We start from the raw sequence: 140,421 nt of genomic DNA, 5'->3' as shown, positions 1-140,421 counted from the left end.
CTTAATCACTTCCTCACTCAGCCCTCCCTGCTCTCAGAGAAGGCGCCTGAGCTGAGCTCGTCTGTATTCGCCATGGCGATCGTGTCTTGCTGGAAAAGTATAACTAGTCAGGCAGTATCCAAGGAGCGGGAGAATCGACGTTTTCTGGCATAAGTCTTTCATCAGAAATGAGTCTTGTGGGTGGGGGCTGGGAGGTAAATGGGAGGGGGTTGGGGTTGTGTGTAAGATGGCTGGAAAAGCGAATTGTGAATGGAGGCGGGGAGAAGGTGATCAGTCAGAGCGGGGAGATGAATGGGTCCGGAGGGTGGTTCTGAGTTTGAATACTTCAGACTGTGATAATGTGGGGGGAGGGGAAATGAGGAAGCCGCTGAAATCTACATTTATCCCGTGTGGTTGCAGGGTCCCAAGGCAGAACATGAAGCATTTATCTTCGAGGCGTCAGGTGGTAACGGTTTGATGGTGGCTTATGCCCGAAACGTCGATTGTCCTGCTCTGCAATTCACATGACAGGAGAGATGTGAAAACCAAGGACTGAAAAAAAAGGAGAAAAGCATATAGATTCAGAGTTTATGGAAGTCGACACAGTGCAGACAGAAACCATTTGGCTAGCTGAATCTGCACTGTGCCGTGGAAGAGATTCACGCTCCCCCACTCTATCTTTCTAAACCCGCATTTGTGATCCCCCTACAAAAATAGAAATTACTCCAAAAGCTTAGCGAGTCAGGCAGCATCAGTGGAGAGAAATTAGAGTTAACATTGAGAATTCAAAACAGTTCCGAGGAAGGGTCTGTTGTCCCGAAATTGTCATTCTGTGTTCCCCGAGCTGCAATTCTGACTTTTGTCTCTTATTTACAGCACTTACACTCCATTCAGATTTTGTTTGCCATGTACCTGAATTGCACACCTTTGCACTGTGGGAAGGAATCGGAGCAGCCAGAGGAAACTCACACGGGAGAGAGAGAGCAGAAGTGTGCAAATTCCACACAGTAAGTCACACAAGACTTGAATGAAGGCGGGTTTCTGACGCTGAATGGTACAGTTTCACTCACTGAGCCCTCCCAATATACCAGCGCACGTCCTGGAAGCGAATTGAACCCGACCTCACGCAGTGACAGGCGGTGGCACTACCCAGGAATTCTTTGCAAAAAGAAGCCTATTTGTTAATACTGGAAATTAACATTCGCTTAACTATCCGAACTCTTTTTTAAAATGACTTGGACTATAGCCTTGTATGTCTTGGCATCACAAATTCACATCTGAAAACTTCTGAATGTTATGAGGATTTCTGCCTCTGCAACCTTTGCATGCACTGAGTTCCAGATTTTATTCATCGGCTGTTTCAAAACATTTGTCTGCATATTCACTCAAATCTTTCCTCTTCTATTTTTATATCTATGCCACCATACCCCTCCCCCCGTGATCGATCTCACCATCAACGAGAAACGTTTATTTCAATCGACGCCGTCCATATCCTTATTATTTTGTACATCTCAATCATGTTTCCTCTCAATTTCTTCTGCTCTAAGAAAAACGCCTCCAGTTTATACAATTTCTCTTCATAACTGAAACTCTTCTACCAGACAATATTCTGGTAAATCTCTGCTGCATCATTTGCAGTGCTATCATATCCGTGCTATCATGCGAATTGCAGAACTGCGCACAATAGACAAGATAGAGCTAAATGAGTAAGTGAAATAAATGACGTAGAAGTCCACAGAAAGAGGTAGTTTCGAATAAAGTTCCTTTTCCTCAGTGCTGCCCTGTGTCCTTTTCCCGAGCTTGATGTTCCAATAATCTCTGGTCTATGTGGTAAAAGCTGCTACATGTGAATTGATGTCACAACCATTGTATCGAAATCGATTGACTGATTTGAACACGGACACGTGTTTCTTCTATGATGTCACAGAGGCGCAAGAAATGCCAAAGCTGGGAGTGCTCCTGATCAAAGGCGGGGAGGAAGATCATATTTGTCTCCGTTTATTAGATTATTAAAATACAACAGCAGCATGAACCACACTGCAGAGTAGCTCAGCTGAAGCGTGCTGGAACCTTGAGCAAGAGGTCAATTAATTGAAAGCATTCTCTGAAATTTTCCTGAACAATGCGCTGTTTTGTTACTTTGACAGTAAGACCTGTTTTTGATCACATCGTCTCCACATCAGCCGCTTGCTCCCAGTAAACACTCCAATCCAGCGTTCATCACTTACATTCCGACACAGCCACATATTATGTTCTCATTCCCTCTGTGATAATTAGAATTGACAATGTCATTCTCTGAGATGCAGCAATGTAACATGAAGTTGGCAGAGTATTAACAAAGAAGAACAAAGAACACAGAGAAAATTCACAGCCCAGGAACAGATACTTGGGGAGTTGGGGAGTTGAAACAATAGCAGTGAGGATTCTGAGTGGTGTACAGGAAAAAAGAGATCTTGGAGTAAACATTCAGAGATCCCTGAAGATTGTTGGACAGGGAGATCAGATGTTTGTGAGGCTTTTTGGATATTTTCTATTGGTGACCACAGGCTCAGGATGATATTCAATCTTTATCAACCGCCAGTTTAGGGAACAACTTAAGGAATAGGCACAAGTCTGGTCTATGCAATAATCAACATTTTTTAAAATTGTAAAATAAAAGGTGGATGGCTGAAGTATAAGTCTTTGCCCATCAAGACCGCTACATCACTCAATGAATTTACCACTGATTCCTCTCCAAGTCATGCTGGTATGTGCCTTGGAGGGTAATTTGTAAATGGTGACGTTTCAGTGCATCTTCAACCTTGTCGTTATAGTCGGTACAGTTTTTGAGCTTTGACGGTTGTGTCAACAAAACCCGGATGACTTACTTCAGGGAATCTTCTAGGAGATGCTCTCTGCTGCAATTGCGCCTTAGCAGTTCAGGGAATAAATATTCCGGTGTTGAACAATGTACACTTATGTGACTGTATTGTCGTGGAGTGTGTCCAGTTCCTTCAATGGTATTGAAGCGACACCGACCTAGGCAAATGGAGAGGGTTCTGTTACACATCTAATTTGTGCGTTGCAGACGATGTAGCCTTCACGGTGAGAAGAATTGAATTAATAATCAAACAAAGTCGACCGACCGATATTATTTTGGAGTCAACTTCTTTATATGGGCGATCAGGTTCCGTTTCTCCGAAATACTAGCTCCCAGGAAGATTACACGGAGGAATTCAGCTACAATGAAACCTTTAAAGGCCAATCGAATATGATAAGATTCACATTGGTCAGAGTAATCATTGCTGTATTTGGTCCTTCTATGCATCAATCCGATTCCAATCACTTTCTGACTTCAAGTTCCAATTCCGTCTGCGCCTGAAATTTCAACCCGTTTCCTCGCCGAAATTTCTTCAGCTTTCTTAATAAATGTAAGGACGCTGCAGGGGACAGCAGATATTTACAAGGATGTTGCCAACTCTGTATCAAATGGAGCTCGTGAACTGATTGGTTAGGCTGGGCTTTTTCTCCTCGAAACAAAGGAGGTGGAGGGGACAATTATAAACGTTCAATATTCGTGGAATCTTGACTGGGGAGAAACGGGCATGTGGTTTTCCCCATGCTGTGAGGAGAGCACCAGAGGACATAATCTCAGAATTAGATATTGCCCATTTAATTCAGAAATGAGGAGTAATTTCACAGGGACCAAAAAATCTGTGGCATTTTTCAGCAATCGCTGTTGAGACTGTGTTGGTGGGCATTTTCAAACTGTGCCAGATAGTTAATCAGAAAGATGATAAAACTTTGTCGAGGTAAGTGAGCAGAAAGTAATTAAAGATTATCAGATCAACCATGATTTCTTTGAATGGTGGTGCAGACCCCATGGGCTGAATGGCAAACTTCCACTTGCTTAACATTTGCACTAACGCCTTATTTTATTCATAAATTCAGAATTGTGAGGGAATGGGATGAAGTGATAGAAAAGGTTTAATAAACAGATCAGACAGATCAGGAACAACGCTCATAAACTCAGGAGGAAGAAATGTGCTATGACCTGGGGGCAACAAATGACACTGGGCCCAGCACACGTGGTTGTGTACTGAAGCTGTGATTGCTGAAGAAAGTTGGTAGACCTTATACAGTTGGCAAGTCAGTGATCACACTGGATGATGGATTTTGTGAAATTTGTGAAAGAATGAAAAGTTCATCTCATTGAGAGGTTTTCTGCGGTTCCAATGCCGAGTGACTGTTTGAATAACTGATCAGATCATTGCGTGAAGTGTTAGTTTAAAATACTCGTGAACGACCCCACTGGATAAACTTGTGCTCCGGTCTCTTGTTATTTGTTTCTCTTTCTTTCGACGAAAATTCACAGAAAGACAAGATGGAATGTGGGGCAGAAAGAAAAATGCGATCAATCTCATTACACCAATTTAATCGAAAATTGAATGGAATGACTGCTCTTACTAATCATTGCGACTTTAATGTGGTGTCGATTATTCCTGAATCTCCTGTGCAGTGAACAGCAAGAACAAGATCCTCGAACCAGTGTATACGAGAGGTGCAAAGAAAAACTGCTGGACCGGTTTGTGAAGTTAGCAACCACAGTGTGACTCTAACCTGTGAATGTGGAGCACAGCGGTATAACAACCCACCACCATAATCGCTCAGTCTCCTCAGCACGATTTGTAGAGGTGTGACTTGTAACCTCATCAGGTTACATGTGGTGAAAGCCATGGAAATTTCCAGAGTGGAATCGAATCCACACCATGGTGTTTCTGCTTTCACCAGAATTATAATAATAACAAATATCAATAAATACACATGTTCACAGAATGAATAGCTGTCATTGATACATTCTGAGTCAGAACTATGTCAGAGTGAAACATAGAACAAGAATTTTCCGTCATCTTCTCACCTCCGTTTGACTCGTAATTTCTTCAGTCACTTTCTCTCTCACGTGAAGAAGCAGCCATGGAGAGGGAAATAAAGGCGATGTTGTGGCTCAATGGCCTTTCTCATATGGCTGAACCTGAATTGGATTAAACCGCAAGAAACACTGTTTTGTTCATTCCATTTTATTTTTGCTGCAACCTCACAATGTTCATTGTAATAATCGGAAGTGAATTAGACTTATCTCATTGGAATGATAAATGGTGTATTCAAATTTGCTCCGACTTTATTTCAGCTTAAGGAAAATACTGCTTAGAAAAACAAAGGGTTAAAGTGCAAAAGAAAACCCAGCAGTTTTGTTGCTCGTTGCTTTGGCAGATTTCCCCGAGTATTAAATAGACCAAACATCATGGTGTTTGCCCTCACATCCTTAACGCATTTGATTAAAGCTGGAGGTATATCTCCAAGCAACTGATCACTTCCTTTTCATTATGTAATATTTTCCCTTCACAATAAGAAAATCCACTCAGTTCCATTTACAATGGTTTAGGTGGAATATTCTGCCAAATCTTTCAAAATCCAGAGTTTTTGGAACCGAATCTTATTCAGCTGCACGCGTTCACGAAATGTCTTTATATTTAAAGTCAACCAACTTAGGCATTTTTTCCCCGCAACTTCTGACCAACTATATCCCACCCCAACACCTTTATCTAGCCACACGCTTCTCTCTCTCCTTGTGAAATTTATTCCTTGTGTGTCACCAAATGTGCCTTTCCAAATATTTTGAAAAACAGATTATCAGGGTGACAGCGACTCTACTCTCATAATTTCTTTGTACTTCAAAAGTTTTATCAAAGGCTTTAAATGCCTGACGTCGAGACGTTTACGTACTTGAAAGAGGGGATTTTCCACCGATCTACTCTGTCCAAACATTTCATAACCTGAAAAGCCCCATTAAGTCTTCCTTAGTACAGGGATAACTTTTGTAAATTTTCCAAGGCAACAAGTGAATAAAATGTTATCCTCAGTACACCCCGTCAGCATCGTCTCTCATGGTGTTACACCCCATTAATTACCGTCATTACCCACTCCGATAGAATCACAGAATCCTACAGTGCAGAAAGGGCATTTAAGTCAACCGAGCCAGTGTCGACACCCTGAAGAGTATCTCACCCAGACCTAGTTCTCCTCCCTATTCCCGTGTATTTCACCTGACGAAGGGGCAACCGTCTCCCTTACGATTTCAAATAAACCTGTTGGACCATAACCTGGCGTTCTGTGACTTTTGACCTTGTCCCCGCATAACCCATGGTTAATTCACTCTTAACATGCTTTATTCAATCCGTGGACACGAGAGGGAAATTTAATTTTGCCAATCAACCTAACCATCCGACCGAACAGCAGTGCGAATTACTGAGTCAATGTTCCATCATAGTGTGCAAATGGTGGATTATTTTTATTAGCTTTATACCCTGGTAACTCAACCTCATCAATGCAAATCAACCCAAATTCAATGTATCGAAACACTACCCTCTACTCTAAAATTTCATTCGTGCTGCGGGAAGTGTTTCTGCACTTATATTTGAATGCTTTTATCCTGTTTATTCCTCACCTTCGTGCTTCCGGTAAACACTTCAATCCGGAACAAATCTGTCAAATGGTTTTCATTCCATCACAGTCACAAGATGCAGCTTGCAAAAGTCACATGTTTGCACGTTCACTGACACTCTGCCTCCCTGAGAGCTGTAGCCCTTCCCCACCATGAATCAGGCAGCAGTGTCCTACCTGTGACATGCCCCATCGAGAATAGAAGGACAGGTATCGATACCTGCACTTGGAAATGGAGTGACAGTTTTAAAATATTTCCACTGTCCCCAGCGGAGAACTGAGCCCTGTGACAGGCGGGGACACAAACCATTATACTACAGAGGACAAGAGTGTCAAAGAAGGCCCTTCAGCTAATTGTGGCCACACTAGTCAAAAACAACTGCTTAATGAACTGAATCCCATTTCAATATGTTTATCCCACAGCCTGATATGTTTTGGCATCACACATTCACATCTGAATATTTATTCAGGTCATTAGGGTTTCTGCCTTACTGAACAATACAGACAACGTATTCCAAATTCCAACTACCCCCCGCCCGCCTCCCCCCGCGCTGGCTGATAAAGCTTTTCCGCACATCTTCTCAAACTACTCAGCCTTTCTCCTTAAATCTCTGGCCCCTGCTGATCGATCCCTCCATCAATGGGAAACTCGTTCAGTCAACCTTGTCCATATCCTAATTCAGTCATGTCTTGTCTACATCTCCTTTGCACTGCGACAAACGCTCAACTCTGTCCTGTCTTTCTTCCTAACTGAAACTCTTCAGCCCAAACAATATCCCGGTAAATGTCTCCTGCAATTTTCTCAGTGTGATCACATCCCTGCTATAATGTGACTTGCAAAACTGCACAACAACACTCTTGTGTGAGCTTTTTGAGCAGTTGTTTTAAAATTTCTGAATTAGTATGAGGGCGATTCTGACTAAGCAGAATTTATTACCCATTCCTAATTGCCCAGAGGGCAGTTGAGACACAACCATATTGCTATGAGTCTGAAGTCACATGCAGCCCAGACCAAGTAAGAATAGCAAATTCCAATCCGAAATGACATCAGTGAAACAGATTTTTTTTCAACAATTGTCAATGGATATATAGTAGTCATTAGATTCTTCATTGCAGATATTTATTGAATCCAAATTTCACGATTATGGTACGGTGGGATTCAAGCCCGAGTACTGAGACTATTACCTGGGTCTCTGGATTATCAGTCCTATGAAATTATCACAAGACCAACGCAGAAAGCCACAAATGCTGATCTTTTCCGATAAAATGTGTTTTCACCAAAACTGCCCTGGGTCTTTTCCATGAGCCTGATGCTCCAATTGTCTCTGTCCTATGTCAGTAAAAGCTGCTACATGGGGATTGATTTCACAACCGCGGTATCCAAGTGGATCGATTTGTTTGAAGGTCCCGATGGTGGGACCGCAGCAGCAGCACAGACAGAACAGTATGAATGTGAAAGAGAGTGATAGGTTGGGCATTGCCTCAGAGAAATGGGGGGAGGGGCGGAAAGGAGGTTTAATGATCGTAGGAAGGAGAGAAATCTCCGACAACGGGTGTGTTTGAATCGGGTGATATATGAAACGCAGAGATTTGAGAGAGCGGAATTTGAAGGTAAAATAATTAATTTCTTAGCATTTATCACAAAAAAAGACAACGGAGAGAACACTTAGTGCCGTGATTTGGATTCAAATCGAAGTTGCTGTGGTCACAATGCAAAATACCGACAACCACGATCACAGTAACCACAGAACAGGATACATGCAAGCAGCAATAAATATACTAGCAGAGGAAATGTTTGGAAGAACAGCAAATGTACAATATCAGTACTCAACGAACAGTGACAGATATGTGGGAGCTGAGAATGAGCTGAATCTTTCAGTTCGATGTCTTCAGAGGCTGTGGAGATCCCTTGAATGAGAATGTTGAAAACTGAGATTGATAGCTTTTGACAAAACATCAAAGACTCAGGGGACAGTACAGGATATTGTTGAAAAATATGCTCAAATAGCATTTTTGCATAACATCGGCGACTTCACCAGCTTCCTCAAGTTGTAATCAGTGTTGCAGATAATCACACACAATCCCAGTTCCCGACCTCGGAATCAGAGAAACTGCGGCACAGCCGCCCAGATCCCAACGGAAATGGGCTGGGAATGAGGCGCGGAGTTACTCTCTGGCTCCAGTGATGCAACAGGTGAGCGTGCGTCCTTCTATGATGGTATAGAGACGCAAGAAATTCCTAGGTTGAGTATGCTCCTGATCAAGGGAATGGTTGTCCCCGTTTATACTCTCATAGCGATCGACAGTACATCTTGCTAAGACAGCTGAGTGGCACAACTGGAGCGTGTTGAGCCGTGAACTTTGCAGTGGTGAGTTTAAAAGATGATTTTACTATTTGGATCGGTGTTTCCGACACTGGCGGTGACAGCTACATTTGCTTGCATCAGCTCAGTATCAGTTTCTTCCACACAGTCAAGACTTCAACCTGGAGAAGGTGGTGTTGGGGTGATATTTTAAACTGGTCATCCCTGGCGACTGGGACACGGAAACGGTGATGTTTAAGTTCGACGAATAAAACCTGGAATGCAAGTCTGACCTCAGGAACAGAGATAATAAATTTAATTTCCTGCAATCCCATTCATTCATGTCCCTTATAGAGGGGATTCTACCATCTTCACCCAGTCCTGCCTACGAGAGACTCCAGGACCAGAAAAACATGAGCTGATCCTTAATTCAGAAATCCCCACCGTGTGGGGAAGCAGTCTAATTGGCCCTTCCAGTCCACACGGTCCATCCGAAGCGCATCCCACCAGACCCCACGGTATTCCCTGTCCCATGAGCCTGCATTTCCCATTGTTTATCCCTGTAACTGGCACATTTTTGGTCAGAGGGAGAAATAAAAACGCAAACACACAGAGAATGTGCAGACTGCACACAGTCAGACACCCGAGGCTGGGATCACACCCGGGTTTGTGGTGCAGCCAGACAGCAACGAACAAGGGGCGAAGAATAAATGTTGTCCTGACCAGTCATACTCACACCCTGTGGGTGAATGAGAAACAATGAAAACACAGAAACAACATGGACAACAGGATTTGTATCTGTGTGGACACAATTTGAAAGGATCGTTCACCCTAGGTTGTAAAAAGGACACTGATACGACAGAGAAAGCAGGGCAATGTGGGAACTGCAGGAAGAGATTCAATTAACCACAGAAATGGAAACTTATTTAATCAGTAACACTGTGGAGAGACCGTTCACCAGTCCCGTGTGTGGGAAGGGGTCACTGAGCAAAACAACCTCCGGAGCCTCCAGCAGGATTACATATCCCATCAGGTGTTCGATTATGCTGTCAATGCTGCTGTTAATCCCAACCAGCTATTTGTTCCATAGCGTCAATTATAGAGTCATACAGCATGTAAACAGGCCCGTCAGTCCAACCAGTCCATGCTGAACATACTGCCAAACTAATCTTGTCCCATCTGTCTCCTGTTGAACCAGCTGAGTGGTTATAATGCCCTTGTAGTTTTATTACTGTGTTGCTAATCCAAAAACCCAGGTAATATCTTGGGGACAAAAGGTTTAGGTCCTGGCATGACAGATGGTGGAGTTTGAATTCAATAAGCACCTGCAATTGAAGTGTCTCGTGGTGACCTGAATCAGTTGTGTGGAAAATCCCATCTGATTTCGGGAAGCAAACTGTCATATTCAGCTGCTCTGTCCCACATGAGACTCCAGATGGATAATATCGTGGTTGGCTCTTTACTGTCCTCTGGGAAATAACTGATGTGCTAGGCATGAATAAATTTATTTTAAAAATCCCACTTTCCCATTCATTTTTGGAACCAATTGTCCTTTAAATGTTGTAAATGTACCCTCATCCATCACTTCCTCAGCAAATTAATTGCGCACGTAAAACACCTTCTCTCGAAAAATGCCTCACATGTCTTTTTTTTTAAAAATCTCTCTCCATCTTGAACATATGCCCTCTCGCCTTGAAATTACCCTGCTGGGAAAAGGCAGCTATGGTGAACTCTAACTTACCTCTCATAAACTTCATTCAGGTCGCCGCTCAAACCCCTAACCTAGAGTAAAAACAGTCGCAATGAGGAGACCGTGAGAACTGCAGATGAGAGATCAGAATCGAGATTGTTGTGCTGGGAAAGCACAGCAGGTCAGGCAATATTTGAGGAGCTTGAGAATCGATTATTCGGGCAAGAGCCTGATGAGCGACACTTGTGCGAAAGGTTGATTCTCCTGCTCCTCGGATGCTGCCTAACCCGTTTTGGTTTTCCAACACCCCGATCTCGAATCTTAAAATACTCTCAGCCTATCCAGCTTTTCATTATAACTCAAACATTCCACACACGGCAATATGCGTGCATTCCTTTTCTGAACCTTGCACCAGCTGAATAATATCATTCCTACAACTGGGCTACCAGAACTGGACATAATATTCCAGAATCGGCCTCATCAATGTCCTGAAAATTTTAAACTTAACGTCCCAACTAGTGTATACAAAAGACTAATTAATGAAGGGAAGTAAGTTAAATGCCTTTGAACCATCCTGTCTGTACGTGATGCAAACTACAAGGAATTATGTACCTGCATCCCTAGCTTCCGTGTTCTCCAACACGACGTAAAGCCCTGCTCCTTTTGCTGTACCAAAATGGAATACCTTCCACTTATCCAGATTGAACTCCATGTTACATTTTTCAGTCCAACGACTCATTGGATTAAGATCCTTTTGAATCTTAGATAATCTTCTTCATTGTCTATAATACTGATGTCGCCTGCAAACCTACGAAGGATGCCTGCTGTGAGTTCCACTGCTTTCTCATATAGATCAATGATTCATATTTACTTGTAGTGGCCGTGATTCAGCAGCGTGCAGATCATACAATAGTTAATCATGCAGTTAACCATGAGGAAGAAAGCCGCAGACTACAGGGTGAAAGCAATTCATTCCAGGGAACTGGGTGATAGTGAAGCAAAATTAAACTTCAAACCAGCTGCCCACGTTCCAGTTGTGGCACTCAGCTGTCTCAGCAAGATACACTGTAGATTGCTGTTATTATAAACGGGAACACATATTCCCTTCTGCTTACCCTTTGACCAGGAACACTCCCAACCTCGGAACTGCCTGCGCCTCTAAACCGTCATAGAAATACCGTGCATTCTCCGGTTGTGTCACTGGAGCCATCGAGTATCTCTGCGACCTCATTCCCATCCCGATTTCCAGTTGGATCTTCGCGACTGCGCCACTCCGTTCCTCTGATTCAGGGGCTGGGAATTGGGACTCTGTGGCAGCAGTGGTTACTGCCTTGTGTGGGAAGTTGGTGAAGGAGCCGATGTTAAACTGCATTGCTATTGCAGCATACATTTCAACAAAAGCTACACTGTCTCCGGAGTCTTTGATGTTTTAGAGAAATCTATTTGTCTCAGCCTCCAGCATATTAATGATGGAATCACCACAGCCACTTGGGGCACTGAAGTTAAACGGTCGGCTCATTCTGAGTTCCCACATGTCTGCCACTGTTCGGTAAGCACTGGTACTGTGCATTTGGTGCTCTGCCTAACATTTCTTATGATACTGTACTTATTGCTGCGACCTTGTGTGCTTATCTGTGGGATGCCGTGATCGTTTCGTGGTTAGTACTCTGCGTTGTGGCCGCAGCAACCTCGGTTCGAATCCGAGTCACGGCAGTAATCGCTCTGTTTGTCCCAGTCTTTTGTGAAACACAAAGGAATCAGTTATTTTAACATGGTAATTTTCTCCAAAGTGATGACTTTTTCCTTCAAGCTCTGCTCGCTCACATCTCTGTGTTTCAGAATTCTAATCCACCCGTTCTCAGAGATTTCTTCACTCCTACGATCACGAACCGAACTTTCCATCCCATACCCCCATTTCATTAATTTGGGGAAGCCGGTGTTGGACTATGGAGTACAAAGTTAAAAATCACCCAACACCAGGTTATGATCTTACAGGTTTAATTGAAGCACTAGCTTTCAGAGCGCTGCTCTTTCATCATGTGTTTGTGGAGTCATTTCCTATTTCATTAAGGCACTGCAGAATCTAACACTGACTCTCCCATTGATACCATTCAGTCTGTGTGGCTGTGGTCACTGTTACTGGGTGAACGTGCCCCAACCCCACCATCGGGACCTGCAGACCATTTGATCCATTTGGTTACCACTGTTGTGAGATCATTCCTCATGTAGCAGCTTTTACTGACATGGACCAGAGATTATTGGGGGGTCATGTGGGGTGGGGTGGTCAAGCTCAGGAAAATGGCACAGAACAGTATCGGGGAAAAGCGACTTCATTGGATATGATCAGTTTCACTGCTTTTCTGCAATGGCCGAGCGCTATTACCACTGACCACTGGACTGTTTATTCAGAAACCACGGACTCGGGTTTGACTCCGACTATGCTAGGTGGTAGAATTGGGATTCAATAAATATCTGGAAATACGAATCTAATAACTCTTGTTAATCTATAGCCAATTGTTGAAAAAAACAAATCCATCTGACGTCATTTAAAGAATGTAACTGCCATTCTTACCTGTTCGGGCCTCCATGTGATTCCAGACTCACTGCAATCCGGTTGAATCTCAACTACCCGCTGTGTAATTAGGGACAGCAATAAATACTGTCGAGCCAGCGACACCCTCATACTGTAACAGAATCGTAAAAAAAAAAGTTCATTCGGCTCCAGCTAGATTACTGTGTGCAGTCTTGCAACTCACAGAAGAGCATGGATGTGATCGCTCAGGGAATATTGCAGAAGTGATTTACTGGGATATTGTCTGGGCTGAAGAGTTTCAGTTATGAGGAGAGATTGGACAAACTGGGGTTGTTTGTCGCCGAGCAGAGGAAATTGGAGAAGACATGACTGAGATGTACAAAATAATGAGGGATATGGATAGGATAGACTGAAAGAAGCGTTTCTTATTGATGGAGGGATCGAACACTGGGGCCAAGAGATTTCGGGAAAAGGCAGAAAAGTTTGAGTAGATTTGCGGAAATGGTCAGAGAGGCGAAAATCCTTCTAACCTGAAAAAAAAGAGATGTGAATTTGTGATGGCAAAACATATAAGACTATGTGCTAAATCATGGAAATCTTGATTCAGGTCGGGAAGCAGTTGTGTTGGACAAGTGTGGCCACAACAGGCTGAAGGGCCTCCTTCGATGTTGTTGTCCTCCACAGTATCGTGGTTCGTGTCTCCGCCTGTCACTGGGCTGAATAACCCTGCTGGGGGCATCGGAAATGTGTTAAACCTGTCGCTCTGATCCCCACTGAAGGTTATTAATGCCTGGCCTTCCATTCTCGATTTGATATGTCACAGGGAGGACAGTGCTGTCTGAATCAGCTGGGGAAGGACTGCAGCTCCTGGGGAGAGAGAGTGTCAGTGACAGTGCAAACACGTAATTTCAGCAAACTGCATATTGTGTTTATGAAAACCATTATATAGAGTTGTTCCTGACTGATTAGTTTATTTAAAGCAGGAATCTGAGGAAGAAAACAGAGTAAACCCATTCAGATCTGAGTGCAGAAACATTTCCATCAGCACCAATGAGTTGTACAGCGTAGAACCGCGTTTGGATGCATTGAATTCGGGTTGGTGGGCGCAACTTGCTTTCACTAGGTGGGGTTACCAGTGTGTAAAGCCATTACACATGATTCAAATAGTGTTCAATGTGATGGTACATTTGCTCAGTGGTTCTCACTGCTGTTAATTCTGTAGGTTAGGTGGATTGGCCATGTTAAATTGAGCTGATGTGTCCAGGGAGCGAATTCAGTAAGTTAAGTGAATTATCCATGAGGAACGCAGTGATAAGGTCAGCAGTCAAACGTTGCCAGGTTTTATTCCAACAGGTTTATTTGAAATCACAAGCCAGAGGCCTGCGGGGATAGAGAAGGGAGCTCGGTCTGGTTGAGATGCTGTTCAGAGTGTCCCAACAGACTCGATTGACTGAACGGTACTTTCTGCATAGTAGGGAATCTGTGATTCTATCAGAGAGGACACTGTCAGCGTTTACTGGGCTGCTAAGGCATTAGAGACGATGCTGACGGCGTTTAGTGGGGATGGAATTTTATTTATTTGTGTTTTGGAAAATTTGACACTGAACCAAGTAAAACTGAAAGGAAGTTTTCCAGAGTATTTGAGGTTTAAAGAGAGTAAATAGGTGGTAAATTCACTCTTTCAAGTTCGTATATTTCTGAACGCCAGGCTTTCAAAACCATCGATGTAGGACACAGAAATGATGGGAGCAGAATTTCTGTCACTCAGAGAATCCACTTCCAAAATATTTGGAAAGGCACATTGAGAGACACACATGCAGCGAGTTTCACCAAGAGAGAGACAGCCTGTGTCAGGTAAAAGTGTAAAAGTGGGGTGTAGCGGGGTAGAAGGTTCGAGGAAACAATATCTAATTTGGACGACTTTAGATGTAAAGAAATATCGGAAAGGTCTGCAGCTGAATAAGATTCAGCAAAAAAAAGCTCAGAGTTTTGAAAGATTTATATTAATATTCCACATGAAGCATTATAAATGGAACAGAGCAGATTTTGTATATATTCAAGGAAAGCTATTCCATAATGATTAGGAAGTGATCCATCTCTTAGAGATCGATTTTCTGCTTTAATCCAATAGGTTAAAGATGGGAGGACAATCGCCATGATGTTGGGTTCATTTGAAACCCAATGAAATCTACCAAAGTAACTGAGCATCAAAACTGGCATCTTGTTTTGTAGTTTAACCTTCTGTTTTTCTCATCAGTATTTTCGTTAAGCTGAAATAAATTCGGAGCAAAATTGAATACAACATTAAACGTTCCAATCATATAAATCCAATTCACTTCCGATCATTGGAATGAACAGAGTGAAGTTGCAGCAAAATTAATAAAATGAAACGACCAACACTGCATTTCCGGGAATTTTACCCAGTTCAGGTTCAGCCATATGAGAAAGCCCATCGAGCTAAAACATCACCTTAACTTCTCTCTCCATATATACTTCCTCACGTGAGAGAGAAACTGTCTGAAGAAATTATGCGTCAAGACTAAATGTGTGTGTGAATGTGACGGGAATTTCATGTTTGCTGATTCATTCTGAGACAGTTCCGACTCGGAATAAATCAAGGACAAGGTATTCCTTCCAAGGACGAGGTCAATCCCTTGGATTTTGCTGGTATTATTATTCTGCTGAAAACAGTAACATAATGGTGTGGATTCGATTCCGCTCCGGGAATTTCTTATCCCCTCGGTGCCCCGTATGTGATCTTGATGTGGTCACATGTGAGCCCCTTTGCCACGGGCTGAAGTGGCCCAGAGGTGAAGGCGGCGGGTTGCTCTTTCATTGTGCATGTGTGGATTTGAATCCTACTCTCGCTGTTACTTCTATCAAACGCAGCTGTGGTTTCCCTTTTGCCTCGCATCTTCAGTGTACACTGGATGGAGAATCTTGCTAATGCCCTTCATTGCACCAGAGATTTGTGATAAATCAAGACCTCATCAAAGCTGTAATTAAGCAATTTGTTTCTGTTATAAGTTAAATTGGGATAATGAAAAAGAGTGCAACGTTTCTTTCCTCCTTTCATTCCATCTTGACTGTCTATGAATTTACATCGAATGAAAGGGGAACAAATAAGGAGAGATCAGGTGCAATAGTTTATCCAGTGGGATTGTGAATTTTAATGTAACACTACACACAAAGTTCTGATCAGTATTTTAAACAGTCAATTGAATTGGAAATGCAGAAAACCTTTCCAATGAAACAAATCATTCCTTCTTTCACAACTTTTTGCTGTGTGAATCATACCGCAATCCATCATCCAGTCTGATCACCAAGTTGGCAACAATATAAGATTTACGAATTTTCTTTAGCAATGACAGCGTCTGCACATACCCATCTGTGGTATGCACATTTCTTGTTCATCAGTTTATGAGCCTAGTTCCTGATCTGTCTGATCAGTTTGATAAACCTTTTATATCACTTCATCCCATCCCTCAGAATTCTAAACTTATCAATAAAATAAGGCGTTACATCAAATGATATAGGATTGGAAGTCGGCCATTCAGCCCATCGAGTCTTCTCCACCATTCAACGAACTCATGGCTGATGTGATAATCTTCACCTCCATTCTCCTACCTAACCTCGATAATGCTTCATCGTCTTTCTGGTTAAATATCTGTCTGGCACAGTTTGAAAATACACAATAAATCAGCCTCAACAACAGTTTCAGGAAAGAGTTCCACAGAATCACTGGGCCCTGAGCAAAGAAATTCCTCCTCACTCCTGAATTAAATAGGCAATATCTAATTCTGAGTTCATTACCTCTGATGCTCTCTTCAGACCAGAGAGCAAACCATCTGCCCGTATCTGCCCTGTCAAGATCCCACGAATATTGGAAGTTTATAATTGTTCTTATGTGATTATAGAGCTCCATTTTATACAGGGTTGGCACCATGTTTGTCAATCTCTGCTGTCCCTTATACCGTCCTTACATATTATTAAGGCAGGTGGAGAAAGTTATGTGAGGCAACGGTTGAAATTTCAAGCACAGCCGAGAATTGGAACTTGAAATCAGCGAGTGATTGGAATCAGATTGGTCCACACAAGGACGAAATAGAGTAATTATAAATCTGACAAATGACAACCTTATCATATTCCATTGATATCCAATGGCTTTACTGTAACCTAATTCCCCTGTGTCATCGTTTACGGAGCTAAAGTTTGGGAAAAACGGATTGAGACCGGCTATATAAACACTTTCACAACAAAAACATGTCCGTTGGTAGACAGTTTCGGATTGTAAACACAACTCATTGCTCCGTGAATCCTACATCGTTTGCAAGGTACAAATGAGATGTGGAACAGAAATCTCTCCATTTGTCGAGATGGGTGTGACTTCAAAAACATTTAAGGAACTGGACACCATCCACGACAATGCAGTCACTTGATTGTCCCCGATTTAAAACCTGAATATTTATTCCTTTCACCGTTAAGGCACAATTACAGCAGAGTGCACCAACTACACGATGCACTGGAGTTAGACACCCGAGTATTTTTGACCGAACATTCAAAGCTGAACAGCTGTACTAACTAACAGGACAAGGTTGGAACATTCAACGGAACGCCACCATTTGCAAGTTCCCCTCCAAGGCCAATAGCAGCCTGACTTTGAAGTGGTGAATCAGTCTTGATGGGCAAAGTTGCATACTTCAGCCCTCCATCTTTAATCTAAAAACTTAATAAATGTTGACCACACTTGTACTCCGACCTTGAGCTATTCCCTAAACTGGTGTTTGCTAAAGTTCTACTAGCTGAAACATTCTGTGGTCAACAACAGAAAAATCCAAAATCCCTCTCAATCAACTTATTCCCCTCAAGATGAAAGTGGTGCAGGAGAAACACAGCAAGTCCGTCAGCATCTGAGGAAAAATCAACGTTTCGGGCAAAGGCCCTTCATCAGGAATGAGACAGTTTTTAAGGTGGAGAGATAAATGGGAGGTCGTGGGTTTGGGGAGTAGGTCGCTGAGAGTGCATTAGGTGGATAGAGGTGGGGGTTGACGGTGATATGTCAGAGAGGAAGGTAGAATGGATAGGTGGGAATGAAAATACACAGGTGGGACAGGTCAGGAGGACGGTGCTGAGCTGGAAGGTGAGAACTGGTGTCAGATGAGGGAGTGGGAATGAGGAAACTAATGAAGTCCACATTGATGCCATGGGGTTCAAGGGTCCCAAGGAAGAAGATGAGGCATTGGGTAGTGAGGGAGTGGCGAGGGGGTGGCTCAGGACCTGCATATCTTCAGGAGAGTGGGAGGCGAAGTTGAGATGTTTGGCCATAGGTCAGTGGAGTTGATTCTTGCAGGTATCCTGGAGATGTTCTCTGAAGTGCTCTGTCAGAAGATATCCGGTCTACCCAATTTAGAGGTGACCGCATCTGGAACAGCAGATACAACAAATGACATCTGTGGAAGTGTAGGTGAACCTTTGATGGAGCCTTGGACAGAAGTGAGGGGTACGATGTGGGTTCAGGTTTTGCAATTCCTTCGGTGGCAGAGGAAGGTGCTGGAAGGGAAGGGTGGGTCACTTGAGGGTATGGGTAGTCACGGAGGGAAAGGTCTCTGAGGAAAACGAATGGGTTTGGGGAGGGAAATATATCCCTGGTGGTGGGGTCAATTTAGAGGTAGTGAAAATGTCGGCAGATGATGTGATGTTTGCGGAGATTGGTGGAATGGAATTGAGGACCTTCCTCGTGTCCTTGATCTGTACTTGTTGTGTTTGGAGATATGGGTTTCATGGTTGGACGTGCAGAACATGGATGAGATGCGTTAGAGGGCATCTTCAACCATATGGGAGGGGAAGTTCCGGACTTTAAAGAAGGTCATCTGTTGTGTTCGGTTGTGGAACTGGTCCTCTTGGAGCAGATGTGGCAGAGGTGGAGGAGTTTGGAATACAGGATAACATTGGTGCAGGAGGTGCAGTGGGAGGAGTTAAAGTCCAGATAGCTGCGAGAGTCAGTGGGTTTCTAAAAAAACATCAGTAACACTGACCTCCAGGGATATGTTTCACTCCCTACCCCTATCCACTTTCCGCAAAGACCATTCCCTCCATGACTACCTAGTCAAGTCCACACCCTCCAATGACCTACGCTCCCCTCCCAGCACCTTCCTCTGCCACCACAAGAATTGTAAAACCTGTACCCACACAACCCCACCTCTGCCCTCTGCCTAAAGAAGCCTTCCACATCCATGAAAGATTCACCTGCACTTCCACACATGCCATTTATTGCATCCGTTGCACCTGATACAGTTTCCTCTACAGTGGGGCCACCAGACACCTTCTTGCAGAGCGCTTCAGAGAACATTTCCAAGACACCGGCAACAATCAACCCCAGCACCCAGTGACCAAACACTTGTACTCTCCCCTCTGCCACCCTCCCGAGGACATGCAGGTCTTAGGCCTCCTCCACCGCCATTCCCACACCACCCGATGCATGGAGGAAGAACATCTCATCTTCTGCCTCATGACAGTTAACCCCATGGCATCAATGTGGATTTCACCAGTTTCCTCATTTCCCCCTGCCTCCCACCTTACCCTAGTTCCAACCTTCCAGCTTGGCACCATCCTACTGACCTGTCTCACCTGTCTATCTTCCTTCGCACCGATCCACTCAAACCTCTTCTCCGAACTAACACTCTTATCTCCACCTCCATCCACCTATTGCTGTCTCAGCTAAATTCTCCCAAACCCCACCCCATCCATTTATTTCCCCAACCTCGAGGCTCCCAGCCTTATTCCTGATGAAGGCCTTTAGCCCAAAACGCCTTTTTTTTCTGCGACTCGGATGCAGCCTGACCTGCTGTGCTTCTTCAGCACCACTCTCATCTTGACTCTGATCTCCAGCAGCTACAATACGCACGTCCGTCCAACTAATTCCCCTGCCCATTGACCTTCAGTGATCATGAATGTCCACTCCAAGATCTCTTTGTCTGTCTACACCACACAGAATACTCCTTGCTGTTGTTTCTTTTCCCCAATTTCGTTAACACTCATTGGTCTGAATTCAACGCAATTCACCATTTTACCTTTCCATCTTATTGATACATCCCTGCAGTCTCTATCATTCCTCGTCATAGTCAACTACACGACCAATTGTTAAATCATCAGCAAACCTCTGAATCATGGCTCCTAAAACTAAGTCTAAATCATTGGTCCACATCAAAAAACAGTGGAACTCCACTGGAAACACGCATACAAACATGATTCTTTGCTGATTGGGGTTAACAGCTGCGATAACAGCAGAATCGGCCTCCTGCTGTTATTTGTAAACTTGCTGTTCACTCTGTCAGTTGTTCTCCAGAGTGATCACTTCTCACATATGGGTGTGATGAGTGACCTGTGCGCATTCTGACTGAGAAAGTGAGTTTACACCTCAGCGGGTAATTGAATCCCTTCCTGCAGTCACCCCATGGCCCTGACTTCTTGGCGTTGCGGGTATCCTTGTGTCTACTTAGTTTGATAAACAGTTGAATTCGAGTCCACACAGGCACGATTCCCATTTCCCCGTTGTCCATATATTTTTGTGCTTCCTTATTTTCCCACGAAAGGTTGTTATCATTGGTCTGAAGACCATTAGTTCTTCATTCTTCATTCGCCTTGAACTTAGTCAGGGAGAATTTATGGGTGAACCACATTGTTATGGGTCTTGAGTCACATGTTGACAGGACTCGTTATGGTCGGCAGATTTCCCTTTCGAAGGGACATGAATGAATGAGTATTCAGCAATGTAATGTTATTGTCTCTGTTCCTGAGGTTGGGTTTATTTTCCAGATTTTTTCATCGAATTTAAATAACAGCAGCTGCCACGTTCCAGTCTCCAAAGTTTACGAGCCCAATATATCGCCGCTGCACTACCAACTCCCTGCTGCATTTCTCCATTCAAAGAATGACATTGTCAATTTAGATTATCCCAGACTGAGAGAGAATACTACGCGTTCCTGGAAGCAATGTACAATGGATTGGAGTGTTTACTGGAGCAAGAGAATGATGTGGAGACGATGTGAGTAAAATCAGTTCTTACTGTCAAAGTAACAAACTTCCACTTTGTTGAGGAAATCTCTTAGAATGCTTTCAATACATCAGCCTCTCACTTAAGGCTCCAGTAAGCTTCCTCTGAGCCAATCCTCAGTGCTGGTTAATGCTGCTGCTGAACCTTAATAATATAATAAATTGAGACCAAGATGCCCTTCCATCTCGCCTTTGACCAGAAGCACTCCCATCCTCAGCATTTCACACACTTGAATAAATAGACAATGTCGTTTCACTGGTGGCGGGGAGTCCAGAACTAGAGGGCATAGATATAAGTTGAGAAGGGAAAGATATAAAACAGACCTAAGGGGTAACGTTTTTATACAGAGGGTTGTGCGTCTATGGAATAAGCTGCCAGAGGAAGTGGTGGAGGCTGGTACAATTGCAACATTTCAAAGGTATTTGGATGAGTATAGGAATAGGAAGGGTTTGGAGGGATATCGGCTGGGTGCTGGCAGGTGGGATTAGTTTGGCTTGGGATATTTGGTCGGCATGGACGGGTCGGACCAAAGAGTCTGTTTCCATGCTGGACATCTCTATGACTCAATGACCGCACCTTTACCAAATTTTGTCACTGGTGCCACAGAATAGCTTCATGTGCTCATTTCCTCCCCCACTTCCGGGTTGATGTCAGCGGACGTGCCACAAGGTTTGCCTGATTCTGGTTATATGAACAGGGGTTATGTTACTGTCTGCAGCAATGGGAACCTCCTTGTGTGGGTAAGTTAGTGAAGCAAAATTTTAAAACTCATTGCTATTGAAACATACATTGCACCAATATCTCGCACTATCCTCTGAAACTTTCTGTTACTTGAAATCCATCAAACTCAGTCTTCAACATGCAGTCCGATGGAAGCACCACAGCGTCTGAGGATATCGAATTTAAAATTCAGCCAATTCTGAATTCCCACATACCTCCTGTCCCTCGCCTAAAATAATTTTGTGCATCTGCTTCTCTTCCTAACATATATTCTGTCACTGTAATTATTGTTGTTTTTAAACGCGTGTCTCTGCATGACTCAGTGATGGTTTCAATGATAAAATATTCTGCATTGTGGCCGCAGTAAGCTCGTAGGAATCCGAGTCACTGCATTTTATTCCTTGTGACTCATGCAGAGGAAGCACAGAAAGAAATTAGTTTATTTTACTTGAAAACATTCTCCGACATTATGATTACTTTGCCAACAAACCCCTCTCACACACACACACACATCTCTGCGAGTCATATATCAGGATTTAGACTCACCCCTTCTCAGAGTCTTTCCTCCCTCCCGCAATCACTTGGGTCTTTTACGTTCCCCCTCCCATTTCCCTTACAATCATTTTCACATTGACCCGTTTCAGTTGGTGTTGCTGCGCTCACTGTTGCTGGGTGACCACGCCCAAGTCTCACTATCGGGACCTTCAAACCAGTTGATCCATTCGGATACCCCGGGTGTGAGATCAATCCTCATGTAGCTGCTTTCACTGAGATGAACCAGCGATCATTGAAACATCAGACTCAGGAAAAGGGCACAGGGCAGCATTGAGGAAAATAAACTTTATTTTAAAAAAACACCAGTTTTTTGTCGAATTGCGCATCATTTATTTCACTTGTTCATTCGGCTCAAGCGAGACCAATGTGTGTAGCTATGCCATTTATATTAGAGCAGGGATGTGATAGCACTGGAAACGATGCAGGGGAGATTTGATAAGTTATTGTCTGGGCTGAAGAAGTGAGATTGGACAAAGTAGAGTTGTTTTTCTTTGAGCAGAGGAGATTGTGGGGGGCACGATTAAGATGTAAAAAAGAACTGAGGGATATGGATAGAGTAGACTGAAATACATGTTACACTTTGATGGAGGCTTCGATCACGGTTGGCCATCGATTCAAGGTCAGGGGCGGCAAGATTAGAGTGACGGAGAAAACCGTTTTCAAACAGTGGGTGGTTGAAATCTGGAATCCAGTGTATGGAAGGATCGGAGAGGCAGGAATCCCCATAACCTTCCGAAATATTCCGATTGGAATTTGGGATACCAAGACATCGAAGGCTATGGGTCAAGTTATTTGAAATGGAGTTTGGACAGTTCAGTGATTGTTATTAATAGCTGTCCTTCCAGTCTCGAAGGGACATTTCACAGGAAGAACTGTTCTGTTTTAATCAACGTGGGGGAGTACTACTGCTCCCGGGGAGACAGAGTGACAGCGATAGCACAAACACGTGACTTCTGCAAGCTGTACCTAGTGTCAGTGTTGGAATGAAAATCATTAAATACTTTTGCTCTGTAGTGAGCTGTTTTTTTAGAGCAGGTAGTTCAGGAAGATATACATTCTGCCCTTTCCCACTAGCCCATACCACTGAATACCGGCACTATGCAGGAAACTTCCTTTCTATACGCCATCGTCCAATCCTTCTTGACCTCCAGCACTTCCCCATATGGCACATTCCACGAAATCCAAGAAGGTGTAATGCTGATCGTTTATGATGTCTCTCCTCACTGTGAAATTTTCATTGATTTATCTGCCCATCACTCAATTTAGCAAACAGATTTTCCAGCTCACAATGTGATCTCGTCCAGACTGGGGAGAGAAAAACAGAGCGGGTGACAAACATGTGTACACCTACGTTCTATCTGCAAGAAAAAAAAGACCATGAGCTTCCAGGTTCCTGTCACTGCATCACCCCACTGTGTTCCCATGTCTCCATTTCAGTTTGGTCTCCTGCAGACCTCCCGCATTGCACAGCACGAGTTGAAAGAGCGGCACGTCATTTCCTGCTGAGAGACTGTGCAATCTTCAATACCCAGTATCGAGTTCAATTATTTTAGATACTGTACACCTTCTTACACGTTCCTGCCCCACCTCCACATATCATTCGTTCCAAAGGTGGATGGTTTGGTTCGGATATCTCTCCCAGATGCACTAAACCTGCTGATTTTGTTCAGATATGTCTGCTTTTCTTTAGATAATTTTGTTCTGTTCTGATTGACAGCCTTCAGGAAACGTGTGTTTGCACGGGAGGGTGGTCAGAGGAGATTTACCAAGGTGGTGCCTGAGCTCGACCATTCCTCCTGCAAAGATAAGGGAAAGTGAGGGCTGCAGGTGCTGGAGCTCAGAGTCGACAGTATAGTGCTGCAAAATCACAGCACGTAAGACAGGATCTGAGGAGCAGGAGAATCCATATTTCAGGTACAAGCCACCGCTATTTCATTACCAGCCGATGCCTGGACGAAGAACGTCTCATATTTTACCTTAGGACCCTGCAACCAGACGGGATAAATCTTTATTTCAACAGCTTCCTCATTTCGCCTCCCCATCATTATCCCAGTCCCAATTAGCCACTGCTCTCTGGACACGTCCATCAATCCCTCCTCTGAATTATCACATTCTCCCTCACCTTCATCCACTTTCCCGTCACCTGAATACAAACCCCATTCCTCTCCCTCAATCTCGACTCAAAATCTTCATTCCTGATGAAGGGCTTATGACCGAAACATCGATTCTCCTGCTCCTCGGATGCTGCCTGACCTGCTGTGCTTTTAAAGCACTCCACTCTCACCACTGCAAAGTTCGACTGGGGCTCTATATCTGAGAGCGGAGAAAGCTGAGAGAGGAATTTACTAACGTGCACAGAAAGGGGATAGATATGTGTGACAGGAAGAAACTTCTTATGGGAAGTGTTAATAACCAGGGCTATAGATGAAATGCTAGAGAGAGGATGTTCAGAGAAGATTTAGGAAGAATGTTTACATCCTGAGTGTTGTTTGTGTAGACCTCACTCTTTGAACGTGTGGTGTCTTCAGGAGTATTTGGCCGTACACTTTAGGAGCTAGAGCATGCACGGATAAAGACTAGTTACTGGAAAGTGAGGCGAGGATAAACAGATGTTTGATGAAAGACTTGAACACCATAACTTTGGGTGCAGTAAAATGGAGGCTAGCGCAGCTCTGTGGCACAATGAGAGACGTGTTGGACATCTGCTGCATTGTTAAGATTGCGATTCAAAGTTTGTGGGCTTGAGTCCCACCAGAATCGGAGTTTAGTTCAGATTTCAGCTGAATCAATGATTGTTCCACTGACTCATCACCAGTTCCCATCGTCTGGAATTCTCGTCCCTGCGACTGACCAGAGAAGATTCCTCACTTTCTGGGTGGTGAGTTTTGAAGGAATCGTATCATTTGAAATATGATCAGCCCACAATCGGCTGTTCTTTCATAAAACCCACTGCAGAAGCCCACTGTCTCTAAACACATTTCCCTCCCACAGTTACACAGAGGTTTTCGGTTTATTCAGTGTCTTTTTCCCTTTGGGCGACAGGTTGTTGTGGATGGGCTGGGAAAAGACATTGAGGTGTTCGGTCAGCCATGATGATAACCAATGGTGGGGTAGCGCTGGCGGGTGAAATGGCCCTCTCCTATTCCTCTCTGTCTGTGCTGTTTCTGACAGAGGGATTTAAACAATAACATGATGAGGACCCTGTGAATCTACACCATGGAATACCAAGGTCCTCCCCTTTATCCCACTGCTCTCAGAGCTGGAATACACAGCTCCTGTTGTAGCTTTAGATCAGACAGTGGAGGATTCTCCCAGGCGCTCTATCAGACTGTATGCTCCTTCACACAGGTTTCCAACTGGGCACATGGAGCAAACGGCCGTGTAGGCATTGGGGATTCAGGGACAGATTTCCCCATAGCCTGGCTAGAGTTCTGGCCACAGTAATAAACATGAATTTGGGACATTTAGTATCTTACCCTGGATTCTTACCACTTTACAATTTAAACTGAAATTTAACTTACTCTTGTATAACATTCTTATATCTTCAGTATTCACGAAAACTGTGCAACATGTCCTTGGATGTAGCCCTGGTGAAGTTTGGTGATGAGTGCAGTATGTTTCATGTTGTCGGTAGGAAGTTGCAGAAGGAAGTTCGGGAAGTGTCAATGAATCGAATTCTGTGCTAAATTGAAGCCGACCCAAAGAGAAGCCCTGAGACATCGATAATATCACATTGTAAACAACACAGCGAGCCACAGAAACCCAGTTTTAAATCCCATTTTTCTGTGTCCCGGTTCCTGAACCTGATGCGCGAATAGTCACAGGTCCATATCAGTTCCTCCTCCTTCTCTGTCTTAGCATTAATTCCAGAACCACAGCAAAAGTAGAACAGGCGGGTCGAAGGTCCCAGAGGTACGAGTAGGGCACGTTATAGGCTTACTGCCTGTGGCTCTAGTGGAGCAACTGATCAGCGATTGGTAAACATGCCGCAGTTATAATTTCAATCCTTATCTAAAGCTGCTTTTACTGACGTTGATCAGGAATTATTGGAGCATCAGACTGAAGTGTAGTTGAAGAATAATGTCAAATAAAGCAGAATCTATTCGAAAACGCCAGTTTCTGATTTGTGGGATTGTTCAGTCTTTGGGAAGGGTGTCAATTATTAACCGTAAAACTGCACATATTCACCAGGTAATTATCCATATGTGGATCGAGAAACAGAGGTGATATTTTAGCATGATGACCTTTTTCAAATCTCTGACACTGCACTGGATTACATTCTTGGAAAGGCTGTTCAACTCGTTTCATATAATCCTGTTTGCTGCAAACTCACACAGCTCATTCAACCATTCGAAAGGAATTAGTTTTATCTCTTTGGGTAGATTGAATGTTGTCAGCGTATCTGGTAAAGTCATGACAAATAGTTTTGCTGCTGTGTGGAACAGAGGGTTCAAACAGAAATAAGGACAAGTCTTGTCGCTGGATTTTTCGGACAGAGATCAGTGAGTATTAAATGAACATTGTGAAAAATGTTCAAGGCAACAGATGGCAATGATAATGATGTTTGACATCGACAGGTCCATTCCTACTCACTAGAGTCACATTGTATTACAGATCACGTGAGCGGAGGAGCTGATGATCCTTATGGCAACCTGAGACAGTGCGACAATTAATCCCACGTTGTTAGTCTCACTTTATCCCATAAACCAGTTAGCAACGGACTGAGCTAACCGGCTTCCATTTAGTGCAAAGCTAAAACAAACAGCTCAGTACATTAACAATCTGAAGTATTTCACGGAGAACCAGCTGCTACACCTTTCAACACCACCAGCTCTTACACTTAACATGTTCAGTTGGTGGTGTTATGCAATTTCTTTCCGATGAACGCTGAACAATTCGTGAGTGAGTCACTTTTGCCTCTCTATCCACGCAGCCCAGAATCCCTGTCCCTGTTAAATTCGTTCCTTGTGTGCTGGCACGTGGTTTTTCAACAATTCTGGAATCATCTTCTAAAATGATTTTTTTCTTTCTGAATAATCAATTCCGATACATGGATACAAAAAAAACAAATTCAAATTCGGCCAATTAGTTTAAATTATGCCCCAATCAAGTTTGAATGTGGTATTTTTACACTGTTAAAACCAATGAAACGATCCGACGTTTTATGGGACAAATATCGAACATTTTGAAGAGTTACCCAGAGCGGCAAAGAACACCAAAGAAAGCAGAATACAGCACGGGGTGAATCCTTTGTGTTTTGCTGGTTTACATTAGATTTGCCTCGTCACCTAACACCAGTTTCTGTGGTTGCTTTGTTGTTTTGCTCATTTGTGCATTTTGCCTCATTAACGATATTGAAGTTGTCCCCTCTACACAAAACGTCCGAACTTTTGCACCATTGTGCAAGAGGTGCAGTATGTCTAAGCGACAGGACACCCGACAAGAACATTCGACGCTGATTCAATCTATCTATCCTGATTGACCCATGGAAACAGCACTGCGCGCTCTCCTCGTGTCTGGAAAACAATCCCTTCACAGATAATGTTACATCCCGCTCTCAATGGGGCTTCTCATTCCATTGCTTTCAATTCCTCACAGAATCCGTTTCAACAGATTTTGTCACTGAGTCATTCCTTTGTTTGTGTTCAAATCCTGTGAGCAGAGGGTCCCAGTTGGAGCGTGCTGAGCCCACAACCCAGAGATCAGACCATACTCTGTGCACTGTACTGTGCTGTTCATCCTTTCACTAACAGCAGGTAGATGCATCTATGCTGTGCAAATTTTCACGCCTGTTTTAAGAAACAAGATAAGCAGTTGTTGTCACACAGACCAAGATTGTAAATGCTGGGAACAAGCACTGGTCCGGACTGTTTGCTCTCCCACGTCCGTTTTCTCCCCAGGAGGTGTTCAGATGATGGTCTGAATCGGTTTCTTCTGCTCCCTGTCACTCTCGGATGATGTGAGCTGTGAGATCTGTTCTCTGAACTGGGGGTAACGTGATAAAGCTTATACACATCAGTTCCAGTGTAACTGAGCGACAGTTACATCCCATGCTGAGTCAGACAGCAGAGCCCTCGCTGTGACTTCGAGAAGGACACAGACATGTTCCCGATGACTGCGAGAGATTCTCTCTTTCCCAGCAGTTCTGCACTTTTCTATCAGTCTCAGATGGCGGTATTTGCACAAGGTTCCCAAAAGAATGATTTACTGTGCATGCACGATCTCCGTTTTGTTCAGCTTTCCAGAAGTTCCATAACTCCCACTCCCTCTAACCCCCTCCCGCGCTCCATAAGCCTGAATCTGGTTGATAGGAAACTGAAGAGCGGACACACATTGCTCTCCCACGACACTGATTGCTAATAGAAGACGAGTTCATTCAGCTCCTATGGTGGGAGCCCGCTCGTGGGGGAACTGACCAGCACAGCCTCCTGGGAACCGGGAGTCAGAGCGGCAAGGAGCTGTTATTAAAACTCAGTGCTGCCTTCACTCCGAAACAACAGAAGAACCTTTTTTTAAAAAAAAAACAAGGAAACTCACCTGATTTATGGATCATGCTTCTGCTGCGGTTCTGGCTTGTTGGTTTTGGGTGTGATATCGCCTCGGGTGGGGGATGTAAGTGCGAGCCCTGGGGTTTTGCATCCAGCTCCATTTTGGACTCAGGTATAATTGTGATGGATCGAGGTCACATTAAGGTACCGAAGCTTAAAGACACACAACAGTACCTTCTTGTAGACCGTTACTAGAGGAGAAATGGATTCCCTAACATCAAATGATGCTGATCCTGTTAATGTGGATTTTGCCGAGTGCACGTCCTGTGCGGAGTAACCTGAAAGCCTTAATCTGTCCAAAATGTTGTTTTTCTCATGCTGTGATCTGCATACCCTTGATTACTATGATCTGCATTTACCAATCGCAAACAAAATTTTTCACTGTACTCAGGTTCTCGTGACAATCAAATAAAGTCAATCAATCAAACTACACAGACGCTTCCCTATTGTTTGGTGCCAGCACAGCGAAGGTTGGTTGCATAGCCTCACTTTGCACCGTGACATATTTTGTGATTCTGAGTGAAATCACAGTTAAATTAACAGAATGTGGCAAGTTAGTCACAGGTTGCATTGACACAACCGGGACACATCTGCACCACAGTGTGTCACACAATAATCGTGAAGACCTTTTGAAATCATCCTCTGAGGTACATGCCACACGCCAGACAAAAAGCTGAAGTCTGTGTGAAACTGTTATTGTCAGCGCTAACAGAGCGGCCCAGTCGGAGCGTTTTGGGCTCATAACCATGAAATTAATGGATTGAAAACATCCTCTACTCGTTGACAATTCCATGTTTCATTGTGTGTACTGTACCCGCCAGTGTTTCTCCATAATAATTCTCCATTCTACGCATTACATGTTGTTTCACTTTCTGCTTCCTTTCATTCAATGTATCTGAAATGAATATTTCATACCGATACACACGGGAAATTTACACAAATGAGGAAACACACTTGTGAAGTTCTGGAAGCTCTTTTCCTGTTCTCTGTCGGTGTGCTCTAATCTAATTCACAAAATCTCTTGCCAGAGCTGGGAATAAACTGGTGAAGATGAGACACATCAGATGTAGTAGAGTGCTCTATGCGCATGACGCCCTGCAGTTATTCCCCACGCCGTTTCACACAGCAGTGTTCTCCCTGTGAAATGAAAATCTGTGAATTACAATTTGATCAATTTGTTGGAGACAGAATTGCGATCCAGGCACAGCTCCACATTATTACGACATAGATCACCAACTATGAATAACCACAGGGGTACACAAGCGGCAGAGAGTCGCTATGGACTCGATGGGCTGAACAGCTTCTGTCGGCGCGCGAGTGACTCCACACATTGATGCTGTCCCTCTTCCTGTCTCTGGGACAGAGTGGCTGATGGTGAAACAAAGTCTCATTGTTAACTCTATCTTCTGCGTTAAACTGTCTGCAGCCCCGCAGCTCAGGGACGTGGGGATGGCTCTCAGTGAGTGAGACTTTCACTCGGATTGTCTTTATCTGGGAAAGTTGGGGCTCAGATGTTCACTGCTGCCCGATTGCAGCAAAGAAGCCGATGTTATTGTTACAAAAACCTTTCTGCAGGATTGCTGTGTGAAGATGGATTTTGAACAGCAAACAGGCTGCACAAAAATGCCCTCAGATGAATTTACCTGAGGGTAGAGATTCCGGAGTCCATTTGAGTCTTACCCGCCAGCTCAACATCTTTATCGCTTCTCAGATAAATGATATTAGCAGGAAGCTCCCAATCAAACTTGATGATTCCCAGCACTTGATGGAACTGGCCGTGCCGATGAGAGCGAGCTTTAGAGTGTAACCGCGCTTGCCTCCCCTCACACTGCTTGTCGGTGGAGGGAAATAGCTGAATACTCTGCCGATGGAGACAACTTAGTGCAAACGGAAGGGATAAACAGCACTGTCCCGTGAACAAGGAGATGGAATGACAAGGCGATATTCTTTATATACTTGGATGCTTAGAAATCTGAGAACAAATTGGGTTGTAGTTGGACCTGAACGAATCTCAGCTGGTTTGGTGTTGGCAATGTAAGAGTGTCTAGGGCACGATCTTCACTTAGAAGCTGGTGTTAATACTGGCATGGGAGAATGTCTGACTTCAAATCGCCATCGAGCCTTAGTTGTTTGGTTTCACTGTTGCTCGGTCGTCCTATCAACTGTTTGATAAAAAGATGTAAATCATTAAGTTGCACCCTTTGAAATACCTTTGAGTTTTGGGATCAGAAGTGTCATTGTAGTGGGCATGGCACAGTACCACATGTGGTGAAAGTCAAACAAGTGTTAGAGGATGTTCTCCCACAGAACCCCACTCTGAGTAAATCCACCATCTGGATATTCACACAGTTCTGGGGGTGAAGGTTTAGGAAGTGGGGATGTGAAATGATTGAAAACAGCGCTGAAGAGGTTGATGAGAATGGTGTGGTATATGAGGAATGTCAACAATAAAGGTCATTTGGAAAGTTGGGACAGGTCTCCTTGGAGAGCAGAAGGCCAAAAGCTGGCCTTGTTCAAACATTCCAAGACATGAGTGGGTTAGACAGAGGGAATAAGGAAGGGGGAATGCTCCCTACGCCTGAAAGGATCGAGAACGATTCTACAGAGTTTTAAAGACATGAGTAAAAGAAGAAAAATGTACACGAGGAGAAATGTTTTCACAAAGGGAGTGGTTAGGGTCTGACATTGACAAAGACCCAGTTTCAATCGAGTTGTTGAAAACCTAATTCAATGTTCATGTTGAAAGTAAAAATGTGTAGAGTTACAGGGAGAAGGCAAGAGAATGATACAAAAAGAGAATCACATTTATCTCTGCAGAGAGCCAGCACAGCTAAGGTGTTTTGTTACACATTTGTGTTTCTGACTGGACTCACAGTTCAACCAACAGGATGGAGGGAGGTAAACAACGGCAATATTGGCAAAGCCGGGACACATGACACAACAGAATGTTATCCAGCACGTACATGCCACAGGGAGGATGGCGCTGTCTGAAAATCCTGCAGGGTCTCCTGCGGATCAGACACAGGAAATTTCACTATTCGAACCGAATTAGCCATATGAAGGGGAGCCAATGAGCCGGAGGATCCTGCTTCACAACTCAATTACTAAAGAAGCTTAGGCTCGAGTCCCTCCACTGCAGTTTCTGTGGCTGCGGCGTGTTCAAATAAAAAGCAGGCCTGGGAGTTTGCTTTAGGAGAGGGGGGTCAGTTGTCCATCTTATCATGATCGTGTTCGCCTCCCACACGGTAAATCGCGGGCTCAAGCTGATTTTCGTCCCAGGCAAGTTGAGTTTTTAACAAATTGGGAACGATTCCTGGAGAGTTAACTGTGGTGTGGGAGAGTGCAGATTTTCTCAAAGTGTTTGTGCTTTCATGGTAGTGCTCACCTCCCGCACGGAAAATCGCAAACAGCTCTACTGCTGCTTTATGTTCCAGGCAAGTTGAGTTTTTACTGGAACCGAAAGGAGAGTGTCATTTCATCGCTGTTGTGAAACAAAGTCCTGCAGTGGCTGGACTCGTCATTATTTGGTTTTCTGGCGAATGGGAAAATCGTTCCAATGAATTTCGGTGTCATATGTTATTGAATTTCTACCATTTGCTTCATTTCCGTCCTGGATACATCAGAAGGGAAAGGTAATCTCATCGAGACTGTGATTGGTGAAATACATTTTTTATGGCCCATTCTTATTAGATTCTTTTTTTCTCTCTTTTGAGATTTGCCTGGGAAGTGTTGGTGCACTAAGGCTGCAGTGTGTTTGAAAGAATAGTTTGGAATTGCACTGTTGTTAGTTGTGAGATTACTTTATGACTCATGCCCTCGGACTCTCTCACATTTAGCATTCATGCATCTCTGTGTCTGAAAATGCATTAGGTATGCCAGTTTTGTTTGTGTTCCGTGTTAAATGCTTACTGTTTTGCGATTGGCTCAGTACATTACGAGTTAACAGGGTTTCTGAGGTAACTTCCAGCAGCAAAAATCCTCAACTGAGGGTCTGGGAAAATTTCACGGAGTATGGTCAGTCGGAGCAAAAGTAAGGAAGTCGTTCGTTTCTGCAGTGTTTCACAATACTACCTTTCCCGTGAGCAGTCGAACAGACTAAACGATTGTGCCACAGACTGCGACGGCAAGCTCTGCTAAAAAGTAATCATTTAAAGCCGGTGTAAGCAACACGACGGTATTGGGGTGCACCGCGTGGAATCAGATACTTCGGTGTATCTCGTCCATGCTCACCGCATAGCCAAAATTAAACAAGTCCCGTTCCCCAGCATTTGTCTCCAATCCCGCTAAACTCATCCTATCCAGAAACTCACCCGATTACCTTTGCAATTTTCTGAGTGTAATAGCCTCCTCCACTTCCTCTGGGAGCTCATTCCAAACACGCACAACCTTCTGTGTGAGAAATGTGCCTCAGGTCCTTTGTCAATTTCAGCCCACTCACCTTTAACCTCTGCTCTCGAGTTTTCAACTCACCCCAACTTGGGTAAAACACATAAATACTCAGTTAACAACCATTCCATAAGATCATGTCGCAGCCGTTATGCTGCGGGGAAAGTCGTCCCAGCTTATTCCACCTCGCCCTACGGTCCAAACATTGACGACATCCTTGTCTATATTTTGTCATCAATTTCACGTGTTTTTTTTACGTTTTCAAGATGTTAATTACGCTGGACAATAACAAGCTATTGGAAACAGAAAGGTGAAACGTAGAAGTGAGGCAATTGCAGCTCTGGTGAAGCTCCTTCTTTGTGACTCACTCAGCAAACAGAGACGTGAAGGTGACTCAGAGGCGTGTGAGCTCTTCACATCGAGAACAAAAAGCAATCAAGGGCAGTTAGCACCTCTTCCGGAGTGGGGGTGGGGTGAGGTAATTACCTTTTGAGTTCTGTTACTATGTTCAGAAACTGCCTTTTAGATTGAGGTGAACAGAAACTCCATTTCTAATAAGCACCATGGAAGTTAGCAAAATGTATTGAGTCGCTTCCCGTCGATTCCCGCACAGGTTTCCGACTCAGTTGGTATCGATGTGGCTCATGTCCAGGAGTGAACATCTCTACAGCAAATTGCACGGTGAAGGTAAAAGGCACGGAAAGTGTCATCTCGAACTGGCCCCGAGGTCAGAGCATCCTCACAATGTAATCTGTCGCTCTCGGAATGTAATGCGACTTCCGGTTTTAGGGTAGAGAACTTCCTTTGGGACCCTTATTCTGCAAAACAGACACAGTGACTGAAACTATGCTGCACGGTATGATGTGGAACACGGCCTGCTCAGCTTTGTGCATTTTCCCTGTGGTCCGGTGTGTTTCGTGTTCCGTGTAAACGTGAAAGTCGTCCTGATTCGAGCAATGGGTGAAATCATTTAGCAAAGCAAGAACCGAAATTGCAGTAATGTCAAGCAGCTCATGGTTATTTGACCAAATAAGCGAACATATATTGTCACGCACTCACAGATACATTTGTAGCTGAAAAGAGTCTGAGAAGATAGACTCAGTTTACCATTGATTTTTGTCTGGATTGATGGGCTATCATTATCTGCTGCGACATTGACATTGTAGCCGGGCACATCCCAGACGCTGTGCGAGTCGGAGAGGGATCATGGAACCCTTTTCATGTGACTTTGCATCTGTTATTATGCAGGGGCACAATTGGAAATGCAAGAAAACGGGCAGTGTGGCCGGCTGGTAGCGTGGCCGAGCGGTCAAAGGCGCTGGATCCAGGTTTCGGTCTTGACAGGGGCGCGGGTTCAAATCCCGCCACTGCCATTTCTGCTGTTTAACTCCAATGCTGCAGCTTGTTAAAATGCTGTTTCGGTCCCCACTGTATTGATGTTGGAAACAAAAGAAAAATGGGCTTGTTTCCCGGGGAATGAACTGTGGTGTGGGATAGTGCCAAATATTTCAAAGTGTCTCTGCTGACATGATCGTGTTCGCCTCCCGCGCGGAAAATAGCGAACAGCTGTGCTGTTCCAAACAATTTGAGCTTTTACTGGAACCGAATGGAGACTGTTATTTCATCGCATCACACGCGAAACTGCTTTGTTCTTCAACTGCAGCCTTTCACATGGACAAGAACGGAGCTTCCTTGCTTGCTTTCCCATCTGCAAACCTGTCTTCGAATTTGCTTGAACAAATCTGCTCTCCTCGTGAAATGTAATGCAATTCCATTTAATGACTGTGCAAAGTATTGTAAAGTTTTTCTCCAACCTGGTTCTGATCATATACCATTCTGTTTGAGAGTGTAGTTTCCGCCTTCTGATCCATCCACGAAAAACAGTACCGCATTTGCATTCCTTACGCAGGCGGCCCGGTTCAAAGACAGGGAAGAAGCTGATGCGCTGGTGTCACAGCGCACCACGGATTCCTGAACTAGTCTGTCTGTCAAATATACCCCAAAGTCGTCTCTGAAAGGCCTCATTTGGAAACTGTCTGTCGTTATTCAACGCGCGAGAATTGGCACCAGAGGTCCTGAATCATGTTTTGGAGCAGTTCGCACGTTAGTGGCTCATTCAATCAGCAACAGCAACGAAAGAAATTACACTCTCAGATGAACCTTTGGACTTTTACCAGAGCTGCAACTGCCTCACTTCCCCACTCGCCCTCCCCGTTTACATTTTCCTGCTCGTCAGTGATTTAAAGAAAACCAAATGGATGCGATGTCATTCTGTAGCCTCTCTGTCGATCCCTCCGTTTCAGTTCCAACATGGCTTAGATCTCGGGGCGCACCTTAATACAAGCGATGCTATGAAAGCACCCCTGTTACCTCAGTGTGGTAACAGACCATTTGTTTGAAAAAAATGACCCTCTAAAGAGTAACCCACCCAAACACTTTTCCCGATCATATTTCTTCACATTTATTTATGACTAATACACATATCCCTGAACACAACGTGCGGTTTAGCATGGCCAGCTCACCTAACCTGCATATGTTTGGATTGTGGGAGGACACCACAGCAAAGTCACATGGACTTGGGGAGAACGTGCAAAGTCCCCACAGTCACCCAAGGAGGGAATCAAACCAATGTCCCTGGCGCTGTGAGGCAGCATTGCTAACCCATGAGGTACCATGTAATCTTATGCAATAAGTAAAATCAGTGAAAGATACGAAAAAATAAGTTTCAAATGATATTGTCAAAGCATGTCAATCTTACATTCAATACGAATAGGTGTATGGAAAACAAAAAAAAAACAAAATCCCGGCAATTCATGTATAAACAATAATTAAAAATTTAATTTGATCAAAGGTCATAACAATATTTAGACGAATTGCAATTCTTAATAACAAATGTAGGTAATTACCTGACTAATGAACACTTGGAAGTGGCATATATTTACTTAACGCTGAAGAAAGCGACTTGTTTTCCCCCTTGTTACACAGCAGAATAACAATGTGTGTGTGTGTGTGTGTGTTCGAAATGTTTGAATCAAGCTCTTTCTAACAAAATAACTGATGACTTACGATCACTTAGCCTTGTCATCTTTAAAACCACAACATTCTCAAATATTTTCCAGGAATTTACAATCAGAAGAACTAGTTAATTCCTTTTCATAGGAACCCAAAGAGAATAAGTAGCGGACACTGTGAATTAGTGAGTCAATGCAAGAATTCAACTGAAGACAATATCCCTTCTTTCCAAAAATGTCAAAATTTAAAAAATCAAAATTTATTGCCATTGTTGAATGAAAGAATAAAGAGATGCTAATTCTTTTTCATTTGATTTTGTTGCATGAAACATCCGTAAGTCGTATTATGATTACAAACACAATAAATGTGAGCATTGAAGTCAAATATAATTAATTGAATTCAACTATGTTTCAACAGGTAAAATAAAAATTGATACTTACAATGATCGAGAGATTGTGCACTGCAATATCTTTACAGTGGTTCATGTACTGTGCCGTTATTCCACATTTGCGCAACCTACTAGGTTGAATAAGTATTATTTTTATTATAAATCAGCAACAATTGAATTATCAAAGTCTGTCAATGCATTAATGAATAATGAAAAATCTCTTTTTGCAAGTGATTGAGCAATGTCTGGAAATGAACTGGAATTAATTCAGTGAAAAGTCATTACATTTTCCTGAATTTTAATGTTGAGATTACCGTGATCATTCAAATGAGCAAACATCAGATATTTGCAATGACGTTGGATGGGAAGTCATTGGTTCCTTTGTGGGGTAGGTGACCTGAAAAATAAAGGTATTTTCATACTGTACTATTAGTACTAAGACATAATGAATTAAATCTAAATGTGAATCTCACTATACTTGTTAAAAAGACATTTTTAATAAATAATTGTGCCATTATTGTAATGGCAATGACTTGATAATGAATGCTGTCTTTTGAAGAATTAAAATGAATCAATATTTCAAAAGCACTTTGCTGTGATGTTGATTGGATATTTATTAAGATCAGTAAACTGAGGTATAAAACATTGTACCTAGCTTTATGGATGGAAGACAAATGAGCCATTCTGTGATTATGGAGCAAAAATCTTCTTTTTTTAAGTAAAAATGTACGTAATACAAGAATTGTGAATTTCCATACACTGGATTCCTTGTAGAGATATGTTACATCAATTTATATGATCAATATTATGATCAATGTTTAAAGACTTGTGTCAGAATTAGGAAGAGAATTAGTAAGTCATGAAAGTGAGCTTGAAACTGAACAATGTAGTCAATGATATGTGGCATATATGTGATTTTAATAATATTGTCATTTTTGTACAATGATGAATAATGTTGGAATAGAAATGACAAAAAAATCAACAAGCAGTTCTTTTCTTACAATGAAATGAAAACAATAATCATTTTGTAGCACACATGATTTGAACTAGCAGTTTTTTAAATGTGACATATACAGTGAAGGCTAACCCTTTTGCAAAAATGTAGGAACTTCACAAATTTAAAATGCAGTATTTGTTCAATTTGTAATAAAAATGGTTATAATTTGAATGGTCTCTTGTACACACACAACAAAAAATGAGCTTAAAGATTGTTAGATTGACAAAGATTTGCTTCCCAACATTATTGTAGTATAGTCAATATCCGTGATAAAGTAGAATTATTGGTTTAAACAATATAAATCAACATTAACGACTGAGCTGAAATATAGCACATCAATTGCATTAACTGCATAGAATAATAAATAAATGCTTACTGTTGTCATTTGTCCTAGAAACAATAAGATACTCACTCAGGTTATTCCACTAAATAGTAATCAGCTGATGATGAATATCTTTGTGTCGCTTTATGTGCACTGTTTTGTGTGAACATTGATTTCAATAAATTTAGATATTTACATGAATTAGGAACAGAATGATAACTGGGTGTGAAAGATCTTATTTAAGATGAGACAATTTTTATGTATTCACTAGGTTTGCTGAACAAAACACTGTTAAGTCATCATGCAATAAACTGGATTAGAGAGAAATATGCAAATTCAATTTTCAAATGAATGCACTCGGATATTTTCACAACATTTCAACCTTACATTCAATATAAATAGGTGAATGGAAAACTAAAAACAAATTTCAGACAACTCATAAACAGATCAATAACTAAAAATTGATATATAGTAGGAAGTGGCATTTGTTTATTTAACTGAAGAAGAACTTAATTTTTTTTCTCATATTTATATCTTTGAAGCATCAAGTTCTATGTGCAGTCTGAACTCAGTTCTTCAGAACAAAAGAAAATCAAGGAGTATCTTTACTTTGCATATTTCATCTTTGTGAGTGCAACATTATCAAATATTTTGCAAAGAATATTGATTGAGTGGAATCAGATACATTCTGTTATTAGCGGACTGAAGAAAATATATAGCAGATACAGTGATTATTGGAATGAACAACAAATGAAAACATATCTAATGTTGAATAGAAAGGCAATTCATTCGATTCTTAGATATTTTCTTCTCAACATTCAGAGCTGCTCTGGCACAGCTCTGTGCAAGGTGGGAATTGAAATTGTATCCTCTGGTCTGGTAACAGAGACACGACCAGAGTTGCACAAGATTCCTTCATAACATTCCCAAGCAGGCTGCGCAGGGCTGAAAACTAATCAGATACTTATTGTGATAACTTGATTGGAATTAAATGGTTGGATACTGTGTGCAATCTTCTGAAAATTCAGTAGTAATTTACAATAATGATGGGAGTTAATAAATGTCTTAATTTAACATGATTTTTATGATCACTTGTGGAATGACAACTTGACAGAATTGTGATTGCTGTGCATTATAAATAAAAATGAATATAATTATTCTATATGTTCATAAGTTCCACATTTTCTGAAATGCAAATTACAATGTTTTTGATCTACACGTAAATTGGAACAAAATGATGAATTGGTCAATCAATGTGCCTATTCAGCTGAAGACAAGTTTCATTCTTTCTGAAATATACGATTTCTAAGAAGTCACCATTTCCTGTGGTTGTTTAATGAAGAGAGATGCCAACCCTTTTTTGTGTGCTTCAAAAAATTAATGGGGATTTCAATGATTTTGCACGTGAAAAATATTCAATTGTTATTGTGATTAAAAACACAATAAATGTTAACATTGAAGTGATTTCCAATCAAATCACTTCAAAAGTGTTTCCAAGTTTAAAATGAAAAGCAATATTCAGAACGATTGAGTGATTGTGCATTGCAATGTCCTTGCATTAGTTATTATATGAAAACATAGTTCCACATGTACACCCCTTACCGAATTGAACAATTATTAGGTTTTGGCAACAAATCGATTTGAAATATTTTATTAATGAATTTAAGGATAATGAGGTATCTCCTCTTACTATTCCACTGAGTAATGTTAAGAAACGAAGAGAAATATTGCAGTGTAAATTAACTGGTGTTCTCTGAATTTCAATGGCTGAGAAGATTGTGATCTTTCAAATGAGCAAAAGTCAGATATTTACAAATGAAGTTGCAATGGCAATTATTGGTCTTTTGTGGGTATATTGGCCTTATCAAACAAGTTTTAATGTTGTAGCACTCACACTAAGAAATATGGAAGATATTAAAAGCGCATTGTACTTGTTATAAAGCCTAAGTTAAAGTATTGCGTAATTATTGTAATTGATAATTGTTTCTAAAATCCTGATAGATAAATTGACTTAATATTTGAATGCACTTTGCTCTGATGTCGATTGTATATTCATTAAGATTAATAAACTGAAAATTAAAATATAAAACGTGGCTTTAATAATTAAAAAATCTCAGCAACAATTGAACATCTTTCAACTTTTTTTTGGTCGGTTCATGTCTATTTTATTAATGTAATTTTTATCATGATAAATGTTTAGATAAATGTCAGAACTAGGAAGAAAATAATGAGGATGGGAAAGTGAGTATTATTATGAACTAAACATCGAGTTAATGACATTTGGTACAGGAAGTCATTTTGTAGCAAAAAACTAATAATTGTGTGATTATTGTTCATTGACAACTAATGTTGGAAGAAAATAAAACTACCTCAAAATGAAATTAAAATAAATATCATTTTGGAGGTCACATGATTTGAAAAATGGAAATTGTCACTTAATGTGACATTTGAGCTGAAGAATTGTTCTTCCCCCCGCCACCCCCATGTGTAGTCCTTTCAATAATTTAAAATTTAGTATAAGTTGAACTAAATAACAAATGGATGTTCCTCCATTGTTTTCTTGAAAACAAAAATTTAAAAAATTAACATGAAAATGATATCGCTCTGCAAGGAATAATTTCACAGATAATAAGTGTTTGTATTGAATTTAAATGTCACCACAGCTGTAGGAGTGATTTCCCCTGACAGGGAATGAAGACTGAGGAGATAGGCCGAACTCAGGCAAGTGGAAGATGTTTACTCATGCTGCAATCAGTTAATACAGGGATCATCACCCGAGGCCAATCTAGGAAGGGAGGTCCATGACACACTGTAACGTGTACAGTAAAAAACAGTATTTTTACACACCTTCTGTATTACAATGTCCACATGCAATGTGGTTACGGTCCTTCCCTCATGATACAGACACCCGATCCTGTAGAACACCTTATCTTGGATGAACATCGCTATGGATATCCCCAGCTTCCTATTGCTTAATGGTGTTTGACAGGTGCTATAATCTCCAGGCCTTGGGATCTCTGTGCATTTTATTTCCTCACATTACAAAATTAATTGCTGCAGTCCTTTGGGCCTCTCACTATGCCTTATTCACGATTCTCAAGAATATGTAATTAGAAACTTTTTAAATGTTCTGAGTAACTTTAAAATAGTAACTATTTCTGACAATCAAACCCTGTCTGTTTCCCTGACAGCCGCTGTGGAAGTTAGCTGGGCTCTTTCCTGCAGTTGGTGTTTATTCATTCACTGGGACAATTATTCTTTCATTAATGAAAGTCAGGGTTGGTCATTTTTCTGTGTGCCTGCATTCCCTTATCACTATCTGGAATATGACTGTCTGGAATAGCATACTTATGGACTTGGAGTAGGATTGTACAAAATGTTCTTTTTTTAAACTTAAGACTGAAACAGACTGTTCGTCTTATTTATCTCCCCTCCACCATTTTGTGTTTTAATTCCAAGGCAGGCTGCTCGGGGCTTCCCTACAGCAGCAAATCAACAAGGATTTCAGCATTAAAATAAAAATCAACATTCGCAACCATTAGGAAACAGTACCATGCAATATGCTTACGTCACTGAGACTTAATTCCACACTTAAAGCCGACTATACTGATTTGATCAATGATTACATATTAGATAGAAGTAACAATTAGTGTTAAAACTAGTCACTGTAAACTTAAAATGATTACAAATGTCATATTACAATCCGCAACATGTCGAATTGTAGTCTAAAACAATCAGACGTATCTTCATTTGTAAGGCTGAATATGAATCCAATGATTTCTGTGAACATTCAAATGAGAAGATATCAGATATTTCCTGTCAGTGTTGGATGAGGAATCATTGCTTGGTTTGTGGTTGTGTTGACCTGGAATAAAAAATAATTTTTTCTTTGTAAAATTGGCACTACGAAATAATGATTTAAATTGAAATGTGAATCTCACGATATTTGTTAGAAAACCTAAATTAAATTACTGTGTGATTGTTGGACTAACAATGAATTGGTAATCTATTTTAGAACACTGACACATTAAGTGATTCAATATTTCCAAACGGGTTTGCTGTGATATGGTACTAAGCACATATGCTCTTACTTAAAAATTAAAATAATGGCAATTGAAAGAAAGATAAATACACATACCATGCGCTTATTGTAAATTCATGCAAAATACAACTGCGGAATATGTTTAAAGCAGTTTTTCCTGAAATGAAAAGATAACTAGAATGATTAGCAGCAGGATGTAATCGCAAAACAAAAAAAAAATCATTCAATGTGACTATTCAGCTGCAGGCAGCTCCCCTTCTTTACACACATGTAAAACTTCCAACAATTCAAAATTTACTCTGATAAAGAAAAGAACATACGCATGTAAATTCTTTTTTCTTGTTGACAAAAAAGTCACAAATTTGAATTTTTTTTAGCTTTAAAATATTTAACTATTACTGTGATCAGAAATACAATAAATCTTCATGTTGAAGAAAAATCAAATCAAATCAAAATACACATCGATATTCACAATAATTGGGAGAGTGAACACAACAATCTCTTTCCATCAGTTAATGTACTGAGCCATAATTCCACTGTTATATCCCTTACTGGATTGATCAATTATTAGATATTAACAATAACTAAATTATTAATATGCTATCATTGAACTGAATATTAATGAGAAATCTCATTAATGTTTGAACGAGCAATGTGTCAACATAAACAGTAATTATTAGTGAAATGTCTAAGATATCTCTTCATCGATGAGGCTGAAATTACTTTGATTGTTGAAACGAGTAGCATTCAGATATTTATAATGAGCATTGGCTGCAAATCAATGCTTTTTGGTGTAGACCTGAAAGATTTTGTTATTGTAGTATAGGCAGTAAGAAATTATGATGTGCATCTCACCTTACTGAATATTTTCAAGTTTTCTAACAGGTTTCTGGTCCAATCTTCAGTTTAACATGGGTAATGTTGGGTCAGAACATCAATAACTGCAAACATTTTAAACACATCTCCATCAAAGTTGCTAATCTGATAATTCAGAACAAATATCAAAAAATTACCTCTGTAAATTTAATTGACTATATTTTTAGATTATAGTCAAGTTCGTTATCTACTTATTTCCTTCCTATTTCTGACACCAGTGGCTAAATATTGATTAGATTAAATGTCATATGAGTTAGACATTAGTTTTCTCTCAAAGATCTGTACAGCACAAGAATGGGCCATTTGGCCCATAACATTGTGTTGAACATAATGCAAAAGAAACTCATCCCTTCTGCCTACACTTGGTCTATATCCTTCCAAATTATCGAAATGAACATTAAAGAGCCTTAATGTATCTGCTTCTACCACCAACCCTGGAAGTTCATTCCAGACACCAATCACTCCCTGTGTACAAAACAAATTGCCCCTTACATTCCCCTTGAACTTTCCCTCCTGACCTTAAACACATGTCACATAGTTTTTGACGCGTCAACTCTGGGAAAAACTTTCTGACCGTCAACCCTATCTATGTATCTAATGATTGTACAGACTTCCATCAAGTCTACCCCCAGTCTCCGCCACTTCACAAAAAAGCAATCTGAGTTTTTCTCGCCTCTCCAAATCCAGGCAGCATCCTGGTAAACGCCCTCTGTACCCTCTCCAAAGCCTCCATACCCTTCCTGGAACATGGCGAACAAAAGTGAATACAATACTTTAAGTATGCCTTAACCAAAGTGTTAAAGTGTTACAACATGACTTCCTGACTCTTGTAACCAGTTCCCTGACCAATAAAGGCAAGCATGCCATTTGCCTTCCTAACCACCTAATTACTTGCATGGTCACTTTCAGGGAGCCATGGTCTTAAACGCCAAGATCCCTTTGAATAATAAAGCTGTCAGGGTCCTGCCATTAACTATCTACTTTTTTTTTAACATTTGAGCTTCCAAAGTGAAACACCTCACACTTGTATGGATTAAACTTCACCTTTAATTACTCTGCCCATATCTGCAATTTATCTTTTTCCTGCTGCATTATTTGACAACACTCTACATTGTCCCCAACTGCACTGAACGTTATATCATCTGCAAACTTATTAACTCACCCAATTAGATTTTAATCCATGTCACTTCTATATAATTGCATCGCAAACAGAAGGGTTCCAGTGCAGATCCCTGTGGAAAAAAGACAGAAAATAAGGGAAATGCAGAATTCTTGAAGAAATGAGGTTTTTTCAATGACAGAATAATTCTGATGAATAATCTTCTAAAGTGTGATTTAAAAAAAAAATTAACCCAATATTTTAATTGAGTTTATTGATCTTAATGAATATCCAGTACAAACTGCTTTGAAAATATTGTATCATTTTAAGTGTTGCGTTCTCACATTAAATATTATTTAATTGTTATTTCAATTATCACACGATCATGAGATTAACATTTTCGTTTAATCCATTATTTATTAGAGCCAGTATCATAATGAAATATTGACATTCTTTTCAGGTCAACACACCTGCAATCAACCAAAGTTCCCTCACCCAACACTCATTCTAACTCTCTCATTCTCTTTCATTTGAATCCTGGTATTAATGGAAGGATCATTAATCAGTCTTATCAATTAAGAGATTGCTAACTATTTTTTACATAAATATTTCATTTTTTTTCCAACATATTGCACAATTACATTGCAATAAGAGTTTTCTCATCATTCTTAAATTTGTTATCAGCCATTTTAAAACTAATTATTACCAAAACCTAACTGGTAATCATTGTTGAAATCCAATATCTCCAGCTGTATATGTGGAACTATGTCTCAGTACATCAACTGATACAAACAATATTGCACTCTACAATCTCTTAATCTTAGCAAAAATAATTTTAAGTGTGGAATTTTAGCTGGATTGAATTGGTTGTAAGAAAAAGTGCAGTCTGAAGAAAGGTCACTGGGCCCAACTCTCACCACAGATGCTGCCAGACCTGCTGAGTTATTTTCCAGCAATTACTGAGCTTGTTTGTGATTTCCAGCATCCACAGTTTTGTTTACATTCTTGTATTGATTGTATTTCACTTCAATTCTAACATTGCTACATTTCTGATTATTACAATAAGAGCTAAGTATTTTTCATGTTAAGCATTATTTAAATTTCACGTGTTCCTTGTATAAATAAACCAGAATTAACAAATGTTTGTTCTATGCTTTTACAATAAATCTTGAATTCTTAGAAATCACATTTTTTTGAAAATGAGGGAAGTTGTTTTTCGCTGAGTAGTCACATTGAATGACCAATACTTTATTTCCAATTCATGTGCATTAAAAAGCAGGTTAATTTTAATTTATGCAGATGAATAACTGCTTCAAACAAATTGACTTACTTGATTATCATGAGATTTATGTTTATTTAAGACCATTGTTGCTTCGTTCCATCATTATTAGAAATTACTAGTTCTTTTTATCGGTCCATTACACACTGGAACTGTCTAATACAATCCTAGTCCAATTATAACAATAAATATCTGAGCAGTTTTCCCTGTGAATAAACACAGTAAGTATGTGATTATAGTCCTGCCCTTCCTGCATGGGAATATTATGGAGGGCTCTGGTAATGTGTGTACTAGTAGACCAGGAGCCATCAGTACAATTCCCACCTTCGACAGAGATGTGTCAAAACACCTCAAAGTTGATTAGAAAATATCTAAGTGTCGATTGAATTGCTTTTCAACCGACATTGTCTCAACTTGTAACTGTTGTTCATTATAATGATCACAACATCTTGAATTTATTTCCTTCACATCACTGATTAAAGTATGAATGTTATTACGCTGCTTCTAAATACCTCTCAACTTTTAATAACTTTGCAGTCTTAAAGATTCTACGGTGTAAATAATATTTAAGGTGAGGGGGAAAGATTTAAAAGGGGTCTGAGGGGCAACTTTTCCACACAGTGTGTTTCACATCTTGGGATGAGCTGTGAGAGGAAGGGCAGTGGCTGGTACAATTACAACATCTAAAAGACTTTTGGACAGTTTATTGGATAGAAAACGTCCAAAGAGGTATGGGACAAACACAGTGAAATGGGACTAGTTTAGTTTAGGAAACCTGGCCGGAATGCCAAGTTAGGCTGAATGGTCTGTTTCCGTGCTGTATCAGTCTAGCATTCTACAATTCAAACTTCACTGTGATTGGTAAAGGAAAGAACAAACGGGTGTTAATTCTATTTTGCATCCATTAAAAAGTGACATGAATTTTAAATAATTTTGTCACATGAAATAGTTTGCTCTTATTGTGATTAGAAATACAATGAATGTGAGCATTGAAGTGAAATATAATTTAATCACTTCAACTGTGTTTCCATGGTTAAAATAAAAATTGATATTCACAATCATTGTGAGTTTGTACATTGCAATATCTTCACATTACTTCATGTACTGAGCCATTATTACACATTTATACCCCCTACTGAACTGAACATTAATTAGATATTAGCAACACTTAGATTTTCGAAAATCTATGAGTACACTTGTAAGAAGGAGAAATTTAATTTTGCGACATGACTGTGCAATGTGCAGACATGAACAGGAATTATTGCAGTGAAAAGTCGTTACAGTTTTCTGAATTCATAAGGCTGAGATTACTGTGATTATTCAAATGAGCAAAAGTCAGTTTACAAAGCGTGTTGCATGCAAAATGATTGGTTCCATTGTGGGATAGTTGACCTGAAAGCAATAGCATTGTTTCAATGGATTAAATTAAAATATGGATTAAAATAATATATGGATCTGGCGATACACGTTAGAAAGACAAACAAATTATTCTGCAATTATTATAAGGATAGTTTAGATTACTTACAGTGTGGAAACAGGCCCTTCGGCCCAACAAGTCCACACCGCCCCGCCGAAGCGCAACCCATCCATACCCCTACATCTACCCCTTACCTAACACTACGGACAATTTAGCATGGCCAATTCACCTCCCCTGCACATCTTTGGACTGTGGGAGGAAACTGGAGCACCCGGAGGAAACCCACGCAGACACGGGGAGAATGTGCAAACTCCACACAGTCAGTTGCCTGAAGCGGGAATTGAACCCGGGTCTCTGGCGCTGTGAGGCAGCAGTGCTAACCACTGTGCCACCGTGCTGCCCACTAATAGTGAATTCCTAATAAATGTTGTATTCTGAACAAATAAATTGACTCAATATTTTAAAAACACTTTGCTCTGATGTTGATTAGATGTAAATTAAGGTCGGTAAACTGAAGACTGAAATATAATACCTAGATTGACGGATTGAGGACAATAAATGAGCCATTCAATAGTTATTGAAGAGAATTCTTTTTTGTCAAAATGCAGACAATACAGAAGTAATGTATTTCATTCAATTAGTTTACTTGTAGAAACATGTGACGTGATTTTAATTTACGTAATTTTATACTGATCGATGTTCAAACATTTGTGTCTGAATTAAGAAGAAAATAGAAAGAAAATGAAAGTGAATATGAGAGTGACCACAAGATACTGTCCACGACATTTGATCGAAAAAGGAAATTGCATAATCTCGTGACTATTTAGTGTTAATAAATAATTTACTTCTCAGGTACTGAAGCAGTCCAAGTCCAAGTACAACAAGATCTGGACAATATCCAGGCTTGGGCTTACAGGTGGCAAGTAACATACATGCCACACAAATGCAGGCTATCACATATAAGACATAACCTAACCACCATCCCTTGACATTCGATGGTGTTACCATGACTGAACACCCACTATCAACATTATCCTCGGGATAATCATTGATCAGGAACTGAATTGGTCTCACCACATAAACACAGTGGCTACAAGAGTAATTCAACTCCTGGCTCCTGAAATCCTGTCCAAACGCTACCAGGCACAAGTCAGGAGTGTGATGGAATACTCCCCACTTGCCTGGATGAGCGCAGCCCTAACAACACTCAAGAAACTTGATACCATCCGGAATAAAGCAGCCCGCTTGATTGGCACTGCTGCTACTGAGCATCAGTGGTGGTGAGGGTGGATGACTGTGGATGTCCTAGCTACAATCTCTGCCTCTTCTTATTAACAAAGATAAAATAATCTTACATTGCTCAACTTTCTCATCAAAACTGAGTACAGTATTCACCCTAGCCCTCTTTTATATCAACCAGCAGCATTTCCACCATCAATAGCAGCTTCTCTTAAAATATTTTGTCAGTAACTTGTAATTAACTGGTTTCTACAATTACAACTGAAAATGTCTTGCTGGAAAAGCACAGGTCAGGCAGCATAAAAGGAGCAGGTGAATCGACGTTTCGGGTATAAGCCCTTCTTCAGGTAGGTCCTGAAGAAGCAGTGAACCACATTTTGAAATGATCTTTCTGAACATAATACAGATCAGGTTAAATCTGAAGTAGGTGTCTTACACAACTTGCTGCAAGGACACAGACAGTAGAATCTGAGGTGATCATGAGGATGTGGAGGTGAATGTGGGAGACAAGCTGGGACTGTATTGGATTAGTCATGGTGAGAGGGAACAAATGCTGGATGCAGGGTTTCAGCAGCAGACGGACAGACGCTGAGGTGAGCCATCCGAAACTGAGCAAGTGACCACCATCTAATAGGACAGAGAAACTGATCCATCAGCCTGAAACTGACTGACCATGTGGCTGTCAGTGACTCCAACACAAGTGAATGGAAACATTGCTCAGAGCCTGTTTCTGTAACATTCAACACAACCAGGAAATGGAAAGTGAATAATTACCTGAAAACAAGGCAACTGCTCTGTTAGAGTCTAAACATTTCAATGTTCAGTTATTGAACATTATTGACTCTCAGACTATTCTAACCTGCAGAATCACAGTAAAAGGGGAAAGTAAACAATATTCTTGGCAAAGACAGAATGAACCAACTGCTTGTATAAAAACAGCTCAGAACAAAGGGGCTGAATCCTCCACAAACTGACAAACACAGGTACCATCAGATTTATTGATAGAGATTGGAATTTGTGAGAAAAACCCTTCCCTGCTGATGGTGTGTGGTAGACACCATTCTCAGTGAGAACTGCCACTTACTTCCTTTGAAAGGAATCTCTGTTATCCCTCAGAAAAGCAGGTGTGTCGCGCACTTACAGACTGAATTACAGACAAAGGAAACCTAATCTGAGACTCGCAGGTTAATTAAGCTATTAGTGATAGTCCATTGCACACAACAAGAGCTTAGACCACAACAGATTCTAGTGAAACCAACAATGCAATGAAAAAGGTGAATTCGTTTTTATAATCATGCAGCCTCTCTCAATCAAATAATCCCAGTCAACTTCTAAACATTTTAAAACTATTAATACCAATGTATACATATTTATTTACTTTCCTAATTTCGTCCAAAAAATATATCTGACTATTCTCTTTAAAATATATTTTAAATGGTCAATTCATAATCACCATTCATTTCCAATTATTCTTAGTGCAAAACAACTTGCAAACTAAAATAGTTTTCACGTCAATAATGACACTGGAAACTTTGTTATGTAGTTTACCCATATTTCCAACTTTTGTTTTGGTTCATTATTGCAGTGAAGCTAAAATTAAAGTCTATTTATTTTCTCTGATATCTTCCATTACTTTATTCCCTAATAAGAATGCTTATGGTGTAATGGGTGAGAAGCATTAAAATAAAATTGAATTTTCAATGGAAGAACTGGAACAAATAATCACATATTATGGGTTCATTCATTGTCGTTGATTATCAGGTTTATTTTCACTGTATGATCACACATTAAATTCACTTAAATAATCACAGTACAATTCTCACCTCTATAGATATGTCGAGTGAATGTCAAACTATTCTTATTTTAAGTAAAACCAAATTTACATTTTGATCTGTTTTATTCCAGGAATGACAGGATGTGTTACATTATTATGGGAAACAGGAACAAGTGAAGGTGGTGGCTCTCAGACGTGAGGCCTTAAAGCCAAAGGGCCAGGTGGTAGTTACAGTGGGGGGGGGAGGTACCCAGTGCCCCGCTGTCCTCAGAAGGCAGTGAGGATGGTGACACTGACTGGAATGGGTTAGATGGTGAAGTGCCCATGTATGGACAGAGGGACGGCAATGGGTGCGATCACCCACCACCCTGTAATGCCCAGAAGGCCAGGTCCATGGCACCACTGGGCATCAAAGGTCAACTTGGACAGACAGTAGGGAGCAACAAAGGGAACTGACAGAAACCAAACATGAACAGTTCACCTGCTGAATGACAGATGTTGGTGTGTTAACACCCAGCCTGATAGAGAAATGGCAGTAATGGGCGTTATTGGGAGAATATGGATGAATTAGTTGATGTACAGTATCACCGATGATGGTGTCAGGCCAAAATCTCTCAGGCCAAGATACCCTGACGTGTATATCAGAACCTGTCCCTGCAATGAGAATATGGGGGTGTGAGCCGGTTCCCCCCAGTGCACAGCCGACCAGTGTCTCCAGGCACTTACAGATATTACAGGGACACACTGGGGAGGGGACAGGCTTTACGGGCTAAAATAACCTTGGTGACTCAGGGACCCAAGGGTAATATCGAGGATCACACAGAGAGGAAGCCTGAGGTGTGTAAGGACCACGGGGGATTACCAAACCCCAACCTGTGATGATGATATCAGTTTGTTGTTTTTAAACTGGGACCCCATTTAACTGTAATTATAAACATGGGACTCCCAGTGGGAGATAATTCTAACTACTTTCTGAATTGGGCCATGGGAGCTGAGGCAAACACAGAAACACAGGGGAACAGCTGCAGTACACGGAGGGTAACCAGACTCACAATGTTACAAGGGAAGCAGGAAAGGGCACATAGCCAAGGAACGAAGGCAGAGAGAGCGAGATAGATGTTCACATTGTGTGTGCGCATCTGTTCACTTATGGAATATGAATATTCATTGACGCTGTGTTTGGGAATCAGCAGAATAAATATTCATAAAAGGAGCATCTATATCAGTTACCGACACGCATTTGCCCCACACCCCTCAATTACTAAAATGAGAGCAGTTGGAGAGGGAATTGAGGAAGCTGGATGAAATGAACCTCTCCCGACGCAGATCACGGATATGGCAAAATATATTCAAATATGGGGGTGGGAAACTGAGGAAGGGACCATTCTGGGAGTTGTCAGTTTCGAACAGTTAGGACCAACTATTGATGCAGAGACACAAACTGTAATATGGGAACAACCTGGTCAGGCCCAGGACAGGAATCAAAGGAGAGGCGACATCTCCAGAGTAGGTACCTTGTAGGGAGACTGGAACAGTCAGGGAATCTGGGAAGGTATAGCTAGGACCCAAACAGCAGTGTGGGTAACTTAAACCGGAATGTGGGTTATTACCTGCAGATCCTGTAAAGATCGAGGGCCCTCTCACTCCCCACACAAACAGAATCCCATCAAAGCTGGGGCCAGGAGGCAGTAATTGTGACAGTAACAGATCGACAGAAGCAGTGAATAGTCAGACCGACACTATCCCAGACTAACTCACAGAAGCCGGACAGCTCATCCCACCTCATTATTGAGTATACCTCCCTCAGTAAATCCGCCACTAAAGAGTATCTTACATTAGCGAACCACACCACTGTATTTAATGGATTGAAATCGCAAAAGGATATAGTCTCAGCCCTTGATATTGTGAATGGGTTATGGTCCATACCTGTGCACCTGGAATCCCAGAATAAGCTGGCGTTTACTGGCTGAGGAAAGCAGTACATCTGGATCCAGTTACCTCAGGGATCCCACAATATTCCACTATATCCCACCGATATATGGCTGATGGAGTTGGTCACATTGATCTTACCAACACCTCATTACCTGAGTTGGTGAGAAGAACATATCCAGATATTAAACAGAATACAGGGTCAGGTCAGGCAGGCCGGGCTTAAAATTAACCCACAGAGAGTGGGAAGGTAGGGAGAGATGTACCTGGGACATCACATCAGGGAGATCAAATCAGGAAGGGAGAGGGGACAATCCCAGCAGAACAATAGACCATGATTTCAAAACTATTCACCCCCACACCGTGAAGGGGGTAAGGCAAACTTTAGGATTGTTTAATTACTGTGGGAATTTTGTGGAGAATTCTCCAGAATTGGCAGAACCATCACAAGCCCTGACAGAAGCACGGACATTAGCCAGGTGTCAGGCAGTCAGCATGTACACAGACAGACAGCATGCCTTTGGTATAGTTCATGACCATGTGTTGGCCTGTGCTCGGTGAGGGTACATCACCCTGTCTGTGGGCACATAGATCTGAAGGACAGGTCAGAGAGTTAGTGGGAGCAGCTAACTTTCCCAGTGAAGCAGCAATAATGAAGATTAGAGCTCACAGGGAAGTAGAAACCCCACACCAACGGGGCAGTAAGTATGTGGGTAAGACGAGTGAAATACTGACTGAAACAGGGCAGACATTTGGGGAAGAGGCAGTGGCAGTAACTGCAGAAGTGAGTAAGGAAAGTTTAAAGACCTTCGCAGATACAACCCCACAATTGAGAATAATTTCATCAATAGGCTTATAATTCTAGATTTGTCTTGAAATCAAATTCCACATCTGCTGTAATGGGATTTGAATCAGGGTCCACAGAATATTACCTGGGTCTCTGGATTAACAGTTCGGCAACGATACCACGGGGCTGTTACCGATCTACAAAGGGACAGTTTTAAGGGTGGAAACCAAATCCTTGATCAAACAGGTAGAAATTAAGGAGAGCTGATAGAATGGAGGAGAATTGAAGGGAATGGGGGAAGAGAATGACCAAGTTTAGGTTCAAGGCAGCAGAAACTAAAGCCACCAACAGGGAGGAGAATAAACACTCACACAGCTGGAATTGGATAAATGCAGATACCTCAGGGAGGGGTGGAACTACGCTGGGAGGACAGGGTGAAGTCACGGGGAGGCTTAAAAGCAGTGAACCACATTTTGAAATGATCTTCCTGAACATAATATCGATCAGGTTAAAACTGAAGTAGGTGTCTTACACAACTTGCTGCAAGGACACAGACAGGAGAATCTGAGGTGATCATGAGGATGTGGAGGTGAATGTGGGAGACAAGCTGGGACTGTGTCGACAAAACTATCCACCCGCACACCGTGAAGGGGGTAAGGCAAACTTTAGGATTGTTTAATTATTGGAGGACTTTTGTGGAGAATTACCCAGAAATGGCAGAACCATCACGAGCCCTGACAGAAGTGCGGACATTAGCCAGGTGTCAGGCAGTCAGCATGTACACAGACAGACAGCATGCCTTTGGTATAGTTCATGACCAAGTGATAGCCTGGGCTCGGTGAGGGTACATCACCCTGTCTGTGGGCACATAGAGCATGAAGGACAGGTCAGAGAGTTAGTGGGAGCAGCTAACTTTCCCAGTGAAGCAGCAATAATGAAGATTAGAGCTCACAGGGAAGTAGAAACCCCACACCAACGGAGCAGTGAGTTTGTGGGTAAGGCAGGTGAATAGACAATAGACAATAGGTGCAGGAGTAGGCCCTTCTGCCCTTCGAAACAGCACCACCATTCATTATGATGATGGCTGATCATCCTTAATCAGTATCCTGCTCCTGCCTTATTCCCACAACCCTTGATTCCACTATCCTTAATAACTCTATCCAATTCTTTCTTGAAAGCATCCAGAGACTTGGCCTCCACAGCCTTCTGGGGCAGAGCATTCCATACACCCACCATTCTCTGGGTGAAGAAGTTTCTCCTCAACTCTGTTCTAAGTGGCCTACCCCTTATTTGTAAACTGTGTCCTCTGGTTCAGGACTCACCCATCAGCGGAAACATGCTTCCTGCCTCCAGAGTGTCTAATCCTTTAATAATCTTATATGTGAAATACTGACTGAAACAGTGCAGACATTTGAGGAGATGGCAATGGCCGTAGCTACAGAAGTGAGAGAGGAAGGTTTACAGATATTCCCAGAAACAGTCCCACAACAGGAGAAACAGGAATGGGAAAAGGGTGGGGCAGTAATAGGACACAACAGAGTCTGGATGATCCAGCAGTGCCACTACACTGTGTAAGACAAACATTATTAAAACATATCATGGGCTGGCCCATATTGGGGAGGATAAAATGCAATATCAGATGATCCACTACAATCCTTGCCTGGAACAGGGAGAAATACAGCAAGGTTTTGTCGAAGGTGCGTAGTCTGTTCACAGTGTGAGCCAGGGAAAGCAATAAAATGGAGGCAGCAGCAGGGACCCAGGGGCCCATGGGAACAATTACAAATGGATTTTATACACACACCCATTCCAATCCCAGGGAAGGAAGTACTGCTGGGTTTTAATAAATAGGTTTACTCAGTGGGTGGAAGCATTCCCCTGCAGATTCTGACCAAGGGACAAATATTCAGGGAACATAGCTAAAGAGCTATGTGCCCTGTTTGGTACTGAACAGAAATCCCATCCCCCATAACACCCCCAGAGCTCTGGGACAGTAGAAGGAATGACGCAGATACTGAAAGCTAGTCTGACTAAGGCTCTCTCAGAGACAGGACAGCGATGGGTTAGAGTACTCCCCACCAGCCTAATGAAACTGAGGACAACCCCAGCAAAGCGGACGGGACTGTCCCCCTTTGAATTAGTGACTGGATGGACTATGCAGATGCCACAGGGTATGGTAGTGGGAGGGCCGGAGATTTGTGGTAGTGGGAGGGCTGGAGATGTGCAATGACAAGGATAGGGTTAAACTATTTGTGAAAGAACTGGCAAAGCAGCTGCATGAGCTGAGAGAATCAGAGACTGGGAAAGGAAACATGGAAATATCCGAGCTGACATTCCAAACCCTGGAGTTCAGGTCAGGGGGAAAAATATTATTGGAACATATGAAGTAAACACATCAAAATGCTGGACTTACTTGGGGGAGACAGAGAGGGGCCTCTCCCATCATGTATTAGTAAGGAGCTCTGAATAAACGTTGGTCATGCTGCTCAACACAGAACTCAAGGCTCCTCTTTGACATTTCTCCCAGCAACAGTTGTGCAGGGGTATGTTGCTGGCTGGAGGTCTGTGGCTAGTGCTGTTCCACAAGGATCAGAACTGGAACATCTGTTGCTTGTAATGTACATAAATGAAAAGTTTGAAAATGTAAACGTTTTAATGAGCAAGTTTGTAGGTGGCACAAACTGTTGAAGTTGTGAATCGTGAAGAATGATGTCAAAGGATACAGCAAGAAAGAGATGAGTCAGAAAGTTTTGTGGAGAAATTGCAGATATATTTTAATTCAGACAAGTGTGAGGTGATGTGTTTTGGAAGACACAAAGCAAGAGGAATGTTTTCAATAAACAGAAGGGTCCTGAGCAGCTCTGATATACAGAGGGATCTTCAGTTGCAAGCTGAAAGATCCCTGAAAGTGGTGAAGGTGGTGAATGGCAGGCTTGCCTTCTTCTGTCAGGGGAGTGAATATAAAACTATAATCAGGCCACCTTTGGGGTATTGTGTGCCGTTTTGATCACCACATTATAGGAAGAATGTGAAGGCTTTTGGGAAGGTGGAAACAGGTTTACCAGGATGTTGCCTGGATTGGGAGAGGTTAGAAAATCTTGGATTGTGTCTTTGGAAAGTCAATGGCTGTGGGGTGACCCAACTGGCACAGACAGAGTTTGTAAACCATGGTTTACTTCAGAAATTGTATCTCTTGTTAAGAAGAAAGAGGCTTATGTGTTGATGAGGCAAAATGGTACAGATGAAGCAATAGAGAGTTACAGATCAGCTAGGAAGGATTTAAAGAGAGAGTTAAGAAAAGCAAAGGGAGGACACGAGCAGTCTTTTGCAAACAGAATAAAGGATAACCTTGAAATTTTCTATAGGCCTGTGAAGAATAAAAGGGTGATTATGGTAGGACTAAGGCTAATCAAAGACAGAAGTGGGAAGTTGAGTGTGGACCCTGCAGAGATCGGAGAATTGCTAAATGGATATTTCTCATCAGTGTTTACACAGGAAAAGGAGAATATTGTAGAGGACAAAAATGAGGTGCGAGATATTAGACTAGAAAGGATTGAAGTTAGTTACGCACAGGTGTTATCAATTCTAGAAGGAGTGAAAGTAGATAAGTTCCCAGGTCGAATGGGGTTTTTCCGTGGATTCTCTGGGAAGCTAAGGAGGAGATAGCAGAGCCTTTGGCTTTGATATTTGAGTCATAATTGTCGATGGGTTTAGTACCCGAGGACTGGAGGATTGCAAATGTTGTGCCCTTGTTCAAGAAGGGCAGCAGAGATGACCCAGGTAATTATAGACCAGTGAGCCTTATTTCCATTGTAGGAAAGATTTTGGAAAGGATTATAAGAGATAACAGTTAGAATCATCAAACAAGCAACAATTTGATTTTATATAGTCAATATGGTTTCGTCAAGGGCAGGTCGTGTCTCACAAACCTCATTGAGTTTTTTGAGAAGGTGACCAAGCATTTAGATGAGACTAGGGCAGTTGACGTGGTATACATGGACTTCAGTAAAGCCTTTGATAAGGTTCCACGTGGTAGGCTGATGGAGAAAATGCAGAGGCATGGAGTTGAGGGTGATTTAGCAGTTTGGATTAGAAACTGGCTTTCTGAAAGAAGGCAGCGAGTGGTGGGTGATGGAAAATATTCAGTCTGGAGCCCAGTTACTTGTGGTGTTCCACAAGGATCTGTTTTGGGACCACTGCTGTTTGTCATTTTTATAAATGACTTAGACGCAGGCATAGGTGGATGGATTAGTAAATTTGCAGACGACACTAAAGTCTGTGGAGTAGTAAACAGTTTGGAAGAATGTTACAGGTTGCAGGGGGATTTAAATAAACTGCAGAATTGGGCTGAGAGGTGCAAGTGGAGTTCAATGCAGCTAAATGTGAGGTGATGCACTTTGAGAAGAATAACAGGAACGCAGAGTACTGGGTCAATGGAAAGATTCTTGGTAGTGTGGGTGTGCAGAGGGATGTTGGAGTCCATGTACATAGATCCCTGAAAGTTGCCACCAAGGTGGATAGTGATGTTAAGGCGGCATACGGCATGTTAGGTTTCATTGGTAGAAGGATTGAGTTCTGCAACCGCAATATAATGCTGCAACTATACAAAATGCTGGTGTGGCCACAGTTTTAATATTGTGTACAGTTCTGGTCGCCCCATTACAAAAAGGATGTGGAAGCATTGGAAAAGGTGCAGAGGAGATTTATCAGGATCATGCCTGGTGTGGAGGGAAGTTCTTATGAGGAACGGCTGAGAGACTTGGATCTGTTCTCATTGGAAAGAAGGCGGCTAAGGGGGGGATTTGATAGAGACATACAAGATGATCAGAAGATTAGATATGGTAGACAGTGATAGTCTTTCTCTTAGGATATTGACGACAGCTTGCACAAGAGGGCACAATTACAAATTGAGGGGTGATAGATTTAAGACAGATGTCAGAGGCAAACTCTTTACACAGAGAGTGTGGTAAGTGTGTGGAATGCCCTACCAGCTAAGGTAATCAACTCAGCCACATTAGGGAGTTTTAAACAATCCTTAGATAAGCTCATGGATGATTTTGGGGTAGTGCAGGGGGACGAGTTGAGAAAGTTCCACAGGTCGGCGCAATATTGAGGGCCGAAGGGCCTGTTCTGCACTGATATGCCTTTGTCTAATTCCTATTAAATATACTGTCTCTGTGGGTAAGGCAGAGATTTGTGAAGAAGAGTCTCTCCAAGTAGACACTCAGCTACTTTAGAGACACTTTGAAACTCTCGCCGGCTGTCCGATAATAAATCTACTGCTGTTGTGCAGAAAACTTGCATCGTCTGGATTTGAGGAACAAAATCGGCATCAACAATGAAGGATATGAGTGATTTTCAGACTGTGATGTACAGACTTACTGGAGTGGTTCACTGATGAAGAAAATGCAGTCACTGGATTGATTTGAAGAAATTGCGATTTTCTTTGAAGTGAAGAAGTTGGATATATTTTTGATAGAGCTGTATAAGATTATAACAGACCTAGACATAGAAGACAAAAATATCTGCATTCGATAGGTGATGGCACAAGAGTTAAGGTCAGATGTAAGGTTTTGAGACAGCGGGAGATGAGCAAGTGTTTCTGCTGACTGTATTGGCTGGAAATATGCAGAACATGTTGCCTATTATGGTGGTGCAAGGAGAGAAGATCAATGATTGATAAAAACAATTAGACCAGTTCTGAGGGAAATAAACTTGCAGAGTTTGGGGTACGTAGGGGGAATGAGAATATTGGATTCTGCTACGGAGACCCAGCTTGGATTTGATGGGCCTCTTTCTGTGCTATAATGCATTTTATTTGGACTTGCTTAACTTGCTCTGGTCACCGATTAAGTTGTCATTTCGGTAAATCTGCTCAGTGTTCCTACTCAGACCAATACAGGCTGTCCCTCCACAGCAGGAGATAACGTTTACTGTTTTATACTGGGTTCATTGGTGGGGGTGGGGGGGGGGGGGGGGCAGGCGAATGGTGTGTGTAACAGTCTGCCAGCATTTATCTGAAATGGCAAAACACCAGTGCAGCCACACTAGGGATCGACTCTGGAAATGTGGGGAATGCCAGAAGGGAATTCGTTACCCATCCCACCTGGAAACTGGCCAAACCAGTCAGACTGGAGAGCTGTTCACCTGCTGTGTGTTGGGGGGGGGGGGGGGGGGGGGGGGAGGGGAGATGGGATTCACTCAGGTATCCATCCTGCTGAGACACCAGTTAATTTACTGATAGCCACAGTTGAAGGATTTTTTTTCTCTTTTTCACGCCAAGTAACGAAAAATGATTTTGGCAGCTCATAAAGTTGTGGACATACAGATCTTAGCTTTGGAAAAGTTCACGACATTGTTGAACATGCACAGATTCACACTGGGTACAGATTTTTATTTTCCTTTATTCATTCACAGGATGAGGGTGTCGCTGGCCCGGCAGCATTTACTGCCCATCCCTAATTGCCCAGAGGGCAGGGAAGAGTCGACCACATTGCTGTGGGTCTGAGGTCACAATGTGGGCCAGACCAGGTAAGGATGGCAGCTTCCTTCCTGAAAGGGCATTACTGAACCAGATGGGTTTTTCTGTCAATCGATTAATGGTCATCATTCGACTCTGAATTCATACGTTTTTTTTATTGAATTCAAATCCCCATCTGCTGCAGCAGGCTTTGAACCCAGGTCTCCAGAACACTATCTGGGGTTTTATAGTAACTGTCTCACGACAATACCACTCGGCCAATACTTCCCCACATCGCTGTCCAACTGCACAGAGTGAACAGTGATTGTCTGGTTCATCAGAACTGGGTAATCACACATACGTTTGCTCAATGATTGCAGGAGTTGGATGTTGATTGGCTGTTGACATCCATCTCCGAACCATGTATTCTGGGGTTTGTTTCTGATGATGATTAGAAGCATCATCAGTCTTGTTATCTTTTGGGGATAAAACCAGTTTCGATTAGCTTTCTGTTAAATGCATGGCAATCAATTCTATCTCACAACTCTCAGTTTTTGCAGAAGAACTCTCCTTCTCCCCAATCTCCTCCGCCCTCACCTCCAACAGTACAATAATCTCAGAGTCTCTTTATGATTATGAGTGAGACAATCTGATCAGCTGCTTCTTTCCCTACTCCTATGTCAAGTTGGATCTTAAACTCCCCTTACTGCAGTTGTGATCCTGCATCATTGTACAGTGTTGCGCATATTTCATGTCTTGGCGTATCAGTGTTCATGAAACTGCATGTAGTATATGGGGCCAACAGTGTAAGAGTTTAGCTCTTTCCTTCCAACAGCAGCAGTCGAATTGTACTCCAACAAAACTTACAGAATCACGGCCAAGCATATCCCCCAACTTACCTCTTACCATCAAACCAGAGTATCAATCCTCATTCAACTGAGAGAATTCAGGAGGGCATGTCAGTAACATCAGCATGAATACCTAAAAATGAGGTGTTAACCTGATGAAGTTCCCAAAGAGGACTACTTGTATGCCTAACAGCATAAGCAGCAAGTGATAGACAGAGTGAAGCAATCCAGGAAACAACAGAACAGATCTAAGATCTGCAGTCCGGCCACATCCAGTTGTGAATGAAGTCAGAGCACAGCTGGAGTTCTGAGGACAGTTCTCTTCAAGATATTAACCAACAAGAATGTCAGACTGGATTAATTATCATAAAACTCAAGTCCGTTTGATGTTCATATATTTACAATCAGTGTTCAATTCACCAAATATAGCTGAATGTAAAGATAATCTTCAAGTGACTGTAACAGTGGAGACATCTGAATACTTGATCAGCAACTTAAAGCCTGTTGTGTTTAGATAGTAATAATTTTAAAGAGATTTTAAAAAGTAAGGTGACTTGAGTATAATGGAAGAAGTTGATTGGTGGGTAGCTGATAATCTTGTTTTAATCTGAAGTTAATTTAGGATTAGTTAACAAATAAACACATGGTAGGGAATCCCAGCCCCATGGAGTGCACATCCAGTTCCATGTGGGAAAACCAGGGCACTTCTTGTGTGAGTGACAACCACAAGAACACAGAGGTGACATGGGAAATGTCAGGAACACTCGTTTGACTGCGGTTAAAGTACTGCACACATTTCTGATCCCTTTATTCCAGGGTTGATGTGATCACACCAGAGAGGATACAGAGGAGATTGATCAGAATGTTTCTACAATTGGGAAATTTCTGCTCTGAAGAAAGGTTGGATAGGCTGTGGATGATTTCCAAGGAGGATGAGCTGAGATTTAATTGAAGTGATAAAATGCTGAGGAATCCAGATCGAGTGGATAGAAAGGAGCTATTCATTAACTGAGAGGTCAGAAACTGGAGGTTTTAGATTGAAACTAATTCCCAGAAAGAAGGGGAGGGGAGAATTCATTTCACTCGGAGATGGTGGGGAGCAGGAACTCATTGATGGGGTGGCAGAGGCAGTAACCAGCATCACATTAGAATAAAAGGACATGGATGTAACTGAGATGCTGGAACATGCAGGGCTGCGGACTAAAGTCTGCAGAATGGGATCATTGTGATTGATTTAACATTTCTCCAGAATATTAAAGTCCAGTCCAATTTGAGAATTTATGAACATCATCCAACCTGAATTCCAAATGTCAGAATAAATTTATCAGAAAGTTACAGCACAGATCGAGGCCACTTGGCCTATCCTGCATGTGTTGGCTGAATAGAATGACCCAGGCTTTACAGTGTTCTGTACTCACCAATGAGAGCAACAATTTCAGACTGTGTACTCTGCCCTCTATGTTGTTATAATCTGTTTTTTCAATGTATTTCTTTGACCTTGTTTCCTGGTTTCTTTCCCAGCCCTAACTCCATTCCCCATGGCCTTGAGGGACTACCATTTCTGCAATTTAATCTCTCCTGCCTTCCCCCGTGTGACAGACTGTCTTTTTGTCCTTGTCTCACCCCCACCTTGCTCACAACCTGTTACATTTCTGATGGTTCCCAGATCTCTGTGACTTCACTGCGCACCCTGGGTCACGGGCACGAGTTTTGAATTCTCTTCATGAGATAATTGGAAATTTGTCTGGCTGCAATTTCCCCCAGATTTTATTTTAAAAAAAAATGTATGATTTGCGTCAGACTCAAGTATTTGTGAGCCTTCATCCACAATCCTGAGCACTTAGACATAATATGGGACCCTCCCACAGATATGCCAGTTTGATGGATTGGCCGTGCTAACATGGCCTGTAGTGTGGAGGTAAGGTGTGTTGGGTTAGCCATGCTAAACGTGGGGTTATGGAGGTAGGGTGGGACAGCAGGTCATTGCAGACTCGACGGACCGAATAGTCTCTTTGTGCACCTAAGGGATTCTGTAATTCTAACTAGTTATGATTGTTGTCACATTTTCCTAAGTCCAGATTCATTCAACTCAGGTACACATGCTGCCTTTTGTGTTTCTGTGTGTGCCCGTAGTGTTAGGTAAGGGGTAAATGTAGGGGTATGGGTAGGTTGCGCTTCGGCGGGTTGGTGTGGACTTGTCCACAGTCTCCATGATTGTGCAGACTCAGTGGATCAGCCATGGGAAATGCAGTGTTACAAGGATGGGGTGCTCCAGGTGGGATACTCTTTGGATGGTTGGTGGGGTTTGATGGGCCACACCTCTCCTGCCACACTGTTGGGATTCTATTCTATGATTGAGGTTAAAGGCTATTCTATGATTGAGGATAAAGCAGGGTGTCCTTGGAGAGGCGGTAATAACTGGAAAGCTGAATCCAAAAATCACCACCTTCACCAAAGGAGATTCTTGGAAAATGACAGATAGTCAGGTGGATTAGCTTTCCAATCTTAGATCGTGAGGAAGCGTGAAGGAGATAATGATTTTGCAATTTTAAACTGAGGGGAGACAGTGATTTATGGTTTTAGATTGCGTCGTACATTCGCAGTGTCCAGAGTATGCTGTTGTAAATATCGATCCTGTAGTTTATTACAAAGCCAAGGTCACTGACAATGAAAACCAAAACACCCAGGAAACATCGTCTCCCCTCGTAATCTGATAAAAGAATTCTGATAAGTCTGGTTGACCTTAGAACAAAGATGGAAAGTTGGAAGATTAAATCCAATCCAAAGATCCAGTGCTTAAACAAAAGGAGACTACAATAGCATGAGGCAGGAGTTGGCTAATGTAGACTTGAAACAAAGACTTTTTGGTGGGAAAGTTGACAGACAGTGCGGGAATATCAAAGAAATTTTTTGAAGTGCTCAGCAAAAGTATATATCAGGGAAAAGGAAGGACTGTAGGAAAAGGAATAATCTGCCGTGGGTGGCTCAGGAAATAAGGGAGTCTATCAAACTGAAATAGAATGCATACAAATTGGCGAAGACCAAGGAGATTAGAAAAACTTTAAAGATCAACAGAAAGCGAGATGGGATTGGGGGAGAAAACTGATTAATAGCTATCCCCAGGGCTGGAATAACAGTTTATACTGCTAGAGGGGAACATATTGTTTGGGGAACATATGGCCTCTGATTGTTGAAGCACTTAACTGTTACCATAGAGATAATCCTGAGCAAGTTAAAAAATCACAGCACACTCCAAAATCTTGTACTTCCAAATAATCCTGTTGGACTATAACCTGGTGATGTGTGGTTTTTAACTTTGTCCACCCCAGCACCGGCTCCTCCATATCAGAATCCTGATAGATACCCCACTGAAATGACGCGCCTGTCAGATACTTGAGGGAGTCACAGGGCCGTGGGAGGAGGGGTGCGTGGTTTAACTACAAAGTGCTGAACTGAATTAGACTTTCTAACTAGCGTTGCCATGGAGATAATACTGAGAGACAGTCTATATTCAAAGTTCCAAACCATAAAGGTATAAGAGTGGGAGCGGCACATTGGACAGGCGGGGAGTTACCTGATGCTTCCTGGAGGTGTTTTGAATGTACACTATCCATGTAACTGCCATGTCTCATCAATAAAGACTCAAAGAAGACCTCTCAGAGTTCAGTGCCGATTTATTCCTATCCTGCAGGGTTCAGGAATATGAGCACACAGCAGTCAGTCTTCACAGTGGAGGATACGAAGAGTATGGCAGTAATTGATAAGGAGACTAAGGAAGGTGAGGACCAAGATAATAACCATTATCGTGAAAGAGTTAGAGCTGGGCAAGTTAATGGAGATAAAGGTACACAAGTCTCATTGCCCTGATAGAATACATCCCAGGATACCAACAGAGTTAGTAGGAGAAATAGCAAATGCACTTAGAGTCATAGAGTCTGACAGCAGAGACAGGCCTTTTGGCCCAAACTGGCCCATGCCGACCAGAATGTCCATCCACGCTAACCCCATTTCCCTGCACTTGGCCCATTTGCTTCTGACCCCTTCCGATCCATGTATTTGTCCAAATGTCTTTTACCTGTTGTGAGTGTTCCTGCCTGAACCACTTCCACTGGCAGCTCCTTCCATATACATACCACCCTCTGTGTAAAACAGTTGCCCCTCAGCTTCCCTTTTATTCTTTCTCCTCTAACCTTAAACTGATCCAATCAAGCCGTCCAATCCTCGAGTTCCTGGGAAAAAGACTGAGTGCATTCACCTTATCCATGCCTCTCATGATCTTATACACTTCTAGAAAAGAACCCCCTCAGTTTCCTCTGCTCTAAACATAAAATCCTCACTTGTCCAACCTCTCCCTATAACTCAGACCCCTGAGCCCTGGCAACATCCTTGTAAATTGTTCTGCACTTTTTACAGTTTAATAACTGAAACCTCCATTACATTCCTCATATTTCCAGTGTTTCCCCGCGGGGCTGGAACCGATGGGACAATGCCAATGGATTACAATCCATGATCGAGAATGAACTCCTTTACAACAATCCCGTTTTCATAGTGTTCCCCATGGTGCAGGTATCCTTGTGTCTTTCTGGTTGTATGGTTAATTAAAGACTTGTCCTTCTACAAAGCAAAGTTGTGGCTTAATTGTTCCTGGGAAATGTGCCATGATTTTCCAGACTTGCAAAAGCAAATGAAATCTCTCTCCACACTCACCATGCTGACATGGACTTGGCTGTGTCTCGGTATTTTTTTCCAGTCACACTGAGATTTGAAATATTCGCCCACGGACAGAATACACACCTTTCCTTCCAGATGAAAAGGCCAATGATATTCAGATCGGCACGGATCAAGTAGCTGTCACATCTGAACATGAAGTTCAATTTGAATTTCTCATCCGCAAATCTACCCTTTCAGTACCATACAACAGAGCACACAAATTACCACTGTTAATACAGGATGGAAATTCATAAGACAATTGCAGTATTAAACTGTAGTTTCCTTGTTCCACCAAAGCGTTAAACCTCAGTCTCACAATTTCTCTCTTCTGTGAACTGAAATCCAAACCAATCCCCCCACTCCTTTCCTCCACACCCAGTTCTCACACACTCTCTCTTCGAACTCAGTTTCCTTGCTCCTGATGAGAACCATCCTGCATACACTGCTTCCTGCACACTCTGGCCAAGACCCATCTTACTAAAATGAGCCAAATTAGAATTCTAATTGCAGGCCCATCCTTGTCCCTTTCCATAACAACCCTGAATCTTCACAAAACAGTTCTTATAACTTTCTGAAAAACGCTGCCCCACTGATAGTCTGATCACATGTCAGGGTAGCAAGAGAAGGGCCATTCCTCTGGGTCCTGCTCCCAGAGGGATGAAGCTGCTAATGATAGATTAATCCCTCACACCCACAGCCTCCTTCCCAGGCACGGACCTATAATGCACATAGTCCCACAATTGGTCAGCACTGCGCCCGTGCACTGGTCTCCCCTCCTACAGCACGTGCTCCCGATCATACAGGAGTCCGGGTGATTGACAGCAGTTGCTGCCCAATATATCAGGATCCCTACAGTATGGAAACAGGCCCTTCGGCCAAACAAGTCCGTACTGACCCTCCAAACAGTAACTTACACAGACCTATTCCCCCTAACTAATGTAACTAATACATTGGCAATTTAGAATGGCCAATTCACCTGCCCTGCACATCTTTGGACTGTGGGAGGAAACCAGAGCACCCGGAGGAAACCCGTCAGACACGGGGAGAATGTGCAAACTCCACACAGACAGTTGCCCGTGGCTGGAATCGAACCCGGGTACCTGGTGCTGCGAGGCAGCAATGCGAAGCACGGAGCCGTCTCTATCGACGGGAGGGGCGGGGCTGGAGGACAGGGACAATGGGATTGTGAATAGTGAATGAATGTGGAGAACACTGGGGGATGGACAGGTCAGTGAGGGACAGGATCAGTGCAGCAGCAGGAGGGGACCCTGGACAAACTGAGTAATGGGAGAGTTTGACAGGAGAGAAACTACAGGAAGGTTCTGTTTGGAGGCTCAGGCAGGGACAGCTGGGAGACAGTATGGCCTGGTGGCTTGGGCAGGTTTACTAATCAGCCTCTTCAAAGATGCTGTTACTCAACTCTGAGCCTGATCCTCCTCGTCCAGAGGTAAGGACACTTACACTATTTCCTGGTGGGCAAGGGATACAGGGACTGCCTTTCAAAAGGAACTCACCTGTGTTGGTGACATTAACAAGACTCAATACAGACTCACTGACAAAATGCTGGTGTGCTTGAACTTCATCCAGAATATTAACACCTATAACTGGGCAACGCAAACCCCAATGTACAGAGTTAAATCCTGGATACTAATAACAGCTTTGTGCATGGGAAATCATATCTCATGAATTTGACTCAGTTTTTTTGAAGTAGTAACAAAGAGGATTGCTGAGGTCAGAGCATGGACATGATCTACATGGACATCAGTAACGTGTTTGACAAGGTTCCTCATGGGAGACTGGTCAGCAAGGTTAGATCGCATGGAGTACAGGACTGGCTCGAAGGTAGAAAGCAGAGGGTGCTTTTCAGGCTGGAGGCCTGTGACCAGTGGAGTCTCACAAGGATCGGTGCTGGATCCACTACTTTTCGCCATTTATATCCATGATTTGCATGTTAATATAAGAGGTATTGTCAGTAAGTTTGCTGATGACACCAAAATGGGAGGTGTAGTGGACAGTGAAAAAGATTACCTCAGAGTACAAGAGGATCTGGATCAGATGGGTGAATGGGCTGAGGAGTTCACTTTAGAAAAATGCAAGCTGCTGCATTTTGGAAAACCAAACTTTAGCAGGACTTAGACAGTTAATAGTAAGTTCCTGGGGAGTGCAGGTTCATAGTTCCTTGACAGTAGAGTAGCAAGTAGATAGGATAGTGAAGGCCACAGTTGGTCTGCTCGTCTTTCCTGGTCAGAGCATTGAGTATAGGGGTTGGGAGGTCATAGTGCGGCTGTACAGGACATTGCAAAAGTTGCTGAATCAATATTCCATAGAATTCTGTTCTCCTTCCTATCAGATGGATGTTCTTAAACTTTAAAGAGATCAGAAAAGAATTATAGCATGTTGCCAGGGTTGGATAGGCTGTTTTCCCTGGAGCGTCAGAGGCTGAATGGTGACCTGAAAGAGATTTTTAAAATCAGACTGGGCATGGATAGGGTAAATAGACAAGATATTTGCCCTGCAGTGGGGGAGTACAGAACTAGGGGACTGGGAGGGAGGGTAGGCAGATAGGGGGTGGGTGGATAGAGAGGGGTAGGACCGAAATGGGTGGGGAAAGAGAGGAGGGGAACAGAGGGGGGAGGTGCGACTGACAGAAAGGGGGAACAGACCGGGGTAGGGGGGGTGGGGCAGACGACCAACAAAGGTGGTGGGGAAGAGACTGGGGGGGGGGGGAACAGTCCGACAGAGGGGGGAGGGGAACAGGCCGACAGGAGGGGGGGGGGTGTAGTGGGGACAGGCCGATGGGGTGGGGAGTGGGGGGAGACAGGCGAATGGGGACAGGCTGACAGAGGGGAGGTTGGGGAACAACAGGCTGACAGAGGGGAGGGGGGACAGACAGAGTGGGGGGAGACGGGAGGGGGGAAGCAGACAGAGCGGGGGGAGACAGCGGGAACAGAGGGGGATGATGGAGAGTTATTTTATAGATCTAAAACTCAATTCTGTTCCAGTTTTCTCCTCCTCACCTTAATTCCCTCTGAAGGGCTCAGAACAACTGCATAGTTCTTGGAAAGTAGAGTTTCAGGGAGATCAGGTGCTGAATGTGGCATTTGGGACACTAACACTGAATGGAATGTGCTGATCAATAAATGGACTCTGGTTCGATTCCACTGTCTGTGTGGTGTTTACACATTCTCCCTGTGTGTCTGCGTGGGCTTCCTCTGGGTGCTCTTAATTTCCTCCCACAAATCCAAAGACATGCAGGTTAGCTGGATTAGCTTTGGGTAATGGTAGGTTACAGAGTTAGGGTGAAATGCTGTTCCGATGGTTGGGATGGTCTCATGGGCCGAAAGGCCTGCTTCCACACTGTAGGGATTCTGTCACTGAGTATAGGGATTAGGAGGTCACGTTGTGGCTGAGTAGGGCATTGGGGAGGCCAGTTTTAGAATATTACATTCAATTGTGGTCTCCCTGATTTCAGAAAGATGTTACCAGAATAGGACTCAACCTCTTAATGACAAGTTCCTTGGAAGTGTTGACAGACAGACAGACCGTGCAGTGTGGGTTGATAGTTCCTTGAAAGTGTGGTTGAAGGTAGACAGGTCGGTGAAGGTGGTGTGCGGAATGCTAGCTGTTATTGGGCAGTGCATTGAGTATAGGAGTTGGGAGATCATGTTTCGGTTGCACGGTTTATTGGCTTGGACACTTTTGAAATCCCCAGACTGCTTTCAATTCCAGTCTCCCTGCTATAGGAAAGATGTTGGGAAACTTGCAAGAGTTCAGAAAAGTTTTTCCAGGGTGTTGCCAGTATTGGAACATTTGAACCATAGGGAGTGGCTGAATAGGCGGAGGCTATTTCCCTGCAGCACTGGACACTTTAGGTGGCTTTATCAAACTTTATAAAATTACGAGGAACAATGATAGGGTGACGAGTCATGGTTTCTTTTTTCCCGGGGTAGGGGAGACCAAACAAATGGGATTCTTTTTTCCCCCGAGGTGGAAATGACAAATTCTAGAAGAGAGATGGCAAGTTTAAAGGATATGAAAACCCAACCGATATGAAGATGCTGTAAACTAGGAAGAGAAACAGAAGTTTCTGGAAAAGCTCAACAAGTTAGAGGGCGGCACGGTGGCACAGTGGTTAGCACTGCTGCCTCACAGCGCCGGAGACCCGGGTTCAATTCTCGCCTCAGGCGACTGACTGTGTGGAGTTTGCCCGTTCTCCCCGTGTCTGCGTGGGTTTCCTCCGGGTGCTCCGGTTTCCTCCCACAGTCCAAAGATGTGCAGGTCAGGTGAATTGGCCATGCTAAATTGCCCGTAGTGTTAGGTAAGGGGTAGATGTAGATGTAGATGTAGGGGTGTGGGTGGGTTATGCTTCGGCGGGGCGGTGTGGACTTCCACACTGTAAGTAATCTAATCTAATCTAATTCAAGTCGAGCAGCATCTGTGAAAATAAATTAGAGTTAACGTATCTGAGGAAGGGTGACCAGACCCGAAACTTTAACTGATTTTTCTTCACAGATGCTGCATGACCTACTGAGCATTTCCAACAATATCTGTGCAAGTTTAAAGGGACTTGTTTGGAGTATATACCTGAGAGGAACTTTATAAAGTGTGAGTCAGACCACATCTGGAGTAATGACAGAAGTTTTGGTCCCTTTATTTAAGGAAATACATCATTCCATCAGAGGCATTTCACAGAAGATTGACTGGGATGAACCCTGGTTTGCAGGGATTATCTTTTAAGAAAAGGCTGAAGAAGTTGGGACTCTACTCACTGGATTTGGGAAGAATGAGAGGGGATCTCATTGTAACATGTAGGATTCTTAAGGAGTTTGACAGGGTAAATACTGAGAGGATGTTTCCCAACATGAGGGAGTCTGGAACCAGATTCTGGGTCAGTCACGGAATCACGGGTTCTGTTTTGGACTCGCCAAGTTTAATGCAACACCGACAGGGGTCAGGGGTTTGAGTAGCAATGGAGCTGGGGTGAGGTGGAGACAAGCAACATTTTAAGAGATTGGAATTCCTGGTGTTTGTGATTGTGTCGATGTCTGATCAGAAAGTCTCCTTGATTAGATTAGATTACTTACAGTGTGGAAACAGACCCTTCGGCCCAACAAGTCCACACCGCCCCTCCAAAGCGCAACCCACCCATACCCCTATATTTACCCCTTACCTAACACTACGGGCAATTTAGCATGGCCAATTCACCTGACGTGCACATCTTTGGACTGTGGGAGGAAACCGGAGCACCCGGAGGAAACCCACGCAGACACGGGGAGGACGTGCAAACTCCACACAGTTAGTCGCCTGAGGCGGGAAATGAACCCGGGCCTCTGGCGCTGTGAGGCAGCAGTGCTAACCACTGTGCCACCATGCCGCCCATATCTGACCTTCAGATATGAGAGCAATATTGTCAAGAGTGTGGTTCTGCCTCAGGTAGTTCCCAGGGTGAGGGAGGGGCTCAGCAGTCAGGAAAAGTAATTTGTAATAGCAACTGAAGGCAATGGGTTTAACCATTCCAAAGTTCCGTTGCAGGAAATTGCAGCCAATCGCGTAGTGGGAGCGTGATGAGCAGTTTGATAACTGAGTAATGGAGAGGGATGATGGGGAGGGAGAGCTGGGCATTGTCGGTGTACATGTGAAATATAACATGGTGCTTTTGGACGATATCACTTCCTGGCAGTGTGTAGGTGAGAAACAGGAGGGACCGAGGAGAGATCCTTAAGGGACACCAAATACAAGGAAGTCAGAAAGGAAAGGGAGAGTCGGGATGGAGTAGGTTATTCCAACAACGGTGGGGTCAAATATTAGTTTGTAGCAGAATGGGAGAGAAGGACATAACCAGAAAAGACAGACAGGTAGAACAAGGAACAATATCTGTGAATTGGGGAGGGGGAGTGATGAGGAGCAGCCCAACTCCAAAAGCACTATTTCTACATCAGTGACATCACCCAACTCCACCCTAGTCTCAGCTCATTTACTGAAATACTCGTCCATCCCTGTGTTATCTCCAGACTTCATTATCCAAACACACTCCTGGCCAGCCTCCCACATTCAACTTACATGTAATCTCAAGAGTATCTAAAACCCTACTGCCCAAGTACTCACTTGTACCAAAACTTGTTGATCCATCAAAAGGCTCCTATTAACAAGCAACAATTTAAAATTCTCACCCTTGATGTAATTCCTGGTTGTGAACATCCCTGTCTCCCTGCAGCACACAACATGTGAGACCCCGACAACTCATTTTCTTTCAGACTCCCAACGATATGTTAATTCATTGCTTCACCTTTCTGGCCGTTTCTACTGTTGCCAAGGCAACACGGTCTGGAATTCCCACCCTAACCCTCTCAGACCTGCTTTCCTCCTTTAAGGTATTCCTGAAAACCTGCTTATTTGGCAATCCTTTTGATCACCTGACCTAATATCCCCATCTGTGGCCTTATGTCAGAAGTTCTCAATAGTATTTCTGTAGAATTATAAACATGATTAAAAAAAAACCAAACTGTTGGTGATTTGCACATACATTGTCAACTCTTCACTGTCGCTGAGTGAATAATCTATAACAGCTCTTACTCAACCACATTGTGGGAACACCTTCACCACACGAACTGCAGCTGTACAGGAAGTCAAACATCACCTTCTCCACAGGCAATGGGGCTTTGGCACTGATCACTGGTATCTGTGGAGGGAGAAACACACAGTTGATATTTCAGGGAGTGGAAAAGCGCATTATAGGGAGGGAAAATGGTGCAGAATTTGGGATTTTCAAATTTGTGTTTTACAATGTGCACTAAATTCTGTAAAACCTCTCATTCCATACCGTGAAAATTTCCTTCTCTTCCTGGTCAATATGTCTTTCCTTTCCCCTGCCCTTCACCTTCACACATTTCCAATGCCTTGGTCACAACAACACTGTGCTGTCAGTGAAGTTTATCACGTGGTTGAGTATTGTCCCGCCCCTCATTCACTCCGATTGGTTGAAGGACCAACTAGCACCTCTAGCCCCCATTCCCCCACTCTTATTGGTCCTGCGCTGCCATCAATAATTCGAGGCCCATTGTGGGCTGGAGCATGCTCAGTGCTTCCTGATTTTGCTGTTCATCAGGTCTCAGAGAGAGAGAGAGAGAGGGCTCATCCCTGTTTCTCCTGATGTCAGACAATAACAACAACTACCTGCATTGTATGGAGCCTTTCACATTGACAAATCTCCTCAAATGCTTCACGAATGATAGAAACGTTGATTAAAGAGAACGATTTTTAGATACATTTTTAAAGTGGAGAGAGGGAGTTAGGGAGGATATTCCAAAGGTTTATGTCCTCGGCAGCTCCAATCGTGGAGTGATATAGGTGGGGAACAGCTTATACTGGAGATAGTTAGTGGCTAACCATAAGTTAACAACCTCATGTCATAGCCCCCTACTCCACACACCAGGTCTTGTTCTCACAGCCTGCCATTACACACTACCTATGGTTAGCCACTAACAGTCTCCATTAACAGCTAATCACCCTCCCCCCAGCCAGAACGTTATCCACTCCTTTATCCAACTGTTCTTCTCACTCTATCCCCACCTATCCTTTACTCCTTTTATCTTCCCCCACACTAACTTCTGCACATAAACTGACTCTTTTTTTCCTCAGTTACATCTGTTCTGTGGAAGGGACACCGGATCTTAAACATTAACTCTGATTTCTCATCACAGATGCTGCCAGACCTGCTAAGTTTTTCCAGAACCTCCTGGTTGTTGTTTCTGATTTACATCTTCCGCAGTTCTTTTGGTTTTAATTTACAAGGAGTTTGTAATTCAGGTCCAACAGCCTCTGTCCCAGTCTCTGCTGTCTCTCCCAACCCCAAACAGTGACACTGCACCTGCACAGCTCATGGACAGGTGTCATCTTGCTGGCCACACCCCTCATTCAATCCCATTGGCTGCAGAACCACAGACTCTCCTCCCACTGGTCTGGAGCTGCCATCAATCAGCCGGGCCCCATTGTGATGAGAGTGGAGGTCTAATCCCTCTCTCTGCCCTGGGATGAGCTTCATCATTCACAGTGAATGGGACAGTATCAAAGAGCACAGGGCCTGGGGGCTATTCAGCCCATCGGGGCTGTACTCTCTCCCTCTGGAGATGCTGCAAGTCTGTCCCAAGTCCCCTCCCGTGTGCCCACGCCCCCCAAATCTTTCCTTAAAAAGTAAAATTCCCAGTCTGTTTCAGAATACCTGCTGAATCTGTGGCACTCAGACTGTTCCAGATGCTCAGCACTTACTGAGGAAAATAGTATTCACATTTTCACCTTGTATTATTTGCCAATTACTTGAAACTAGTTCCTAAAAATTGTGACAGTGTTAACAATTCCTCTCTCTCTCTCTGCAAATTCAAGACCTTTGAACCAAATCTGCACCAGGTCGAAATCACTGCTTCACCTTCTTAGCCCCAAGGATAATTATCTGTGCTTCAGCTAGATCTCCACAAAAGACAGGAATGCATCTTAATTTATTAAGATCAAAGAAACAGACCTTCGGTCCAATTCGTCCGTGCCAATGAGGAATCCTAAACTAATGGATTCCCATTTACCAGCTATTGGCCTGCATCCATCAAAACCCTTCCTATTCATGTACCCAATTGGAAGCCTTTTAAATGTTGTGATTTTATCAGCCTCCACAACTTCATCTGGTAGCCCCTCCCATACACACACCACACTCAGCTTGAAAATGTTGCCATTTAGATCCCTTTTAAATGTTTGCCCTCTCAACTTAAACCCAGGTGCTCTAGTTTTGGACCCACCTAAACCTGAGGAAATAGGACCCCGTGATTTTATAAATGCCACTCGTGATTTTATAAATCTCCATGAAGTCACCTCTCAGTCTTTGAGTCTCCAGAGAAAATAGCCCCAGCCTATTCAGCCTCTCCCTGTAGGCCAAATCCTCCAATCCTGACAACGTTTTTGTAAATCTTGTCCAAACCTTTTCAAGTTTCACAACATCCTTCCCAGAACAGAGTAATTCAAACTGAAAACAGAATTCCAGAAGTGGCTTAATCAACGTCCAGTCCAGCCACAATATGGCGTCCCAGCTTCTGTATTCAATGCACTGACCAATAACGGAGAGCATTAATGGAGTCCCATTTGCCAGCAGTTCACCCTTATCCCTCTAAATCCTTCCTCTTCAAGTACCTAATCAGATGCCTTTTAAATGCTGCAATTGTACTAGCCTCCACCCCTTCCTCTGGCAGTTCATTCCATACTTGCAGTGCCCTCAACATGAACAAGATGCCCCTTAGATCCCTTTTAAATCTTTTCCCTCTCACCTTAAGCCTGTACTCTCTAGTTCTGGACCCACCGAACTTGGGAAAAAGTCCCTGACTGCTCACCTTATCCATGTCAGCTTCGCATCAGATATAACTGCAATACTGTGAAGAGTGTAGTTCTGCTGCATAGTTCCTAGTGAGAGGGAGAGGCTCAGCAGTAAGGGAAAGGAATTTGTCAGGCAACAGGTTTAACCACTACAATGTTTCATTGGAGGAAACTGCACCTAATCGAGTAGTGGGAATGTGGTAAGCAGTTTGATAACTGAGTAACAGTGGAGTAGTGGAGAGGGATAATGGGGAGGGAGAGCTGGGCATCGTCAGTGTACATGTGAAACCCAACATGGTGCTTTTGCACAATGTCACCTCCTGGCAGTATGTACGTGAGATACAGAAGGGACCAAGGACACCAAATGCAAGGAATTCAGAAAGGAATGGGAGAGTGAAGATGGAGCAGGATTTTGGGAGAGAAGGACAGAACCAGAAAAGACAGAACAAGGAACAATATCTGTGAATCGGTGAGGGGGACTGATGAGGAGGAGGAGGAAAGAGAGTTGGAAAGTCTATGGTTTAGTGAGATTAGGGTAAAGGGTCAAGGTGAGCTCTGATAAGGCTTGACAAGAGACTCGAGGAAGATGTCAATTTAGGACAAAAACCAGGAACACCACGTGAGGCAGTTTGGCTCGGCGGGCTCGTGGAAGGGAGGGAAGCAGCAGATCGGATTATCTCAGTCTTAGTGACAGAGAAACTCCATGTGCTCCAAACTCTTCTTGTTGGAGAGAAGGATGGAGGAGACAGGATGATGGACAGTGTTTCACAAAGAAACAAAACCAGGGTTAGTGATATTTAAAGTGAGTGAACAAACCTAATGTATTTAACTTTTATCCAAAATATTAAAACAAACGACTGAAGTCCTGGTTCGAATCCCATCTTGGCAGATGGTGGAGTCTGAATTCAAGAAAAAAATAACTGGAATTAGGAATCTCCTGATCTCCATGGAACCATTGTCAATGGCGAAAACAACCCTGCCAATCTGACAGTGGCCCAGCCAGCTACTCACTGTATTAATTACTGCAAAGTTTCAACAAAGGAATGAAACTGGATGGACCACTCGGCATCTAAGAAGGCACCATTTAATACAACCACAGAATCAGCCCTCTCGATGGTGCAATGTCCTCCAGACTAACATCTGGATTTTGGGGCCAGAATGTGCAGAGCTGTCTCACAGACCAATCAAGGAACAGCCCGACATACTCATTCACATGAAATCAACCCTTACAGACAATGACCAGACACCATCATCACCACCCCCTTCCCAAGATATTGAGATTGTGCTGATGGAAAAGCACAACAGGTCAGGCAGCATCCGAGGAGAAGGAGAATCGATATTTCGAGCCTAAGCCCTTCATCACCCTGACCTGCTGTGCTTTTCCAGCACCAGACTCTTGACTCTGATCTCCAACATCTGCAGTCTTCACTTTCTCCTGAAATCTCTGGATAAGGCCTGTCCCACCAGCAGGACAGATCAGGCAGATGTGGTGGCACAGTGGTGGCTCAGACAGGGAGGATTTGCCCTGGGAGAACTCAGCGTTGACTCTGGAGACCAGGAAGTCTCACAGCTCCTGCTGATTACCACGTCCCATCCACCCTTGGAGGATGAATCACTTCTCCTTCATGTTGAACAACATTTGAAGGAAGCACTGAGGCAATAAAATGGTGTCAAACTTACTCTGGGTACAGGGTTTCTATATCCACAATCGAGACTAGGTCTGCAATAGAATTACTGACTAAGCTGGTCAGGTCCTAAAGGATATAGCTGCTCAACTGAATCTGCAGCGGGTGGGGAGGGAACCAACAAGAGTGTAAAACATACTTGATCTCATTGTTATGAGTTGACCAGCTGCAGATCCATCTGTCCATGACAGTATCAGTACGAGCGACCATCACACATTCCTTTTGGAGACAAAGTCTTGGCTTAAAGTTGAGAAAAACCGCCATTGTGTTGAGTGACACTATCACCGTTCTAAATGGGACAGATTTGAAGAGATGGAGGATCTCAAACTGGGTATCTATGAGGCACTGTGGGACATCAACAGCAGCAGAACTGTACTCCAGCACAATCTGCAATCTCATGGGTTTGTAAATCCCGCTCTCACCCATCACAATGGACAGGAAAGGAGGGCATGCCATGAGCAGCACCAGGCAGACTTAAAAATGAAGTGCCAACCTGGTGAAGCTACCAAACAGAACTACCTGCATATCAAACAGCATCAGCAGCAAGCAACAGAGCTAAGTGATCCTACATCCGATGGAACAGATCGGAACTCTGCAGTTCTGCCACACCCAGTTGTGAACGGTGATGGACAATTAGACAACTCACTGGAGGAAGCATCACAGATATCCCCACCCTTACTGATGGAGGGGCCTCACACACCCATGCACCAGATAAGATGACAGCATTTGCAGCAATCTGCAGCCAGAAGTGCAAAGTGGGATGATCCATCTTAGCCTTCTCCAGTGGTTTCTAACATCACAGATGTGAGTTTTAAGCCAGTTCGATTCAGTTTGAATAACATCAAGAAATGGTTAAGTCGTGCAAAGGCTACGTGCCCTGCCAATATTCTGGCAATAATACTGATATCTTGTGCTCCAGAACTTGCCACACACCAACCCAAGTACCGCTCCAACACTGGCATCTACCGACAATGTGGAACATTGCCCAGGGATGTTCAACACAAAAACACAGGGCAATCCAACCCAGCCAATTTCCCTCTCTCAGTCCACACTCGATCAGCAGTAAAGTGATGGAAGATATCATCAATAGGGCTCCAAGCAGCAGCTGCTCAGCAACAGCCAGCTGAGTGACACTCATTTTAGGCTCCACCAGGACCACTCAGCTCCCGATTGTGTTACCGCCCTGATTCACTATCTGACAATCAACTGAATCCCAGAGGCGAGGTGAGGGTGACAGCCCAGTCCCACTCCAAGGCCACTAATTCTAGCTGATTCCACCCATGTCTCAGCTCATACACTTTCATCCATCTTGTGTTATCTCCAGACTTCATTATCCAAACACACTCCTGGCCTGATTCCCACATTCAATCTCCCTGTAATCTCAAGAAAAACTAAATCTCTGCTGCCCAAGTACTCCCTCGTACCAAAACTTGTTGATCAATAAAAAGGCTCATAATCAACAACATAGAGCTACAGAGACGTACAGCATGGAAACAGAACCTTCAATCCAACCCGTCCATGCCGACCAGATATCCCAACCCAATCTAGTCTCACCTGCCAGCATCCGGCCCACATCCCTCAATTTAAAATTCTCACTCTTGATTTAATTCCTGGTTGTGATCATCCCTAGGTCGCTGCATCTCACACCCTTTGAGACCTCAACAACCCATTCTGTTCAAGACTCCCAATGACCTGTTAATTCATTACTTAATAATGACCTAATATCATCCTTCTCTGGCCTTATGTCTAAGGTTCCCAATAATATTTTAAAAAATTATAAGCAGGATTATTAACCTACAAGCTGTTCTTGATTTGGACATTATCTTCAAATCATCTCTGTTGCTGAATGAATACTCTGTAATGTCTCTTATCCAACCACATTGTAGGAGCACCTTCACTACACAAACTGCAGCTGGACAAGAAAGTCAAACATCACCCTCTCCACAAGCAACAGGGCTTTGGCATTAATCACTGGTATCTGTGGAAGGAGAAACACAGTTGATGTTTCAGGGAGTGCAAAATGGATTACAAGGAATGAAAATGGTGCAGAATTTGATAGTTAGAAATGGAAGGGAAAATACACTTGCTTGTTGGAAAAAGAATTCTTGACTGTCAAAGATTTTCCAGAAACAAAATTAATAAGCAGTACATGGTCAGGGGCTGGGCAGCAGTGAAAAACTAACTTACAAAAATGTCTGTAGAAGTTATACTAAAATACTAAACAGACCAAAATACACCCATTGTTCGAGACTGAGGAAGCTAGATATTGACAAAGTGGTCATGAGGGAGCCCAGAGATGAAGCAGAGCAGAATAAGCTGTTATGATCCCACAGTCATCGAGATGTACAGCACCGACACAGACCCTTCGGTCTTACTCATCCATGCCAACCAGGGATCCAAACCTAATCTATTCCCATTTGCCAGCACTTGGCCCATATCCCTGTAAATGCTTCCTAATCATATCATGTGTCTATTTAGATGCCTTTAACATGTTTTAATTGGACTAGCCTCCACCACTTCCTCTGGCAGCTCATTCCATCCACTGCATAAAAGAGTTGTCCTTTAGGCCCCTTTGAAATTTTATCTGTTCTCCCTAAAGCAACGTCCTCTACTTCTGGACACCACCACTCCAGGGAAAACACATTGTTCATTTACTCTATCCATGCCCCTCCATAACATCACCACTCAGCCTATGGCACTCCAGGGAAAACCAGCCCCAGCCTTTTACGCCGCACCCTGTAGCTCAAATCCTCCAACCCTAACAACATCCTTGAGAGTCTTTTTTGAAACCTTTCAAGTTTCACAGCACCCTTCTGATCGGAGGCAGGCCAGAACTGCACATATTATTCCAAACGTGGCCTAATGAAGGTCCTGTACAGCAACATGACCTCCCACATCCTATACTCAATGCTCGAACCAATAAAGGAAAATATATACTAAATACCTTCTTCATCATCCTATCCTTGACTTGCAAGGACTATGAACCTGCAGTCCAAGGTCTCTTTGGTCCACAAACATTTCCAGGGCCTTGTCATTCACTGTATAAGTCCTGCTCTGATTTGCTTTTCCAGAATGCAGCACCTCACATTTTTTAACTAAATTATACCCCATCTGACCAATACCTCATTGTAATCTGAGGTAACCTTCTTCATTATCCACAATATCTCCAATTTTGTATGACCTGCAAACTCGTTTACGATACCAAATAATTTAAATGAATGACGAAACAAATCCAGAAATAAACATCCATTTCTCTGAGTTTGAATGTGCTCTGTGTAAATCCTGCCCAATGACTCTGTCCCAGAGAAAGGCTGCACATGCGCCTGGCTGCACCTTGCCCCCTACAAAGCTGGCGGCTCCGCACGTGTCCAGTGAATTCTTGCCCCAAATAAAGATGGCGGCGCGCACTCATGCCTGCAGCCACACTGAGGAAATTCCCCGTTTACTGAAAACACGAGAGTGTGATGTTCAAATTTGTGTTTTCCGATGTGCACATTTTGTTTGTAAAACCTCTCCACTCATACAGAATCTCTCTCACCTCCTGCGGTTCCACAGACAGCCTTGATTTTCGCGGGTACCTAATCTCTGTCTGGTTACTCGTTTGTCCTTAGTGTATTTGTACAATCACTTTGGATTCTCCTTAAACCTATATCCTAAAGCTATCTCATGTCCCCTTTTTGCCCTCATGGTTTACCTCGAGTATACTCCTACTGCCCCTATACTCCTCTAGGGATTCACACAAACACAGCTCTCTGTACCTGCCATATTCCTCCTTCATTTTCTTGACCAGGCCCTCAATTTCTTTCGACAGACAGCATTCTCTACACCTACCATCCTTGGCCTTAACAGGAACATACTGTCTGTGTACTCTCGTTGTTGCAGGCCTATGGAGGCAATGGCAGATGAGGACAGAGAAGCAATCATTCCCAGTAAAGAGGTAATGTTGGGAAAGAAAACATCCTAAAGGTCGATGGGTCTCCTGGCCCTGATGGATTGCATCCCAGGGACTAAAGGAGATGGTGGGGTGGTGGTTGGGGGGGTGGGATAACAAATAGACTCATGAAAATTCACTAAACTTTGTTGGATTCTGGGATGGTTTTGACAGACTGGAAGCTGCAAATGTGGAGCCACTATTTTTCAAAAAGGACCCATTAGCTTAACTTCTGTACTGGAGAAAATGCTTGAACCTTTCAAAAAAGTAGTGGTGAGATATCTGGGTAGAAATTGTCTCATTTAGCAAACACAGCATGGATTCATGAAAGGCAGGTCACTTTAATTGATTTCCTGGAATTATTTGAGGATACAACGAGTGCGTTGGACAAGGTGGACTGAGTAGATGTGGTGTACCTGGATTTCCAGAAGGTATTTGATAAGTTGCCACACAAAAGATTGCTGAATAAGGTAAAGATGCACAGCATTATGGGTAATGTATTATCATTGATACAGAATCGGTTAACCAACAAAAAATAAAGAGTGGGGATAAATGGGTGTTGGGATTAGTGTTGGCACTACAACTGTTTGCAATTTACACAAATGTTTTGGAGTTGAGGACCAAGTGTATGGCGACAGAGTTCACATTTGATACAAAGATGAGGTAGAGCAATGTCTGCAGAGGCCACTGTCAGTCTGCACAGGGACACAGATAGGTTATGTGAGTGGGTAAGGGTCTGGCAGATGGAGTTCAATGTTGGGATATGTGAGGTCATCCATTCTGGTCGTACGAACAGCAAACTGGATGATGAAATGGTGAAAACATGCAGCAGGCTGCAGTGCAGAGGGAGCTGGGTGTCCTTGTACATGAATCACAGGAAGTCGGTTTGCAGGTGCAGCAGGTAATTATGGCAGTGAAGGGAATATTGTCCTTCATTGCTAGAGGGATGGTTATGCAGCAGCTGTACAGGGTGGGGTGAGGCCACACCTGGAGTACTGTGTACAGGTTTGATGTCCTTACATTAGCAAGGATGTACTGGCACTGGAGGGAGTACAGAGGAGGTTCACTAGTTTGAGTTGGGAGTTGAGAGGGTTGGCCTGTGTGGAGAGATTGAGAAAATTGGTTCTATAGTCATTGTAATTTAGAATGAGAGGTTGGAGAGGAAAAAATAAAATTATGAAGGGAGTAGATAAGATAGAAGCAGGCAAAATGTAGATTTGTGAACAGGAAAGCAATTAAGGGTTATGGTGAGAGATCAGGAATGTGGAGCTGAGGCCATGAAAAGATCAGCCCTGATCTTATTGAATGGCAGAGCAGGCTTGAGGGGCCAGATGAAAGTTCTTGCCTTGGGCCATTAAAATTGGCCTTTGTCCAATTCAGAACCTTAACTTTTAGATCTAGTAAATTATTTGGGCGGCACAGTAGCACAGTGGTTAGCACTGCTGCCTCACAGCGCCAGAGACGCGGATTCAATTCCCGACTCAGGTGACTGACTGTGTGGAGTCACTCTCCCCGTGTCTGCGTGGGTTTCCTCCGGGTGCTCCGGTTTCCTCCCACAGTCCAAAGATATTCAGGTCAGGTGAATTGGCCATGCTAAATTGTCCGTAGTGTTAGGTTAGGAGTATGGGCGGGTTGCGCTTCGGCGGGTCGGTGTGGACTTGTTGGGCCGAAGGGCCTGTTTCCACACTGTAAGTAATCTAATCTAATCTTTGGACTGTGGAAGGAAACCAAAGGACCCAGACAAAATCCATGCAGAAAACCCCAATAAGGTGATCATCCCTTTCTTATTTCCCAGTTCCACCTAAATAACTTGACTGGGCGTACTCCCAGGAATATCCTCCCTTAGCAAAAACATAACGCTATCCTGAATCAAAAATGCCACTCCCCCTCCTCTCTTGTCCCCCTCTCTATTCTCCCGAAAGCATCTATACCCTGGAACATTAAGCTGCCAGTCCTATCCATCCCTGAGTGATGCCTCTGTAATTGCTATAATATCCCAGTGCCATGTTCAAAACCATACCCTGAGCTCATCTGCCTTCCCTGTCAGGCCTCTTCTATTGAAGTAAATGCAGTGCAACTGCTCAGTCCGACTTCATTCTGTGCCTTGCCCTTTCCTGCCTTGACTATTTGACTTCTGAACTGTACCAGCCTCAGACATATCTCTTTCCTCTCTATCTTCTTGGGTTTATACCCACTCCCTTACTGGTTTAATGCCTCCCGAGTATCACCAGCCAGTCTCCCTGCCTAGATATTAGACACCTTCCAATTCAGGTACAATCCATCCTTCTTATGCAGGTCAACTCTACTCCAGAGGAGATCACAACGACCCAAAAAACGTGAATCCTTTTCCCCTGCACCAGCTCCTTAGCCACTCATTGAGCACCTTCTCCTCCTCTGTAATATGGACATTTTTCAAGATGTCACCATTTATTTCCCCACATTCTATATCTCCCATGTACTTCTTCACAGTAAACACTGATGAAAAATACTTGTTTCCCTATACCGCCCATCGCCTGCATCTCCACACAATGGCTGCCTTGCTGATCTTTGAGGGTCTCTATTTTCTCCCTAGTTAGCCTTTTGCTCCTCATGTATTTCCAAAAGCCCTTTGGATTATCCTTAACCCTATTCGCCAAAGCAATCTCACGTCCCTTTTTTGCCTCCTGATTTCCCTATTAATTATACTCCTACTGCCTTTATACTCAAAAATTTTTTGGATTGGAATAAATGCAAAATATAACATCCTGACAAAACAAACGAGGGCAGGACTTACACTCAATAAAAGTAGGGCCTTGAGTAGAGATATGGGAACAAAGAGATCGAGGGCTTCAGGTCTTTGAAGTGTATGTTACATGTAGACAGGGTGGTTAAGAAGGTGCTTAGCAAACTTACAATCATTGCTCAGACCTCTGAATACAGGAGTTGGGACGTTATGTTGAGGATGTACAGGACGTTGGGGAGGCCTCTTCTGGAATACTCTGTCCAGTTCGGGTTGTGCTGTTATAGGAAGGATATCATTAAATTGGAGCAGGTTCAGAAGAGATTTACCAGCATGTTGCCATGAATGGAGGGAATGTGTTCTAAGGAGAGGCTGGATAGGCTGGGAATTTTTTGCACTGACGTGCACGAGGTTGAGGGGTGATCTTATTAGAGGTTTATAAAATCAGAAAGTGTGTAGATAAGGTGAATAGCCGGGAGAGAGGGGGATTCAAAACTCGGGTGCATTCATTTTGAGAAGAAATTAGAAAGATTTGAGGAAAGACATTAGGGTTTTAAAAAAAAATTACACACGTGGAATGAACTTCCAGAGAAAGTGGTAGCTGTGAATACCATTACAATATTTAAAAGACTTTCAGATAAGTACATAAATAGGAAATATTTGGATGGATGTGGACCAAGCGGAGGCAGGTACAATTAGTTCAGTTTGGAATTATGGTTGGCATGGACTGGTTGGACACAGGGCCTGTTTCCTTGCTGTATAACATTATGACTCTAATCCTCACTCACTCTAAATTCCTCCATCCTCACAACTCTCCCAATCACTGTCACCTCATCCAGCCTCACAACTCTTCCTGATTTATATAATTCCTCACCAGCCACAGAACGCTCCCTATCTCATGTCCTCCAGTTTCTCAGATCTCTGTGATATGTGCCTTTCTTTAGTTCCAGCCTTGAGGATGCCCTCATTCACTCAGATTGGTTGGAGGACAAACTGGTACGACCTGGTCCTCCAGTACTGCCCTCTGCCCCCTATTGGCCTGCGCTGACATCAATCATCGAGGCCCATTGTGAGGTGAGTGGTGGGATCCTCCCTCTCTCTGCCCTGGGATGAGCTTCAGCATTCACAGTTAATGGGGCAGTATGATAGAGCACAGAGCCTGGGGCAATTCAGCCCATTTGGGATGTACCCTCTCCCTCTGGAGATGCTGCAAATCTGTCCCAATTCCCTTCCCATTTGCCCATAGCCCACCAAATCTTCCCTTAAAAAGTAAAATTCCAAATCTGTTTATGAATAACTGCTGAGTCTGTGTCCAGCTGTCATTCAGACTGTTCCAGATACTCAGAACTTACTGAATAAAAAAAGTTCACATATTCACATATTATTTGCCAATTACTTGAAAATAGTTACTAAAATTGTGACATTGTTAACAATTCCCCTCGCTCTGCAGATTAGATATCCTAGAAACAAATTTGCACCTGGTCAAGATCACTGCTTCACCTTCTCAGCTCCAAGGACAATTATCTGTGCTTCTGCTAGCTCTCCACAAAAGAGGAACACATCTTATTTTCATTTATTAGTGTCATAGAGATGTACAGCACAGAAACAGACCTTTGGTCCAATTTGTCCATGCCAACTAGGAATCCTCAACAAACAGAGCCCCATTTGCCAGCTATTGGTCCGTATCATTGGAAACTCTTCCTATTCACGTACCCAATCGGATGCCTTTCAAATGTTGTAATTGTATCAGCCTCTACTACTTCATCTGGCAGCTCATTCCACACATACACCACACACAGCTTGAAAACTTTGCCCCTTAGATCCGTTTTTAATCTTTGCCCTCTCAACTTAAGCCCATGTGATCTTGTTTTGAACCCACCAAACTGGGATGAAAAGACCCTGGCTGCTCACCTTATCCATGCCACTCATGATTTTATAAATCTCCATGAAGTCACCTCTCAGTCTTTGACTCTCCAGGGAAATTAACCCTGACCTATTCAGCCTCTCCCTGTAGCCCAAATCCTCCAACCCTAGCAAAGTCTTTGTAAATCTTGTCTGAACTCTTTCAAGTTTCACAATATCCTTTCCAGAACAGGGAATTTCAAACTTAAAACAGAATTCCTGAAATGGCTCAATCAATGTCCTGTCCAACCACAATTTGACGTCCCAGCTTCTGTACTCAGTGCATTGACCAATAAATATAAGCATACCAAAGACCACCTTCACTAGTCTGCCTACCTGCGACTCTACTTTCAAGGAACAATGAACCTGCACTCCATGGTCTCTATGTTCAGCAACATTCCCAAGGACTTTACCATTAAGTGTATAAGTCCTGCTCTGATTTGCCTTTCCAAAATCCAACAGCTTACATTTGTCTAAATTGAACCCAGTCTGCCATTCCTCACTCCAATGGCCCATCTGGTCAAGATACTGTTGCATTCTGAACTAACCTTCTTCATTGTCCACTACACCTCCAATTTTGGTGTCTTCTGTAAACCCACTGACCATATCTCATATATTCATATCCAAGTCATGTATTTAAGGATCCAATATCCATTCCAGCAGGACAATGCTGCTCACAGGCCTCCAGTCTGCAAAGCAACCCTCCATCACCAACCTCTGCCTCCTATCTTCAAGCCAGTTTTGTATCCAAATGGCTAGTTCTCCCAACATTTCATGTTATCTAACCTTGCTAACCAGTCTGCGTTGTGGAACATCGTTCAGTGTCCATATAGACAACGTCCAGTCTGCCTTCATCAATCATCTTTGTCACATCTTCAAAAAAACTCAATCAAATTAGAGAGAGAGAATTTCCCACACACAAAGCCATGTTAACTATCCCTAATCAATCCTTGTCTTTCCAAATACATGTAAATCCTGTCCCTCAGAATCCCTTCCAACAACTTACCTACCACTGACGTTAGGTTGACTGTTCTCTTGTTCCCTGGCCTTTCCGTACCACTTTTTTAAAATAATGGCACTAATCTTCCAACACCTCACCTGTCACAAAAAATTATATAAATACCTCAGGGAGGGGCACTGCCATCACCTTCCTAGCTTTCCACAAATTTCTGGGATACACCTGATCAGGTCCCAGGGATTTATCCACCTTGCTACTGTTTAAGACATCCAGTACTTCCTCCTCTGTAATATAGACACTTTTCAAGTTATCACTATTTATTTCTCCAAACTCTCTAGAATAGAATAGCATAGTATTTCTCCCACCTCCTGTTGTTCCATAGATGGCCTTGTTGATCTTTAAGGGTCCTACTCTCTGTCTGGTTATTATTTTATCCTTAATGTATTTGTAGAATCTCTTTGGATTCTCCTTAAACTATTTCCTAGAGATATTTCAAGTCCCCTTTTTGCTCTCCTGATTACCCTCGAGTATATTCCTGTAAAAACGTGATCCTGTACTCCCAATTCCTCCGCCTCTGCCATATCTGCTCCCAGAAGAAGCAATTCCACTCCAGGTCATCCCAGAAAGGTTTCCTCTTTCAAGGACTGCATTTCCCTCTTACTTGATCAACAATGCACTCCAACGCATATCTTCCACTTCCTGTACCTCCGCCTTCCCCCCACCCCTCCAACCACAATAAGAATAGAATCCCCCGCTCCTCACCTGCCACCCACCACCCACTAATCTCCATTAACCTCTGCTATGTCCGCTACCTACAGTCAGACCCCACCACTAGGGATATATCTCCCTCCCAGCCCTTTCTATCTTCCGCAGAGACCGTGGGATCTTTGGTGCTGATGTGCTGCCCCACGGATACCTCAGTCACTCACCCTACCAAATGGCCTAGTGAGATTATCACTAGATGGATAATCCAGACACCCAGATAACGTTCTGGGGCCCAGGGTTTGGATCCCATCACGGCAGACAGTGGAATGTGAATTCAATAAAAATTTGGAATTAAGAATCTATTAAAGACCATGAATCCATTGTTGATTATTGCGAAATAAAACCTCACCAGATTCGCTAATATCCTTCAGGGAAGGAATCTGCCATCCTTACCTGGTCTGGCCTACATGTGACTCCAGACCCACAGCAATGTGGTTGACTCTTTACTGCCCTTTGGGCCCAGCCAGTGATACCCTCATCCTGTGAATGAATAACAAAGAAGATCAAGTCTTGTACACAACCATACTATTTTTACAGATAAGTGATCTCTTAGTAAATTTGCTTCTCAACTCCCTGCTGACTATTGGGGAAGTGGGGGGTGGTCAATAATACCATCCCAATAAGGAGATCATCCCTTTCTTATTTCTCAGTTCCACCTGTATAACCTGCCTGGATGTACTCCCAGGAATACCCTCTTGAAGCCCAGCTGTGATGTTAGCCCTAATCAAATATACCTCTCCCCCTGCTCTGTTGCCCCCTTTCTATCTTTGCTATTGCATCTATACATTAAGCTGCTGGTCCTATCCATCATTAAGTCATGCCTCTGTAATTGCTATAATATCCCAGTGCGATGTTCAAAACCATACCCTGAGCTCCTCTGCCCGACCTATCGGGCCTCCTGCATTGAAACAAATGCAGGGTAACTGCTCATTCTGTGCCTTGCCCTTGTCTGCCTTGACTGTTTGACATCTGAACTGTACCGACGTCAGACTGAGCTCTTCCCTCACTCTCTCTCTGGGTTTACCCACATTCCTTCACTGGTTTAATGCCTCCTGAATAGCACTAGCAACTGTTCCCTTCCAGTGCCAGTACAATCCATCCTTCTGATGGAGGTCGATTCTACCCCACAAGAGATTCCAATGATCCAATAATGTGAACTCTTCTATTCCCATGTCATTGATACCAATAAACAACAGCCTCCCCTCAAAATGGTTATTCTCCCCTTTAAGAATATTCTGCTCCCTCTCTGAGACATCCTTATACAAAAATTACACATTCGAATAATAAACCTTACACTCATCAGGTCATCATAAAAGGATTACATGACACATTGAAGGTTTGGGGAGACCTTTTGAGAGAATGCGATGATTCAAAGGAGAATTTTTAAGCAGCAAATGGGATTGATCTGGAACACAATACTCACACACACAATGCGAATATCCAGATCCTGATATACTGAGTAATTCAATCAGAGTTTAGCAGAATATTTACTGAGATTACTAATACAAGTTTATAAAATCTGTCACTATCAGTTCAAGTTAGAAACTCACACCATCCCCTCCTCGTGGCCCAGGATTACTGTACATATTACCCTTGAGGACATCAACAGTCAACTCCAAGGGAAATCTGTGGGTTTCTAGGAGATTCCAACTTGAGATCTTATGTGACTGAACACAGCAGTTCTTTGACACATTGGAGAAAATGATCCAAGCGTCAGTGAGATATGGGGAACAAGAATTACTTTCTTTTCTTTCATTCCGTGCTGCCGCTCTGCCTCATCAATAAGACACGGGTGTGAAAGGCTAATGCCTAACGATGGGCAAGTTGTCTCCATCCTGACCAATGGGTAGGAAGATCCTCTCAATCACTCCAAAGCGTATCCCTAAAAAGATAGCAACTCTGTCTGCTTCCCACTGCCCAGTGCTCCCAGTAAATGTTTGAAAGAATGGGAAGGGGGGATATCTCCTAGAAAAGGCATAACTGTAAAGGTCTAAGAGGATTATGAAAAGAGAGAGATGCACAGGAGAAGGGGGCAACAAGTTGCCAGATGGGGTGTAACTTGGGAAAATGGGAAGTTGCTCATTTTGGAGGAGATAATAAAAGAACAAAGTACTATTTAAATGGTGGAAACTGTAGAAAACTGCACCACAAAGGGACCGGGGGTAATTGTTCAGGAAACACAGAAAGCTGCCACACAGTTACAACAGGGAATCAGGAAGGGGAATCGAATGTTTTGTTTCAAAGGTTTTCAGTATTAGAGTTTGGGGTCTTTACCTGAGAGTAACGTGTGAAGTGCTGGTGAGACCACCATATCTGCAGTAATGAGAGCAGTTTTGGTCCCTTTAGAGAAGGAAATGTGTCACTTCATTGGAGGCATTTCAGGGAAGATTCAATGAGATGATCCCTGGTTTGGAGTGATTATCTTTTAAATAAAGGCTGAAAAGATTGGGACTCTACTCACTGGATTTTGGAGAAAGAGAGGTGATCTCAGTGAGACAGATGGGATTCTTAAGGGGTTTGACAGGATAAATACTGAGAGGATGTTTCTGAGGGTAAATACTGAGAGGGGAGTCTGAAACCAGATTCTAAGTCACGGAATCAAGGATTCTGTTTTGGATTCAAGTTTAAGGTGACACAGACGCAGGTAAGGGGTTTCAGTAGCAATGGAACTGGGGTGAGGTGGAGAAAAGCAACGTTTAAGAGATTGGAATTCCTGGTGTTGTGATTGTGTGGATGTCTGATCAGAAGGTCACCTTGGGGTCAGATATAACAGCAATATTGTGAAGAGTGTCGTTCTGCCTCAGAGTTCCCAGTGAGAGGGAGGGGCTCAGCACAAAGATAAAGGTAAGGCAATGGGTTTAACCATGACAATGTTTCATTGGAGGAAACTGCAGCTAATCGAGTAGTGGGAATGTGACAAACAGTTTGATAACTGAGTAACAGTGGAGTAATGGAGAGGGATGATGGGGAGGGAGAGCTGGGCATCGTCAGTGTACATGTGAAACCGAACACAGTGTTTTTGGATGATATCACCTCCTGGCACTATGTACGTGAGATACAGGAGAGACAAAGGATAGATCGTTGAGGGACACCAAATGCAAGGAATTCAGAAAGGAAAAGGAGAGTGGATATGGAGCAGGATTTTCCAACAATGGTGAGGTCAAATATTAGTTTTTCACAGAATGGGAGAGAAGGACATAACCAAAAAAAGACCAACAGACAGAACAAGGAACAATATCTATGAATTGGCGAGGGGGAGTGATGAGGCGGCAGCGGAGGAAAGAGAGTTGGAAAGTGAGTTTAGAGAGATTAGGGTAAAGGGTCAAGGGGAGCTCTGATAAGGCTTGAGAAGACACTGGAGAAAGATGTAGGTTTAGGACGAAAACCAGGAACACTACGTGAGGCAGTTTGGCTCAGTGGGCTAGTGGGAGGGAGGGAAGCAGCAGATCGGATTATCTCAGTCTTAGTGACAGAAACTCCATGTGCTCCTCACTCGTTGTTGGAGGGGAGGATGGAGGAGACAGGACGATGGACAGTGTTTTACAAAGAAACAAAACCAGGATTAGTGATATTTAAAATGAGTGAACAAACCTGATGTATTTAGCTTTATTCCAGAATATTAAAACAAACGGCTGAAGTCCTGGTTCGAATCCCATCTTGGCAGATGGTGGAATCTGAATTCAAGAAAAAAAACAACGTATTAGGAATCTCCTGATCTCCATGAAACCATTGTCAATGGCGAAAAAAAATCCTGCCAACCTGACAGTGGCCCAGCCAGCTACTCACTGTATTAATCACTGCGAAGTCTCAACACAGGAATGAAACTGGATGGACCAGTTGGCAACTAACAAGGCACCAGAAATTACAACCACAGAATCAGCCCTCTCGATGGTGCAACGTCCTCCTCACTAACATATGGTTTTTGGTGCCAAAATGTGCAGAGCTGTCTCACAGACTAGTCAAGGAACAGCCTGACATAGTCATACTCACGGAATCATCCCTTACAAACAATGACCAGACACCACCATCACCATCCCTAGATTAGATTAGATTAGATTAGATTACTTACAGTGTGGAAACAGGCCCTTCGGCCCAACAAGTCCACACTGCCCCACCGAAGCATAACCCACCCATACGCCTACATCTACCCCTTACCTAACACTACGGGCAATTTAGCATGGCCAATTCACCTGACCTGCACATCTTTGGACTGTGGGAGGAAACCGGAGCACCCGGAGGAAACCCACGCAGACACGGGGAGAACGTGCAAACTCCACACAGACAGTCACCTGAGGTGGGAATTGAACCCGGGTCTCTGGCGCTGTGAGGCAGCAGTGCTAACCACTGTGCCACCGTGCCGCCCTAGAGAGTGTGGTGCTGGAAAAGCACAACAGTCAGGCAGCATCCGAGGAGCAGGAGAATCGACGTTTCAAGACTAAGCCCTTCATCAGCCTGACCTGCTGTGCTTTTCCAGCACCAGACCCTTGACTCTGATCGCAAGCATCTGCAGTCTTCACTTTCTCCTGAAATCTCTGGATATGTCCTGTCCCACTGGCAGGGCAGACCAGGCAGAGGTGGTGGCACAGACAGGGAGGATTTGCCCTGGGAGTACTCAGCGTTGGCTCCGGAGACCAGTAGGTCTCATGGCTCCTGCTGATTACCACGTACAGTCCTCCCTTGGCTGATGGATCAGTTCTCCTTCATGTTGAACAACACTTGGAGGAAGCACTGAGGAACTAAAATGATGTCAAACGTACTCTGGGTACAGGATTTCAATGTCCACTATCGAGACTTACTCTGCAACACAATTACTGACTGAGCTGGTCAGGTTCTAAAGGATATAGCTGCTCAACTGAATCTGCAGCAGGTGGTGAGGGAACCAACAAGAGGGAAAACCATACTTGATCTCATTGTTATGAATTGACCAGCTGCAGATACATCTGGCCATGACAGTATCGGTAAGAGTGACCATCACACATTCCTTTTGGAGACAAAGTCTTGCCTTAAAATTGAGAAACACCTCCATTGTGTTGAGTGACACTATCACCGTTCTAAATGGGATAGACTTCGAAGAGATGTAGGATCTCAAACTGGGTATCTCTGAGGCACTGTGGGACATCAACAGCAGCAGAACTGTACTCCAGAACAATCTGTAGTCTCATGGGTTTGTAAATCCTGCTTTCACCCATCACAATGGGCTGTAAAGGAGGGCATGCCATGTGCAGCACCAGGCAGACTTAAAAATGAAGTGCCAACCTGGTGAAGCTACCAAACAGAACTACCTGCATATCAAACAGCATCAGCAGCAAGCAACAGAGCTAAGTGATCCTACATCCAGTGGAACAGATCGGAGCTCTGCAGTTCTGCTACACCCAGTTGTGAACGGTGATGGACAATTAAACAACTCACTGGAGGAAGCATCACAGATATCCCCACCCTTACTGATGAAGGGGCCTCACACATCCATGCACCAGATAAGACAACAGCATTTGCAGCCAGAAGTGTAAAGTGGGATGATCCATCTTAGCCTTCTCCAGTGGTTTCTAACATCACAGATGTGAGTTTTAAGCCAGTTCGATTCAGTTTGAATAACATCAAGAAATGGTTAAGTCGTGCAAAGGCTACGTGCCCTGCAAATATTCTGGCAATAATACTGATATCTTGTGCGCCAGAACTTGCCACCCACCAACCCAAGTACCGCTCCAGCGCTGGCATCTACCGACAATGTGAAACATTGCCCAGGGATGTTCAACACAAAAACACAGGGCAATCCAACCCAGCCAATTTCCCTCTATCAGTCCACACTCGATCAGCAGTAAAGTGATGGAAGATGTCATCAATAGGGCTACCAAGCAGCAGCTGCTGAGTAACAGCCAGCTGAGTGACACTCATTTTAGGCACCACCAGGGCCACTCAGCTCCCGATTGTTACACCGCTCGGATTCACAACCTGATAACCAGCTGAATCCCAGAGGTGAGGTGAGTGTGACAACTCAGTCCCACTCCAAGATCACTAATTCTAGCTGATTCCACCCTCATCACAACTCATATACTGAAACTCTCATCCATTGTGTGTTATCTCCCGACTTCATTTTCCAAACACACTCAGGGCCAGCTTCCCACATTCAACCTCCCTGTAATCTCAAGAAAGTCTAAATCTCTGCTTGTTGATTCATCAAAAGACTCCTAATTATAATTAACATACAGCCATAGAGATGTACAGCAAGGAAACAGACCCTTCGGTCCAACCCGTCCATGCTGACCAGATACCCCAACCCAATCTAGTCTCACCTGCCAGCACCTGGCCAATATCCCTCAATTTAAAATTCTCACACTTGATTTAATTCCTGGCTGTGATAATCCCTAGCTCCCTGCACCACACACACTTTGAGACTTCGACAACCCATTTTCTTAAGAGACTCCCAACCATTTGTTAATTCATTAGTTCACCTGTGTGGCGCGGCTGTTTCTACACATGCTGAAGCAGCATGGTCTGAAATTCACAGCCAAAACCTCACAGACCTGCTTTCCACCTTTAAGACATCCCTCAAAACCTGCTTTTTGGCAGTGCTTTTGGTCACCTGACCTAATATCTCCATCTCTGGCCTTATGTCTAAAGTTCTCAATAGTATTTTTGTGAAATTATAAGCATGATAATAGAAATACAAACTGTTGTTGATTTGGACATTATTTTCAAACCATCACTGTTGCTGAATGAATACTCTGTCATGTCTCTTATCCAACCACATTGTAGGAGCACCTTCACCACACAAACTGCAGCTGTACAAGAAAGTCAAGCATCACCCTCTCCACAGGCAACAGGGCTTTGGCATTAATCACTGGTATCTGTGGAAGGAGAAACACAGTTGATGTTTCAGGGAGTGCAAAATGGATTACAGGGGGGTACAGAATTTGATAGTCAGAAATGGAAGAAAAATACACTTGCTTGTTGGAAAAAATAATTCTTGACTGTCAAAAATATTCAAGAAAAAAGTAATCTGATAATAGAGCAGTACATGGTCAGGGGCTGGGCCGCCCTTTGTCTATAAATTACTTTCGAGACTGAGGAAGCTGTATATTGACAAAGCGGTCATGAGTGAGCCCAGAGGTGAATCAGAGCAGTATTGGCTGCTATGATCCCAATGACTCTATACGAGAGAAATCCTGCACATGCGCCTGGCTGCACCTTGCCCCCTACAAAGATGGCGGCTCCGCACGTGTCCAGTGAATCTTTGTCCCGAATAAAGATGGCGGCGCTCACTCAGGCCTGCAGCCGCTGAGGCAATTCCCCATTTACTGCAAACACGGGACTGGGACGTTCAAATGTGTTTTACGACGAGCACAATTTGTTTGTAAAACCTCTCCGCTCATAGCAACACAGGTTTTCTCCCGTTTCCCTGTTTATTTCTTTCCTTACCGTACTCTTTCTCTCCATCACTTCCCGAACATTCATTACATCGACTCTGAGCCGCGCGCAAGGGTGATCACATGGTTTAGTTCAGCTCTGCCCTTCATTTACTTTGATTGGTTGGAGGACCAACATCCCGCTCGGTCCTCCAGATCCGCCCACCGACCTATCATTGGTCCGGTGCTGACATCAATCACCCGCGTGTCACTTTGTTGGCTAGAGCATGCGCAGTGCATCCTGCTTTAGATGAAATGTTGGGTAATGTGATGGGAGAGTTTGCTGAGGGTAAGAATTCCCTTTGTGTGAGCTCTGCAGTAGATTTCCTTTATTCATGGAGGGAATTGCCTTCCTACTCATGACTGGAAAGCTGTGATTGATGAATCAATGCCATCTGAATCAGTACATAAACACCACATTTTCACTGCTTTTCACAACATCTGAGATCTTTAGCACATTGTATCACGCTCGTCTTTGGAAACAAAACAACATGAAAAGGAGCCTCAAGGAATCGGAGCAGGAGTAGGGCATTCATCGCCTTCAGCTTGTTCTATCAGATCATGGCTTGGCCAACCCAGACCTCAACACCTTTTTTATGCTTGATCCGCATAGCCCTCAACTGCTCAATATTTCAAAAATCTATCTGCCCTCTTTTAAAATAATTTGAGATAGTAGGGAATCTGTGATTCTATGTGGAAACAGGCCCTTCAGCCCAACAAGCCAGAACAACCCTCCGAAGAGTAACCCAACCATTCCCCTCCCACATTTAACTTTCACAATTGTTTGGGCGAGAAAATTCTAGCCATTCTCAGAGAAAAAAATCTTTACTTTTTCTAAAATGAATGTTCCCTTATGTAATGTCCCCTGGTTTGAGACTTCACTGGTGCTAGAAGATCTCGTCAACATCTACTCTGTCAAGCTCCTCAGAATCTTGTTTCCATAAGATCACCCCTGCTTATCTATTCTTGATAGGTCAACCCTTTTGTCCTCAAAGCAGCTCAGTGAATCTTTTTTGAATGGTCTCCGATGTTAGTTTATCCTTTATTAAACATGGGAGCATACATTGTATACAGTACTCCAAGTGAGGACTCAGCAACAGCCAATGTGATTAACCAATCCTCAGTCCATGCTAATACATTACGCCGATACCATGAGCTCCTGTATTATGCAATTAACGTTTATGTAGCACCTCATCATTTACATTTTTAAAATCCCAAATACAGAACATCATTGGATTGCCCTTTATCAGCCCTGCTTGTTATCTCCTCAATGAACTGTCGTAAATTTGTCAAATATAGTTTCTCTTTCACAAAACCCAGTCTACCATGTTTAATGATAAGCTTTTCTATATGTCCTGCAATTTCTTCCTTTAATATTCGACTCTGTAGATTCTTTCAGTACATTTGCTAAGAATGATTCCCCTCTCTTAAATCCATGTGGACACTGTCCAATCCTGTCACTGTTCCGTAAGAAACTTGACTGTACTCCAATATAGTTAGTAAATGTATCTGTATTTAATTTTAACAATTGATTATTTATAAATGCTGGACCAATGCAATATCAATGAATTAATGACTGAATTTGGGTTATAATGTTTTTTTTTTGTAAATTCCTTTTCGTACTGTGTTATGCAGAGAGCACGAAGTGATCACTCTTAATTGTGAGTAACTATGAAAATAATATATTTTAAAAATGACATCCCAAAATTCTGCCTCATTATTGTGCAAGGAGGATTTTGCATTCAATAGTTTGCAGATAAAATTGAACAGATTTTTGCTGCAATTTGGCCAGACTGCAGGTTACACCAAAGTGGCAACTCTGTTGTCAAATTCTTACTTGACACTGCCCAAGGTGATACTGATGGGACTTCACTTTGCCTTTCTTGTTCACCAGCTTTATTTCCAGGTTTAATTCTATAATTATTCTAGAGATTGTAATTTTAGACAACTTCTCTTTAAGGTACATATGTAAATATCATACTGAAATGTTGCACTGAATGGTACCAAATCTGAAATTAGTCTCTAATCTAATAGTGACATGCTCTGACCCTTCTACATAGGTAATGGCATAAGTCTCTGCCAGTAATCTTTCTGAAACCGGTGATTCCTGATGAAGGACTTATGCCCGAAACATCAATTCTCCTGCTTCTCGGATGCTGCCTGACTTGCTTTGCTCATTGGGGAAACTTGCAGGATCTGTAGAAGGAACACGTGTTTCAGAGTGTATGCAATAAACCTGATCATTGTTTTTTTTCACAGAGCTTGGGACCCGACTGGATCAGCAATGAAGCTCGTATTGTTTTTTAAATTTCCGAGCTTGCCAAATTATTGTTGGTAAATGCAGGTGACTTTATCAAAGCACATTTCACATGCCCCAGCTAGGAATCTGATCTCAATTCTGTCAGTCCATCCATTCCTATGGATAACAGGTATTTTAAATGTGAGCACTCCATTTAACTATTTGAATTGAATACTTCAGTGGTTACGTCCTCTTGGATTCTTAATTTCAAATTACGAAATGTGATTTTTTGTCCCCCCTGAATTTGCCAAGCACTGGGCAGTTCTGGAATATTCCAAATATTTACAATAGATGCATTTACACTATTGAAGGCAACCTGACAGATTTGAATTCCATTCGGGTAGTCAACAACAATACATAAGTAACTTTATGAATTGCTTACTGTACACCAACAACGTAAGCCAATTATTAGTGAAACCACAGATTGTTTGCCAAGGATTACCAAATCTAAACAGTGCATTCCAGATATGCTCACTATCACCATCTGGGAGCAGTCTCCCAAAGTGCTCCCAGAATTGAGAAAGCACACACACTGCCCCCCCAAAGATAAATCTACTGTCACAGGCTTCACTCTTATTGTATACAATGACATTTATTGTCCAGTTCTATAATGTGACAAATGATTTTACATACAATTTGTAAAATACTTTAAATCCTGAAGAAATGTGATGTCAGCCCTTTGTAGAAGTGAATGGAAAGTGTGATGTTTGTTTGACCTTTGGCTCTATGTATCAGACCGAACTGAACCTTTAGTAAGATGTGGGATGTTTCCCACACACTTTGTTTAAAAAAGCAAAGATATGCTCTGAGATTTAAATGTTCAATCAGGTTTAATAAAAATCCTTCCAAAAATTGAGTTTGACTTTAGCTCCTTTAAAGAGACATGCTCTTGGCCTTCAATTTTGTGACATGTGATCATTCTTTGGTAAAGGTGGCTGTGTGTAACACTGCAGGATGTTGTGCTGAAGTGCCTCATTGGGTGGATGAGCTTTATTACTGGTGTAACTTGGATAATTTTGAGATGGAATATTATTGAGAGTTAAATCTTGTTTTTAAACTGAGGCATGCTTGTATAACTCAAGTGTGGAAACTATGCTCATGTTTGCAATGAACCTTTCACTTTTGGAGATTAGTATTTTTCCGATCTGTTTTGTAAATAAAGTTCACTATAGAAAGCACAGTGCTGGAGAACTGCAGGTCCAGCAGCATCTCTGGAGGGGAATTAAACATTGTAAGCTCCAAGTCTCATGACCATTTGTCTATTCTGACAAAGAGTCACTGAAATTGAAATGTAACATTATTTTTCTCTTCACCGATGCCCTCAGAACTGCTGAGTTTCTCCAGCACTTTTTTCTGGGGTTCAGATCTCCAGCACCTGCAGTTTATTGTTTTGTTATTGATCCTATGATTTGACTTGGGGAGCGAGAGGCAGCAACTGTGATCAACTAGAATAAAACTCCCCAACCATGAAAAAAAACACATAGTTCTTTATACTTTGCAAAACACGACTGTAAATAAGAAATGCAATTAAGCTAAGTGCAAGGCGCATACCACCTGCCTTGTCTCAAACTTGCTACCCATCTTTGAGGACTAATCTGTCAGAATTGTGTTTGCTCGCTTCCTTTGAGATCACAGTCCACAAATGTCCCAGTTCCAATTCCTGGGCCGGGCCCCAGTTACCACATTGCAGTGGGGTGGGGAGCTTTGTGTCAGCCTGAACTTTTAATAACAACATTGTAGGTTGACGTTGACGGTTTTGACGAATATTTTGTCATCAAACTTGGAGGAAATCCTTCTGAATGTATTGATTAACTGGACTGAGCCTGTTTACATGCAGCCCTGTTAGTAGTGCTGTAATATTCTCAGTTAATAATCACACAACACCAGGTTATAGTCCAACAGGTTTAATTGGAAGCACACTAGCTTTCGGAGCACCGCTCCTTCGTCAGGTGATTGTGGAGGGCACAATTCTAAGGCACAGAATTTATAGCAAAAATTTAGTGTGATGTAACTGAAATTATCCATTGAAAAATACCTTGATTGTCTGTTGAGTCTTTCATCTGTTCGAATACCATGATAGTTTCACTTCTTTCATGTATAAATCACAGAACCTTTTTTTAAAAGTTGCATTCCTGACAGTGGCCCATCAAATCACTCATTGTATTAATCACTGCACAGTCTCAACAAAGGAATGAACCTGGATGGACCACATTACATCTACCAATGCACTGGAAAATACAACAACACAATCAGCCCTCTTGACCCTGCAACTTCTGTCTCACTGTGGGCGAACAGCAGCAGCAGAACTGTATTCCAGCCCAATCTGAAATCTCATGGCCTGGTATATCCCCCACTCAACCATTAACATCAAATCAGGGGAATCAACCCTAGTTCAATGGAGAGTCCCGTAGGGCATGCCAGGAGCAATACCAGGCATACCTAAAAATGTGGTGCCAACCTGGTGAAGCTACCCAACCTGCATGCCAAACAGCACAAGCAATACCAAATAGAACTATGTGATCCAACAACCAATAGATCAGATCTGAGCTCTGCAGTTCTGCCACACCTAGACAGGAATGGTGATGGGCAATTAAACAACTTAATGCAGGAAGCATCACAGATATCCCCAACTTTACTGATGGAGGGGTCTCACACATCCATGCAACAGACAAGACTACAGCATTTGCAGCAATCTTCAGCCAGCAGTGCCAAGTGGATGAGCCTTCTACATTGGTCCTGGACATCACAGACGTGAATCAACTTGGTTGAAAACTTATTTCAAATCAGATCAAGAAATGGAGAAGTAGTGTAAAGGCTGTCGGCCCTACCAACATTGTGGCAATAATACTGATGGCTGTGCTCCAGAAATTGCTGCCCACCAAGACAAGTCCAGCACTGGCACCTACTGACATTGTGGAACATTTCTCAAGGATGTTCAACACAAAAACGCAGGACAGAGCCAACTCAGCCAATTTCCCTCTATCAGTCGACACTCGCTCAGCAGTGAAGTGATGGAAGGTGTCATCAACAGTGCTGTCAAGCAGCTGCTCAGCAATAACCTTCTGTGACACCCAGTTTGGGTTTTGCCAGGGCCACTCAGTTCCTGATCTTGTTGCAGACTTGATTCACAAACTGACAAACAGCTGAATTCCAGAGGTGAGGTGAGGGTGACTGCCCAGTCCCACTCCAAGACCACTATTTCGACTTCAGTGATATCACCTGACCTCACCACAGTCTCAGCTCATTTACTGAAACTCTGATTCATTCATTTTATTAACTCTAGATTTCATTATCTAAACCCACTCCTGGCCAGGATCCCACAATCACCCTCCCTATAATCTTCAGAATATTGAAAACTCTACCGCCCAATTGCTCACTTGTACCAGAACTTGCTGATCCATCAAAAGGCTCCCATTTATAAGCAACAACAATTTACTTTCACACACTTGACTTAATTCCTATCTTCCTGCACCACACACCTTTTCATATCTCAATAACTCATTTTAGTGTAGACTCCCAATGATGTGTTTATTTTTGAGTTCAGCTGTGTGACTGTTTCTATAGATTCCAAGGCAACACGGTCTGGAATTCCCACCCTCTAAGATCTGTTTTCTTCTTTTAAGGCATTCCTGAAAAATTGCTTATTTGGCAATGGTTTTGGTCACTGGACAAAATATTCTCCAGCTGTGGCCTTATGTCAAAAGTTCTCAATATTTTTCTGTGAAATTAAAAACATGTTGATTTGTCCAGATATCTTTTACTTTTCACTATCGCTGAGTGAATAATCTGTAATATCTCTTACCCAACCACGTTGTGGGAGCGCTTTCACCATTCAAACTGCAGCTGTGCAAGGAAGTCAAACATCACCCTCTCCACAGGCAACAGGGCTTTGGCAATGATCACTGGTATCTGTGGAAGGAGAAATACACATAATGTTTCAGGGAGTGCAATATGAATTATAGGGAATGAAAATGGTGCAGAATTTGACCGTCAGAAATGGAAGGAAAATCCACTCACTATTGGAAAAAAGAATTCTTGACTGTCAAAGATATTGTGGAAAAAATAACCTGATAATGGAGCAGCATAAGGTCAGGAGTCGGGCAGCAGTGGACAATCCATTTACAAAAAGGTCTGTGAATGTAGTAGTAAAATACTAAACATGGCAAAAATACACTCATGTGAGACTGAGGAAGCTAGATAACGAACAAGTGGACATCAAGGAGCCCAGAGGTGAATCAGAGCAGTGTTCACTTTTATGATCCCACAGTCAGAGATGTCTAGCACAAAAACAGACTCTTCAGTCCAACCCATCTATGCAAACCAGATATTCTGACCTAAACTATTCCCATTTGCCAGCACTTGACCGATATCCCTCTGAATCCTTCCTATTCAAATGCCTTTTAAAAGTTACAATTCTGGTTGCCCTTTAGGCTCCTTTTGAATTTTCCCTTCTCACCCTAAACCTAAATCCTCTAGTTCTGGGCTCCACCAACCCTTGTCTATTTACGCTATCCATGCCCCTCACGATTTTATAAATCTCTTCAACATCACACCTCAGCCTCTGACACTCCAGAAAAAATGGCCCCAGACTATCATGCCTCTCCCTGCAACTCAAATCCTCCAACCCTGGCAACATCCTTAAAAAAATCAATTCTCAAACCTTCCATGTTTCGGTGCATCTTTCTGATAAGATGGAGACCAGAATTGCACACAATGTTCCAAAAGTGGCCTAACCAATGTCCTGGATAGCTCCTTCACTCAATGCTCTGACCAACGAAGGGAAGAATCCCAAACAATGTCTTCACTATCCTATATACCTGTGACTCTATTTTCAAGGAATTATGAACATGCACTCCAAGGTCTCTTTGTTCAATAAGACTCTCCAAGACCTTACAATTCAGTGTGAGTCCTGCTCTGATTTGCTTTTCTAAAGTGAAGCACCTCACATTTATCTAAATTAAACCCTATCTGCCACTCCGTAGCCCATTGGCCCATCTGATCAATATCCCATTGTATTCTGAGACAACATTTATCACTGTCCACAATACCTCCAATTTTGGTGTCATCTGCAAACTTACAAACTGTACCGGCTCTATTCACATCCAAATCATTTAAATGGATGAAGAAACAAATCCAGAAAAAAAAAAATCAATTTCTCTGGGTTTGAATGTGCTCTGTGTAAATCCTGCCCTTTGACTCTCTACCAGGGAGGGCTGCACATACACACCTCTGAACTTTGCCCCCGACAAAGCTGGCGGCCGCACACGTGTCCAGTGAATCTTTGACCCGAATAAAGATGGCGGCGATCACATGATGAGGTTATTTTCCAGTTTACTGCAAAAACAGGACTGTAAGTTTCAAATTTATATTTTCCGATGTGCACCAAATGTTTGTAAAACCTCTCAGCCCATACCAACACCATTTCTGTCCAACTTCCTACTGTTTATTTCTTTCCTTACCAACAGCACTCCACCCACCCACGCCCACCGTGAGGATGATCACGTTGTCTAGTCTAGTCCCGTCCCTCATTTACTCTGATTGGCCAGAGGACCAAATGCCCCACCAGGTCCAGCTGTGCCCCTGCCTTTCTATTGGTCTTCCGCTGACATCAACTACTCGGGCCCCATTGGTGCCTGGAGCATGCCCACTGCTTCGTGGCTTTTGTTGCTGTTTATCAGTTACAAGAGTGAGACACAAAGTTAAAAATCACACAACCACCTGATGAAGAAGCTGCAAAGCGAGTGCTTCCAAATAAACCTGATGGACTATAACCTGGTGTTCTGTGAATTTTAATTTTGTCCATCCTAATCCAACACCAGCACCTGAAAGTCAAGAGTGCGGGCGGAATTTAATATATAACAACAAAAGAACTCGGAACAGGAGAAGGCCGTCCTGCCCTTTGAGCTTGCTCTGCCATTCATTAAGATCATGGCTGATCATTTCGTGGGCACAGAACCATTTACCAACGTTCTCACCATATTCCTTAATTAATTAGTTATTTCTTTTTTAAAAAAGTTACCTTAGCTTTAAAGCCGTTTATTGAACAAGCATCAACTACTTCCCTGGGCAATGAATTCCATCAAGGTCAAGAAGTTCCTTCCCAATTCAGTCCTAAATTTGCTGCCTGTAATCTTGAGGTGATGCCCTCTTGTCCTGGCTTCATCTGCCAGTGGAAACATTCTTTCTACTTCTGTTTTATCCATTCCATTCATTATTTTATATGTTTCCCATTCTTCTGATTTCCAATGAATATAATCCCAACCTACTCAGTCTCTGTTAAGCCAACCCCTCAACTCCGGAATCAACCTAGTTAACCTCCTCTGCACCCCCTCTAGTGCCGGTACATCCTTGAGCAAGTAAGGAGACAGAAACTGCATGCAGTACTCCAGGTGTGGCCTCACCAGCACCCAATACTGCTGGAACATAACCTCTGCTTTTAAACACAATCCCTTCAGCACTGAAGGCCAAAATTCCATTTGCTTTCTGAGTTGATTGTTGTACCAGGTAACCACCCTTCATGCACAAGGATACTCAGGTGCCCCTACATAGCAAATGATGCAACTTTTTAAAATTCAAGTAATAATCTCTTTTTAATGTTACTCCAACCAAACAGTAGGACTTTACATTTATGAACATTCTATTCCAAATGCCAGACCAGTGCCCACTCACTCAATGTATCTCTGTTCCTCTGCAAAGTTTCACAGTCCTCCACACACTTTGTTTTGCTACTCATCTTAGTGTCATATGCAAACTTTGACACCCTACATGTGGTCCCCAACTCCAAATCATCTGTATCAATTCTAAATAATCGCAGTCCCAACACTGATCCCTGAGGCATACTATTAGTCACTGATTGCCAGCCAGAATAGTACTAATTTATCCCCACACTTTGCTTCCTGTTAGTCAACCAATCTTCTATCCATGCTAATACTCTACTTCTAACGCCATGCACCTTTATATTATACAACAACCTCTTGCACTGCACCTTGTTGAAGGCCTTTTGGAAATCCGGGTACACCGCATCCACTGGGTCCCCATTGTCCAACTTGCTCGAGATGGCTTCATAGAATTCTAAAAGATTTGTGAAGCAAGACCTGCCCTACATGAACCCATGCTCTGTCTGTCCAATGGGACAATTTCTATCGAGATTCCCTGCTATTTCTTCCTTGATAATAGACCCAAGCATCTTTCCCACTACACAAAATAAGCTACCTTGTGTATAATTCCCCACCTTTTGTCCACCTCCTTTTCAAAAATGTGGCATCACTTTTGCTGCTTTCCAATCTGCTGGGACTGCCACAGATTCCAGTGAATTTTAGAAAATTACTGCCAGTGTATTTGTTATTTCTGCTGGCATCTCCTTTAGTATCCTGGGATGCATTCCATCAGGGTCAGAAGACTTTTCTGTCATTAGCTCAATTAACTCCAACAGTCCAACACTAGCTGTTCCGTAATAATGATGGTTTCCAAATCCTCACCTATCTTTGTCTCTTTGCTAATTATTGGCAAGATATTAGTTTCCTTCACTGTGATATCCCATAATTAAATGTTCCTTCTCATTTTCCAAAGGACCAACATTTACTTTAGCCACTCTTTTATTCATATAAAAATTTGCTATCTGTCTTTCTGGTATGTGCTACTTTATTTTTCTCATGTTCTATCTTACGTTTCTTTATCGCTCTTCTGTAGCTTTCTGTTGACCTTTAAAGTTTTCCCAGTTCTAGTTTCAGGCTGTTTTTGGCCACTTTGCATGCCTTCTCTTTCAATCTGATCGCTTTCCTTAGATACCCATCGCAGAGTATGTCTTTTCTTAAAGTCCTTCCTTTTCACTGGAATATGCCATTGTTGAGCACTTTGTAAAGTGCCTTTGAAAATCTTCCACTGCTCATCAACTGTCCTACCATAACATCTTTGTTTCCAGTCTACTTTATCCAGGTGCTCCCTCATTCTATTGTAGTTCCCTGTGTTGAAGCACGGGACCCAGGTATTAGATTTTATCTTCACACTCTCCATATGTATTCTAAATTCAACCATACAGTGATCACTTCTTTCAAGAGGATCCCTAACTCTGAGGTCATTAATTATTCCTGTCTCATTGCACAGAGCCAGATGCTGGATAGATTGCTCCCTTGTCAGTTCCATTTCATACTGTTCAAGAAAACTATCATGGATGCACTTAATAAACTCAAGGCTACCCTGACTGAGCTGGTTCGACCAAACTACAAGTAGATTAAAATCACCCATGATAATAGCCATTCCATTTTTACAGGCAATAGTTATTTCTTTGTTAATTGCCCATCCCAATGTGATGTTATTATTTGGTCGCCTGCACACTACACCTGTCAGTGATGTTCTTGTTAGAATTTTGAATGCATCATTCCTGTTTCTCCTAATGTACAGCAATAACAATAACTACTTGCATTGTATGGAATCTTTTACAATAGCAAATCTCCTAAGGTGCTTCATGGATGATCAAAATGTTAATGAAAGAGTATAATGTTAAAATACATCTTAAAGGAGGATAGAGAAGGTTAGGGAGGGTATTCCACAGACCTCTGCCCTCGATAGCACCATTCGTGGAGTGGTGCAGGTGGGGTGGGTTGGAAAGGGAACGTGCAAAGGGGAAATGGAGGAGCACAGGCAGTGCATAAGGTCTTAAGGACAGAGAAGGTTCCAGACTGAGTCTGTCTGTCAGAGAGTATGGCTGCCTCATGGAGTTTGAAGCTCTGCAATGGGTCCATGTATGTCACGTTAGTCGAGGATAGTATAACGGTGGATGAGAGAACTTTTGATGAGGACTAGTCTCCTGAGGTAGTGTGGCCTGAGGTTAGAAACAGAAGAGGAGAGGTCACACTGCTTGGAGTTTTTTTTTAATAGGCCTCTGCAGAGTTCCAGGGAGGTGGAAGAGAGGATTAGCAAAATTATTCTGGATAGGAGTGAAAGTAACAGGGTGGTCATTATGGGGGACTTTAACTTTCCCAAAATTGACTGGAAATGCTATAACTCTAATACGTTGGATGAATCATTTTTTATTCAATGTGTACAGGAGGGTTTCCTGACACAGTATGTTGAAGGGCTGACAAGAGGGGAGGCCACATTGGATCTGGTCCTTGGTAATGAACCAGACTTGGTGTTTGATTTAGTTGTAGGTGAGCACTTTGGAAAGAGTGACCATAATTCAGTGAAGTTTAGTTTAGTGATGGAAAGGAACAAGTACATGCCATGTTCAAGAGTTATTGATGGGGCAAGGGCAATTATAATGCTATTAGGCAAGAATTAGATGCACAGAATGGTGTAGCAAAATGCAGGGGATTCAGACAATGGAAATGTGGAGCTGGTTTAAGGAACAGATATTGCGTGTCCTTGATAGGTATGTCCCTATCAGGCAGGAGGACGTGATAAGGTAAGGGAACCTTGGTTTACTGCGGAAACTGCATCTCTTGTTACGAAGAAGAAGGAGGCTTAGGTGTTGATGAGGCAAGATGGTTCAGATGAGGCGATGGAGAATTACAGATCAGCTGAGAAGGATTTAAAGAGAGAGTTAAAAGAGCAAAGAGAGGACACGACCAGTCTTTAACACAGAATAAAGGAGAACCCTAAAGCTTTCTATAGGTATGTGAGGAATAAAAAGATGATTAGGGTAGGAATAGGGCCAATCACAGACAGAATGGGAAGATGAGTGTTGACCCTGTGGAGATCGGAGAGATGCTAAATGAACATTTCTCATCGGTTTTCACTCAGGAAAAGGAGAGTATTGTAGAGGAGGAGAATGAGGTATGAGATATCAGACTAGAAATTATCAAGGTTAGTTATGAACAGGTGTTATCACTGCTGGAAGGAGTGAAAATAGACAAGTCCGAGGATTCTCTGGGAAGCTACGGAGAAGGTAGCATAGCCTTTGGCTTGGATATTTGAGTTGTCATTGTCTGCAGATTTGGTACCAGAGCACTGGAAGATTGCAAATGTTGTGCCCTTGTTCAAGAAGGGCAGTAGAGATGATCCAGTTAATTATAGACCAGTGAGCCTTACTTCTGTTGTAGGAAAGGTTTAGGAAAGGATTATAAGAGATAAGATTTAAAATCATCTGGCAAACATCAATTTGATTTCAGATAGTCAACTTGGTTTTGTCAAGGGCAGGTCACGTCTCACAAACCTCATTAAGTTTTTTGAGAAGGTCACCAAGCTTGTAGATGAGGGTAGGGCATTTGACGTGGTATACATGGACAAAAGTAAAGCCTTTGACAAGGTTCCACATGGTACGCTGTTGGAGAAAATGCAGATGCATAGAAACAAGCCTCACGACGAGAGCAGATTTGTTCAAGCAAATTCGAAGGCAGATTTGCAGATGGGAAAGCAAGCAAGAAAATCCCGTTCTTGTCCATGTAAAAGGCTGCAGTTGAAGAACAAAGCCGTTTCTGCCCAGTTTCAAACTGGGGACCTTTCGCGTATGAGGCGAACGTGATGAGTCCAGTTACTCGTCATGAGACACCAGGATCTGTTTTGGGACCACTGCAGGTATAGGTGAATGGATTAAGAAATTTGCAGATGACACTAAAGTCAGTGTAGTAGTGGACAGTGTGGAAGAATGTTACAGGTTGCAAGGGGACTTGGATAAACTACAGAATTGGGCTGAGAGGTGGCAAATAGAGTTCAATGCAACTAAATGTGAGGTGATGCAATTTGAGAAGAATAACAGGAAGGCTGAATACTGGGTCAATGGAAAAAACTCTTGGTAGTGTGGCATGCAGAGCGATCTTTGAGTCCATGTACATAGATCCCTGAAAGTTGCCACCCAGGTTGATAGTGCTGTTAAGAAGGCAAACGGTGTGTTATGTTTCATTCGTGGAGGGATTGAGTTCCAAAGTTGAAATACCATACTGCAACTATACAAAACACTGGTGCAGTCATACTTGGAATATTGTGTTCAGTTCTGGTGCCCATATTTCCAGAAGGATCTGGAAACATTGGAAAAGGTGCAGAGGAGATTTACCAGAACATTGCCTGGTCTGGAGAGAAGGTCTTGTGAGGATAGCCTGAGAGACTTGAAACTCTTCTCATTGGCAAGAATAAGGCTAGAGGGGATTTGATAGAGACATACAAGATGATCAGAGGATTAGAAAGGTAGACAATGGAGGTATTTTTCCTAGGATGATGATGCCAGTGTGGGCGGAATGGGGGTGGAACCCTGCTCATGACTCCACCTCCATTCTCCCCACTCCAGTTACAGGCTCCGCCCCCACTCCCAGCTCCACACCCACACCAGCTCCCAGCCCTGCCGAGTTTTCACCATCCCTCCAGACCTTCCCCTCACTGACGATGAACGATCAGTTCTCAGCAAAGGCCTCACCTTCATCCCCCTCTGTCCACGAATCAATGAATTTAATACACGCTGTGATGTCGAACAATTCTTCCGTTGCCTCCGTCTCCAAGCTTACTTTCACAATCAGGACTCCCGCCCACCTTCCAAGGACCCCTTCGCCCACCTCCAACACACTGCATCCACCTGGACACCCCGCGCTGGCTTATTACCTACCCTCGACCTCTTCATTTCCAACTGCCGCCGGGACATTAACCACCTCAACCTGTCTACACCCCTCCCTCTCACAATGCGCAGCCCTCCAATCCCTCTGCTTCAATCCCAACCTCACCATTTCGCCAGCAGATAAAGGGGGCGCAGTGGTAGTCTGGCACACTGACCTCTACACTACTGGAGCCAAACGCCAACTCGAAGACACCTCTTCCTACTGCCCCCTCGACCATGACCCCACCCCCATCACCAAACCATCATCTCCCAGACATTAGAGAACCTCATCACCTCAGGAGATCTCCCACCCACAGCTTCCAACCTCATAGTCCGGGAACCCCGCACTGCCCGGTTCTACCTCCTTCCCAAGATCCACAAGCCTAAACACCCTGGCCGACCCATTGTCTCAGCATGCTCCTGCCCCACTGAACTCATCTCTACCTACCACGACACTGTCCTATCCCCCCAGTCCAGGAACTCCCCACATACGTTCGAGACACCACCCACGCCCTCCACCTCCTCCAAGACTTCCGTTTCCCCGGCCCCCAACACCTCATCTTCACCATGGATATCGAATCCCTCTACACCTCCATCTGCCTTGACCAGGGCCTCCAAGCCCTCGGTTTTTTCCTCTCCAGACGTACCCAACAGTACCCTTGCACTGACACTCTCATTCGTTTGGCCGAACTGGTCCTCACCCTTAACAATTTCTCCTTCGAATCCTCCCACTTCCTCCAGACCAAAGGGTAGCCATGGGCACATGTATGGGCTCTAGCTATGCCTGTCTCTTTGTTGGCTATGTAGAACAGTTGATCTTCCGTAATTACACTGGCACCACTCCCCACCTCTTCCTCCGCTACATTGATGACTGCATTGGCGCCACGTCGTGCTCCCGTGAGGAGGTTGAGCAATTCATCAACTTCACCAACACATTCCACCCTGACCTTAAATTTACCTGGACCATCTCTGACACTACCCTCCCCTTCCTGGACCTCTCCATCTCCATTAATGACGACTGACTTGACATTAACATTTTTTACAAACCCACTGTGTCCCACAGCTGCCTGGATTACACCTCTTCCTACCCTACCTCTTGCAAAAATGCCATCCCGTATTCCCAATTCCTCCGCCTCCGCCGTATCTGCTCCCAGGAGGATCAGTTTCACCACAGAACACCTTCTTTAGGGCCGCAATTTCCCTTCCCACGTGGTTAAAAGATGCCCTCCAATGCATCTCGTCCACATCCCGCACCTCTGCACTCAGACCCCACCACTCCAACAGTAACAAGGACAGAACGTCCCTGGTGCTCACCTTCCACCCCACTAACCTTCGCATAAACCAAATCATCCGCCGACATTTCTGCCACCTCCAAACAGACCCCACCACCATGGATATATTTCCCTCCCCACCCCTTTCTGTCTTCTGCAAAGACCGTTCCCTCAGTGACTACCTGGTCAGGTCCACGCCCCCAACAACCCACCCTCCCATCCTGGCACTTTCCCCTGCCACTGTAGGAACTGTAAAACCTGCGCTCACACCTCCTCCCTCACCTCTATCCAAGGCCCTAAAGGAACCTTCCACATCCATCAAAGTTTTACTTGCACATCCACTAATATCATTTATTGTATCCGTTGCTCCCGATGCGGTCTCCTCTACATTGGGGAGACTGATATCTCCTAGCAGAGCGCTTTAGGGTACGTCTCCGGGACATCCACACCAATCAACTCCACTGCCCTGTGGCCCAACGTTTTAACTTTCCCTCCCGCTCTGCCGAGGACATAGAGGTCCTGGGCCTCCTTCACCACCGCTCCCTCACCACCAGACGCCTGGAGGAAGAACGCCTCATCTTCTGCCTCGCAACACCTCTACCCCAGGGCATCAATGTGGACTTCAACAGTTTCCTCATTACCCCTTCCCCCACCTCACCCCAGTTCCAAACTTCCAGCTCAGCACTGTCCCCGTGACTTGTCCTACCTGCCTATCTTCTTTTTCACCTATCCACTCCATCCTCCTACCGCCCCCGACCTATCACCTTCATCCCCTCCCAAACTCACCTATTGTACTCTATGCTACTTTCTCCCCACCCCCACCCTCCTCCAGCTTTTCTCTCCACGCTTCAGGCTCTCTGCTTTTATTCCTGATTAAAGCCTTTTGCCCGAAACGTCGATTTTACTACTCCTTGGATACTGCCTGAACTGCTGTGCCCTTCCAGCACCACTATCTGTACCCCACCACATCACTTTGCCCCGCAATCGTGGATTCAGGCTGTGCACAAGGAGGAGTGGCACAGTCTGTACTGGGATGCCCTGGGGCCCTGAAACACATGGTAAAGACTAAAATCACCAGAGCATTGACAGCCCCACCACATTGTTTACATGTTCTATTGTTTTTACTCTGTTCCTGCCTTCCCTTGTTTTTTTCTTAATAACGTTGTTATTACACACCTGTACAAGCTGTGAAATGAACTCAGGCCTCTCGATCCAAGATTCGGGATATTTTCACCACATCACAAGGCATCGACTCTAACGTCCCTTGTCCCTTAGCCTGCTGAGTCGCACCTGAATCAACTCCGCAATTGGGAGGAAGGGGCGGAACAGGAGGACCGGGCAGCGGCCGGTCGTCTAACCAGAGTGAGTGAGGAGCAGGGCCAAAGCATTCTCGGGGAGTGAACGCTTCAGGATTGATCATTCTCACTACATAGTGGAGCATTAAATCTCTCCCATGAATAAATGTGAGATTTTTAAGAAATAGTTGAGATGTAAATCTGATAACGTACATTAGGGAGATTTAAACAATCCTTAGATAAACACATGGGTGTAGGGAGACGAGCTGAGAATAATTCACAGGTCGGCGTGAATAATTCACAGGTCGGTTTACACAACTCGAGTAAGAAATTTATTTTCAAACTCCCGGAACGATTGGTAATTTACATACCTGGCTAGTGTGGTTAAGTTGAACCGAACACTCCATTTGCATACTAATAATCTCAATGACTGTAACTCGACAGAGCAATTGTTAATGACTAATACTTCATCCATGATCCTGTGCAGATATGAATATTCTCTATAAACTCACCGGTAATCGCAGACGCACGCGCAGTTTGGTTTCTATGTGGAGCATGCGCAGTGTCACAATGATCATTGCAGAGAGAGAGAGACATAGAGCTGCTTTCTCCGGCAGCGGCTGCGATCGGCTTCATGCCGGTGTGCGGGAGCCTCGCTGGGAGAAAGGAGCGGAGAGATTTCACAAATCCTGGATACAGGTTAACAATAACTCTAAAAAGACCCTCCAGGCCCGGGTAAGGAGGTGGCGGTCTCTAATCAGGGAAGTGGCCCAGAGTCACGGCCGCCATTTGTTTGAGGGAAAGAGGGAGCACGGGCCAGTCGGCCGCCATCTTGAGAAGGTCAAGGTGCAGGAGGGCGGGGCTCTCGGGGTCTGTAGAACAATCAGAGGAAAGGGAAGACCCATTGGTATTGATTAATTCCACGAACACAGCTTCACTGGGCGATCCTGCAGGAATATCCTCTCTCAGTCCTGCTGGGATGTTTCACCCAATCAGAACCAGCAGCTCTCCTCCTCTCTCAGCTCCCCTTCTGTCCTTCCTGCAGCATCTGTCCCCTGGAACATTGAGCTGCCTGTCCTGTCCCTCCCTCAGCTGTTGTTTCTGTAATACCTGTGATATCCCAGTCCCATCTTCGATTACTTCACTAAAGACAGGAATGCACCTGATTGATTTTTCTTAACATCAGCAATTGTTTAATACTCATTTACAGGTTTTTCATTACATCGTTTTTGAAGCATTTACTCCACGTTCAATCATTGCAATGGTGGGATCTGAACATGTGTCCAGAGAACACTTGCTGAGTTTCTGGATAAATTGTCATACAATAATGCCACTAGGCCATCACTTCGCCTGCTCACAGTTTGTATATCCCAGTGCAACATGAATCAAAACCCTTTCTTCCTTCACAATTGTTTGACCCGGCACTCTGGTGATGTGACTCTCCATGTGGTATCCCTCACTGTGTGGGTCTAATTGTTGTCTCTGTCAGCGTCTCTCACTCTTGAAGCTACTCCAGATCATGAACCAACAGATTCTCCATTCCAGAGAGATGAGGCAGCACACTCCAGGAATGGAGACTGGCATTTTCCAGATCTCTGTGGGCTCAGTGCCATTCTATATGTGTAACCCTCAAAGCATTAGTCTAATTTCCCCTTCTGCCTACTTCTGTGTCTTCTACAGGTACTCATGGAGTTCCTGACTCAATAGACTTGCCAACTGCTGGTTGGGACGATGGATGGTCAGCCAGAAAGACAAAGTCAGGGAGGTCAGGAGTCTTCAATAAATCCTGCTGCCAGGTAAGTGCACAGAGCAGAAAGTAATAAGGGGGATCCAAACATCAGCTAACAAGACATGACATAGAGAAAGTGCTGGAGGGGGAGCACAGTACAGACACAACCCAGGCTCAATCACCACGCCTGCTGCAAGTTTTGTTGTAATGAGACAGTATCGGGAGTTCCCAGTTATCAGTCCAGGCCTGTGTTTTCTTAGGGAGTATCAGAACAGCTGAGGGGAAAGCAGCCCTCCCACGAGAGGGTGGTAATGCTGCCTGGGATCTTTCTGTTCCCTGTTCCCTCTCCAACACTGTATCTATGGCTTGTATTGAGGACCAGTGTCTTCAATCATTCTAACTCCTATAACAGTTCCTATCTCTGTCATCCCCTCCCCTCTCACCAATTATTTCACATATTTGAAATCTCCAGTCCAGATGACCATCCGTATCGCTGTAACTTGCTTCAGTCTCTACAACATGCCTTGTCTCGATAGTCTCCTGCTCCAATAACTGGAGACATAGGGTCTGTTTCTGTGTGGCATTACTTTTTGGTGGAGGTTTCTGAAATGGAATGAGTTGCATTTGCCTGTGTTTGGCCCATATTCCTTCCAATCTACTTCTCTCCATGTACCTGCCCGAGTGTCTTTTCCATGTTGTAATTGTACTTGTTTTTACCATTTCCTCTGGCAGTCCATTCCGTCTATGCACCATCCCCTGTAGAAAATGTTGCCCCTCAGCTCCCTCTTTAAATCCTTGCTCTCTCACCTCACATTTAAGCCTGTAGCTTTGGACTCACCTACCCTTGGCTATTCACCTTACTTCGGCCCTACATTGTTTCATAAACCTTGACAGGTCATCCCGTGTCCTTGTCTGCCCAGGAGAAATATTGACAACAATTTTACAAATATCTCCAACTCATTTACTCAATGCTCTGACCAATGAAGACAAGTGTGCCAATTGCCGCTTTCCCCACACTGTTCACCCTGTGATTCCATTCCAAGAAACAATGTAACTCCACCCCTTGGTGTCTCTCTGTTCGACAGCACTGCCCAGGGCCTGACCATTAACTGTGTTAGTCCTCTCTGGTTTGTCTGAACTAAATCCAACTCCTGAATTAAATTCCATCTTTCATTCCTTGGCCCACTGGCCCAGTTGATTAACATCCCCTTCAATAACTATATTCCCTGCCCACTATTCCACTAATCTTGGTATCCATAAACATACTAACAGGGACTCCTATATTTTCACTCAAATTATTTATGTAAATGGTGCACAACCGTGGCCCCAGCACCAATCCTTACAGCACACTGCTGGTCAGAGGCCCCAGTCTGAACAACCACCCTCTCCCACCACCCTCTGTCTCCCACTGTCATCCCATTTTGTATCCAGTTGGCTAGCTCTCCCTGATCCCTTGTGATCTACCCTTACTAACCAATGTATCATGCTCCACCCAGAACAAGGGTTTGCGGAAGCCAGAAACAACGTCTGTTGCTCTGCCTTCGTGTATCTTTTTGGTCACATCTTGAGCAAACTCCAGTCAAGTTTGGGAGACATGTTTTCCCATGCACAAAGCCATGCTGGCTGTCTGTAATCAGGCCTTATCTTTCCAAATGCATGTAAGGCCTACCTCTCAGATTGACCTCCAACAACTGACCCACCCTGATGTCTCGTTCATCAGTCTGTAGTTGCCTGGCTTTCTCTTGAAGCCTTTCTTAATTAATGACACAACATTATAATCATAGTCAGAGATTCATATCGCACTGTTTGGTTCACACGAACCATACTCTAAAACTGACCTCGTCCCACCTGCCTGTTCCTGGATCATATCCTTTCAAACCTTTCCTATTCCTGTACTAATCCAAATGTCTTTTAAACACTGTAATTGTCCCCACATTCACCCCTTCCTTGGGAAGTTCATTCCACACACAACCCACCCTCCGTGAAACAATGTGCCCCTCATGTCTTTTTTTTTATATGTCTCTCCACTAAACTTAAAACTGTCCTAACTTGTCTTGAAACTCCCCTGTCCATGGGAAACGACAACACCCATTAACTCTATCTATCCCCCTCATGATTTTATAAACTTCTATGAGGTCATCTGTCAACATTCAGGTTTCAGTGAAAAATACCAACCTATTCAGCCTTTCTTTATACTGAAGCCTTTCGTACCCAGCCACATCCCAGTAAATCTCCTCCCAACCCTTTCCAGCTTAATAATATCCTTCCTATAACTGGGTGACCAGAACTGGACACAGTATTCCAGAAGAGGACTCACCAATGGCCTGTATAATCTCAATGCGACTTCCCAACTCCTATATACAAAGGACTGAGCAATGAAAGCAAGTGAGGCAAGCACCTTTTTTTAAACTATCCTGTCTCTCCATGTTGCAAACTTCAAAGAATTATGTAGCTGAACCCTGAGGTCCCTCTGTTCTACAACATTACTGAAGGTCCTAACATTAATTGTATAAGTCCTGCACGTGTTTGTTGTACCAAATGTATTACCTCACATTTATTCAGATAGAACTCCATCTACAGTTTTTAAGCCAATCACACTTTTCATCAGGATCACATTGTAATCTTAGAAAACCTTCTTCACTGTTCTCAATGCCACCCTCCAGTCTACCAGCCTATCTCACATAGCTCTCTATGGTACAAATATCTCTTCTAGGGGCCCTACAATTTCTTCACCAGCTTCCCACAATGTCCTGAGATCCATTTGAGCAGATCCTGGGGATTTATCTACCTTTGTGTTTTCAAAACTCTGGCACCTCCTCTTGTATAATGTGCATTCATTTCAAGTCAATGAGTCATAGAGATGTACAGCACGGAAACAGGCCCTTCGGACCAACTCCTGCATGACATTTCTAGTCACATTTGCCACAACTTTGCCAATATCCCTCTAAACCCATCCTATTCATACACCCATCCACATGCCTTTTAAATGTATTTCTATCAGCCTCCACTATTTGCTCTGGCAGCTTATTCCACCCACTCTGCGGGAGTCAGTTGCCCTTTAGACCCCTTTGAAAAGTTTCCCTCGCCTGGGGAAATGACCTTGTCTATTGACCCTGTCGATGCCCACCATGATTTTAAACACCTTTTATCGGTTAACTCCTCAGCCTCCCATGTTCAAGTAAAAACAGCCCCAGCCTATTCAGGCTTTTCCCTGAAGCGCAAACCCTCCAACCCTGGTAACATCTTTGGTCATTTTTGCTAAACCCTTACATGATCCACGACATCCTTCCGATGGCATTGAGACCAGAATTGCACACAGTATTCCAATAGTGGTCAGGACAAACACTGTTTAGTTCCCTGAGCACCCCAGTCTTTATCCACAGTAAGTTCCAAAGTGAAATATTTGTTTTGGATCTTGTAGTTTCACACATCGTTGCCTTCATTGATGATTAAGGAGACCGGGTTTGTCCCGAGCTCTTCTTTTGCTCTTAATACACTTGTAGAGTCTCTTTGGATTCTCCTTAACGTTCTCTGCCAAAGCTATCTCGTGTCCCCTTTTTACATTCCTGATTTCCACCCTAAGTGTATTTCTACAGCCCCGATGCTCCTGAAGGGATTCCCTTGAGTCAGCCAGTTATATCTGACATGTGACCCTTTTTTCTTGACCACAGCCTCAAAACTCAGCCAGTGTTTCCTAATTCAGTCAGTATTGAGCTGCACACTAACAGGAACATGCTGGTGCTGAACGCTCCTTTTATCTTGGTTTTAAGATATTCCTACTTACCAGACTTCCCTTTACCTGCAAATAGCCTCCCCAGATCTACTTTAAAAAATCCTGTCTAATGCTATCTTGCTCCCTTGAGTAACTTGAACTTGTGGACCAGGCCTGTCCTTTTCCATCGCTATTTCCAATCTAATAAAATTGTGGTAACTTTCCAAAGTGCTCCCCCACTAACACCTCAGTCCCATTCCCTACCTTCTTTCCCAAGGGGAGGTCAGGTTTAGCCCCATTCTCCAGTTGGGCCACTTACATAATGACTGGGAGTTTTCAGAACACACTTAACAAATTCCTTCCATCCAAATGCTTAACTTAGGAGCAATCCCAGTCCAGGTTTGGAACCGTTAAGATCCCCTATCATTACAACCCTATTATTGTCAGAGATATCTGAAATCTCCTGACATATTTTCTCCTTCATCTCCCATTGCCTATCACTGTAGTACGACCGTAGAAAACTAATGACAAATTTTTATTTCTCAGTTCACTAATATCGTTTAACTGGGTGATCCTACATGAATCCTCCCTCGAGGTACTGCTGGGATGTTTCCCCCAATCAAACCCACCAGCTCTCCTCCTGTTTTGCCTCCTGTTCTATCCTTCCTGTAGCATCTGTCTCCGGAACATTGAGCTGCTGGTCCTGTTGCTCCTTCAGCTGTGTTTCTGTAATATCTATGGTATCCCAATCCCATGTTCCCATCCATACTCTGGGTTCATCTGCCTTATCTGTCTGGCCCTTTGCATTGAAATAACTGCAGTTTAATTCACCAGTTTTCACTAATTGTCTGCTATGTTCTTGCCTGCATTGTCTACTTATATTCCTCTCTTAAACATTTGTACCAGCTTCAACTTTCTTTCTGGCCTTACGACTCTTTGGGGTCACACAGCCCTGCCAGACGAGTTTAAATCCTCTCGAGCAGCTCCAGCAACGTTCCCCACCAGGATGTGAGTCCCCCTCCTGCTCCCAGTTCAGGTGGTATTCCCCACCCTGTCTACCTGTGCTGACACCTTCAGACATCCAGGGACTTGCCCACCAAGGTCCCTGTGTTCCTCAGTTCTCCAGGAGGAGCTACCATTCATGATGTATATTATTCGTTTATTAGACTTCCCACAGTGTATTACCTCACAGTGATCAGAAGTAAACTCTGTCTGCCATTACTCTGCGGAGTTTATCATCTGATCGAAATCAGACTGCAGCCTGATTCCATCCCCCTCACTGTGGACAACACCCTCACCTTTGATGTTATCTGCAAACCTACTAATGTTGCCTTCTGCTTTCACATCCGAGTGATTTAATGTCCATAATGAACAGCAATGGCTCCTGCACAGATCCGTGTGGTACACCCGCTGGGCAAAGGCTTTCAATCACAAAACCAACCCTCCACCAATTGTGGAGCCAATTTACCAACTTACCTTGGATCCCATGGACTCTTCCCTTTTGGAGCAGCCTTCCGTGTGGGACCTTGTCAAAGACCTTAATGAACTCCATATAAACCACATCATCTGCACTGCCCTCATCAATATTAGAGGACAGTCGTCTAGCAAATCCATACAGACGATCCCTAATGAAATTGTGGGGGTATCCGTTTTTGGCGGATACATTGTATAGGTGTTCCTCTTCCTCTTTTTGCAGTTCTGATGTGCTGCAGTATGTTGTGACCCTTTTGAACAATGTCTTGATGCAACTTCTTTTGTGTGTGCTGGGGTGGTTGTTTTCGTAGTTTAGGACTCGGTCTGTGTGTGGCTTTCCTGGAAACCTTTGTGGTCAATTCTCCGTTCGGTGTTCTCTGTACCAAAACGTCTAGGAATGGGAGTTGGTTGTCCTTTTTTTCCTCTCTAGTGAATCGGATTCCTGTGACTGTGGCGTTGATGATCTGATGTGTGTTCTCTAGTTCTGTGTTTTTAATGATTACAAAGGTGTCAACCACATATCTGACCCAGAGTTTGGGTTGAATTTGCGGTAAGACTGTTTGTTCTAATCTTTGCATTACCGCTTCTGCGGTTGTTGTCCAGAGATGGGTGAGCCCTTGGGTGTGCCGTTGATTTGTTCGTATATCTGGTTGTTGAATGTGAAGTGTGTTGTGAGGCACAGGTCCAGTAGTTTGAGTATGCAGTCTTTGTTGTTAGGATACTTTGTTGGTCGTGATACTATGGGTCTGAGTGGGATGTCTGGTTTGTGTACTTTAGGAAGTCCATAGAATCTGAGGGTGTTGTTGCTTTCAAACCTGGTTATCTGTCCATTTTTTTGTTGGTGTCTCAGTGTGTTGTTTATCCTATTGGTGAGCTGCGGGGTCGGGTCAGACTCCACGCAATTTCATCCACAGATGCCTCAGGGAAAGACAACGGAACGAAACATGCCACGACCCAAAGGACTAGCCATACTACCATACATCAAGAGCATTTCGGAACTGACAGCCAGACTACTGTGATCACTAGGACTCATAACAGCACACAAACCAACAGCCACTCTCAGACAACTCACCAGGACGATGGACCTGATACCCAGCATAAGCAAAACCAATGTAGTGTACAAAATCCCATGCAAGGACTGCACAAAACACTACATAGGACAAACTGGAAGACAGCTAACAATCCGCATCCATGAACACCAACTAGCCACGAAATGACACGACCAGCTATCCTTAGTAGCCACACACGCAGATGACAAGCAACGTGAGTTCGACTGGGACAACACTACTATTAGAGGACAAGTCAAACAGAGAACAGCCAGGGAATTCCTAGAGGTATGGCACTCATCCACAGTTTCAATCAATAAGCACATCAACCTGGACCCAATATACCGGCCACTGCAGCGGACAGCTGGAACTGACAACCGGAAGCGGCAGATACAAATCACTATAAATGCCAGAGGAAAGATCACAGAAGCGCTTCACAGGAGACTCCCAAGCACTGAGAATTTCACCTAGACAGGGGATGAAACATCTGCAACACAAATTCCCAACTCGGCGAACAGAACCACAACAACGAGCACCCATGCTACAAATCTTCTCACAAACTTTGAAGCCCTGTTGACTCTACAAAGCTCCATCAAGAACAAGCCACCATCTCGCTATTTCCTTTGCCTTCTTCAGTGTCTGCAACTCTCGCTGTATCTTCCAGTAACGTTCTTTAGTTACTGCAGGTCTGCCTAGCTTCCCAGATAACCTGTTTCATCCCCTACAGCTCCCTCAATCACTGTAACACCCTCTGCTCTGTCTAATCCTCCTCTTCCCCACTGTCTTTCAGGCACAACGGCGATCCTGTAAGAGAGCAGTGCGGAATGGGATGTTATAAATCTCAGCTGAGGCTCGAGGCCTACCATTACCTGGGAGTCACAAGGGGAGAGAACCTGAGAGAGAGCAGCACAAAGTGGGAGTATATAAATCAGCAGCGAGGGTCAAGGCCGACTGGGACTTGGATTTGGATAAAAAGCAGAGCAGGAGGCTCGAAATCAGCACCGAGTCACAGAGGGAGTGACCATCTGAGGGAGCAACTTGGAGCAGGAGCTTGAGGCTGACTCACACCTGGGAGAATATAAATCCGCACTGAGGATCGAGGCCTAGTTGTACCTGGGAGTCACAGAGATGGTGACCCTGTGAGTGAGCAGACTGGAGTGAGAGCTGGACGATTACACATCCGAGGTGACACATCACTACATGTGCATGTGACCCTCCATTGTTCTGTGTTTGTGTGTGTGCATGTGTGTATGTCCCCTTCCCTCACTGTGTGTGTGTAAGTCTCCACTGTGTGTGTTTGTCCCTCCCTCGCTGTGTATGAGCATGTCCCTCCCTCACTGTGTATGTGAACATGTCCCCCCCTCACTGTGTGTGTGTGTGTGTGTGTGTGTGTGTGTGTGCGTGTCCCTCCCTCACTGTGCGTGTGCGTGTCCCTCCCTCACTGTGCGTGTGCGTGTCCCTTCCTCACTGCGTGTGTGCGTGTCCCTCCCTCACTGTGTGTGTGAGCGTGTCCCTCCCTCACTGTGTGTGTGAGCGTGTCCCTCCCGCACTGTGTGTGAGCATGTCCCTCCCTCACTGTGTGTGTGTGAGCGTGTCCCTCCCTCACTGTGTATGTGAGCATGTCCCTCCCTCACTGTGTGTGTGTGTGTGTGTGTGTGTGTGTGTGTGTGTGTGTGTGTGTGTCCCTCCCTCACTGTATGAGTGAGCATGTCCCTCCCTCACTGTGTGTGTGTGTGTGTGTCCCTCCCTCACTGTATGAGTGAGCATGTCCCTCCCTCACTGTGTGTGTGTGCGCGCATCTCTCCCTCACTGTGTGTGTGTTTGTGTGTGCGTATGTCTGCGTGTCTCCCTCCCTCACTGTGTGTGTCTATCTGTCCCCTCGCTATGTGTGTGTATGTGTCCCCTCTTGCTTTCTGTGCACATGTCCCACCCTCGCTGTGTCTGTATGCCTCAACTTCGCTGCGTGTGTGTGTGTCCCGCCCTCGCTTTGTGTGTGTGTGTCCCTCTTGCTGTGAGTGTGTGTGCCCCACTTGCAAGTGTGTGAGGGTGTCCTCCCCTCGCTCTGTATGTCTGTGTATGCGTATCACTCACTCACTTTTTGTCTGTGTGTCCCTCAGCCTCCGACGCCACAGCCCCAGCCTGTTCAGTCTCTCCCTGTAGCTCAAATCCTCCAACCCTGGCACCATCCTTGTAAATCTTTTCTGAACCCTTTCAAGTTTCACAGCATTTTTCATGATAGGAAGGAGACCAGAATTGCACAAAATATTGCAACAGTGGCCTAACCAATGTCCTGTATAGCCGCAACATGACCTCCCAACTCCTGGACTCAATACTCTGACCAATAAAGGAAAGCATACCAAACGCCGCCTTCACAATCCTATCTATCTGCGACTCCATTTTCAAAGAGCTAGGAACCTGCACTCCAAGGTCTCTTTGTTCAACAACACTCCTTAGGAACTTACCATTACGTTTATAAGTCCGTCTAAGATTTGCTTTTCCAAAATACAGCACTTCGCATTTATCTGAAGTAAACTCCATCTACCACTTAGCCCATTGTCCCCATCTGGTCTAGATCCTGTTTTAACCCTCTTCGCTGTCCACTACACCTCCAATTTTGTTGTCATCTGCAAACTTACTAACTGTACCTCTTATGCTCTCATCCAAATCATTTATGCAAATGACAAAAAGTAGAGGGCCCAGCACTGATCCTTGTGACACTCCAATGGTCACAGGCCTCCAATCTGAAAAACAACCCTCCACCACCACCCTCTGTCTTTTACCTTTGAGCCAGTTCTGTATCCAAATGGCTACTTCTCCCTGTATTCCATGAGATCTAACCTTGCTAATCAGTCTCCCACGGGGAATCTTGTCGAATGCCTTACTGAAGTCCACATTGATCACATCTATGAATCTGCCCTCATCAATCTTCTTTGCTACTTCTTCAAAAACTCAATCAAGTGCGTGGACATGATTTCCCACACACAAAGCCATGTTGCCTATCCCTAATCCGTCCTTGACTTTCCAAATGCATGTTATCTCATTTCTGAAGGCTTCCCATTTTCCAGCCGTCCCTTTACCTGCGAACATCTGCCTCCAATCAGCTTTCGAAAGGTCTTGCCTAATAAAATCAAAATGGGCCTTTCTCCAATTTCGAACTTCAACTTTTAGATCGGGCCTATCCTTTTCCATCACTATTTTAAAACAAATAGAATAACGGTCACTGGTCCCAAAGTGCTCCCCCACTGACACCTCAGTCACCTGCCCTGCCTTATTTCCCAAGAGTCGATCAAGTTTTGCACCTTTTTAAGTAGGTACACACACATACTGAATCAGAAAATTGTCTTGTACACACTTAAGAAATTCCTCTCCATTTAAACCTTTAACACTATGGCAGTCCAGTCAATGTTTGGAAAGTTAAAATCCCCTACCATACCTACCCTATTATTCTTACAGATAGCTGAGATCTCCTTACAAGTTTGTTTGTCAATTTCCTTTTGACTAATGGGGGGTCTGTAATACAATACTAATAAGGTGATCATCCCTTTCTTATTTCTCAGTTCCACCCAAATAACTTCCCTGGATGTATTTCTGGGAATATCCTCCCTCAGCACAGCTGTAATGATATCCCTTATCTAAAATGCCACTCCCCCTCCTCTCTTGCCTCCCTTTCTATCCTTTCTGTAGCATTTGTATCCTGGAACATTAAGCTGCCAGTCCTGCCCATCCCTGAGCCATGTTTCTGTAATTGCTATGAGATCCCAGTCCCATGTTCCTAACCATACCCTGAGTTAATCTGCCTTCCCTGTTAGGCCCCTTGCATCGAAATAAATGCAGTTTAATTTATTAGTCCTACCTTGTCCCTTCCTGTCCTGACTGTTTGATTCACTTCTGTTCTCAGCTGGACCCGTCTCAGATCGAGCTCCCAAAATCCTCCCTGTGATTGTTACCATGTCCTATCCTTGCATTCCTCCAAATTCCCTGTAATGTTATCCCATTCCTAAAACCCTCCCTGTTTTTGTAATCTGTTCCAGCCTCCACAACCGTCCCTATCTCTGTAAGACACCCCCCACACACCCCCGTCCCAGTTACTACAGCCCGCTGGATCACTAAATGCCAGTAGTCACTATAATATCAGAGTAAGGTGTGAAAGCAGGAATACTGTACTGGGTTAAATGATCAGTCGTGATCAGATTGAATGGTGGACCGACTCTGTGAACAAATGGCCGATACCTGCTCTTCTTTCCTGTGCTTCTCTACAAACTTACTATCTGTATAACCTCCTTCAGTCCCCACAGCCCTCCCTATCTCCATAAACTCCTTCAGTCCCCACGAGTCTTCCTATCCATGTAACCTGAATCATTCCCCACAAACCTCCCTAACTCCATAACCTCCAAACGTCCCCACGACCCTCCCTATCTCCATAATCTCATCCTGACCCAACGACCCTCCCGTTCAGAGTAATCTCCTTCAATCCCCATGATCCTCCTGATCTGTGCAACCTCCTTTGGGCCCAATAGCCCTGCAGATCTCTTTGGCCCCCTTCAGGCCCCACATCACTCCCTATCTCCATAATGTTCTTCAGTCACCACTGCACTCTCTGTGTCCATAATCTCATACAGTCCCCACAGCACTCCCTATCTCAATAATGTCCTTCAGTCACCACTGCACTCTCTGTGTCCATAATCTCATACAGACCCCACATCACTCCCTATCTCCATAATGTCCTTCAGTCCCCAGGACCTTCCCTATTTCCAACACCTCTATTACCTGTTGAACCTGTAAGCTACCTTTTTCAGATTGATAAACACGAACTCCCATAACCCTTTCTGCTGCCAGTCTGAAACCAAACAGTGTTAACCTGATAATAGGTCGGCAGCTGAAATATTTTTGAAAGGATATGTCAATGAACAATAACTGGACCCTTAGAAACGCTTTTCAGAAAAAGAGAATGTGTTTTTGAACCTGTTGGACTTTATTTTTATTGGTGAGAATATAAATGGCGGAATAGATACGGGTGTAGGAGCGGTTGTACTGAGGATAAGGTTTATTTGAATTTTCAGAAACCTTCACACGAGTTTCAATAAGGGCTAAAGAGTAACTTGGTAGAGAATAGGGCACCTTAACTGTCAGGAGGTGGGTGAGATATTAGACAAAATAGTGATGTCAGAATTTACTGTGGAGAAAAACATGGAAGCTCAGGAACTTGGGGAAATAAATAGCGATGTCTGTGAAAGAATCCTCAACAGAGAAGAAAAATTGCTGGAATCTTAAAACAAATAAAGGTAGATCAATCCTCAGTCGCTTATTAGGTTGATCCTAGTATATTGTGGGAATCTAGGGAAGAGATTGCAGTGTCCCTAACAGAGATATTTATATTATCAACAGACACAATGAGTTACCAGAAGACTGGAGGGTGTTCCATCACTTAAGGGCTTCAGGGAGCAGCCAGGAAATCACAGCCCAGTCAGCCAGTGCTGGGTAAGTTGTTGGAGGAGATTCTGAGAGAAAGGAGCTACATATATTTGGAAAGGCAAGGGCTGATTAGAGATAGTCAGCATGGATTTTTGAGTGGAAAACCGTGTTTCACAAACCGGATTGACTCTTCAAGGAGTTGACCAAGAGATAGATGAAGGCAGAGCACTCAACGTTGTCCACATGAACTTCAGCAAAGCATTTGACAAGGTTCCAAGGGATGTAGAACATCTAGTCAAGAGGAAGTAGGAAGCTAACTTAAGTTTGAGGAACCAAGGATTAGAAGCAGGGCTCTAGAGAGTTACATGGGGCAGCACGGTGACTCAGTGGTTAGCACTGCTGCCTCACAGCACTAGGGACACGATTTCAATTCCAGCCCCAGGCAACTGTCTGCGTGGAGTTTGCGCATTCTCTCCGTGTCTGCGTGGGTTTCCGACGGGTGCTCCGGTTTCCACCCACAGCCCAAAGATGTGCAGGTTAGGTGAATCAGCCAAACGTTGTTCAAGAAAGGGAATAGAGATAATCCTGGGAATCACAGACCTGTCAGTCTTCTGTCTGTGATGTGCAGATTATTGGAGAGGACTCTGAGAGTCAGGATTTATGATTCCTTGGAAAACCATAGTTTGATTAGAGGAAGTCATCATGGCTTTGTAAGGGACAGGTCATGCCTCACAAATCTTATGGAATCCTTTGAGAATGTGACAAAACACATTTATGGCTCATTGAGAAAGTACAGAGAATGGGGTACAGGGAAACCTGCCTGTCTGGATACAGAATTTCTGGCCCATAGAAGACAGAGGGTGATGACAGATGGAAATCATTCAGCCTGGAGCTCAGTGACCAGTGGGTTTCTGCAGGTAGAGGTCAAAAAATCTGTGCTCTTTGTGATTTTATCAATGACTTGGATGTGTGAGTGGAAGAGTGGGTTAGTAAGTTTGCCAATGACACGAAGGTTGGTGGAGTGGTGAATAGTGTGGATGTCTGCTGGAGGTTGCAATGGGACATTGACAGGATGTAGAGCTGGGCTGAGAAGTGGCAGATGAAGTCAAATCTGGAAAAGTGTGAAGTGCTGCATTTTGGAAGGTGAGACTTGAATGCAGAATACAGGGATAAAGGCAGAATACTGAATAGTGTAGAGGAACAGATGGACCTTGGATTTCATGACCAGAGATCCATCAATTTTGCCACCAAGCTGTTAGTGTTGTTATGAAAGAACATGTTGTATTGGCTTTCATTAGCTGGAGGATTGAGTTTTAAAGCCACAAGGTTATGCTGCAGGTCGATACAGCCCTGTTTAGATCCCAACTAGAGTATTGTGTTCAGTTTTGATCCCTTCATTACAGGGAGGATGTGGAAGCTTTAGAGAGGGTAAAGAGGAGATTTACCAGGATGCTACCTGGACTGGAGGGCATGTCTTATGAAGAAAGGTTGAAGGAGCTAAGGCTGTTCTCATTGGAGTGAAGAAGAGTGTGCTGTGACTTGGTAGAGGTAAACAAGATGGTGTGAGGCAAAGATAGAGTGAACAGTGAGATACCTCTTTATCCCATGGCATACATGGTACAAGGGGGCATAATTGTAAGGTGATTGGAGGATGGGTAAGGGGAGATTTCAGATGTAGGGTCTTCACACAGAGAGTGGTGGGTGGGTGGAATGGGACATTTTAACAGACTCTTAGATAGGCACATGGATGGTAGCAAAATGAAGAATATGTAAGTTAGTTTGATCTTACAGTCAAAGATGGGCATGGCATCATGGCCGAAGGGTCTTGTGCTGTACTGTTCTGTGTTCTATGTTCTGTATGGTAAACTGGGTAATAAGCTCAGATCAATGTAAAAGAATTTGGCATTCAGGAGGAGCTAGTCAACTGGATACAAAATTGGGCTTGATGGTAGGAGACAGAGGGTGATGGGGGACATGTTGCCTTTCTGACTGGAGACATGTGACCAGCGGTGAAGTGGGTCCCCTATTTTTTGTCATTTGGCTAAATAGTTTGGATGGGAATATTGGTTTCCTGGTAAGTAAGGTTTTTGGGTGACACTGAAATTGGTGGTAAAGTGGACAGTGAAGAAGGTTATCTGTGATGCAACAGGATGAACAGTACTGCTGGGATAGTGGGCTGAAGAATAGCAGATGGAGTTTAATTAGATAAATGTGAAGTGTTCCATTTTGGTGAAACAAACCAGGGTGGGACTTGCACAGTTAATGTTTGGGCCCTGAGTGATGTTGTCAATCAGAGACCCAGGGATGCAGGTAGACAATTCTTTGTAAGTGGTGTCACAGGTAGACAGGTTGGTGAAGCAGGGGTTTGGGATGGTTACCTTTTTTGGGCAGAGCATTGAGAGTAGAAGTTGGGATGCCACGTTGTGGCTGTACAGGACATTAGTGGGACCACCATAAAAGCATTGTTGACCAGTAGGAAGTACTCATCTGGTTCACTTACGTTCCTGAGGGAAGAACATCTGACATTCTAACCTGGTCTGGCTTTCACGTGACACCAGACCCACAGCAACATGGCTGACTCTGTGCTATACTCTGGGTAATTAGCAGTGGGGCAAAGAATGTTGGTCCAATCAGTGACATCCTCATCCCACGAATGAATAAATAAAAATAAATATATCCCTCCCTACCTCTGCAAACACCTCCAGCTGCAGCAATCTGTACTGGCTTTGTAACACCGTTCAGACCCTGACCACTCTCTGTAACCCTCTCACCACCTCCAGCACCTTCAGCTCTCCCGGTTCCTTTTGTGACATAAAACCTTGACAATTATTCCCTCTTCCATCTGACGACCTCCTGCGAGCAGACCCTTTGCAATCCCTTTAAAACTTACTCCTTAAACATTCTCTCACTTTAGGATTTTAAGTACATTTTGTTGATCCTCCAATCCCGATAATCTAATATGATCCTTTTTACTTGAGTGAGGGACCGATGGGGATTTCTTGCTGAGCATTTGTCTATTTCAATGGAATGTCCTTTTGTTGAGTATTTTGCATTGTCCCTTCAAATGTTTTCCACTGTTCATTTACAGGCACATATTTCAGTCTGTTTAGCCTATTTACCTTGGTCAGTTCTCCTCTCAAACTCATGTCATTGGTTATTTTTGTTTCTAGTTGTAGCTTATCCTTTCTGTGATTCACTTTAAAACTTTATATTTCTTTAAACTGCACTTTATCACAATTTCCCAGAGGATCTCTCCAGGTGACATTACTCATTCACGAAGTTTCATCACACAACGGTCGTTCTGAGATTGCACTCCTGCCTCACATCACCAGGGTCCCAGGTTCGATTCCAGCCCTGGGCGACTGTGTGGACTTTGCACATTCTCCCCGTGTCTGCGTGAATTGCCTCCGGATGCTCTGGTCAGGTGAATTGGCCATGCTCAATTGCCCATAATGATAGGTGTATTAGGTCGAGGGAGATGGGTCTGAGTGGGTTACTCTTCGGAGTGTTGATGTGGACTGGTTGGGTCGAAAGGCTTGTTTCCAAACTGTATGGAGTCTAATCTCAGGGATTGTGATTTTTGTACATCAGCAATTTTTTCATATTTGTTTATGGAGTGTTAATTGCTATTTTTTAAATTATTGATTTTAAATTCCACCATATCTTATGATGGGATTCAAACCTGCCTCCCCTGAGCATTAGCTGAGGTTTGGACAAATGCCCTAACAATAATGTTATTAGGCCATTACTTCACCTGCTCACTGGTTGCTCATCCCTGAGCACTGATACATGAAGCTAGACCCATTCTTCCAACATGATTGTGTGATCCTGAAGTCTTCCAGCACGCTGGTGATATCACTCTGTCTCTCTCCATGTGGTATCCCTCAGTGTGTGGGTCTAATTGCTGCCTCTGTCAGTGTCTCTCACTCTTGCAGCTGCTCCAGATCCTGAGCTAACCGAATTCTCCACTCCAGAGAGACACAACAGCACATGCCAGGGATGGAGACTGGGATTTTCCAGATCTCTGTGGGGATCATTTCCATTCTCCTTGTGTAACCCTCACTGCATCAGTCTAATTTCCCATTCTGTCTATTTCTCTGTCTCCTGTAGGTACTCAGGAAGTTGTTGACTCAATAGATTTCCCAACTGCTCTGTGTCTCATCCATCCCCTCATTGAAGATGGTTGGTCAGCCAGAGAGACAAAGGGAAGGGAGATCTGGAGCCTTCAATAAATCCTGCAGTGAGGTAAGATCACTCGCAGTGAACAGAGCGGGGAGCAATGAGAGGGCTTCAAGCATTGGCTAACAAGACATGACATAGATACAGTGGTGGATTGGGAGCACAGCATAGACACACGCCATGCTCAATCACCACATCTACTTTAACTTATGTTGCACTAAGACAGCATAGAGCGTTCAGAGTTATCAATCCAGGCCTGCGCTGTCTTAGTGAGCAACAGGACAACAGAGGTTAAAGCCGGCTTCCGACGAGAGGTTGGGAATGCTGCCTGGGATCTTTCTGTTCTGTGTTCTCCCTCCAACACTGTACTAAGACTCAATACTCTGCAACACTGTATCTGTGACATGGCTTGTGCACCAGTGTCTTCAGTCATTTTTAACTCCTATAACAGTAGTTGTCCCTGTAACCTGCTCCATTCCCGATACTCCCTTCACATATTTGAGACGTACTGCATTCCAGACTACCATCCCCATCGCAGTAACTTGCTTCAGTATCTACAACATGCCTTATTTTGGTACACTAATCCTCTTTAGCTGGATACAGAGTGGTACAGCATGGAAACAGATCCTGTGGTCCAACTCCTCAATGCCCATGTTACCTAAACGGAACGAGTCTCATTTGCCTGCATTTGGCCCTGATCTCTTCAAACCTTCTCCTCTCAATGTACCTCCCAAATGTCTTTTCCATGTTGTAATTGTTCTTGTTTCTCCCATGTGCCTGAGGCAGTCTGTTCCGTCTATACACCATCCTCTGTGGATAATGTTCCCCCTCAGCTCCCTCTTTAAATCCTTGCTCTCTCTCACCTCCTGTTTATACCCTCTAGTTTTGGACTCAACTACCCTTGGATATTCACCATTCTTAGGGTCACCCCATGGCCTCCTCTGCCCAAGGGAAATATTTAGGACAATGTTACAAATATCTCCAACGTATGTAACAAAGTGCTGGCCAATGTCGGCAAATGTGCCAAATGTCGCTTTCCCCACCCTGTCCACCTGGTATGCCACTTCTGAGGAACAATGTAACTTGCACCCCCTGGTCTCTCTCTCTCTCTCACTCTCTCTCTCTCCAACAACCCTGCCCAGAGCCCTTCCATTAACTGTGTTAGTCCTCCCTGGTTTGTCTTAACAAAATCCAACACCTGAATTAAACTCCATCTTTCATTCCTTGGTCCACTGGCCCAGTTGGTCAGTATCCCCTTTGATAACCGTATTTACTGCCCACTACACCATTCATTTGATCATCAACAAACTAACGCACAATCACTCCTATATTTTCAACCAAATCGTTTATGTAGATGATGCACATCAGTGGACCCAGCCCTGATCCTTTCTTCAATAATGGAATAAAACCATATTCTTGTCATAGAGCCGTACAGCATGGAAACTGACCCTTCAGTTGATACCCACCATCATCTAAAACTAACCTCTTCCCAGCTGCCTGTTGCTGGCCCATATCACTCCAACTCTTCCCTATTCACCTGTTTATCCAAATATCTTTTAAATGTTGTAATGGTACCCACATCAACCCCTTTCTCAGGAAGTTCATTCCACACTCAAACCACCCTCTGTGCAGCAAATTGCCCCATATCTTTGTTTTGAACACCTCTCCCCTCTAACCTTAAAAATGTGGCCCCTCCTCTTGAGACTCCCCCATTCTGAGGAAAAGGCAACTACCGTTAAATTGATCTATGTACCTCATTTTTTTCATAAACCTCTATAGCATCGTGTCTCAACCTCCAGGCTCCAGTGAAAAAAGACTGAGCCTATCCAGCCATTTTTCAGAACTCAAGCCTTCCATACCCAGCAATATCCTGGTAAATCTCTTCTGAATGTCCTGCAGCTTAATAATATCCTCCCTGTTAACTGGGCGACCAGAACTGGACAGAGTATTGCAGAACAGGCCTCACAAATGTCTGTGCAATCTCAACATGACGTCCCAAATCCTCCACTCAATGGACTGAGCAATAGGCAGGCATGACAAGCACTGTCTTATCCATCCTGTGATGCAAACTTCAAGAATTATGTACCTGAACCCAGAGGTACCTCTGCTCTAAAACACTAACCGAAGCCCGAACATTAATTGTATAAGCTCTACCCTTGTTTATTTTACAAAGTGCATTGCCTCGTATTTATTCAGATTGAATTCCATCTCTAGTTTTTCAGCCCATTCACTCCCTCCATCAAGATCCCTTTGTAATCTCAGAAAACCTCCTTCACTGTCCATGATGCCACCCTCCAGCCTGCCAGCCCATCACACATGGCTGTCTGTAGTACACATACCTTTGCTATGGGCTCCACAATTTCTTCCCGAGCATCCCACAGTGTCCTGTGATACACTTAATCAGGTTCTGGGACTTGCCATAGCTTTGTGTTTTAAAACCTCCAGCACCACCTCTTTTATAACATGCACTCTTTTCAAGTCATAGAGATATACAGCATAGAAACAGACCCTTTGGTCCCCAACTCGTCCAGGCTTACCAGAAGATCGAAATAAATCCATTCCCTTTTCCAGCATTTGGCCCATATACGTCTACACCCTTACTATTCAGATGCCCATCCAGATACCTTTTAAATGTTGTAATTGTATCAGTCTCCATTGCTTTCTCTCTCAGCTCATTCCATACACACATCACCATGTGTGTGAAGAAGCTGTCCCTTCAGTCCCTCTGTAAACCATTCACCTCTAACCTTAAACTTATGCCCTCTAGTTTTGGACTCCCCACCTTCTGGGAAAAGGCCTTGAATGCTTACCCTATCCATGCCCCTCATGTTTATATAAACCTCTGTAAGGTCACCCCTCAGTCTCCGACTCTCCAGTGACAGTAACCCCAGCTTATTCAGCAACAACCCGGGCAATATCTTGTTAATCTTTTTCTGAGCCCTTTCAAGTTTCACAACTTCCTTCCTGTAGCAGAGAGACTGGAATTGCAGAGAACTCCAATTGTTGTCTAACGTATTACTCTTGTTCCCTGAGTTCCCCAGTCTTTCTCCACAGTAAGTTCTGGAGTGAAAAAATTGCTTAGGATCTTAGCAAATATCCTGCAGTTCCACACATCGATGGCCTCATTGATCTTTCATGGACACTATTTTGTCCTGAGTTACTTATGCACTCTTAATATACTGATACAATCACTTTTGGATTCCCCTTTCCTTCTCTGCTGAGGCTATTTCATTTAGCCTTTCTCCATTCCTGTTTTCTACTCAAAAGTGTATTCCTAAAGTCCCTGTGATCCTCAGGGATCCCCTTGATCCAGTTGGCTATACCTGACATGTGCCCCCTTTTCCTTGACCAGACCCTCAATAGACAGCCAGTGTTTCCTAATGCTGTCAGCATTGACCTACATGCAAACAGGAAAATGCTGGCGCTGATCGATTAGTTTATCTCACTTTTAAAATATTCTCACTTGCCAAACTTCCCTTTCCCTGTCAATAATTCCCTTCCCCAATCACATTTTGAAAGTTCCTGCCTAATACGATCAAGATTGGTCAGGCTCCATTTTATAACTTGCAATTGTGAACCAGGCCTGTCCTTTTCCAAAGCTGTTTTCAAACTACTAGCACTGTGGACACTTTGGCAAAATGCTTTCCCGCTCACATCTCAGTCCCCTTCCCTACCTTGTTTCCCAAGGGGAGGTCAGATTTTGCCCCTTTCTCTTTTCAGGCCATTTATATATTGATTGGGAGTTTTCTGGTACACAATTACCAAGTTCCTACCTTGCAAACACTGAACATTGGCAGTCCCAGTCTAGGTTTGGAAAGTTTAAAAACCCCAACCATAACAGCCCTATTATTATGGTTGATATTTAAGATGTCCCGACATATTTGTTCCTCAGTCTGCCACAGATTATTCAGGGTCAGCAGTCTGATCGTGTCACAGTGATGACCCATTCTTATTTCTCAGTTCCACTAACATTGCTTCACTGGGCACTCCCACAGGAATATCCTCTCTAAGTACTGCTATAATGATTCATGCAATCAAAACCCACCACCACATGTCCTCTGTTGCCTCCCCTTCCTGTAGCATCTCTACCTTGAAACAATGACCTGCCAGTCCTGCCCCTCCCTCAGCTGTGTTTCTGTAATAACTATAATATCCCAGTCCCATGTTCCAATCCATGCCCTGAGTTCATCTTCCTTAGCTGTCAGGCCCCTTGCATTGAAATAAATGCAGTTTAATCATCAGTTTTCCCCCATTCCCTGCTATGTTCTTGCCTGCCTTGTCTGCTGAAATTGCTGTCTTTAACTCGTGTACCAGCCTCGATCTTCTTTCTGGCCTTACGTTTATTTAAGGTCCAACACCCTGCCAGACGAAGTTATATCCTGTCAAGCAGCTCTAACAATTCACCCCACCAGGATATGGGTCCCTCTCCAGCTCCCAGTGGAGATGCCTTTCCCACCCTGTCTCCCTGTGCTGACACCTTCAGGGATCTATGGACTTGTCCTTCAAGGTCCCTGTATTCCTCAGTAAGGACCTACCGTTTATTATGTCGATCCTTCGCTTATCGTACCTCCCACAGAGTATTCCCTCACTTCAATCAGAACTAAACTCTGCTTAGATTATCATCCGATCGACATCAGACTGCAGACGGAGACCATCCTCCTCACTGTGGACAACACCCTCACCTTTCATGTCATCTGCAAACCGACTAATGATACCTTCTGCTTTCACATCCGAGTTATTAATGTTTAATGTTTCCTGCACAGTTCCCTGTGGTACACCCAGTGGCGAAAGTATTCTATCCACCAATGTTGCATCCAATTTGCCATCTTTCCTTGGAACCCAGTCCTTTTGGACCAGTCTTCCATGATGGATCTTGTTTAAGGACTTAGTCAAGTCCGTTTAAACCACATCATCTGCACTGCCTTCATCAATATACTTAAGCACCATTTCAAAAAAACTGAACGAAATTCCTCAGACAGTATCTTCCTCTGCCAAATCCGTGATGGCTAAACCGAGTTGATCATTACCTTTGCAAGTGTCGATTCATCCTCACAATTGTTTCCAATAATTTCCCTCCCGTACTGTCAGACTATCTGCTCTGTAATTACCTGGCCTATCCCTGCTGCCCTTCTTGAACAAAGGAACCACATTAGCGATCCTCCAGTCATTCAGCACTTCACCTGTGTCCAGCAAAGTATTATATTTATCTACCAGGGCCCCAACAATCTTTGGATAATTAGCATGGGGTCAAAGAATGCTGGTCCAGGCAGTGGCACTCACATCCCATGAATGAATAAATAAAAATACATATGTCCCTCCCTACCTCTGCAAACCCGTCCAGCTGCAGCAATTCGTACTGGCTTTGTAACACCGTTCAGACCCTGACCACTCTCTGTAACACTCTCACCACCTCCAGCACCTTCACCTCTCCCTGTTCCTACCGTGTCAATAAATCTTGACAATGATTCCCCTTCCCATTGCCCTCCTCCTGCGAGCAGACCCATTGCAATCCCTTTAAAACTTACTCTAAAACTCTCTCTTACTTCAGGATTTTAAGTACTTTGTGGTGATCTTCTCAGCCTAATAATCTAATATGACCCATTTTGTCCTGAGTGAGCGACCGATGGGGATTCATTGCTGAGTTTTTGTCTGTTTCAGTGGAATGTCCTTTTGTTGAGTATTTTACACTGTTCCTTCAAATGTTTTCCACTGTTCATTTACAGACATATATTTCAGTCTGTTTAGCCTGTTAACCTGTTTATCTTGGTCAGTTCTCCTCTCAAACTCATGTCATTGGCTATTTTTGTTTCTAGTTGTAGCTTGTCCTTTCTGTGATTCACTTTAAAACTTTATATTTCTTTAAATTGCACTTTATCACAATTTCCCAGAGGATCTCTCCAGGTGACATTACACATTCACTAAGTTTCATCACACAACAGTCGCTCTGAGACAGTTACCTCCCTCGCCAGTTGCACAATGTGTTATTCTAAGAAACACTAAAAAAAATTCTCTGAACTCCTCTTCTAATATCACTGTTGTCAGTGTGGTTGTCCCAGACTTTGCGAATATTGACGTTTCACTAAATGTTCACCATGCCTGTATTAAACATTCCAATGAATTCCTATTTATTGCAGTGACGAGCCATGAAATGCTGTTCGGTGGGTGGTCTAAAACTGTTCTGCTGCTTGTGTACTTGGCAAGTAGTAGCTAGAATTTACAATCAAACTGACTCTACTTCATGATCTGATGCCAAATGCTTTCTCTGTAATGCCTTTGTTATCCATTATTGTTAGCGATACCCATTTTGCCTGAGTTTGCACAAGGTGGTGAACCATAGAGTATTTATGCCCACCTTTTGTTCGCCCTGTATGCATGTCTCTCTGGTGTCTAAATCTTTTATCACTTTGTCACAAATCCATCTACCTTGTTGAAGAGACATTATCCATTCCAAAAAAACATAATTTACTCTTTCCCACAATTTCCTGTCACAGACCTATTCCCTGATTTAGTTAAACTCTGTCCCATCCTGTTCCTTTCTGCTTGTCTTCAGTCACATTCCCACGCTGCTCCCATACTTCACCTTTTCTCTTTACATTTGAAAAGCTCGTTTCACCTGAACCCTGTCCCAGCATCTTCTGTGTCAGTTTAAAGCTCTGTCCCATAAACCTACCGACATGATTGGCCAGGACACTAGTTCCAGTACAGTTCCAGTGGGAACATCCTAATGGATTATTTATTAAATTAGGTATAGGATATGGGTGCCTCTGGCTGACCAGCCTTTCTTGCCCAGCCCTAGCTGCCTTCGTGCTAAGTAACTTGCTCAGCCATTTCAGAGGGTAATTGAGAGGCAAACACTTTGCTGTGGGGATGTCGTGTCGACCACGTGATGATGAGCAGATGTCCTTCTCGAAAGGACAAGTGTTTGGTTTTTTTGTACATCAGCAATGGTTTCATATTTATTTATGGATTGTTAATTACTATTTTTAATATTATTAATTTCAAACTCCACCATTTCTGATGGTGGGATTCAAACCCTCTTCCCCTGAACATTAGCTGATGTTTTGGATACATGCTCTAGCAATAATACCACTCGGCCATCACTTCGCCTGCTCACTGGTTGCTCATCCCTGAGGCACTGATACCAGGGCATCATGAAGCTAAACCCATTCTTCCAACATGACTGTGTGATCCTGTAGTCTTCCAGCACTCTGGTGATATCACTCAGTCTCTCTCCATGTGGTATCCCTGACTGTGTGGGTCTAATTGCTGCCTCTGTCAGTGCCTCCCCTCGTCAAGTTACTCCAGATCCTGAGCCAACAGAATTCTCCACTCCAGAGAAATGCAACAGCACAACCCAGGGATGGAGTGGGATTTTCCAGATATCTGTGGGGCTCATTTCCATTCTCCATATGTAACCCTCACTGCATCAGTCTAATTTTCTATTCTGTCTATTTCTCTGTCTCCTGTAGGTATTTAGGAAGTTCCTGACTCAATAGACCTCCCAATTGCTGGGGGTCTCATCCAACACCTCATTGAAGATGGTTGGTCAGCCAGAGAGACAAAGGGAAGGGAGATGTGGAGTCTTCAATAAATCCTGCAGCAAGGTAAGATCACTCAGAGTGCACAGAGCAGGGAGCAATGAGAGGGTTCCAAACATCGCTAACAGGACATGACATAGATACAGTGCTGGATGGGGAGCACAGTACAGTACAGACATACCCCAGACTCAATCACCACCTCTACTTTAATTTACATTGCACTGAGTCAGTATGGGGAGTTCATAGTTATCAATCCAGGCCTGTGCTGTCTTAGTGAGCATCAGGACAACTGAGGGGCAAGCAGGCCTCTGACGAGAGGTTGGGAATGGTGCCTGGGATCTTTCTGTTCTGTTCTCCCTCCATCACTGTGCTAAGACTCACTACTCTGCAACTCTGTGCCTATGGCATGGCTTGTGCACCAGTGTCTTCAGTAATTTTTAACTCCTATGATAGTTCCTGTCCCTGTAACTACGTCCCTTCCCGATAGTCCTCCACATATTTGAAATGTACTGCATTCCAGACGACCATCTTTATCGCTGTAAATTGCTTCAGTGTCTACAACATGCTTTATTTCGGTACTGTAATCCTCTTTAACTGGATACAGAGTGATACAGCACGGAAACAGAGCCTGTGGTACAACTCATCAATGCTCTCCATGTTTCCTATAATGAATGAGTCTCATTTGCCTGCGTTTGGCCCTTATCTCTTCAAACCTTCTCCCCTCCATGTACCTGCCCAAATGTCTTTTCCATGTTGTCATTGTTCTTGTTTCTCCCATGTTCCCCTGGCAGTCTGTGCACCATCCTCTGTGGATAATGTTGCCCCTCAGCTCCCTCTTTAAATCTTTGCGCTTTTACGTCCCGTTTGTACTCTCAAGTTTTGGACTCACTTACCTTTGGCTATTCACCATTCTTAGGCCCAATCCTTGTGGCACTCCACTGGTCACAAACCTCCAGTCTGATAAGCAAACCTCCACTACCACCCTCTGTCTTCTACCTTTGACCCAGTTCTGTATCCAAATGGCTAGTTCTCCCTGTATTCCATGAGATCGAATCTTGCTCATCAGTCTCCCATGGGGAACCTTGTCGAATGCCTTACTGAAGTCCATATAGATCACATCTACCGCTCAGCCCTCTTCAATCCTCTTTGATACTTCTTCAAAAAACTCAGTCAAGTTTGTGAGACATGATCTCCCACGCACAAATCTCTAACTCTAATCAGTCCTTGGTTTTCCAAATACATGTACATCCTGTCCCTCAGGATTCCCTCCAACAACTTGCCCACCTCCGACGTCAGGCTTACTGCCTCTATAATTCCCTGGCTTGTCCTTACCACTCTTCTTAAACAGTGGCACCACGTTAGCCGTCCTCCAGTCTTCCGGCACCTCACCTGTGACTATCGATGATACAAATATCTCAGCAAGATGCCCAGTAATCACTTCTCTAGCTTCCCACAGCTTTCGAGGGTACATCTGATCAGGTCCTGGGAATTTATCCACCTTTAGCATTTCAAGACATCCAGCACTTGCTCCTCTGTAATATGGACATTTTGCAAGGTGTCACCATCTATTTCCCTACATTTTCTACTTCCATATCCTTTTCCCCAGTAAAAACTGATGCAAAATATTTGTTTAGTATCTCTGTCTTTTAAACGTTGTAATTGTAACCACGTCCACCCTTCCTCAGGAAGTTCATTCCACAATCAAAACACTCTCTGTGGAACAATTTGCCCCCATGTCTTTTTTTTTGAACATCTCTCTCTTCTCATCTTAAAAATGTGGTCCCTCCTCTTGCGACTCCCCCATCCTACGGAAAAGGGAATTACCATTAAATCAATCTATATACCTCATTTTTTTTTAAATAAACTTTTATAACATCACATCCCAACCTCCAGGCTCCAGTGAAAAAAGACTTAGCCTATCCAGCCATTTTTCAGAACTCAAGTCTTTCATATTCAGCAACGTCTTGGTAAATCTCTTCTGAACCCCCTGCAGCTTAATAATATCCTCCCTATAACTGGGTGACCAGAACTCGACAGAGTAGTGCAGAAGAGGCCTCCTAAATGTCTGCAGAATCTCAACATGACGTCCTAAATCCTCCACTCAATGGACTGAGTCATAGTCAGGCATGCCAAGCACTGTCTTATCCATCCTGTGATGCAAACTTCAAGAATTATGTACCTGAACCTGGAGGTCCCTCTGCTCTAAAACACTAACTGAAGCCTGAACATTAATTGTATAAACTCTACCCTTGTTTGTTTTACCAAGTGCACTTCCTCGCATTTATTCAGATTGAATACCATCTACAGTTTTTCACCCATTCACCCATTTCATCAAGATCCCTTTGTAATCGCAAAAAACCTCTTTCACTGCCCATTATGCCACCCTCCAGCCTTTCCAGCACATCACACATGGCTGTCAATGGTACAAATATCTTTGCTCGTGGCTCCAGAATTTCTTCCCGAGCATTGCACAATGTCCTGTGATACACTTAAGCAGGTCCTGGGTCTTTCCATTCCTTTGTGTTGTAAAATCTCCAGCACCACCTCTTCTATAACATACCTCTTTTTAAGTCATTGAGATGGGCAGCATGGAAACAGACCCTTTGGTCCAACTCGTCGATGCTGACCAGAAGATCTAAATAAATCCATCCCATTTATCAGCATTTGGCCCATGTATCTCTAAACCCTTATTATTCATATACCCATCCAGATACCTTTTAAATGTTGTCATGGTATCAGTATCTGCTACTTTCTCTCTCAGCTCATTCCATACACACACCATCGTGTGCATAAAAAAGCTGTCCCTTCAGTGCCGTTTAAACCTTTCACCTTTAACCTTAAACTTATGCCCTCTAGTTTTGGACTCTCCAAGCCCTGGGAAAAGACCTTGACTGTTTACCCTATCCATACCCCTCATGTTTATATAAACCTCTGTCAGGTCACCACTCAGTCTCCGATGCTCCAGGGAAAATAACCCCAGCTTATTCAGCAACAACCCTGGAAACATCTTGTCAATCTTTTCTGAGCAGTTTCAATTCTTGGGGTGGCACGGTGGCACAGTGGTTAGCACTGCTGCCTCACAGCGCCAGAAACCTGGGTTCAATTCCCACCTCAGGTGACTGTCTGTGTGGAGTTTGCACATTCTCCCCGTGTCTGCGTGGGTTTCCTCCGGATGCTCCGGTTTCCTCCCACAGTCCAAAAATGTGCAGGTTAGGTGAATTGGCCATGCTAAGTTGCCCGTAGTGTTAGGTGCAGGGGTATATGTAAGGGAATGGGTCTGGGTGGGTGCGCTTCGGCGGGTCGGTGTGGACTTGCTGGGCTGAAGGGCCTGTTTCCACACTGTAAGTAATCTAATCTAATCCAATTTTCACAACATCCTTCCTATAGCGGGGACACTGGAATTGCAGAGAACTCCAAATGTGGTCGAACGTATTACTCTTGTTCCCTGAGTTCCCCAGTCTTTCTCCACAGTAAGGTCTGGAGTAAAAAATGTGTTTAAGTTCATAGCCATATCCTGCTGTTCCACACATCAATGGTCTCATTGATCTTTAAGGGACTCTTTTTTTGTCTCGAGTTACTCTTTTATTCAATATATTTATACGATCACTCTTGGATTTTCCTTATCATTTTCTGCTGAGGCTATTTCATGTACCCTTTCTGTATTCCTGATTTCTACCCAAAGTGTATTCCTACAGTCCCTGTGATCCTCAGGGATTCCCTTGATCCAGTTGGCTATACCTGACATGTGTCCCCTTTTCCTTGACCAGACCCTCAATAGACAGCCAGTGTTTCCGAATGCTGTCAGCATTGAGCTGCACACAAACAGGAACATGCTGGTGGTGATCACTCAATTTATCTCACTTTTAAAATATTCTCACTTGCCAGACTTTCCTTTCCCTGCAAATAGACTCCCCAATCACCTTTTGAAAGTTCCTGGCTCGTACGATCATGATTAGTCTGGCCCCATTTTAAAACTTGAACCTGTGGACCAGCCCTGTCCTTTTCCATTGCTGTTTTCAAACTAATGGAACTGTGGTCACTTTGGAAAAATGCTTTACTCACACCTTAGTCCCTTTCCCTACCTTGTTATCCAAGGGGAGGTCAGGTTTTGCCCCTTTCTCTTTTCAGGCCATTTACATATTGATTGGGAGTTTTCTGGAACTCAATTACCAAATTCCTCCCTTAAACACTGAACACTGGCAGTCCCAGTCTAGGTTTGGAAAGTTAAAAAACCCCAACCATAACAGCCCTATTATTATAGTTGATATTTGAGATCTCCCGACATATTTGTTCCTCAGTCTGCCACGGATTATTCGGGGTCAGTAAGACAATCGTGTCAGAGTGATGACCCATTCTTATTTCTCAGTTCCACTAACATAGCTTCACTGGGCGATCCCACAGGACTATCCTCTCTAAGTACTGCTGTGATAATTCATTCCACACTGTAAGTAATCTAATCTAATCTAATGAAAACCCCCCACCACGTGTCCTCTCTTGCCTCCCCTTCGATACTTCTTGTAGCATCTCTACCTTGAAACAATGAACTGCCAGTCCTGTCCCTTCATCAGCTGTGTTTCTGTGATAACTATAATATCCCAGTCCCATGTTCCAATCCATGCCCTGAGTTCGTCTTCCTTAGCTGCCAATCCACTTGTATTGAAATAAATGCAGTTTAATTATCAGTTCACCCCCACCCCCCTCCAATTCCCTACTATGTTCTTGCCTGCCTTGTCTGCTGAAATTGCTGTCTTTAACTTGTGCACCAACCTCAATCTTCTTTCTGGCCTTATGACTGTTTAAGTTCCAACACCCTGCCAGATTAGATTATATCCTCTCAAGCAGCTCTAACAATTTGCCCCATCAGGATGTGGGTCCCCCTCCTGCTCCCAGTTCAGGTGCCTTCCCCACCCTGTCAACCTGTGCTGACACCTTCAGACATCCAGGGACTTGCCCACCTGTGCTCCTCAGTTCTCCAGGAGGACCTACCCTTCATGATGTACATTCTTCGCTTATGAGACTTCGCACAGTGCATTACCTCACAGTGATCAGACGTAAACTCCATCTGCCATTACTCTGCTGAGTTTATCATCTGATTGCTATCTGACTGCAGCCTGAGACCATCCTCCTCACCTTTCATGTCATCTGCACACCTACTAATGATTCCTTCAGCTTTCACATCGGAGTTATTATTCCACAGAATAACCAACAATGGTCACTGCACAGATCCCTGTGGTACACCCGATGGTGAAAGCATTTCAAACACGAAGAAGTCTATCCACTAATTTTGTATGCACATGCCTTGGATCCCAGTGGCTCTTCCCTTTTGGACCAGCCTTCCATGAGGGACCTTGTAAAAGGTCTTATTCAGGTCCATGTAAACCACATCATCTGCACTGCCCTCATCAATATTTTTACATACCATTTCAAAAAAACTGAACTGAATTCCTCAGACAGTATCTCCCTCTACCAAATCCGTGATGACGCTGCCGAGGTGATCCTTGCCTTTGGAAATGTTGATTCATCCTCACAATTGTTCCCAATAATTTCCCTTCACCTGCTGACAGACTATCTGCTCTGTAATTACCTGGCCTATCCCTGTTGCCCTTTTTGAACAAATGACCCACATTAGTGATCCTCCAGTCATTCAGCACTTCACCTGTGGCCAGCAAAGTATTAAATATATCCACCAGTGCCCCAGCAATCTCCTCCCTTACCTCCCTTAGCAGCCTGGGATACATTTCATTGGGCACTGGGGATTTCTCCACCTTTTTGACTGTGATAACATTTAATACCTCCTCCTTATTGA

At 43.5% G+C, this 140,421-nt stretch overlaps 1 long non-coding RNA gene across 1 annotated transcript; it reads right to left on the bottom strand.

Annotated features, from left to right (window-relative positions):
- Positions 1–37,607: 37,607 nt before the first annotated feature.
- Positions 37,608–93,209, bottom strand: LOC140487745 (uncharacterized). The gene is made up of 9 exons (XR_011962923.1): positions 93,154–93,209; positions 89,329–89,411; positions 86,131–86,217; positions 71,000–71,105; positions 51,619–51,776; positions 44,047–44,116; positions 42,864–42,949; positions 42,105–42,165; positions 37,608–41,831 (listed from the first exon to the last, which is right to left on the bottom strand). It is a non-coding gene; the product is annotated as an uncharacterized lncRNA (long non-coding RNA).
- Between the last annotated feature and the right edge of the window lie 47,212 nt (positions 93,210–140,421).

The sequence above is a fragment of the Chiloscyllium punctatum genome, chromosome 17 (genome assembly GCF_047496795.1).
Source record: "Chiloscyllium punctatum isolate Juve2018m chromosome 17, sChiPun1.3, whole genome shotgun sequence".
NCBI classification, from domain to species: domain Eukaryota; kingdom Metazoa; phylum Chordata; class Chondrichthyes; order Orectolobiformes; family Hemiscylliidae; genus Chiloscyllium; species Chiloscyllium punctatum.
This window is presented reverse-complemented; position numbering and strand designations above follow the sequence as displayed.